The sequence below is a fragment of the Cyrtonyx montezumae genome, unplaced genomic scaffold (genome assembly GCF_038088225.1).
Source record: "Cyrtonyx montezumae isolate F1298 unplaced genomic scaffold, pur_monq_1.0 scaffold_2, whole genome shotgun sequence".
Classification (NCBI taxonomy): Eukaryota; Metazoa; Chordata; class Aves; order Galliformes; family Odontophoridae; genus Cyrtonyx; species Cyrtonyx montezumae.
This window is the reverse complement of record NW_027071936.1, coordinates 27,922,414-28,061,051: the sequence shown is the minus strand read 5'-3', so window position 1 is coordinate 28,061,051 and position 138,638 is coordinate 27,922,414. Positions and strand designations below refer to the sequence as shown.

General features: G+C 45.2%; 10 protein-coding genes across 14 annotated transcripts; 5 read left to right on the top strand and 5 right to left on the bottom strand.

Moving 5' to 3' along the window:
* The first annotated feature begins 7,623 nt into the window (after positions 1-7,623).
* On the top strand, positions 7,624-12,563 carry SPINK2 (serine peptidase inhibitor Kazal type 2). The gene is made up of 5 exons (XM_065736023.1): positions 7,624-7,631; positions 9,371-9,465; positions 10,045-10,082; positions 10,260-10,372; positions 12,396-12,563. The coding sequence occupies exons 1-5, from the start codon at positions 7,624-7,626 to the stop codon at positions 12,439-12,441; spliced, it is 300 nt and encodes a 99-aa protein (XP_065592095.1). The 3' UTR covers positions 12,442-12,563.
* A 14,854-nt stretch (positions 12,564-27,417) lies between these two features.
* HOPX (HOP homeobox) lies at positions 27,418-34,367 on the top strand. 3 transcript variants are annotated; one of them, XM_065736724.1, is made up of 3 exons: positions 27,418-27,551; positions 31,442-31,610; positions 33,688-34,367. In XM_065736724.1, exons 2-3 carry the CDS (start codon positions 31,467-31,469, stop codon positions 33,763-33,765), a joined length of 222 nt encoding a protein of 73 aa, XP_065592796.1. In that variant the 5' UTR covers positions 27,418-27,551; positions 31,442-31,466; the 3' UTR covers positions 33,766-34,367. The 3 variants fall into 3 exon arrangements, with proteins under 3 accessions (XP_065592796.1, XP_065592795.1, XP_065592797.1); XM_065736723.1 differs by lacking the exon at positions 27,418-27,551 and adding an exon at positions 31,110-31,216; XM_065736725.1 differs by lacking the exon at positions 27,418-27,551 and adding an exon at positions 31,250-31,274.
* A 4,820-nt stretch (positions 34,368-39,187) lies between these two features.
* ARL9 (ADP ribosylation factor like GTPase 9) lies at positions 39,188-43,909 on the bottom strand. Of its 2 annotated transcripts, XM_065736720.1 has the most exons (4): positions 43,753-43,909; positions 43,507-43,675; positions 40,632-40,807; positions 39,188-40,283 (listed from the first exon to the last, which is right to left on the bottom strand). In XM_065736720.1, exons 1-4 carry the CDS (start codon positions 43,885-43,887, stop codon positions 40,104-40,106), a joined length of 660 nt encoding a protein of 219 aa, XP_065592792.1. In that variant the 5' UTR covers positions 43,888-43,909; the 3' UTR covers positions 39,188-40,103. The 2 variants fall into 2 exon arrangements, with proteins under 2 accessions (XP_065592792.1, XP_065592793.1); XM_065736721.1 differs by lacking the exons at positions 43,507-43,675; positions 43,753-43,909 and adding an exon at positions 42,552-42,615.
* A 1,314-nt stretch (positions 43,910-45,223) lies between these two features.
* On the bottom strand, positions 45,224-56,051 carry SRP72 (signal recognition particle 72). The gene is made up of 19 exons (XM_065736710.1): positions 55,917-56,051; positions 54,978-55,098; positions 53,988-54,111; positions 53,244-53,387; positions 52,901-53,012; positions 51,721-51,752; positions 50,985-51,109; positions 50,836-50,893; positions 50,511-50,642; positions 49,973-50,101; positions 49,399-49,471; positions 48,239-48,303; positions 47,702-47,801; positions 47,328-47,427; positions 47,035-47,112; positions 46,262-46,399; positions 45,991-46,028; positions 45,583-45,742; positions 45,224-45,472 (listed from the first exon to the last, which is right to left on the bottom strand). Exons 1-19 carry the CDS (start codon positions 56,029-56,031, stop codon positions 45,298-45,300), a joined length of 2,019 nt encoding a protein of 672 aa, XP_065592782.1. The 5' UTR covers positions 56,032-56,051; the 3' UTR covers positions 45,224-45,297.
* Positions 56,052-57,502: 1,451 nt separating this feature from the next.
* On the bottom strand, positions 57,503-61,360 carry LEPROTL1 (leptin receptor overlapping transcript like 1). The gene is made up of 4 exons (XM_065736701.1): positions 61,282-61,360; positions 61,011-61,086; positions 59,919-60,105; positions 57,503-58,868 (listed from the first exon to the last, which is right to left on the bottom strand). Exons 1-4 carry the CDS (start codon positions 61,295-61,297, stop codon positions 58,752-58,754), a joined length of 396 nt encoding a protein of 131 aa, XP_065592773.1. The 5' UTR covers positions 61,298-61,360; the 3' UTR covers positions 57,503-58,751.
* A 91-nt stretch (positions 61,361-61,451) lies between these two features.
* SARAF (store-operated calcium entry associated regulatory factor) lies at positions 61,452-69,218 on the top strand. The gene is made up of 6 exons (XM_065736718.1): positions 61,452-61,589; positions 61,873-62,045; positions 63,431-63,821; positions 65,686-65,794; positions 67,158-67,255; positions 67,755-69,218. Exons 1-6 carry the CDS (start codon positions 61,508-61,510, stop codon positions 67,778-67,780), a joined length of 879 nt encoding a protein of 292 aa, XP_065592790.1. The 5' UTR covers positions 61,452-61,507; the 3' UTR covers positions 67,781-69,218.
* Positions 69,219-78,440: 9,222 nt separating this feature from the next.
* Positions 78,441-89,996, top strand: REST (RE1 silencing transcription factor). The gene is made up of 4 exons (XM_065736700.1): positions 78,441-78,491; positions 79,205-80,115; positions 83,739-83,822; positions 88,185-89,996. Exons 2-4 carry the CDS (start codon positions 79,215-79,217, stop codon positions 89,879-89,881), a joined length of 2,682 nt encoding a protein of 893 aa, XP_065592772.1. The 5' UTR covers positions 78,441-78,491; positions 79,205-79,214; the 3' UTR covers positions 89,882-89,996.
* A 7,224-nt stretch (positions 89,997-97,220) lies between these two features.
* NOA1 (nitric oxide associated 1) lies at positions 97,221-102,107 on the bottom strand. Its single transcript, XM_065736699.1, has 7 exons — positions 101,171-102,107; positions 99,836-100,000; positions 99,271-99,467; positions 98,438-98,569; positions 97,915-98,031; positions 97,557-97,674; positions 97,221-97,466 (listed from the first exon to the last, which is right to left on the bottom strand). The coding sequence occupies exons 1-7, from the start codon at positions 102,105-102,107 to the stop codon at positions 97,261-97,263; spliced, it is 1,872 nt and encodes a 623-aa protein (XP_065592771.1). The 3' UTR covers positions 97,221-97,260.
* Positions 102,108-102,207: 100 nt separating this feature from the next.
* POLR2B (RNA polymerase II subunit B) lies at positions 102,208-119,789 on the top strand. Of its 2 annotated transcripts, XM_065736707.1 has the most exons (25): positions 102,208-102,326; positions 102,424-102,496; positions 104,740-104,890; positions 107,314-107,426; positions 107,682-107,901; positions 109,048-109,206; positions 109,388-109,552; positions 110,033-110,229; positions 110,947-111,066; positions 111,386-111,572; positions 111,703-111,846; positions 112,190-112,329; positions 112,410-112,521; positions 112,871-113,025; positions 113,273-113,471; positions 113,596-113,764; positions 114,176-114,272; positions 115,541-115,635; positions 115,888-116,138; positions 116,225-116,314; positions 116,491-116,598; positions 117,200-117,313; positions 117,402-117,562; positions 118,292-118,487; positions 119,543-119,789. In XM_065736707.1, exons 1-25 carry the CDS (start codon positions 102,308-102,310, stop codon positions 119,630-119,632), a joined length of 3,525 nt encoding a protein of 1,174 aa, XP_065592779.1. In that variant the 5' UTR covers positions 102,208-102,307; the 3' UTR covers positions 119,633-119,789. The 2 variants fall into 2 exon arrangements, with proteins under 2 accessions (XP_065592779.1, XP_065592780.1); XM_065736708.1 differs by lacking the exon at positions 102,424-102,496.
* On the bottom strand, positions 119,735-132,341 carry IGFBP7 (insulin like growth factor binding protein 7). Its single transcript, XM_065736719.1, has 5 exons — positions 131,839-132,341; positions 122,871-122,980; positions 122,108-122,224; positions 121,032-121,158; positions 119,735-119,949 (listed from the first exon to the last, which is right to left on the bottom strand). Exons 1-5 carry the CDS (start codon positions 132,302-132,304, stop codon positions 119,930-119,932), a joined length of 840 nt encoding a protein of 279 aa, XP_065592791.1. The 5' UTR covers positions 132,305-132,341; the 3' UTR covers positions 119,735-119,929.
* Positions 132,342-138,638: the final 6,297 nt, after the last annotated feature.

Sequence of the window (138,638 nt, the reverse complement as noted above, 5' to 3'; positions counted from 1 at the left end):
TGAATTCATGTTGTAGTAATTACTACAGTTTCATTCATCCTTCTTTGGCAAGAGCTGCCTCAAGAAGCCTGTGAGCTCCAACAGAATGGGAGAGAACAGCTTGCTGAATCAATGGGAGGAGAGCGCGTGCCTTGAAGCGTGCTCCATTGCCTCTGAGCCAGCTCCCTGGGCACTCAGGCGTGGCGACCGCATACCATCCCATCCATTCTACAGTCCCACACCGCCAAAGGGCAACCCAGCTGGCCCCATGCCACCAACACAGGATGCATGCACAAGCAGGAGGCAGAGCTGGTTGTCTTCCTCCCTGCTGTGTACTCAGCCTCCAGAAGCTGGTACAGAAAATAAGCAACCAAGCAGGGGATACACTGGAGCATTTATCATTTCACACTAGCAGACAGCAGCATAGCAGCTGCACGGGCATTGTAAGGTGAAAGAGATTCTGATAAGCACAGTGAGGTCTCAGAGAAGCAGGTATGTGCAAGGCGCACCAAGGAGATGCAGGCTGTTCCTTACAGAGGGAAGATAAATAAAATATACCCTAGATGAGATAAATAAAGTAAAAATGCTACTAGAAGTAAGCATCAGATCGCTTGATTTACCTGTTCTGGCAAGACAAGAAGATGGCCCATGACACTGCTCCACTAATCTGCACTCTTACTTGCTCTTAGCTCCTCAAGGGAGGCAGATACACACTCATTACTAGGATGTCTTACAGTCATATTAGATAAACAAAAACATGGAAATGCACCAACCTGTTTATTGCAGAAAATATTCATTTTTAACACTACTTGTCTACAAGCCCACTTCTCCCACAAGGAAGAGAACGCAAATAGGCTGCCAAATGTTTTCACAGCAACTGAGAGAAATCGCAAGGATAGGCATCCCACTCACCTAAGTCTTAGCCCACAGAGTTGAGAGCACCCTCAAGCACAGACAGAAATAAGCACTTCTTGTTAGTGGCCTCAGATATCTATCCAAGGAAAATCTGTGTCTAGAAGCACTCAGGTCTCCTTGCTAAGGACAAAGCATGCATCAAATCAGTGAGTTTGGATGGAAACAGATGGGGACCTCTGTACCTGGACAGATTTATTCTGATACAACATTCTCATTTGTATTGTCCAGATGAGCACTGCTAGAATGATAAGATAAGCCAGATAGAATGAGTCAGATTCATTTTCCACAATACAAGCAGCTCCCATTCAGGTCACCACAGTTTATTCAGATCCATGCTGCTGCGCAAACCTGACTGTTTCACACCAGCTGCTGAGGGACACTAGTTCTGCTTTCTCACACTGTCAAACACTTTCCAAAGAATTGTTTTTTAATGCCACTTTTCAGCAGGGTCAGAGACTGTATTTTGGGTAAACTGGTGCTGACAGGACAAGAGAATATGAGACATTGCTAATCTTAGCAGCAAAGTGCTGCCTTCCTCTGATAGCTACTGAGATGTGATGTCCTGCTGTTTTGGGCTGCAAATGAAGCAGTGAAAAGAGCTAACCTCATCAAGGTAGCTGTGAAACCTGATAAGAAGCAAATAACAGTTCTTCACTGAGTAAGTGCTCTTAATTTCAGTGGTCAAGCCAACTGGGGACAGGTTTGGCAGTGAAGCTATGTCCCAACAAAACCACCACTTTTTCTGTAATCCTCAGCTCTCAAGGTCTGTTTTAGATGGGTATTCTTAAAAATAAGCAGAAACTTGAAGACAGTCTATATCCAATTTGTGAGCTACATGGGCAATTATACACTGGCTAATACTCACACAAAATGGCGGGAACTATAACACAAAATGGCGGTGGCTAACTGCTGGCTGCCTGGACAATAGACTCTCCTGCTCCTAGGCCAGGCCTTCATCTTACTGAGTTGTTATCTTTCAACTCCCTGCTTTTTTTCCTCTTTTTCACATCAATATTTTTCATGTGAGCTGTTGGGTTGCTATTACTTTCTTAAGAACATCACTCCTATCTGAATTCCTGTGCTCCTTCTCACAGTGTTAGGCAACATGCTCTCTCATAATTTAACCTTTTATTTTCTTTCTCTGTAAAGCAAAGTTCACAACACTGAACTGCACTAAAATGGGCCACCACTGGTTGAATGCTTGGTCTATCAGTTGTACAGTATTCCTGCCTCATCCTTCTAAGCTGACGGAATTGAGATCAAAATAGACATAGGGTGGTAGACAGTGAAATGGCTGTTCATTCTTGTGTCACAGCAACTATTTGTGGTGATCAGGCAGAATAATCACATTTGTTTGTCAAGAGAGAAATCAAAACTGCCCAGATGTTCTACATGGCTGAGTCTTAAGTGCATTCTGCATACCAACTGACTTTGCATTGTACACTTTCTGATTTCTCCTGACAACGCCCAGTTTTAGGGATCTCATTGCTCCCAGAACTCATCCAGAACCTCTGGTACATCAGCTTCCATACGTTTCCATCTCCATTGATTTCCAGAAACTATAACGGATATATGTAGTGGTAAAGATAGAGCTGTGTAAAGTAACATGTATTTGGGAATTCCTTAGCAATCTTGCTGAGATTATGCTTTTTGTTGCTTACTTCTTAACTTTACTAAGATAAAGCAACATACAAACTGTTGGTTTTTTTTAATTTATTGAAATAAGTTTTCTTACATTTTTCTGTGTTTAGTGTTTCCTCTGACAATTCAAAACCCAAATGTGCACTTTTTTCCCTTCATTGAAAGCAGGGAGCCTGGCATAATCATGGGACCAGGAGAACTGGGGTTTTAAGACCAACTGTACATTCTGGAGCCTGCCGAACAATTTTTCCCATGTTTCTCTTAAATGCAGTGGTTTGGTCTCATTTTATACCCAAAGTAGTGCTAGGCTCCCATAACAGGAAGTCTGTTCTGACAACCAGACCTAAAAAATAATAATAATAAAAAATAAAGCAAGCATTTTTGTCAGCCCATTGGTTGAAGAGACCACTGGAATAAAGCCACCTGCTCCCTTACACTATACTGTAGTGGAAATGCTGAGTCAGGGCCTGAACTAGTGATGGAGCACCTGGTGGGAAGGCAGGGCCAACCCAGGGGAGCTCAGGTGCATGCAGTGTACCTGAGTGACTGGAAGGGATAAAGCCAGGATCCAGCCCTTCATGGACCTCATTTAAGGGTTGGCTGTGGAAATGAGGTTATCTTGCTGGAGATCTATGCCTGCTTGACTCTTTCTGTAGGTAAGTAGCATTTTTCCTTTGTGTCTGTGGCTGCTGGACTGAGGTTTGTTATTATTTGTTGTAACTTAAGACTTTGCTACCTTCCTATTATTGCTATACTCTACCTCATATTATTGAGTTATGTTGCACCTATGTGTGATTGGTTATCACCTCACTTCTCCTCCTGTCTCCATAACCCTCTTGATAAAAGAGGTACCACAATCCTGCGCTTCATGGGAAGTGTGATTTATAGGGATGAGGGTTTATCAGCCTTTTGTTTAGGAGAGACCCTCAGACTGCACACAGAACCAGATAAAGAGAGTTTGGTGGGTTAGTTTGTGGCTACCTTTGTTCTCTGAAAACCTAGCATAAATTCGTTGTACCTCATTCACCACCTTTATTTTTGTCTTTTTTGTATGCTTGTCTGTGGAGGAATTATAATCAGTAACAAACAATTGTCTGGATATTTCTCAGAATCGTTAAGGTTGGACAAGACCAGTAAGATCATCTAGTCCAGCAATCAACCCATACCCACTACACCACGTTCCTTGTATTCCTCTTCTGGGCAACGTTATTTCAGAAATATTCCTCGCTTTAATAAGAAATATAAGTGCCAAATATTGCTACTTCTCCATGTGCGTGATTTCATTGGTAATTAGAGCAATCTTCTGTAACTCTACTGAAAATCAAAGGAGCTACTTTTGATTTGTGGGCTGGAGCTGAGATCCACTTAATGCAATGCCTGTTACAGCTTCCATCACTCCTTGACAGTTTTGCTGACACTTGCGATTTCACCCAAGAATGCCCTTTTTCTTAAAGCACCAGATCTTGTTACCTTCTTTTGTTGTTGTGGTTCATTTCAGTCTTACAGTGTTACAAATAAGTCTGAGATGTTCCAAGGGTAAGCAACAATTATCTGTAAGCATTTTAGGAAGTACTGTGTTTTCCCTGGTGAGTATATATCTCTGAAGGTGTGCTTGGGTATGAAATTCAGCAGTATCAGAGTAATTCTTTGTGCAAGATGATAAATCACCACTGCTGACTCCCTCAGAGCAGTGGTATTAAAAACAGTAGCATCAACACTGGGCAGCTCAGTAATTTAACAGGGCTGATGATCGTGCTGCAAGCTTCTTTTCCAAGGCAGTGGGTCCAAAGAACCCTGAGGCTGCTCTTTGTTTCTTCCCAGATCTTGCCTCGTAAACATGTTTATTTTAAATTCTCTCTGAGAGAGACCAGGGCTCCGTTAAAAGCCACACACTAGCACAGATGTGAAGTGTTATTTTTGGTAGAATTTCTATGTGGATAACAGGGGACGTGTGGGGTAAAAGCTCATTTATTTCTTGTGCATTGTCACTCTCAGATGACTCTCTTTTCTGCCATAGCAGCATAACCTTGAAAAGTCACTGATGAACCCACACTCTGTTGGGGTCCTGCTGCCCATCTGCACCTTCTGTGTGCCCAGGAAAATGCTCTGAATACCAGAAGGGAAGCAGTTTTGCATCCTCTCATCACTTTCATATTGGCAAGAGCTGCCCTGAACAATACGCTGCTATCTGCTCATTCTAGGGCCTCTATACAAGGGCTGCTCTGAAAGTAATGCCCCCTGTTGTGTTATATTGGCCCATGATGTCAGGTGTTGGTGGTATGGCTGTAGAGCAGGGGTGTCAAATCTTTTGTCTTGTCTGGGCTGTGGGGAGTAAAGAGGTGTTATCTTGGACTGCATGTAAAATATATAACATAGTTAATGTATATAATAAAACATATATAAGAATATCTTTTAATAAAACATTAAAGAAAGAGAAACAAAAGCATAAAACTAGTGGGATAAGTGACCTTATTTTGTGAAACTAAACCACAGGCTGGTTCAATGGTAGTGGCTGCTCTGAAGGTGTTTGGCAGATTTTTTTGATGAGATTTTAAATGGTGAAGTACAGGAGGAGTAAAATTACTTGCTTACAAACATACATACTGCCAGAAAGCAATGACATGAATAAGGCATAATTGTGATGCAAGGGATATTTCTCTCTGGTAAAAGGGGGCTTATGGAAGTCTAGCAGGGAGACACAAATTTTTTTTAATATCTGATAGCAACTTTATACATTCCATTTGAAAATTTGCAGGCAATGTATTTGTCCACTAAAAATGCAGTTACAAATATATAAATTTTTTTTTGCAATCTTGGAACTTATTTTCAAATTCTGTAATCAAAACAGAAAATGAGGCTGCATACTTTTCACTGTTCACAGGACTATGTTTAGCTGATGTATCAAAAGGCATACAATTATTTGCCATCATGTGAGTTAGCACTGCACTGTGCCCTAGTTTCAGTCTAGACCCATTTAAAGTTGCCAGTTCATAGAAGTACTCAATTGTCAATCATTTCAATATGGAATTTGCAGTTGGAGAATAATCTCAAGTGTTCTGGAACAATAATTTACAGTGGTGTCATTCTTGAAGATCTCTCAATGAAGAGAGTCTTAATACTTTGCCACTAGAGGAATTGGATGGTTCACCATGGTTTTAATACTATTTCCATAAATACACTTTATATGGGAAAGTGTGTAATGCAGCAAATAGTATGGGACAAAGAAGCAGTACTGTGGTCACTCCCTGCTTTTGTCTCTTCCTATAATACATATATATTTTTATTTCAGGAGGTAAGGTGACACACACACAAATACACACACACACACCACTCAACAGCAGAAAATAGCAGCTGTGAAAAGGTAAGGCCAGCTCCCTCAGCAGTTCTGCCTGAGAAATTCAGAAGTAGGTAAGTATGAGAAACTCCTATGCACCAAATGGCGCCTGAGCCACCTAAGCAAGCATTATCTAAGCCTGGGAAAAGGATTTCAGCAGAACAATCTAAACTGAATTTGCTTGGTCAAGCCAGACTTGTATATGCCTGGTAGCGTTAGGTCATCAGGGCCTGGAGGACTCTCTAAAAGGACTCTCTAAAGAGCCTATAAAGAAGAGGAAACAGCAGAGTTCAATACAAACCCCTACCCTATCAGTATGGAGTTCAGTGCTGTAGGTAATGTCTCTGCCTTGCATACAGTAGGGTACAATCAGCTGAATTCAAGAAACACAAAGAGTCTTTATTTCTACAGCATATAAGTGGAGAGGTTTTTCTAAGTAGTGCAATAAATTCTTCATTAGAGAGGAGCAGGCCTTGATGAGGGGAGGCTTTCTGAAGCGTGTCTTTGTGTGCAGCACAAAAGTCATCCCTCTATAAGTGGTTCTATGTGAAGTCCAACTTGTTTTGCAAGGAGAGAGACCTCACATGTTGTCATCAAGCAGGTAGTTTGTGGAATAATTGCTACTTCTGCTTTTTTCATTCATTCATTTCCTCTGGTTTTGGTGGCTTCTTGTTCCTTTGTCTACCTTCACATTGCCAATTTAAAATCTGGAAGGAACTGACGAGAAAGGTAACTTCTACATGTGCTGGAGAAAAGATTAAGATGTTGCAGTTTCATTACCTGTTCCTTTACGGCTAAATTTGGATATTGCCAGGTAAATGGGATACAGTGTAAAGGCAAAGTATAGGCTACGTCTGAGTTTGCCTATTTCTTCCTTCCCCAGGCAAGCAACTCAGGGAAAGATTCATGTCATTTGAAAAAACTGTCCTCAACAGGAGAGCGCTTCTCCATTTGACCACAACACGAGAAAAGGAACCCCGAGATAAAGTATGTTCATCTTTACCTTTGCTTTAATGAAGGGATTCATTATGTGCAACTCCCAGCTTGTCAGTACATAGAGGCTACTAATAAGGCTATAATTAATAATTAAAACTAATTAATAATAAATAGTTAAAACTATTTAGCTTGATTTGGTGATTGCCTTTGTTTGAAGTAAAAAAAGCTCCTTCTGATTGTACAAATCTAAAGGAGGGAAATAGGGGCCGACATAATAACATATAAGCACAGAAATATTCAAGGAGAGTATGGTATACAGGAGCAGCATTGGACGTGCTGCTTCCTTATGAGAAGCTTATTGGGCAGAGAGGAGTTTAACTAAGCAGCACCATCTAGTGTCAAGATAGGAACACAGCTGGTACCTGGATCCTTCTGTCCCTGACAGTCAGGTTCTCCCAGAAAAGCTGATGCACTAATCCGTTGGGAAATGAGTTGTACTTTCTAGTTTAAACAGATCCTAGCCTACTTTGTCTTCTTCTAAACACAATTTACACAAAAAGTAATTCTCTTTTATGCTAAACTCATAAATCATTTATTTTTTCCCTCTATGATGCTGATGAATGCAGTGATTTCTTAGTTCAGTCTTGTGACCTCATTTCCATCCTTGTCTTGTTCCTCTTTTAATTAGTTTCCTGAAACTGTAAGAAATATGCCTAGTAATGTTCTTGACAAGCACATACTTGCTCACTGTTTCCTCTTGGTAAAATCCATAAAGAGGACATGGGTTTGTTCTATTCCACCAACCCACGCTACGGGCCATGAACATGTGAGTCTCCCTAGTACCTAAACCTCAAATTCATAAAGGCATTTAAGAGTCCAAAACCCATATCAATATAACTTGTTGTCATATATTTAAATGTATGTGTATATATATATAAATATATATAAAGAACCATTGCTTTTTATAGTCTTCCCTGAAAGTCTAATGACTTCTGGTAAGCAGCATCTATGGCTACTTTGTCTTTTTTCCACTTCACTGCTCATCACTCAAAAGGTAGATTCCCCTACCTCTTTCTACTACCTGTTGCCATAATGCATTGCACAAATATTAAGTGCCTGCAGCCCAAAGTCTGGATTGGCTAAGGCTGCAGAACAGACCAGGAACATAAAAGAGAGTGAGTTTAGTAAACAACAAAGCCCTGAAAACATCCTCTACCTTCTACCACTTTCATCAAAAAGACACGTTTCCTGCTCTGATGGAATGCGAAGAGCTGTCTGTGCAGACATACTGCCTAACTTTGGGTGCACAATGTTAGAAGGAAATCTCTTCAGCCAAGAGTGGTGTTTGTAAGCACCCTTTGTTCTTGTACTGTTTTTGACTGTGTTAGCCTCTAACAAGGGCTGTTTTCTGAGTCTGGGGGGTGGGGGGAAAACTAAACCATAAATCTATTAATTAAAAACAAACAAATCAAAACCAACTCAGGTGAATTTGGTTGTCACAAGGTTTCTTTTAAGAAAGAGGAAGCTATCAGTTGCTCCCAGAAGAGCTGTGTTCTCTCAGTGATGGGTATCTAACTATAGTTTTAAGTTATATTTCAATAAGGGAGGTGTTCATTTGGCTTTTGTTCCAGTGTGTGGTTTCCCGGTCTGTGGAAAAAAAGCTTACATTTTCCATGTTTTGAAAATGAAATTTCTCATCTATGTTGCTTCTCTGTTGGAGGAAGAACTCCTGACGTCCCTGGGCAGTGACCACAGTCATTTTCTGGGAACTGTATGCAAAGGCTCAGCAGTCAGTCTTATCTTCAAAGCAGGCAACCAAGGATGATTTAGTCCATTATTGCCATAAGCAAATGGCCATTTCTAGGAACACCCAATACACTCCAGTCTGTTAACCTTCCCAACAAACAAGACAATCACCAGTCATAGCTGTGATCATTACATGGCTGTGCTCCCTTCTGCAATATTTATTCACTAATATTGCTCTGTTTCTACATTAATGATCTTGAAAGAAACAACTGTAATTCATATTCCAAAAGTCATCCTCCCATGTACCTTTTCACTCACCATTCCTAATGAAGTTCATGAAAGATTAATTCCTTAATTGTGCTGCTTATTAATTATCTGTTTTCTTCCATTTACAGGTTTTGCAGCATTACTTCTAATTCCTTAGTTAGCTCACAGCAGCTGTAAGAAGTGTGAGTAGCCTCCTTCATTCTCCTTGTCTCTTGGACAAGCTATTGTGTGATGGGTTTTCCAGTCCACCTATTGTCCTATAACTTGTGAGAAAGTCATTGAGGCCCTGGGGCGTGTGCAGAAAAGGGCAGTGAAGCTGTGAGAGCCTCATTTTACAAGTCTTATGGGGAGTGGTTGAGGGAGCTGGAGCTGTTCGGTCTAGAGAAGAAAGAAGCTCAGGGGAGAACTTTCCACAGCTGCCTGAGGGAGGCTGTGAGGAGGTGGGGGTCGGCCTCTTCTCCCGGGTAGCAACGATAGGATGAGAGGGAATGGCATCAAGCTGCAGCAGGGGAGGTTCAGATTGGATGTTAGGAAATGTTTATTCTCTGACAGTGGTGATGCACTGGCACAGGCTGCCCAGGGAGGTGGTGCAGCCATTATCCCTGGAGGTGTTCAAGACAAGGGTGGGTGTGGCACTAAGGGACGTGGTCAGTGGGGACGGGCTGGGGATTGGACATGACGATGTTAGTGGTCTCTTCCAATCTTCAAGATGCTGTGACTTTTAGGGCAGCACTCGGCACCTGAACCCCACACACGTCACGGAAAGTGAGGGAAGATCCCTATCCCTTCTCCACTCCTGAAGATGCCTGCACACCTCCAGACTCCACAGGTGCTCCCAACGCCGAGGGCCGTTAGGAGCCCTCCAACTCCTGCTGCGCGTGCCGCAGCCCCGTGCCCCCCCCCCCCCCCCCCCCCCCCGTGCCCGTGCCGTCTATGCCCCGCCCCTTTGCATTGTGCCCTGGACTGTTGCGCCTCGCGCCCCTCCTTGCCCCGCCGCATTCCGCCCGTTAGCGCTCGGCGATGGCGCAGCTGGAGATGCGTGCTCTGCTGCTCGTTGTTCTCATCGGTAGCGGGGCCGGGACAGGGGAAGCGGGGCCGATCCCGCACAAGGGCTGTGATCAGGGGAGGGAAGAGGGGAGGGCGAGTGCGCGGGGAGTGGGACGAGGAGCCGGGATGGGGGGAACCCAGGCGGGACCCGGCCGGTAACGCAGCCTCTCTCCCCGCAGGGCTGCTCTTGTGCCCCGGAGCTGCTGCCAGCATCCCGGTGAGTGCCGCCCGCCCGCTGCTGGGACCCTCAGCCCCCTGTGCCGGCAGTCTGCTTGCCCTGGGGCTGCAGCATCGCTGTCCCGGGGAGCTGGCCTCTAAGTAACCACCTGCCAGGTCTGTGGGTGTCCTTCCTATGTCGGAGGTGCCTGACCTCCTGTGTGTATGTCTTCCCCAGCCGGCGTGCGACAAGTACAGCCTTCTGCCTGGATGTCCGAGGGACTACAGCCCAGTGTGTGGCACTGATGGGAAGACTTACCCCAACGAGTGTGTGCTATGCCTTTCCAACAGGTAAGCACTTACTGCACATCCTCACTCTCCTTTCTCTCTGGAAACATTTGCCCTCAATTCCTAACTCAGTGAAAAGCTATTTCTCGCTCACTGTCTGTTAGCAGCGTTTCTAGCATTTTCTCAAATGACAATCACATGCAATGTTTTTTATCGTGATACCTTAAATGGCTCAGCTTGGATTAGCTGGTAGTATTAAAGAGTGTCACGGCATGGGCATTGCCAGTAGTGTTAACACAGTTCTGCGTTGCCATTAAATACAATCACAGAATCGGAGAAAGACTTGGGTTGGAAGGGACCTCAGTGATCATCCCAGCCCAGCCCCCTGCCCTGGGCTGGCTGCCCCCACCAGCTCAGGCTGCCCAGGGCCCCAGCCGACCTGTCCTGTGCCTCTGGGGATGGCACATCCACAGCCTCTCTGGGCAACTGGTGCAAGCAAGTAAAATTTCCATTTACCACATTAAAAATTTACAAGTATTATAGTACAGTATATGATTCTGGACTCTTGAACACCCTTCCATCAGAAACTTAGAAAACAGGAAAGACCCAGCCGAAATACAGCTCTTAGTAAAAAGTTTTTACAGTCAAGATCCAATCTCTTGTGCGTCCTTTCACAGAGAAAAGTAATGCCAAATGTTAGGAGAAAATACTGTTTTGCCATTCAGGTTGTCTAACAGTCAGATCTCCTACCCTCTTGAGAGATGTTATTTTATTTAATAATTTCATAACTTTCAAACAGATTGAAAACACAGAAAATCATCACCTAATAAACATTTTTACATCCACTATGACTAGCTAGAAAGCGCCATGGTGCATGTTCTCATTACAAATTTGAGAGGAGCTGCTTGTGAATCAAATAGTATGGTAAAGCACCATTTATATTAATATGATAACAGAATAGCAGGATTCTTGTTTCTAACAGAGGGAAGAAGTAAGGGTAGCAAAACAGCAGCAGTGGGCGTTTACAAACTTGGAAATAGATTTTAAGAAAGGGAGAACTAAAATACGTTCCTGACTTCAGGGTGAAGGGAAAAGTTAACTGAAAACATCACTTACAAAATTCAAATGAGCAAGGTAGAAAGAGCATAGATCAGAATAAGGAAGAAGTCAAAGATGTCAGAAGACAATTTAAGGAAAAAATATTTAAAATAATGAATATTTTAAGACATTTTTTAATTATTTTTAGTGTTGAAGTACGTTTACAGGTGTGCAGATCTGTAGAGTTTGGTAGCATTCTCACTGGAGTGCATCACAAACTATCGAAGAAAATGACAAAATTTGAAAGCAAATTGGCAAACCTGTGGTCTAAATAAAATTTAGAAATCCCAGCAAATTAAAGAGCATTTTAGTGCAATTGGTGTAAAGGGGAGAAAAAGGGTGCTGTCATGTTACCTTACTAAGAGCCTACCCGTTTTTGCTATCTAGAATGGTATTGGATTAAGTTTTTAGACATGCAGACAGCCTGAGGGAAAACAAAATGAGTAAGCAAAGCCGACACAGATTTGTCAGAAACAATCCAGAAAAATCCTTGAGATTTAGTTTTCTAGCAAATTAACTGAATTAACAGCAATCAACTTCCTTCAGAGTAGAAGGAAGCAGAAGTGTTAGTCCTTGACGTGTGGACCCTTCTCACTGAATTCCCAGATGAAACAGAGACATTTATTAGCACTAGAACTGGCTCCCATGACACAGATTGTGAAGTTTGACTTGCATTAGTGCTTCACAATGGCCACTTAAGTCCTCACTGTGAGATTTGTCTTGATTCTTATAGGTAACAAAGCCTGAAGTGAGGCTGTCTCTAAGTTATTAGCACTATGTGTGTGATTCATACATCCTTCCATCAGTTACTTTGCAATAAGACTTGCTACAAGTAATGTACATAAATATACTGCTACTTTTAACTGAACATATAAAAATATTGTTGCTTTTAACTGAACGTTAACATGGAAGAGTCTGCTTTATAAAATGTCTCTGTTAAATGCAAGTGTGGTGGTTCTCCTCTAAAATATTTTTGTTCTGCTTGCAGTGAGGAAAATAAGTATGTCCAAATATACAAGAATGGAATATGCTGATATGGCAGATGGCAACTCTTCAAGCAAATGAGAAGGACAAAGTTAGTCCAAATGGAAACAGTTCATTAAAAGTAGCTTCTCTGTAGTCTGACCTAATAAATAAACTTGCATTTTAAAACAAAGTTGTGCGAGTGCAGAGCTTAGAACCTGAATTGCAATTTGTTTCATGTTAGACAGATCAGAGGGCAAGGAAGAGACCCTGGCAGTTTACCAGGAACAGTCAGTTCCCTGAGAGGCACCAGAGCCATTTCCCACAGCACTAGCTAGCAGCAGCCAGGTATTGGCACCTCCATCTTGTGCAGTGCTAGCCACCACTCCTTTCTAGAAAGATCTGAACCCATGAGACCTCAGCACATGACTGTCCACACTCAGTGTAAAGAATAATTACAAAGTGATCCTGTGCAGCTTCACTGGAGAGCAGGAAGCTTAAAATAGTGGTATAATGGGACTATAGATGCTTGCCACAGATCGTACTGCTTTCTAGTCTTAGCCAAGAAGAGGCATCTTTCACTCAGCAGAGATCTACAGAGAAGGTGGGTACAATGTTTTCTGTGTTTGGTAATGAATAGAACACATTTTCTTGTCCTTTCTATTTCTGGGGTCATTGGCTTCTGGGAGGAGTTACTTGGAGACAAAGGTGTTGACTTGGAGCAAGGCACTGAGGCCATAATACTCTGCTCTCAGTCTTGAGACTCTCTTAGTCAGACATTACTTTTCCACTAAATCAAACAGGAAGTATTTCCTCTTAATTAAACATAAACTCATAAACTTTTTACGTTGCCCATCTTATTGTAATAATACAGCATAGTAACTGAAACAGGGGTTGCCCAAAATCTCCTTACTTTTGTAACCCTCTTTGGATTAGACTTCAGTTTTTATATATTGTACTGTTACTCATCTTCTTGTCAGTTAGACAATCCATCAATCAGGCAAACTGTTTTTCAGGTTTGTTGTAACTGCTGTAGCTGTATTGCTTAACTTCCCTTTTATTCTTTGCTGTGGGATTTTAAATTGTGCTTTATAATTCTTGCTATTCTTCAAATGGTTTAAACGTATGTTTCCTTCTGAAGCAGTCTTAAGAGAGAAGCTGAAGTTTAGCATTAAGTCATGCCATGCCTGACTCTGCCAGGAATTAATAACATCCCAGCTTTCTTCATATGAAAAATTGATTGACTGGACTTCTCACCAGAGTTCTTTGACCACTACGTTTGATCTATCAGATGCATTAAAATCCATACAATCCTTTGATCGCTTGAGTTGTTGACTTGACCTTGTCTACTCATGGTATTCATTTATGAACTAGCTAAAATCAATAACAGAAAAGGATGTTATCATCACATTTGGACATCAGTGGACCATATGCCAAGCACTCTTACTATTTGTGTGGGAGTGAGAAGGGATTATGTTAGTTGAATAGCATGACTGTGCAAAAAAAAAGACATGAAAGGACCTCTCTTCTGTCTAATCTTTGATTATTATAATTTATGTTTGTTTGTTTGCTTATGCTATTTTCTAACTTCCCAGGATCAGCACAGGCTTGATGTGAGTGGGAAGATAACATGCAGCCATCTGTCTCAGTCAAGTCAAAAGCTGTCACGCTAGCTATTACTAGTGACAAGGAAAGAAGGGCAAAACGTGCCACATTTGCTTTTCCCTTTTTCTAAGGTCAGTAGGTATATGCTACTCTCTAATTTATATTGGGAAATTGTTGCAAAATTACACTTTTTCTATTTTTCCTTAAATTCTGTAAACTGGTTCTGTAAACTGGAGTGCTTTTATATAACACCTATGTAATTTCTGCTGTTTGCTCAGGACAGAATAATAGAAATAATAACAAGAAGATGGTGAAGAGGGAATCGCCACCGTTCTTGATCAGTGAACGTTCTGAGAAGTGCGAAGTAGAGCAGAGCTGCTTGCTACTTCTGAGGATATGAGTACACTTACTACACTTTCCTACCTGAATCAATATAAATGTCTTCAAACTGATGTTGCTGTTTTCCTGCCAAACAAGAGGTACGTACCATCCTTAGATCAGAGATCTGATTCAAGGCTTGACAGAAGTAGGCCATAAAGAAAATGCCCCCAGTTCCAGAGAAATGTCAGTTTGGTATGAATGGTTTTGTTCCTCATTGCTCTAAAACAAGAGCTTTTGAGTGATTAAATTCCTGACTCTCCCTCCTGTAGAAACATCTAAAAGGATACATGCATATACAAAATGTTCTGTAGGCTTCACGTGCTGTTGCCCAGCACATACTGTGGGTGTGTTCTCAGGGACTGCCAGACTCCAGCTCCCAGCTTGGTTGTGGTCAGTTTGGCAATGCTCAGACCCTTTTCTTCAGGCGCTATTTTGGTGTTTTTGCATTGCCACACTTTGATTTGAACAAAGTAGAATGTATCCCTCCTTGGATTTCTGGCAGGTTCTTTCAGGGCTGGGATTCCTGGTGTTCTTTTGAGTGTGATAAAAGTATATCAAATCCCAGATAACAGTGACAGGACAAGAGGTAATGGCCTCAAGTTGCACCAGGGAAGGTTCAGGTTGGGTATTAGGAAACGTTTATTCTCAGAAAGAGTGGTGATGCAGTGGCACAGACTGCCCAGGGAGGTGGTACAGTCAATGCCCTGAGGGTGTTGAAATAGAGGGAAAATGTGGCTCTGAGAGACATGGTTTGAGTGGTCATAGGCACAGTGTTGATCTTAGTGGTGTTTCCAACCTTAATGATTATATGACTCTATTCTATGTAAGACTCAAAAAAATACTGCTAGCATTGAAAACTCTTGCTATTGGAAAACACCCAAACATGCTAGCCATGAGCATTCACCCAGTGTATTCCTCTTCATTGCCAGCATAGTGCTAGCCTATTCTGTTAAATAGTCATTGTGTTTGTCCTGGGTTGCAGTGGACCATGAACAAGAGCAGAAAGGAGAGGTCAAACTGTAGGAACCATGGCATAAATCCTACAGACTAGTCAGAGCAACAGACATCAATTTATGGGTTTTAATGTTACTCACTAGGTGGCAGCATTTATTTTCTTCCACATCTCATTTTGGTTTTATGTTCTCAGTAGAAATCCAGATCTATTAAAAATTGTTTGTGTATATATATACTCTGTAGGATTTGTTTCTTTCCACCCATATTATTAGTGTCATTACAGTCCTGATGCACAGTCAAGCTCATTAAACTTGGAAGAGTGAACTTACATTTTTTTTTTCAGCACTGAATCCAAGTATGCTTGCTGCAAAAAAGACTCTACAGAACAGTATTTTGCAGTAATTTTATTCTGTGGACAGATGCCTTGGAAATGAACCTATGGTGTTCATTCCTGTTCTGTCTTAGCTTTAATTGCTCTAGTCACATAGCAATTTTTTTTTAAGTTGTTTCATTTTCTAAAATGTAAATGTTTACAGAAGCAGCGTGGGTTTCCAGACAGATCGTTCTTAATGAGAAAACCTTAACAAACAAAGTCATTTTCCTCTGTAACTGAAAAAAACAAAACACCTTTTTGAAGGACTTTTATTATCTACCAGTGAGAAATCTTGTAAGATGGTACACTCGTAACATGTTCTACCTTTCAAGGAGGTGTGATATCTTTTTTCTTGACTTTATAAGCAAAAATATTTAGAGTTGAGTTAAAACTTCAGACTTACATTAGCTTTTTCCTGCTTTTCCAATGGAAGAGGCAAAGGTGCTGAAAAATCCCTTGTTGTCATTTCTGTGTTTGGAAGTTATGTAGGTTTGCAACTGTAATGAAAATATAAAACTATATGTATTGTTATCAGCTGAGAGCTAGCTAATTCTCATGTCAGAGTCAATAGGAGAAGACAGTAAGCAAGTCATCTGTCTGGATCAGCCAAAGTAAAGATTTCCTAAGTTGTGGCTATAGGAGTCTGCAAACTCTTAGTGATTTTATTATCTAGCTGAGCCCCAGGAGAGGAAAAAAAAAATGCACATTTGGGGGAATTCTTTGAGTTCTATGCAGAGGAAAAAGGATGCCCTTAAAAAAAACTATCAAAAGAATAGGTTCATTAGGAGGGAAAGAAGCACTTGCCTGCTCCTCATAGGTGATTATATTGTGTTGTATCATCTCCTACCAAATGCTGCTTTTAGACTGTGATGCACAAACCAGAAGGCATATATGGAATAATGTGCTAGAACAGGAATCTTGTATACAATTTGAGCCATCATGACAATAACTGATTTTTGCTTCTCTAGCAGCTGGGGTGAACTTGTACCAAGTATTCTAGGGAATGCTACCAGAGTAGGTTTTCATTTCCTGACAGTCTTTGGGCTGTGAGGAAAATAGAGATCTCTCTCCTCCTTTTCACCTTCTGCTAGTTCCCTAATCAGTCCCTTATCAGAGGACTGAAGACCTCTTGCTAGACATCAGGCAGTGTAAATGAGCAGTCAGAAGAAAACTGTCTGATAACTGAAAATGTAGCTCAAAAAGGAAAAGAGTGGGAAATCCATCCATATCTTCATAATATGTTTTCTTGTCCTGTTAAGTGTTCAAAAGATCCAAACAGAAATCCAAACTGACGCTAAGTGATGCAGAAGCAAAACCCAGAGAAGTATGAGGCGCTTGCACAGGTTGTCCAGGGAGGTGGTGGAAGCCCTGGAGACACTCAAGGTCGGCTCTGAAGAACATGATGCCCCTGTTCCTTGCAGGGGAGTTGGGCTAGGTGGCCTTCAGAGGTTCCTTCCAACTCTAATGATTCTATGATTATATGATCTCAGTCTTTCAGAGATGCTGATTTTTATTTATTTACTAATTTATGACTGTTTAACAGTCCAGAAAGCTTGCATTCCTCCTGTCTCTGAGCTCCTCTCCATTCTATTCTTCTGAGTATGCTTTCAGCATGAAAAGAAACACTGAAAAATAGTCTTAACCACATTCCTGGGATTTTTCTCATTGCCACTGCTCTGCTGATGCACTTTGCATCTGTTGGCAGAGAACCTGCCAATTTTGACACACAGATACTTAATTTGAATGACTGATTGTGTGTCCTGAGGAAGTAACAGTGGAGGCAGGTAGATGCCAAATCAAAGGCAATGACCAAAGGATAAGAACTTGTACTGCCTCTGCAGGCAGGAGCTCCTTTGTTCCTGCATGCCAAATAAAGAGCTCGCTCAGCAGTTAAGTGTCTAACTGTGGTTAAACACTTTATGCAGAAGAAATACACAGTATTGTTCATGCTTCAGCTCCAAATGCTACTAGAGGCAACAAGGTTGTGACAGAAGCTTTAAAAATACTCAGCTGGAGAACAGAAGTTGCAAGGTGATAAAATCACATTTAGTCCTAAGGCATTCAGCCCAACCAACCAGAAGGTTTCACTGCATTCAAAAGGAATGTGTCCTAGAACTAACCTTACAGTGCGGCCTAGGTCCTGAGCCAGCCCAAAGACATCTCCATGGACCTTCCCCAGCCATCTGTTCCCCACCTTACAATGTTTCCTTCCCTGTGTTTGTCACCTGTCTGGTGACCCAACTGGGTGAACACATCTGGGTCTTTTGTAAGAGTAATTAGTTTCCTGATTCAGTTGGCTGCTGGATTGCACAAGACCTTTTGTTGGCCAACTAGGGTGAGGAACAAGACAAGAAGCAGGGAGGAGGACTTGCTTTCCTGAGGAACACTGGTTTACCACACACACTGCACAGCAGTCAAAGGTTGTGTTATTTGCATGCTGTTACTAGTGTATTAACTGCTCTATAGTGAGGGCAATGAAACGCAGTGCTGCTGTGAGGAAAAGTCAAAAGGGGAAGGGTAATGCAATCCTGGATCCTCCGCTTTAACTGCTTGCTAGTTTGAAGAATAGCCACAGGCTCCTAGTGAGCTCCTTGCACAAGATTTCACATTAGATCTTGTTCTACTACTTCACATCACTACATTTTGAAAGTTGTTGATGGTCTTATTGGTGAAGCATAAATTTTACAGTCAATATCAACTAAAGATTTGTATTTAAATTCTGTTCATGGAGTGCAAAAGGCGATTTTACAGTAGGCAAGTTGAATTGAGTGATTGTGTGAGCAGTGGCACTAATACCTCCTCATTTCCAGGATTTCTGTTGAGATTCTCTCCAGTATTCTACACCAGACAACCCCTTTTTGTTATGTTTGGGATGGCAACAGGTTCAAAGTCTCTGATTTTCCATCTATGTACATTCTGATTGGAGAAAGAGGGCAGAACTTCTTGGAGGACACAGGGGGAGTGGCACACATACATGCACACATACAACACATCAGCAAAAGGCTTCCTTTTGGGGGAAAAATGTCCCAAAAAAAAAAAAGAAGAAAAAATACAGAAAAGAAAAGGCCAGGTGAAGTCAAACTCCACTCCTTCAGAGTGGGCTGTGAACAAGAAGGGAATCAGGGGCAGGTTTTGTGAGAAAGCCACTTTCAAGCAGTGCCTTTTGGATCAGGTTGTGTTACACCGTGACCAGCTGACTTATTAACATCTCCAAGAGCGAGTTAGCTATTCTGTCTAGAAGTTAGGAACTGATTGTTTTGTGTCTGCTCAGAGCTGTAAACACTGGCCTGAGCACTTTCAGGGGATGTACTAGGAGCAATAGACTGATTACCTGACAAAGCACCTGAACTCCTGTTTTGAGAAAATTTCAACTTTGGAGAAGAGTAATGTCTCTGGGAGACACAGAGGAGTAGTGCCAACTTTTACTAGAAACTTTGCAAATCTACCCTTGGTTTTTATTTCTTTCTCAGTTGCAGAACATCCCAAGTCACTTTTGTGACACTAGGAAACATTTTTTCCTATTTAACAGAAAATTTTCATGTTCCATATTATCTCTCATCCTTTCAGCATCAGTCTTCAAGAGGAATCGGCCTCCATTTCTCCCCAGTAGGTAGTCACACGTAGGAATGTTGTCCTTTTTTCCAGGATGTGCAAATCTAGATCTCCCTAGCCCTACCTAGCACATCCTGTGCTTTGGTCCCTCAAGCATCTCATTGGCTCTGCAGTGGACTCACACCAAATCTCACAGTCTTTGTTACTGGGTAGCCCAAACTGCACCCATATCCAGATGTGGTCACATCCAGTTCCAGTAAATGGGAAGAACCTTTTCTTTTATTCCTGTTGTATTCCTGCTCTATGGGAAAGACAGAAGAGATGCCTGTGCAGAAAAGTTTGAATTTTTTTTTCTTTTAGCATAGAGTTAAGACTCCAATTTATCACAGAAATGCTAGCTCCCTTAAGATGATGCTATATGCTCCTTTAGTCTTCTCAAATTGTCTGTAGGCTTAGCAATTAGAGGTACTGGAAAGAGTAAAGATCTCTTTAAGAACTGCAGGGCAGGAGGCTATATCCTACAGAAGAGTCCTTCTCCTCTGACTTTGGCATCCAGAAGTTTAAGTGGGCCTCTGTGGAGTTACTGAAGTCAGGGCAATTCATAGCTTAAGCTATGTTCAGGGAGAGAAATATCTTTTGAGGACAGTACCCTTCTGTCCAGGAAGTATGACATCTGCCTGGGCTGACTTGCTTGGCACCTTGTAGCCCAGTGTGTTGATAAGCAGTAGCAATAGGTCAAGAGGGAATGGCCTCAAGTTGCACCAGGAGAGGTTCACATTGGGTATTAGGAAACATTTCTTCACTGAAAGAGTGATGATGTACTGGCACAGCCTGCGTAGGGAGTTAGTGGTATCACCATCCCTGGAGGTGTTCAGGAAACATAGAGATGTGGCACTGAGGGACATGGTTAGTGGGCATGGTAGATGGGTTGGGGGTTGGACCTGGGGACCCAAGAGGTCTTTTCTTAGAGGTTTTTTCCTATAGGTTTTTTCCAGGCTTAATGATCTACAGTTTTATGATTCTAATGTTTTCTGTTCCTCTCAATTCTGATGCAGCTCTCTAAAATGGCTTTTTTTCTTCCTTTGATGAGAGCAAGAGACATGGCACAAAACATAAGGTAGAGCTGAATAAACCATTATATCCCACTGCAATGTAAGGAGAGGAATTTCACTGTTATACTGCTGTCTTCCAACAGCTCTCTCTCAGACCTTGTTGACTGCTAACACTAAATATTTTTGGTTTTCCTACAGATTTATCATGATGATGCAATGGCTTTTTTGCACATCCAGCTGAGCTGTGGGAATGCCACTGTCCCATGACGGTTCTCAGTGCACTCAGAGCTCTGATCCATCCTGACATCAGTAGCATGGGCTGAAAGCAGGAGCTGGATCAAACTGGTACGTGTACAATCAAAACAAGCTGCAAAGCATAGGTAAACTCGACAAGCTGACATCCCACTGCAGAGCTAATGATCTAACTGGGCAGTATACATCACAGCAGTGAAGCATTAGCTTTAGATTTACACTGAGCAAACACACAAGCTACTTGTACCCATCCTGTGGTCCGTGTTCAGAGACATCAATGGCAAGGGGAGGTGACATTGTTATCCTTAAGCTGTCTTTGATGCCTTGAAGAAATTGCGGGACACCAACAGTGCTGTACAGCAGATGGCAGTGAGAGGTCTGGGCAATGTGTCAATGGAGCACCTGAGAAGCTGAAACAGACCTTCCTCTGCTGCCCCCAGGTGAAAAGATGCTGGTGGAAGGCTGTGCATGACTGAAAAGAGACTAAATAGATTCAGAAAAATAAATGCTGGTTTTTGCTAAGACCATGTTCCTGTCTTTGAAATCAGTGAAGATACTGAGAGAAAATGCACAAAAAAAAAAAACCAAAAAAACACAAAAAAGGGAGATGCATGAACAGTGAGAAGCTCACTTCAACCCTGAGAAAGCATAAGGAAGCTGCTTCTGACACAGGACATGAAGGATGTTGTTTTTTCAGAGATTACCAGTGAGAACATGGCACCAGCTGAAGAGGGTTCAGGAGGTGGGACCCACCTTCAGAGATGCTGCCAAGTTCACCGAAGTCTTTGTTTTTTTGATGCTGTAAGTGAACAGTATTGTAAATCCTGTTCTAGCAGTCTTGCTCAGGCTCATCTCCGAAGTGTGATGAGCCTCTGAAGCCTGAGAAGGGGTCCTGTGGAAGGAAATAAAGCAACAAGCTTTAGTAGGACAGGCCAATGATAAAATGGAGACATAGGGCCAGGAGGATGCTCAGCAATGTCAGGAGCTGCTGACTGTCCAGACCCTGTCTTACTGCAGATTCTGCAAAGAGAGCCAGGTCAAAATTTGTGAGGAAATTTTTGTTATCTAAAGGCCCAGGCTAGCAGGTGGCTTTTGGCAGACTGCTGTGGTACTGTTCCCTCTCCTGATTTCTCTGCGGGGAGCACAGAGCTTCCTTTGCAGCGACAATCACCTTTAGCACTTCTCCTAATGGTCTTTCACTTGGAGAAGGTCACTACAGTCCCAGTTCTTGGGCATATCTGTCCTTTGGCTCCCCAGCTGCTGGAAGATTGAGTGTGCACCAGTCTGATTCCTGCATTTGCGACAGCCTGTGGTGCAGAATATACTTTTCAGCATGAAAAAATGAGCAGACAATGTCTTCGATTTCCAATATTTCTTTAACAGTTATTAATATTTAAACAATGAAATTTATATTTATAAAAGTGATGTATGGCCTTGTAAATGGAACATTTTGGTGTAATGGACTGAAGATAGGCTTTTAACATTTTCTGAAAGGAAGAAAAGGCAAGGTGAGGCAGCACATGTAAAGGAAGGAAGAGATGGAACTCAAGGGCACTGCTGCACAATTGTGTACTTCTGCCAGCTCCACTGGTACAGCCAAGAGCTCTTCTCAATGGGAAGATTTGTCATAAGTAGGAGAGGAGAGATGTGAGTTGTCCTTGCACAAACTGGGCTGCCTGCTTTCACCACAGATAAAATGAACAAGATTTTTCACTGCCCTCTGCCAATATGCATGTTCCCACTCAACTCTGCCCAGGCACATTTTCCAATGTGAGTGTGTTTGCTGGTGTTCTCTGTACTGGAACAGCTGAGTTCCCATCTGAGACTGAGCACTCCTGACTCTGCTGTGCTAATGCAGCCTCATCACCTGTGCTCACAGAAGACCCTCATGAGAAAGTGATCACAGAAATCCAGTAGGAAGATCACTGCTCCCTAGTAAAACTTTTCTACTCAGGCTCCTACCGCATGTAAATTGAAAACTGGAATAAACGCTGTTCAGTAATCCCAACTACCTCCACTGCAGGAGTAGCCAAGGATCATGGCAGCTCCCCACAGTGTTAAATAGACAACACAGTCATCAAGGCTATGCAGCGGAATTTGGTATGACCCAGACAGAGCTAATGCACAATGCTGCCTTCCACAGCATGCAGAGGGATTCTCTTCTCTATGGGAACAGACAGGGAAGCTCCCAATAACTGGAAACATCACAGTGGGATCAGCTTTCTCCCCATAGCATCAAGGTTGTTGGAGCACTAACATGTCTGGACATGAGAATATCTGTTTTGGTCAGCTGTGTGGAGAAGACTTTTGGCAGCTAGCACCCAGCTAACTCTGACGCTTTCAGCACCAGCAGCAAAAGTCAGGTTACTGCAGGCTAGAACATGTTATAAGTTAATGTCACAAAGATCCCTGACAGCTGGAAGCCAGAGGATAGAGTGCCTGTCTCCATCTCTTGTCTTCCTTATCCTATGTTCCTGTGCCTGCCTCTGTCCCCACTACCCAGCAAGTGCTGGCAAGGCATTGCTCTCCTGTCATCCTCCCTTGCAGCTGGTAACCAGACAGTTCTGGGTGATGCAAGCTGTGCTTCTGCATTTCCAGCTGCTGATCTCTGTTCCCAAGCCTGAATATCAGTCTGTTTGGACACTGGTTTTGAAACTGAGGTCTGGAATCATTTTCTCTGGGTCTGCCCTGCTTTCGAGACATAGATGGATAAACAGCATTCACACAAACGTTTCACTACAGTTTTGTCCACAGGCCTATGAGCAAGGTTTATTGGGTGCTTCCCCATGCCAGAAAGCACCTGCCTTTTGCATTCATCCTCATCCACTGGCAGATGTTCCCAACAGGAACAAGCAGCCGGAGCTGCAGGGTTATGGCTGTCTGGGGGCAGTAGCAGGAACCCTTCCGGCTGGGAAATCTCTGGTCATCTGGAGGTGCCCCAAGGGTGCCCCACCAGCTGTGGGTGTGTTGCATAGAGGTACCCCCAGAGAAAGCCTTCAGGATTGTGGTGACACCTCAGCAGCTGGTGGTCACCTCTCTTCAGGTGCCACCTGCCTGAACTGGTCTGACAGAAACCAAGCCGCTGCTGTTTGTAAGTGGTATCACAAGGGCCAGGCCCTGCCAAGGCCTAGCAGCCAAATCCTGCAGCCAGGGGCATCTGCTCAGCCCCTCACAGCCAGCAGGCCCACCAGCCTGATGGGAGGATTGCACAAAAAGCCATCTCTTAACTGATGGATGCTTCCCACGGGGCTCAGGGTGCTGATACATCACCCAAAAAAAAAAAATAAAAAATACTGAAAAGCCAGGAATGGTGCTTGGGCCTGGTAAGCATGGTGCTGATGGGCTGCCTGGCCTGGGGACTGAACAGGGGAAATGTGGTCCTTGTCCCTTGCTGTGAAGGCTGAAAGGAAGTACATGAGCTCAATGGCACAGCTGCAGGCTGGTACTCGTGTGTCTATGCTCACCCCTCTACATCCCTTAACTAGCCTGCTCTTTCAGGTCAGCATGCCTGCAGCCAAAGGCCATGTTGGTGACACACTTGGCAGAGTGAGTCTCTGCTCTAGTTGGGGCTAAAGTCCCTTCACTGTCCTGCATACCAGTGTCTGAGTCAGGACATTGGAAACCAAACATCTTTGTCCTAAAGCTTCTGACAGGGATGGCTTTCTATAAGCATCTCCTAGCCTCCCAGCTCTCTGACTTTCACCCTGAAAAATGCATAACCCTTTGACTCGCTGGAAGGGCACTTGCTTCTCTTCACGTTCCTCTCACTCCCTGAGCATAGAGCAAATCTGCTCATCTCCTCCTGCCTCTCCCCTGCTTTCCTGATCCCTGGTGCTGGATTCAAAGTGCTCCTGGGCTGGGTACACCAGGCAGCTTGCACGTGTGATGCCCAGCTGGCTCTGTGCATGCTAGGGCCTGCTCTGCCTGCAAGCCATGGCAGTACTGTTGAAAAGACTCCTGGCAAGAAGCTGTAAGCATCAGAGCCCATTTTAGTAACTTCAAAACAATCTGGTTAGTAAGAGGGAGAAAAGGATGGAGAAAGACTGTACCCGAGGCAGAGATTGCACATGGAAATACCAAAGAGATTACACTGTTCTCTCAGAAGTATTGGCACAACTGGAGGAGCAATAAAACACTGCAGTTTCCATCTGTGTGGCGGTATCCAGTGGACAAAGGAATGGCAGGGATCATATTGGAAGTCAAACCTGATTTGTGTCTGCTTGGCCTGAATCAGTTCTGATGCTGAGGAGAGAGCCTCTGCCCTGCCTACCGAAACAAAAAGAAAATCACCAAAAGAAGAGTGCAGCCTGGAGAGGCAGTGAGCAGCTCTGCTCCAGGAATGGGGATAGCAAAATCTCCAGGGAAGCACCACTTTGGTCAGAGGGAATTCGCCCGTGTCCTCCAGAGCAACAGCATGGCTGTGAGGACACAGCATTGCCCTACAAGCATCCTTTTTCTGGGGAAAGGCTGCTTCAGTACATAGCTCTGTGCATCTCTTGCTGCTGTTTTGCCTGCTTTTTGATGAAAAGATCAATGATTCAATAAAGTTCTTGTGTTTCAGTGTCTCCAGCAAAGGCATTTGTTAGCTGCTCACGCTTCCATGGAGCAACTCAGTGCTTTTCTGGGGCAAGTGGTTTTTGCACATAGAACATCATCAGGTGCCAGAGTTATCCTTTGAGACAGTACTGGCCAGTTAGGAAACTGACTGAATGGAAGCAAAAAAATTCTGTAAAACTGTGAAGCCAGAAAACCCCAGCACATCGTTAAAAAAAAAAAAAAGGAAAACAGGAAAGCAAAGCAGAAGATGGCTTTTGCAGTCTCCTTTTGCATTTGTGTGTTAGAGGGAGAAGAGAAGATTTTGTTCTCCTCCTGATGCTGGTTTTCAGGGGGTGGAAGAAGTTTCAAGAAAGTGCACAGGTCACTTCTCGTCTCTCCAACATTTTTCCATCCTGTCTCCACTGTGCTGTAGGGGGATTTTCAAGCCAGGATGGCGGTGAGCTATGTTCATTTCTCCAAACAAAGCGTCTCCAGCCAACGCGCTGCTGTAGTGCAAGTACTTGGATAATACCCAAGCCTCTGCAAGATGAGTCCTGACGAGTGGGATGCCAAACATATGCTGCAACTGCCGGCTGCTCACTGCAACGCCATGGCATCATGCAAAATTGTTGAGTGCACATCGCACCAGCTGCACTTTTTCCCCTGAAGGAAGGGAGATTCCTTGATGGGCCCAGAGGCAGCCTGCATACTGTTTCTTTAATCTAACTCTCCTGTCAAAGGGACTGCATCTGGGGCTAGGATATTTTCCAGGTGAGGCACAAACTCCAGCAGTACTCAGCCTTTCTCTGATGAAGAGAAATCCTAAAGGATTTCAGGATCAGAAAAGCATTTGCGTTTGCCATCCAGACACAGGCAGTTTCATGACATGACTTTTGGACTGTCGCTGCAGGACTCCCAGAACTTCTGATACCATTTCAGCAGCACGTCTCAGCCTGAAACACTTCACTGCCACCGCTCCCTGTGCAAGTCTGGGCTGGATTCAGAGGTAAGGAAAATAGTTCTTTTTTTCCACATTAAAGACTTTTTCCCTGTTGATAGCAATAAACGGTGGAAGAGAGAAGTCCTTCCTATTACTCACACTTTTCAGTGTCTGAGGCACTTGCATGAATGTAAATCTCAGCTCACAAATGCTAACAGAGCAGCTAGGGCTGTGCTTCTGTCCTCCCAGCCACATCTCCTTGACCTGCTTGCCCCCACATATGGCAACCCCGGCTCCTGTTGCTCAGCACCAGCTGTAAACAAGATGTATCCTCTTGGCTGCATGCCTGCCCAAGGCACGCAGGATCAGGTCTTCTCCCAGGAAGTTCCTCTACCAGCATCACTTAGTTTGTCAGACAGTATCAGTGCCATAAAAGCACTCCTGCTTGATCAGTGTTATCATGCTAGGAATATTGGCACTGGCTTGTCCACACTTTGGCACAGATCTCTTTGCAATACCCACACTTTTGCAATACCCATGCCTTAGCCCATTTCTCCCCTCACACTACAAAACCACTGAAAGTTCAGGACAGTTTTGTCTTGTTGCTAAACACATGATAGGCTTTGTGCTTGTGTTTGTCCAGCTGCTTCTACCCAGGGGCAAGGCTCCAGTTAGCTCCACAGCATAATCTTGCATGTACTGCCAGTTTTCCCTTGTTCTGGCAGATCAGCTCAGCCATTGCAATTGTCATTCCTTTCTCCATTGCCTCTGATTTTCCAGCATTCCTTTCCAGCTGTCTGGAAGCTAAGAGAAAATTGTCTCCCCCTCTTCTCGCCCCCTACGATGTCTCCTTGCAAGCTGCTGCCAGATGCTCCCCATCCTCCCCAGTGGGGTTGCAGGCTTCCAGGCACTCCCACCAAGGAGAGGACAGGTCTATGGCAAAAAAGGTGTCCTATCCTGCTCCCTGTCCTCTGCCTGCAGCAGCGGCACAGATTTGAGGATCTGATCCTATCCCCTCCCAGCCTGCCAGCATTTCAGGGCTGACTGAAGCCAAGAGCCTTAAGCCTGGACAAACCATTTACAGGGAACTAGAGATACAAAGGAAGCCCTTCCAGGAGTTGGAATAGATGAGCATATGGGTCCCTTCCAGCTGGATTTGATGAACGTTATTGGTCCCTTCCAGCTCAGGATATTCTATAATTCTATGATTCCCCTAAACCCACAGGAGGCAGCCCCTTGGCATGATACCCCATCAGGAAGCTGTCCCCAGCTCTGAGGTGACGAGCCCCAGCAGCTCCCCATGCCACCCCTCCCAAGGGCCCCGGCACACGTCTAACCATGCGTTGAGCTTTGCCAAGGAGAGCGGTGCCAAACCTGAATTACCAGCCCAAGAGGAGCTGTGGATCTCAAAAGCTCCTGCGATTTGCGGCAGGTTTTTCAGGCCCCCGCCTGTCACACACACGCCAGTACTTAAGCAGTCACCCGAGTACCTGAGGGGTGTTTCTTTTACACGCTTTTGGTCCCTGCCAGCCCCAGGTAAGTGCAAGCTTTGTGCTGGGGATGCTTGGGCATATCTGCAGCTGGGGGTGGGTTGGGAGGTAATACAGGGGCTGACCTGCACTTATTGGTGATGGAGGGGCCAGAACAGCACTGCAGGGCTGTGATGAGAGAGCTCTGTGCTGGAACAGGGCAGACAGAGACCCCAGGCAGGGAGCGCCGTGGGGACTTGTCTGAGCTACAGCAGCTGCTGCACTGTTTGTACTGTTCCCATCCGATGTTATCTTCTGAAAAGCTGAACAGACAGTTTACAGGATGCGTGACAGGTGGCTTTTCCTTATTTATGGTGGGGTCCGATTTATTTTTAAAGCCTCAGCCCCACCTTATCCTGTGCACTGTGCTGCCTGATGTTATCCATAGCCATGCCCCAGTTCAACAGAAGGCAGAGCAAAGCACAGGATGGGACAGAGCTCTGCAGCTGAGCAGCAGAGCAGGAGGGCCTGTTTGCATGGAGAACAGCTTGCTGTTTTGATCCCTGCTGTGGTAGTAAATAGCTGCAAGCCAAAAACAGGTGCCTGCATTCCTATTTCAGGCCTGAACATGGGGAGAGTGCTGGGCAAGGGGCCCAATAAGCCCAGCAGAGGCCATGGGGTCCCACCAGTGGGCAGGAGTTACTGCCCTGAGAGTTTTCCAGGGGCTTCGGGAGCAGTAAACAGTCAGAAAGCTGCACATCTAGCCAGCTATTGTGTCTGTCTTTCAAAAAAAAAAAAAAAAACCAAAGCTGAGCAAATAGAGATCATCTCTTTTCTAGAAAAAAGAGGCTGCTTTTTGCCAGGGTAGTAGATGCTGACAGCATGAGCTGAGCCTGACTGTCACTCTGGAGGTTAAGGGGATGCCCTCTCCTGCTTGGGCCAGAGCTGGGAGCCCAGCCCCAAGCATCTCTGGGGAAGGAAGGTCTCCATTCATCTTCCTGCTCCAAAATCATACCTAGGTCAGATCACACAGGGTCTTAACAGGCTGATTCTCAGGCATCCCCGAGGATGGAAGTGCCCTCACCTCTCCGGCCCTGTCCCATTTAGGATTTCCCCATCACTCTGAAGATTTTGTTTTCACTATCTAATAAGCTTTTCTTCTGCTGCAACCTGTGTCCACTGGCCATTGCTTGTTTTCTGCTCACTCCAAGGTGGGCCCATAGGTACAGTTAAATGCCCCATCAGCTGTGCCAACAGCAACAACTGCTGCCTGCACAGCAATGCTGGTTGGAGCATCTGCAGCCCACAGACTCCCTGCAAGCTGCAGCTGGCGGCTATTCTCACATTGCTCCACCTAAAACCAAGACTAAAATGTGACTTCCTCTCTTCAGTGATCGGCACATATAGCAGACCAAGTGTTTTTGGTGCTGTGGTTTCACTTCAACATCTGGCACGCCTTTTCTGTTGGGGTGTGTCACCCTCTGTCACAGATCTGAAGAAGTGCCATGGTCCCACAGTATTTCTGAAAGATGCGGAGATCGTTTGCATCCTTTACTGTAGAAAATACATTTTTTCCAGTACAGAAAAAAAGCTAGCAGTGGCAGCTTTCAGCAGTTGAGCAGAACAGTTGTGATTCTCCATCTTTCTTTCAGGTTTAAAGAAATGTAAGCATGAAAACAATCCTTCCTAGACAAGTGAGTGGTCCCGTGCAGTCTGAAGGTCAGGCTCCAAGCCTGAGCTGCCAGCAGGTAGAAGACACTGTGCCCCATGGGAATACGCCTTAGTAACATGAGGATTATCACAACTATAAAGATGAAACAGGAAAGTTAAGAGGCACGTGTTTCTTATGCAAAGCAGTGCTAGGACCTGTTGCTGCTGATGGCTCAGGCTAGACACATGACACAGATGTAGTGGGCTGTGAGGAGCCCTTTGGTAGGTAGGGTGTAGCTGATGAGAGCAAGGAGGAGCAGGAGGACTTGTGGCCTCTGCTGTACTTAGGTCTTACGGTGAGCGTGCTGGCAACAGTGCTGGAGAGCAGTGCCTCAGGTCCCAAGGAACTGCTTTTCTTCATGCATTGCTTGCAGAGAGCCTCCAAAGGACCTCTAGCCACGTGAGCAGCACCCACCAGACTCCCACCAGCTCACAGGGACAGAGCTTTGCCTGCTTTCTCCTGTACCTCTGAACCAAGCTTGTCCCACAAAGGTCTGCTCACTGCCACTACCAGGCCTGCAGCCAGCACGGATAGCTCACCTGAGGCTTGCACCACCTGAGGATTGCAGCACCTGAGGCTCAGGGCCACCTCTCCCTGGTCCATCCATGGCAGCGAATGATGCTATCCCCCAGCACACTCCTTCACACTCAGGGCTACAAAGACAGCAAAGGGTCTGGAGGGGAAGGTGTAAGAGGAGAGGCTGAGGTCCCTGGGTTTGTTCAGCCCACAGCAGAGGAGGCTGAGGGAAGACTTCATGGTGGATGCAGCTCATCACAGGGAGCAGAAGAAACAGCATGGAGCTGCATCAGGCAAGGGCCAGGATGGGTGTAAGGAACAGACTCCCAAGGGTAGTGGTCACAGCACTGAGTTGCTGGAGTCCAAAAAACATCTGGACAACACTCTCAAACATAGGGTTTGGTTTTTGGGTGGTCCTGTATGAAGTCAGGAGCTGGACTCGATGATCCCTGTGTGTCATCTAACTCGGGATGTTCTGTGACTCTTCAAAAGTTGCTCCAGCCTTAAGCAACCGCTGTGCTACAATCAGTATTTACCAAGTGACTCAAGCAGAGCAGGCTTTCTCACAACCAGCTCTATTTATAAGACCCTATGCAAATGCCAAAGAATCTTTTTATTTGACAAAGCAATCTTCAGCAAAGGAGGCTCAATGGGGCATTTGCATTTTGGGATAAAGCCTGGGGAGAAGGATCTCCCCAGCCTCTTGTGAACAGGACAGCTGGCTCCCTGCAAGGCAATTCTGGAGCTGAGCCCTGTCCCAGCAGCACTGCTATTCAGGTGAGAGCTTTCAGGCACTCGATACGCCCCAGGGTACAGTGTGGGTTATAGTTATCCTTCAACTGGGAAAACATTTGGCTTTAAAGCTACACAACTGGTGATGTAAGCATGGAGGTTACACCTCTAGGAGAAGAAGGAGAAGCTGTGGTGGCAGGGCAGGTGGGCAGTGGGTGGCCTGGCAGAGATGTGGGCTGGGCAACAGAAAGCAAGAGAGCAGAGCGAGAAAGGCCACATTTCTGAACCCAGCTCCTCCCCTGCCACCGCCCCGCAGCTCTGTTTCAGAAACACGGAAGCAATTCACTGTCAAAAGACTTGTGTGTCCTCGGGTTTCAGTTGGCTTGCCTTTCTGCCAGGAGCAAGCCCTGCATAAGAGAGGTGTGTGGCTTATCCTAAGTGTTTTGCTCCCAACAGCTCCTGTACCCTTTGATTTGCGATTCCCCTGCACAAACTTGCATGGAGGCTGGGGAGAAAAAAGTGAAAACACATGGCTGAATGCCAGACTCTGTCCCCTGTCTCGAGGATATATACATATTTTTTTAAATTAATGACTTTAAATTAACCCTCCCCCACTGCACTCGTTGCTGTGACATCACTCCCAAGTGACGCCCAAGCCTAAATAGGGCTGTAAACAGGAATCGGCCCCACGGGAGTCACGCTGGCTATAAACCCAGCAGCAGAAAGGCTTGCTGAGCAGAGAAGAGACTGCAGCTTCCTGCCGGCTGGGAATGGTGAGGAAGCTCTGCTGGGTGCTGCTGGGCACTCAGCTGCCGCGGCAGGGAAACTGAGGCAGGTGCTATCAGGAGGGGCAGGGCTGGGAAACGAGCTGTGCCCTGCCTCAGCCAGAGGCCGCTGGGGAAAAGGGAGCTGCTGGTGACAGCGATGCCTAAGCTGGGGCTCAGCAAACAAGCCACTCCAGTCCCAGCCTTGGCAATAACTCCAGCCCCTTTCTGTAGTGCCTGACCCCATCATCCAGGAGACATGGCCACAGAGAAGTCCGTGACTCCTACTGAGGAGCAGCTGGAGATCTTGGAGTACAATTTTTGCAAGGTGAACAAGCATCCTGATCCCACCACGCTGTGCCTCATTGCCGCTGAGACTGGGCTTTCCGAAGAGCAAACCCTGGTGAGTGTGCACACCTCAGACTCCCTTGGCACCGGCTCTGCTCTCCCTACACAAGCTTCTGCACCCCACACATCTCCTGCCTACCCTGTCCTCTGCTCTTCGTCATAAACCCTGTGGTCTTCTGCCCCCACATGCTCCCTGCTGCATCTCTCATGCTACCCCTACAACACCTGCACCCCTTTGTGACTCATATACTCCCTACTTGCACTCTTATACTGCACACTACTGCACCCCATGTACTGCCACCCACAAGCCTTCTTGCACTCCCAACCCCACGCTGCACCCATGGAACCCTGCTGAATCCCACGTCCTCTCTGTACCCCACCAGTTCCTGCCCCTGCATCTCCAAAGCCCCTTCCCCTGTAACTGCAGCCACCTGGGCTTCCCAAACCACAGATAGATGCCCCAATGTTGATTTTGGTGTGGCCCCAGTGCCCCAACCCCAGGGCTGGGCTTTGGGGGCTAACACTTCCAGCACTTGCTGTGTGGCACTAGCTGGCAGCAGGGTCATGCGCGCTATCCCTTTCTTCCAACCATGTCATGATAGTTCTGACAGCCCCAGGTACCCAAATGACCTTTGGTTTTGTGATAAGAAGAAATTGCAGTCATTTTAAAACAGATGCAGGATTAATGCAACTCCTGCAGGATATGCTGTAGGACATACCCAGGCTGTGCCATCTCTCCATTGTTGCAGTTACATAGTTCGGCATCCCTGGATCCGTATGTTAGGAAAATCTGTCAGCCTCTCCAAGAGAGGCTGAGGCCTCTAACTGTGACTCCAGGGAGAGGCTGTCTCTGCTTGAGACTCGCTGAGTGCCCCGTGCTCCATCTGGCCGCCTGTTGGGTCTCAAAGGCTACCAGCTCCATCCCAACAGGCTGCAGGGCAGCTCTTCTTTTGATGCAGATGTGTTGTGAACTCCTAGACCCATAGCAGGTTTCCTGGGTGTGGAAATCAAACACACACACACAAAGTTAGCAGCATTTTGCAGAGTTGCCAGGCCTGATTCTCCCTGGGCAAAGCCAGTGGATAGGAGAAGCAAGCAAGCAATGCTAATATTTGTCCTGTCCCAGGGAAGGATGCTGGGTGTAACACCTAAGACACTCCCAGAGATCTGAAGATGAAGGTCACTTTAGGAATAGGATCAAGATTGAGCTGCGATGTGCCTGCATTGCGTATGGCGCAGACTCGCCACTCCTGATGCTCAGAGTGCTTTATTGGCCAGATATAGCAAGCGTTTTAATGCCAGTAAAATCTAGATGCAGATGTACTGAGTCAACAGGACATGATGGTTAGGGACAGGAAGTGAAATTTTTTAGGAGGCAGGCAGGCAATCAGCTGGCTGGATGTGGTCTAAGGCAGAGCTAGCGCAAGAGCCACTTGCACTAAACACCATGGTTGTATCATTAGTGACTGGAACGGCTTCAAAAATAGCTGTGAACAAATATAGCAACAGAATGAGCAGCGACAAAGCACGCCACAGACACATGCCCAAGGACAAGGCTGAGCCATGGTTCCAGCACATGAGTTATACTTCTCTTCTTACGGAGGTGGTGTGGCTTTACCCAGCCACTTTTGTCCAGCATTTCAAATTGCAGCTGAGCTGAATTGGCATCAGCATGTCTGGTAACTGGGTTAAAGATGCTAAGTCATAAAGAATAATGTAGCCATTAATGTTACTTGAAGACTAAGATAAACTTTAACCCACCTTAAAAATCTGTTTGTTCTTAAAGCTGCAGAGTGCCACTGTTTTTCCCTCTTGGCCTTCATCAAGCAAGTTAACTGTTTCACTGCTACAGACACTATCCAGGAGGTTTAGCCCACTCCATTTGCAAGATAAATCTTAACTCACAGCTATAAAACACGGACTCACACAGGTTGTCAAGGTCTGGAAAGGCCTGAAAGAGGTGCACTCACAGGTGACAGAACCTTTTGCTTATGAGCACCTTGCTAAAAGCAACACCCTGAGTTTCCTTCGCCTCGTTCCACTTGCTGGCTCCATCCGAACCTTTTGCAAGGCTTTCTGTAGGCTTGCTCAGCCCACTACACTCAGTCTCTGTTGTTTTTCTTTCCCTCCAGAAATGGTTCAAGCAGCGCCTGGCAGAATGGAGGAAGTCTGAAGGGCTGCCCTCAGAATGTGGGTCTGTCAGGGATTAGAGGATGCTGCTCCTGGCTTCATCCATGCTGTAAAAAATGTTGAAGATCTTCAGAGTGGGTTTACTTGGGGTTCTCCTGCCACAAAAGGTTTCAAGATACAAAGTAATACCCTGATATTTAACATAATTTTTATTTATAGAAGATTATATATATATAATATGTATGTATATGTGTATACAGCTTCTGATGGCTGCATAACTTGTCTAGCAATTCCCATTAATAGCAGCTGCACAGGCCAGGAAATCTCATGCCCTTGTCCTGGGCTCATGGAAAAGCTGCCATGAAAAGTTCAAGCACAGGAGGGAAGAATAGAGATTTCTTTTCCTTATGATCCCAAGAGGCAAAGGATGCATGCTAGCTTTAGTATATAGAGTATCCAGAAAGTGGGGCAGTTTGAAAACCTGATGTCTTGTTCACGTGGTCTTGGTTAGTTTAAGGTGCCCAAGCCAGCTCTGGATATTGACAAGCCAAGTGCCTACATCATTAACAGACTGAGCCAAGGTTCCTTGAATGTATGTCTCACATTTCTGCTAAAGGTCACCAAAGGGAGAGAACTGGTCTTCATCTGAAGTGTGAATAAAAACCCAAGATTTTTGGTGAGAGATGTGTTGTGTCCCTCCCCATATTCCCTGCCCAGGTAAAGAACGCACGCTCCTCTGGGTGGACAATGCTTCTCCAAGACAATGTCGGCAGGCTCTGGGTTTTTTCCTCTTGCCAAAGAGTTGGGCAGCCTCTGTTTCTAGGGCAGCCTCTGGTTCTAGGGCACCCTCCATTCATCCACAGCAGCCCATGGAGCCTTGCACATACTTTGGAGGGCACTCAGCAGGGTCAGAGGCCAGCTGCTAGCCCCTTCACAAGCCAGAGTGACAGTGCTGGAGCTCTCATGGAGGCCAGTTTCTGGTCCACCCTGGTACAGGACAGCATATCGACTGAAAAGTAACAAGCACCATTACCTAGTGACCTTACCTTGTTCCACAGGGATCAAAAGTCTTCTCTTCAGCAGACCAGTGATTCGATTAGTGGATCTTCTGTCAAATCCTCTTCTGGTTTGTGGTCACCTGCCTCTACTGCTCCTGAAGGAATCAGCTTAACACAGGGCAGATTAAGATACACTGACTGGCACTTAAACTGCCATGTGCTTAGGAGAATCCTTATTTTTGCTCGTTCTTTTCTCCTCCTGCAACAGTATGTTCATTTTGTTCCTTACTGGAGAGTGTCACTTTCACATCAGTATCTCCAGCCTACTGCCAACGCTTGGATTGCCAATGCCAAGCACACTGAAACTCACTGCAAATTGATAATATCACTTTCTCCTGTTCCATGTTCTGCTCAAGCCGTGCAGTTCCCATACAATCCAGCAGCCAAACTGACTCACCCTTGGACCCAACTGAAGCTCCAGGTTTGCTCTGTAGAATATGGCACTGATACCCATACCTAATAACACCACTATTCTTGGAGATGGCAGAGATGTTATAGCATCCCATGAGAGGGTCCAGGTTGTCTCTTGGTTTCCCCATACAAGCTTAGTAAAAAGAGTAAGGGTGTGAAATGTGCCTTTAAAAACATACAAACGCATAATGTCTCTGTTGGGATCCTTCTTCCCTGTCTTTGAAGTGACACACTAGACCATGGCTCCTCACAGCTGTAAAGTGCTGCTGCTTTTATGCTGAGCACTGACCTTATTAGGCACTGGATTTCCTAAAGCTGTGCAGGTGATTGCTGTCAGCTTGAAAAGGACCTTGAAGTAATGAGTCTGGTTTTACAGTTCCCAAGGGATGTGCAGAAAGGGTCATTTCATTACACCTCCGAAACCCCTGCAGGGGTTTCATGATTGCATTTTTCTTGCCACACCATTACCACCTAACTATACCACAGGTATGACAGTAGAAATAATAATAATGTTTCGGTCAGGGTGTGCCATGGAAAGTGGGTGAGGTTTTGCAGCACGTTAGTGGTAACTCTCACGTGCCCAGGGCAAATTAGAAGTTGCTCATCCCTCATGGAGAGAGAGGGACAGTGTGAAGTCTCCCTTGGTGGAGAAGGTTCCAGGATGGATAATCATAACGATGCAGCAGGATGGTGGGTTTGTGGAGACTTTTCAGAACACAGTGACATCCATTCACTCTGGTCCATTTAAGGGTTTGCTCTCTCTTTCCAAGTAACTTTTCATCACTTTAATCCAGTGAACTCAACAGCCCATAGATTTTCGTGCTCTCTCTGATTGCAGAGATGTGAATTTGCAAGCCTGCCCCCATTGCAAGGTTCTTTTGGGACATGGCAGGGAGAGGGGGAAAGCATGTTTCTGTTTCATAACTTGCCAGGCAACCCCAGCAGGTAGGAGATGGATGATTAGCCAGCCTGGGCTGCCCAGACAAACAGAAACACCTGTTATCAACACTTTCATAGTTTACTGAAAGGTATCACAGGGACAACACTGTTCTCAAAGGGCTTTGGAAGCAGAGGTGAAGACATATTCCTTTAAAGGGCTTAAAAACTTTGCAATTTTATTTCAGTCCATTGAGCGCAGATGTCTTAGATACCATAAGAAACACAAGGATATAGACAGCTCATACCCCAGGAGCATGTATTATGCAGCACTGAAAGTGTTTCTACTGATATTCACCAAAACAAAATCATTCATCCAGCACAGTTATCACAGTCTGTTCCTGTGATAAGTGTCCCAGGTCTGGAGAGCAATCCCACAGTATTGGCAGCTGTGGCAGTCCCCACCATGCAAAAAACACAGCAGGTGGGGGCATTGCTTCACTGCTTAATGTCATCTAGCTGAACCCTCTTGTGGGACACAGCCCCAGCGAACGCTTGTCAGACAGCTCACCTCCACAAAGACCTTTGTGTTGACAAGCTGCTGTTAGGGCATCATCACTGCAGCCCCCCTGCAAGATGCCTGCTGACTTACCACCCTGTCACTCCTACCTGCTGCTGGCAACACCACAAGCACAGCTCTCTGGCACATTGGTGGGAACTGCTTGCAGGACGCTGGCCCCCTTCCTCCAGGTCAAGACAAGACATGCTCAGGAAAGCAGTACTCTTTTCAGGAGCCAAACAACAGTTTCAGTAGTTTCTGCCAGTTGGCTCTCCAAGAGCTTTTCCTTGCAAAGGTGCAAGGGGGTGTGAAGGATAACCTCACAAACTCCATCTCAGCCATGCTACGTTACAGAACTGGCATTCTCTCTGCAGCAGGCTCATCAGTTAGCATCCACAGTCAACACAGCCACATCCAAACTTAACATCAAGTGCCACCCCACAGCCCTGCCGGGACACAGCTTTGCAAAGCCTGCCTCAAGATCCAGCTAAGGGAGGAGTCACATGTATTTCAGTCAGGTCCCTCAACAAATCTGATGATCATAAAGCTTTCTCCAGTTCTAGGAAGATGACTTTCTACTTTTTTATGGTGGCAAGAGCTAAGGGTAGATAGATATCCCCCACACATGATGTATCTTCAGCAGTTTGGCAACTTGAAGGAATTAAGCAATACCACTGAAAAGAGGAGAGCCCCACAAAAGCCCTTGCCACTTGATACTCCTTATTACTCCTTATTTTCCATACAGAAATACGAGGCCTTGCTGCAGCCAGCCACAGAAATACCTCCCTTCTGCTACCTGAACAGCCTTTGAGTTCAATCTCTTGTAAAGCTGCAAAGAACAATGAGGTCACCCCTCAGCCTCCTCTTCCCCAGCCTCTCCTTACAGAGCATGCCCTTCAGCCTCACTACCAGCTTTGTTGTCCCCCTCCATATGTTTTCACATACTGTAATGGTCTCTTTGGACCACGAAGCCTAGATCTGCACACAATACTCACAGTGAGACTGTAGCCTCTTATAACTGGCTGGATATGCTATGTTCAACACACCTGTAGCAGAAGTGCTAAGTCACAGCTTGAAGCAGTGATGGAGCACCTGGTGGGAAGGCAGGGCCAACCCAGGGGAGCTCAGGTGCATGCAGTGTGCTTGAGTGACCGGAATGGGTGGAGCCAGGATCCAACTCTTCCCAGACCTCATTTAATGGCTGGCAGCAGAGGTGAAGGCATCTTGCTGGAGATCTCTGTGTACCTGAGGCATTCTGAAGGTGAGTAGATTCTTTCCTTTGCATCTATATTTGTTGTATTTGAAGAAATGCTTACTTGTTGCAGCCTGGGGCTTTACTATTTTGCTGTTGTTGCTGTGCTTTCTATTGCATTATAGCAACCTGTAATGTAGTTCACCTTTTTGGCTATTAGGGAAGACTGTTGGCTTGTGGTGAGCCTGTAGTCACTAACATCCCCTGGTTGGTCCTTTTAGGCTAAGCTACTACTCAGCCACATGTTTTCCTCTCTCTGCTTGCATCTGGTGTTGCTTAGGCCCGGACGTCACACACTCAGAATTTTCCATTATTGAACTTCATGTTTTCTGATTGTCTAGAGCTCCAATGTATCTGATCCCTCTGCAAAGGCCTTTTTCCTTCAGGAAGTTAACAGCACTTCCCAGTTTAGTGTTGTCCTCAAACTTGCTGAGGATGTACTCCACTTCTGCAACCAGACCACTGGTAAAGGTGGTGAACACAAGTGGCTCTGGAATGAAGCCCTAGGAGAGCACTGCTAGTGATCAGCTACCAAACAGTTGTAGACCAATCCTTTGAGCTCCCCTCTTCATCCAGCTCATCACCCAATATATTGTGGATTTATCTGATAGGGGAACAACTTGTTCAGGAGGATGCTGTGAGTGATGGTATTAAAGGTCTTATTAAAGTTTACATGCATTGTCTTCATCCACAGAATGGGTGACCATATCATAGATCAGATTGCTAAGGCAGGACTTTTCTTTGATCAACTTCTGTTGACTAAGCCTGATAATAGCTTTGTTCTTTAACTGCCTCTTAATAGCCTCTAGGACAATCATTTCTATAACTTTTCCAGGTGCTTAGGTTAGACCAATAGGTCTGCAGTTCTCTGGGTTTTTTGAGCCCTTCTTGTAGATCAGTATAATGCAGCTTCATAAATTGCTGAGAGAGGTCCAGTTGTAACACCTGCTAAATCCCTATCTAATGGGCTTCTGAACATTCTGCTGATACAGCTGCTCTCTTACAATTTCAGTACACAGCTTCTGTTTTGAAAGGGAAAGACAGGCACTGTTTGTAATGAGGAGCGGGGGAAAGGCAAAACCAGGCATCGTTTCCTCTGTGTGTTTTGCTGGTTCAGTGTGAATCCCCAACAGAGCTATAACTGCTCCTCACTGCAGGGTGCCAGCAGCTGAGGCTGCTGGATGGAGCACAGGAACTGCTCTGGGTGACCAACACCACCACAAACCCCCAGCTCCTGCTGGCCATGTGTGAGTACCCATTCCCTTTAATCACCATTTTGCTGTCCCAGAAGGGCAAGCTGTGTCATTCCTTGTTGAGGTAAATGAAGCCAAGACCAGTGATTAGAGTAAAATGTTCTGCTTTATGCATTAGTTCCAAAAGACAAAACTACAAAACCCTTGTGTAATAAATTTAATTACAAAAAGTGTCTTTTGCAGCACTCTCTGGACTCAATCAGATGACCAGAGTAGTTACAGGGACACCAACACTGGAAAATTAATGCTCTTCTGCAACTTGTCTTCCTCATCAGTTATGCTGACAGAAATCACTTTTTAAAAAAAAACACAGATTTTTTTTTCACCCATAAGACTGTTTGCTCTAGCACAATCTGAGCTAAACCAAAATAAGACACTTAGACTGATGGAGTCCCCCACCCTGGTACCATCTTACTACTTTCAGTCACTACTTTAAATTATACTGCCCTAGATTTTCCCTGTAAGCAAAGGGTCACTTAATGTTAATGTATTACTGCCTTTTTCTCATTCTTAACCACTGAAGAAGTTGCAGCCAGCCCATTTTCTAAGAATTACTACTCTCTTAAAGGGAAACTCCTGATACTCTTGAAGTGGGGTCTCATTTTTAGCTGAACAATACTGCTAACAGGGTTCTGTAAAACCTGTTACCTATAAAAATATAAACCTGAGATATCAGGACAGTTTAAACTTACTGAATACAACTTTGTTTCATTAAAATCTACAGCTGATTCCAACCTAGCTTAGGCTGAGATGGCTTCTTGCTATAAATACCCTTAACTCTGCTGCCTGAGAGTTTCATTTTTCCCTATAAATATGCTATAAATATTATTTTCCAGAGGTATTTTTGAAATGCTGAAAAACAGGTTTTCAACTAGACATCACTTTCATAGGAACTAAACAAACAAAAGGAAAAGAAATCTTTACATTTGTTACCATGTGGCAAATTGACTGTGCAGACAAGCATCCCATCTCCCACAGCTCCAAATATTGTGTTGTAGGAAGAGAGTTGTCACTGCATTTCCAAAACCAGCTGTGCTATCAGCTCCTTGGCATCCTTCATGCTGGAGGAGATCTCTGAGCCATCTTCTGCCACATGGGTACCGAGCAGGAACATCTTCCTTTTGTCCCCAATATCAGACAGCGCCAGAGCATCGTAGATATCAGTGATGCAATATGCACCTTCGAGATCCTAGTACCAGAACAAGTTAATCAAAGCAAGCTTGTTAGTTGCAACAGGTAGGGGAAGGGTCTCAAAACCTGAGGAATTCATTCTTCTGTACCTTTATAAGATCAAGTTCCCTTGTCCTAAAATGCTTATCCTTAACTTCTTCCCGAAGAAGTAAGGATGCAGCTCTGCTTCTAGTTCAGTAAGACCTGCATCTTACAGATCTAAAACTCAACCTCATATTACTTTCCTCTGAGGGAGTTTCTGTCCCCAGAAGCGCCCCCCCCCCATCCAAGTGGCCTTCAAAAAGCTTTGTTCTTGTTTTTAGAGCTGCAGCCAGCTGAAGTTAAACTAAGCACAGGGAACTCGTACCTGCTTGTTGGCCAGAACCACCACTGGAAGGGTGGAGTTGTTCTGGATCAGTTGATGAAGTAGGTCTTTTGCCACAGGCAGTCGGGCATGATCAGCTGAATCCACGACAAAGATGAGCAACAGCATTTTGGGCAGGTACATCTTCCAGTACGAACGCAGAGATTCACTGCCCCCAACTGGAAGAGTAGACAGCAGCACAAGATTCACCAAGTAACCCAAACAGCACCTCACCTGTAAGTCCAGGCAGTAGGCCCTCGGGTGAAAACCCAAGGTATTGGGGCTACTGTATATGAGACTGGAAATAGCCTTATTCTCCCTAGCTAAATCCTGTGCAGCCTTATGTGTATGCTCAGAAAGAATCTTTTCATTGTAAGTTTTGTGGGGTTTTTTTTAAGGCTGCTTTCTGCCTTCTAGGTTGTTGCTCTCATGCTAGAAGGGAGAGCAGAAACAGGTTCAGTGTCCATAAGGGCAGTGTGAGAATGTCTGCACAATCTGCCTCCGCATGCCCATCATGAAGCAAATGAGGCCTACAATTTCCAAAAGAAATTTAATCCCAGGGTGGAGAGAGGGCTTTCATTAGCTGTACATTATGCTAGGGGCTAATTCAAAACTCTCGTGGCTTTCATTGTCAAAGCTGCAGAGGTACTTGGGAAGAAATAAAAACCAAGTTCCAGCAGACTCTGAGCTGTTTTTAGGTGGCAGGAGTAATCTTTGTACAGGATACGTTTCTACAAGGTCTCAACTCTGCTGGTTAAGCCTTTCACATTCTAAACAAGGGCTTATAACCATATGAAGCCATGTCTCAGACTGCTGCTCCCATCTGAAGACCATTTGGTGGCTTGATTAATTTTAACAGGCAGGAATAACATACAGAATTAAGCACTTCAGGCATATCTCCAGCTCTGCAGATCTGCTCCATTCCTTCCGGAAAAAGGCTGGGGGGAAGAGAGGTCTTCTGCAGAACAACATGCTCAAGAGTCATGGGTGACCTGACTCCAAATGTAACAAACTTCTGAAGTATTATATTTGGGGTTTCCTATGACAGCTTCCTGCCTTAACAGTTTTGAAGAATTCTGAAATATGCTAGGTAGCTTATCTTTTTAATACCCTCAATGAATTAGTTCTGTTTCAAAACCATTTTGCTTTCATTTAAGTCAAAATGACTTAGTAGTTTCAAGAATGGGTAGAGCAAAGCAATGTTTCCCTACCAATGTGTCTGCTCTAATCATAGAATCATATCCACAGAGTTGGGAGGGACCTTTTAAGCCCATCTAGTCTAACCTCCTTGCAGTGAACAGGGACACCTACAGCTACATCAGGCTGCTCAGAGGCCTGTCCAGCCTGACCTTTAATGACTCCAGGGATGAGCCTTCCAGTACATCTCCGGGTGACCTTTGTCAGGGCTTCACCGCTCTCACTGTAAAAGACTTTTTCTGTATATGCAACTTAAATTTTCCCTCTTACTTTTCTTCATCAGCCCCAGCACACCTGCAGGCAGCACTGAGATCTGTCACTGCTGGAATGAGCCACGACTGGCACGTTATTTTGGGGGCTGATTCCTCTGACAGTACTGTGACATTTTATAGGCTTCCTGCTATTCCCCTTGTTCTGTGCATTTATGCATAGTATAAACCAGGGGCTAGCAACTTACAATTAACATTTTTTCTTTCATAAACCAGTAGCAATACAGCAGAAGCCAATAGCTCCTCCCCCCTCACAGAGGTGAGATTCAACCCACTTATCTATATAATGGTACAAAGAAAAAGAACAATATTCTGTCTGTCCAGGCCAGCAAGATAAAAATCCTGCTGTCTGCTGATTGTAGTATGCTGCATAATCACAGTGTAGGCTGCTAACTCCTGCTATGGGCAATGGTACAGACTGAGTAAGTAACCAGATTAGAGCACCATGCAGATTTACCTGGCTGAAACTGGCCTGAGACATTTCATCTCCCGTGGGTCAGATTGCAGCCATCACATCTCAGTCACTACCAACCTGGACCAGAGAGGGAAGGATGACTCAGAAACAACATGTTCTGCTGCAGTGTGCATTGTACTGGGCCCGAGCAATCCCCAGGCAGGAGCAAATACTGTGAAATACTGGGAAATACTGTGGGCTTCTTCAGGTTAAGTTACTACAGAGCACCTAATTCCCAGCAAAGATATTGGAAATACTAGTGCCTGTCTGATAGGCACAAGGAGAGGGGTACAGAATTGAAGGGTATCTGAAGAGCCTGTTTCCCTGAACAGCTTCACCGTTTCCTACAGTAGTAGGACTGGGGATCACATTCTGCCCTAGAGGCTTCTCCTTCCCATCCTAAAAACTTACCCACGTGCCTGGGTGCACCACAGTTCCTGCTGATGGCAGTACTGAGGTGTAAGTGGGCCGGCTGCCAAGTGAGCCAGCCAAGTGCTGGTATGAAAAGCAGCAGGAAGGGAAGCAGGCTAGCAAGGATGTCAGCCCTCAGTAGCAGGGAATGATGGACTCCAGGTCACCTACCTCCCCTACCAGCGCCCACTGAGGCTTTGGAACAAAAGGCATACAAAGCTTTCCTTCCTGCCCTCTTTATTATTTCTTTTCTATATTATTTCTTTTCTATGCTTTCTCGCATCAGACTTGAGCACCGAGGGGAGGCTGCACAAGAACCAGCTGTCACACAGGAGCGTCTGTGCTTTGGACAGGCTTTGGGCCATCACATTCGGCAGCAGCACCTGCAAGCAGAGCTCAGATAGCACAGACCTCCCCTGACACTGGCATGTAATCGTCTTAAATCTCCAAGAAGAAAACAGCCCCAGCTCCGCATTATCAAAGAAGGTTCATGAAGGTTCTACCCCGGGGGACCGTGGGATGCTGGGCACGAACGCATCTCACTCACTCTCCAGGAACTCCATGTGGCTGTCCCCGCTGCTGATGCAGACGGCGTTGAAGCCCTCGGTGGGCGCCACGCTGCGCTTCACCTGGCTGGTGGCCAGCGAGTGCAGCACGCTGCTCTTCCCCGCCCCGTCCAGGCCCAGCACCAGGATCTGCCTGCCGGCTCCCTTCACCTGCGAAAGGGAGGGAAGCGCTCCTGAGCAGTCGGCCGGGGCCTACCCGGAGCTCACCGCGGCCGGCCGCTCCGTACCTGCTCGCCGGCGGCGGGAGGAGGGCGGCGGGCCCGGCCCCGCACGTAGGACCATGCCCAGGCGGCCACCGCGGCACCGCCCGCCGCGGCCAGCACCGCTCCGCACAGCGCCGCGGGCCGCACTCGGCTGCCCATGGCCGCCCCGCGCCCGGCCCGGCCCTGCTCGAGGAGAGGAGGCGTCCCGCAGCCGGCAGAGCGGCTCCCCCTGCAGACAGGCAGACGGACGTGCCTGCAGCGACGACGCCCCGGCAGTTTCCCGACCCCATCTGGCGCTGCTACGGACCTGGAGGTACGTACCGGTGGAAAGAGTCTGGCCTCATCCATCCTCTTCTCAGTTTCTACAGAACCACTGTAGGTTTACCGAGCCAGAAGAACTTGCATTTTCAAGCTTTAGTTATGCCTAGTGGCTGTTCTTTGTGAGTATGCCTTATTTTTGCCCTAAACTCATTGGTAATTTGGTCTTCTGAAAACACCCTGTGGCAGTGAGTTTCACCCTTGGGTCATGTGTTGTGGGGGAGGAAAAAAATACCTTCTCTTGTTTTCTTAAATCCACCCATAAGTTGAAAAAGTCCACTATGGAAAAACCGTGCAGGTGCTTTTAAGTTGCTAGTGAGATTCTGAATGCCCCCTCCCTGGAAGTATTCAAGGCCAGGCTGGATGGGGCTTTGAGCAACCTGGTCTCAAGAGGTGTCCCTGCCTATAGCAGTGGGTACTGGAAGATGATCTTAAAAGACCCTTCCAACCCAATCCATTCTGTAAGTTTGAAAGAGCAGTGAGAAGTAGTGTTGTGCTTTCTAGCTTTTTTTGGAGTTTGTTTGAAGTCATGGTAACATTTACTCTTCAGGCTTTGGCATCAAATCCTTTCAGATACATAAGACTTTACCTTTCAGGTTAACATCTAGCACAATAGCATCTCCTTAAGGTATTATTTCTATCTGCTGAAAGTCTGTGTATGGGGGGAAAAAAATTGTTTTTGCAATGATCAGAAGTTTCAAAAGATGTCTGGAGGACTCCCAGAAGGATGCTAGGAAGGCAGATGCACATCTTCCATCTCATTGTATGCCTTCACTCGAGAAATGCTATGGACCTCTTGGCACTACACATATGGAACAGATCTCATTTCAGAAACAAGCTACAAGCTCTTGTATTTACGAACAGTCAAGAACAAAGTTCCACAGAGGCACAAGGGAGAATCAGGTTGCACCATTTTCCCTTTTACTCAGTCTGGCTCCCTTGTGACAGCACCTCAGCTGCTCCTGTGTAACATCCTGCTGGAGAGCAGGAGATGCAGAAGCCCCCCATGCCCGCTCAGTGGGGTTCCTTAGTCTGATGTGCACTGCACACTAACACATTTTGGAGGAGGACAAGCCCCTGTAGGAGGTACAAGTGTGAGGAAAACAAACTGATGAGTAATGTGTTCCTGTACCAACCCCCCAGAGCACCAACAAAGATTTGGATGCCAAGTCTTTCACCACCACTTGCTTTTGACCTTTATTATGCAACCAACATTACCTACTGATGTGTGGACGTTCTACATTCTGCTTTTTACCACCCTCCCTTCCCCCCTTTCTTCTTCTTCTGTTGCTGTTTCTTCTTGGTGGCTGGGGCGCCAGCAGGTTTTTGGTGCCTGGGAGGGATGACATTACTTGCAGCCGATACAGCTGCAGCACTGCCAGGCCGTGGGGAGGTAGGTGGGCTGCTGGCAGTCCTACTGGCATCCCTACAGAGAAGACAAGAAAAAAGGACACCGTGTGAGTTCACAACCACTTGCAAGATGTTGCACTGTAAGCAACAGCAAAAATAGTAGTTGCCCTAATAATGGGTACTTACAGTTCAGAGGAACCAGCTGTAGTTGCACCCTGAGTTCCCTTGCCAACCTGGTCCTTCTTCTTGCCCTTCTTCCGTCCACGATAGTATGAACGTTCTCGCATTGGAAGCCACCGCTCAGGATCAGGAGTCACCTTGGGGTCATAGTTCTTGGGCAGCTTTCCTACAGAGCAGTTAGTGCCGTGCAATGAGACTGGAGTCAACATGCTAGAGGAGCGTCAACAGAAAGTACAGAGAGCCCAGCGACATATAACACATTTCATCGTGGGTCTACTATCACACAAAAGGAGCAATCATGAAGACCTGAGTTAAGTGAGACCCAGACTCAGCAAAGAGCTCCAGCTCCCAGGCTGGATATCAGAAGAAACAACTTGGATCTGTGCCTTGTCAAAGGCTGGGAACACAACTTACCTTTCTTCTTTTTCTTCTTCTTCTTCACCTCTCCTTGTCTGAAAAGCAAAACAAGAAACACAGTGTGACACAGTAGACAAGTTGAACAATTGCTGTCTTGAGAAGAAGGTGAACAATTCCCATCTTTCTAAAAGCTCGGTCTGGTGCTACCTGAAGCTCCCTGCAGTCACATGCCAGTCTGTCTGCTACAGTAATGCTCTCATTGCACCAGGGGTAGTTCTTCTGCCTTCCTAAAAAATGACTATGCCAGAGCTAAAGCAGCAGACTGTACCCTTGCTCCTTCTGTTGGTTGTCTCCAGTGAGTTTCCCAGCTTTCTTCCGAACGTAAGTTGCTCCATGGGAGTTCTCTAGTGCATCAACGTCCACTTTCAGCGACATGGTGTCTGAGGAAGGCAAATGTTTGCTAAGACTGCGAAGGAAGAGTTCAGGAATGCAAACCAGGAAGGCTAACACACAACTGACAAGGAGCAACCAAGATAAACACCCAGCTTTGTTCAGATAACAACCGGCAACTTCAGCTCGAACAAATTCAGCCTGATGGCAGTATAGATACCACACAGACCTAAGGAGCTAGTTGCAGCTCCCTCAACAACTTCCTGCACAAGTTGGGATGAGCTGCTGCCTCGCTGCCCTCTGACTTTTTTCTTTTTTTTTCTTGAGGTGGTAGACAAGGCTAGCAACTTACTTTGAAAGCTGATCCAGGTGGCAAAAGCTGTACAGGAAACCTGATACTTTGGGTCAGTGAGAATTTATGTACTTTGTTGGACGCAGTCCTGCATTACTAACTCACATCTTAAACTGCAACAGAAAAGCTGGACATAATCCTTGGTTTCCCTTAGAAATTACCAGATCTCGGAGGAGGCTGAAGATAAAAGGGTTCTGGAATCTCATAGTAAACAAACCAACTAGGAAATAAAGCAGCTCCAGAAAACTGGACCTGAATGTACAATTGGAGATGTTCCTTGTCCTTCTTCACAAGAGAATGGGTCTGAATTTCCCACATAGGTAAAATCCAAGGAAACAATACCACTATCAAAAGGATACACTTTTGCTTTTTCAGGGTCCACAAGGGAGTAGGCAGAGATGAGTTGTGCCAAAGTATGCACATCCTTTGGGTTTTGCCTTTGGAGAACAAAAAACAGAAGGAACAAGTCACACGCTCATTCCAAAGCTTGGCATCATCATGCACTGTGTGTCATTCCTTCACAAGTATGGCTTTGAATGGCAGCCCCTGCACAAATGAACTCTGTCAGAGGGCTGATGGCAAATGAACATTGTCAGGCAGCTTGCAGAGGCCTACAGGCAGAAAATCCCTTTTCAGCAACCACCCAACTCACTTCCAGAGTTCCTCCAAGTCGCTGATTGCTTCTTTCTTCCTGCCATGCTTTAATTTGAAGTTGGCAGCTTCCCTTATCAGTGACAAATGGACAGGAGACTCTGGCTGCAAAGGGAGAGCATCTGTAATTAGTTCTTTGATTTCACAGCATATGGCCCAGCTTTAATTTGCTTTAATACCACAGACACCTGGCTAAAGAGGACAGTGAGGAGGCGGGGGGTACATGCAGCTTGAAGGGGACAGAACCAGGACAGCTGACCCAAACTGGCCAAAGGGACATTCTATTCCATAGGGTGTCCATGTGGAACCATAAAGCTGGTGGGAGCTGGACACAACACTAGCTAGAAATGGTTGCATTACCACCTCTGTACTGACTTGCCTGGAATTGCTGATACCACTGGATAGCCTGTGTGAAGACCTCAATTGCACTGTCAATGTCTTCTTCGTGACTGTACATTGTCACCAATGCAGACACCTGCAAATGTTGAAGAGCAGCTTATAGCAGATCCCCACACAAGTGGTCTGCAACCAGAGAGCCAGCAGTTAATTCATGGAATTTCCTAAAATGGTCCATGTGAGCTTTCTGCTCTCTTCCTAGAAAGGAGTTGTGGTTGTAGGCAAGATACTCAGGCATGACTTTCCTACGTAGGTTCTTCCAAAGAAACGTTGCCACCACCCTTACTCCTGCAGTACAAGCTTAGAACTGCATTCAGAGAGAACCTTATTTTGTCTTAGCACCCTCTTTGCTTGCTATCATACATTTTCACTAGAAACCCTTTTTCTCCTCCCCATCTCTACCCAAAAAGTCATGAAAAAAGAAATCAGATCCAATGCAATGAGGTACAGACACTGCCCATTCGTCTATGTCCTAGACACAACTAGAGGTGACTCAGGGCAAGGAGTTTTGCTTACCATACCAGGCTTGTGCTGCAGTTCTTCTATGCTCCTCAGAATCATACAGGCCTTTGTAACACTGCCTTTGAAGAAAGAGAAGAACGTGCTCTTAGTGCCATGGTCACAGTTCAAGGCAAGGTCCAGTCTGTGAACTTCCACTAGTTCCAAAGGTAAACAATGGGGATATAATAAGCCCCTTCTCAAAAACATTTCCCTCATTTTCAGGAATGAAGGACAAAAACCTCCACGTAAGGGATCCCATCCTTGCTCTTGCCACAGTCTGAAAGGGTTCACGAACAGCTTTTGCAAGCAGGTTCTTTTCCTGCTCACAGGATGCCTCCTGACCCAAAACACATTAAATCCTGTCAGTCCTGCCTTGACATGAGCCAGCAACGTGTGCTTGCAGCCCAGAAGGCCAGCAGTATCCTGGGCTGCATCAAAAGAGTGGTGGTCAGAGAGCAAGGGAGGTGATGAGGCCCCATCCACAGTGCAGCAGCCAGGTCTGGGGCCCCCAGCACAGGAAAGACATAGAGCTGCTGGAGTGGATTCAGAGGGCTGGAGCACCTCTCCTAAGAAAACACAGAGGAAGCTGGGCTTGTTTGACCTGGAGAAGGCTTGGGGGAGACCATCTCTGCAGCTTTCCAGTACTTAAAGGGAACTTCTAAACAGGAGAATGACTTTTTAATGTTGTCTGATAGTGACAGGACAAAGAGGAAAGATTTTAAACTTAAATGAGGGTAGAGCTAGATTAGAAATTTTTCAGAGCGGTGAGGTGCTGAAACAGGTTGTCTAGACAAGTTGTAGATGCCCCATCCCTGGAGGTGTTCAAGGTCAGGCTGGAAGGGGCCCTGGGCAGCCTGATTAGTGGATGGCAACCCCACACATGGCAGGGGGCTGGAAGCAGATGATCTTAAAGGTCCCTTTCAACTCAAGCCATTCTATGACTCACAAGTTGTGGGCAGCTCTGCGAGAGATCTGTAGAGCCTCAACATTCAGGCACTAAGCTATGAGCTCTATCCTGCCATAGCTGTATATTTAGAATACCTGACTGAAAGCATCTCTGTTCTGTACTCTGTCACAACAGCGACTGCAGCAGAAATTGCCCCAAAGACTGCTTTCCCCGAACTCTCATGCCATTATAATGTGCTGACACTTTCCCAAAGGAGGAGACAGAATACCTTGAGCAATTTTTAGCTGGGCCATCGTCAGCTTGATCTCAGCTGCATTGGCAGGGTGCTGCTCTGCAAAGTCCTGGAATCCAAGGATAGAAAAACTCAGTATGTGCAAGGGCATCAAGATGCTGATCTGGTGAACCAGATCTTATGCTCAGTCACAGGAAGCTGGCAAGGGCCAAGGGAATCTTTCCAGTACAGGCAGGTTTCAGCATGCAGCAGAGGAGAGCCTCAAACTGTGCCAGTGTCCCACTGTCCTCTTGGATTACAATCCCAGACCACTCATTACTTCCCCAAGAGGGCTTGTTGTAAACTGCTTGCAAGCAGAGCCACAGAACCCACTGCTTACTCTAGAAGAAATCTACAAATGCCAGAGGTGCAAGGCAATATTTTCCCTTTTAAAGCAGCATGGTTTATTTAGGCGTAAATTCCTTCTGGCAGCATTAAACTAAACTACTATAAGCACAGTCAGATAACCCTGGAAATTTAAACAAGACAAAACAAAGGGAAACGGCATAGGAAACACAGAGAGCTAAGTTTGAAGGGAGCAAGACAAAAGGAGTACTTTGTCTTAACCTACTTGCAGAAGCCCTATGGCCTTTGTATGCTGCTTTTCACGACACAGTTGGGCTGCCTGGATTAGCACAGGAAGCAGATGCTCAGGGCTCTGTGACTGCAGGCTTGAAGACAGTTTGCGGCACTGCTCCGCCTGAGGAGGAGTAGAGAATACATTTGTTCAATCTCTGCAAGCACCTAATGCTGGCCTAACATCCAGCTGTATCTAATAAGATGAAATGCTAGCAATGAATTCCCTGAAATGGGTACAAACAGCCAAGAACAAAACCTCTTAGTAGCAGTTCAGATGGATCTAAGAACCCCACACATTCATTCTCTCTCCCCCATAGTCATCTCTGCATTGCTCTTGATGCAGCAACACTCACATCACCACACAACAAGCCATGCTGTTCTATAAGGGATATTTTCTTCCCCACTTATGTGCCTAAGCCAAGTAGTTGTACCTTCTGCCAGACAGACAGTATATCCATTTTTGCCTAGTCAAATTACTATGGAGGGTGCTAAGTCTGTAGCCAACTACTGCAGATCAGTTTTTCTCCTACCTGGTTAGTGTACATTGCCAGCAAAGCTTTGTTGAATTCAATTGCCTGAAGCTGTTTCTTGGAGAGTTTATGCTCAACACCTTCTGCATTGGTCAGCTTCACCTTTTTCTTCGAGTCAAAAACATTTTGGTCCTGAGGAAAAATCACACATGATTAGATGATGTCCCTACATTCCTTGAACAAGAAAAAGTCTTTGAGTCTGTGATTTAACTACTGTTTAGGAAAAAAGCCATTCATGATTATCCTCCTTTTCCATAGCAGCAAACAAGCAGGCTGAGTAACCACAAGAAAAGGCCACACTGAAAGCAACAAGATAATTCTATACCTTGTTAATTGTGATGATATTATTTGCAATGACAGCAAGCAGTCCTACATCTGTTGGCCTGCAAATAAGAAAAGGAGAAAGCACATTATTATGAACAGTGGTCTTTCTATAGGTGGAGGAACAAGCACTTATTTTAGAAAAGCCCATACTTCAACTTGATTATTTGATTGTAGAGTTGTAAAGCATCCTCTGTACGACCCTGCAGTTGCATGATATAAGCCATCTGACCATGAATAATGGCCAGCTCAGCCTCAATGTCTTCTTCGGTCACATCCTGAAAGAAAATCAAACCGAAAGGAGAGTTTAAAAAAAGAACTCAACAACCTGCAGTCTCAACTCTTCTCCCATGGCTTCAGCATTCTGCAGTCAAATGTTTATAAGCCCTCTTAAGCCATGTCAGCAGCAAAGAACCACAGCCACTATAAGTAAAGCCGCAGTACAAATGCAAGTGTATTTGGATTAAACTAGAAAAAAAGGAAAGCTTCACCTGCTATTCTAAGAGTTTGAAGGTAACCCTTTGTGTACTGAATATGCCCTTCTGATTGAACCAACAGCAGTGACTACAAGTCACCTAAGTTTCCCATCACCCACTGCACGTTCATACATTGCATTAAAGGGACACAGGGAGATCTCAAACTGTACCCATCCTGCTTGTACCAGTACAGGCAATAACACAAGGAGCACAGCAGCAAACAGCTTGCTGTGTTGCACTTCTGCAACAGCTACAGTTGCTGCTCCAGCCTCATAAGTTGGTACCAGCAGCAGTGGCAAGTCTTGCTGGGTAATAACTGTATATTTTGGCTGTCATCTGGCTGTCACAGCATGACCTCAGCCTCATTCATGTTGGTGCAAAGCAAACTTTTTATAACAATATCAACAACTTACAGAGTCTTCTGAGAGTGACTGGCGACACAGCTCTAGAAGAAAAACAAAGGGAAGAATTAAATTCAGAAGGCTTAAGGGAAAAAAAAAAGCCTAGAAGCACATACTGTTTTCATGTATCCCTTGCAAATGCTCAATCCAAAACTTCTGTAGCATTATGAATGGCAATTGAGTCTCAGGTTTGGTGATGACACTGCCCATGAAGGAGAAGATTATGCCAAAGAAACATGAAAAATAGGAGATACCATCTTTCCCAAAGCTGCCTATTGAGAGCAGAGTCACACACTTATTCTCTTTCCTGAACAAATTTCTTTGAACCTACCTGCTGATCTATCCCATCAGGCTCACACAGCTCTTAGTATTAACTACCACCAAAGTCAATTAAAGTGCTTTACAGGAATGCAATTCCACCAGTTTTCAGTACAGACCGCTTCTTAACTTCTTGTGTATGTTGTCAGAACATTTCTTGTTTTGCTTTCCAAAGGAATATTATAAGAGCATATAGATTCACTAGTGCCAAGAATTGTACACTCTCAATAGAACAGTTGTAAGGGAGAGCTTCTATTCTATCATCAAAATCAGGTCAGAACTGACCTATTTATCTGTAAGAGCAAATAGATCAGAAAAACTCATTTTCTGTCTCAGCATTCCTTTTTAAAAAAGGAAAAAAAAACCCAAAAATTCCCACGTCCCAAGGTCTCCCTTTCACCCTACTGAAAAAAAAGATCATCTTCACAGAAAAAGGAAACCTCATTTGTTTTAAACTAATATTATGGCTAATTCAGACCACACACGTATTTCTATACTTATATATATATACACACACAGATATGTATATATGCACTCACTAAACCAAGAGTTAAGAATGAGGTGTTTCATCTATTATATGAGAAGAGATGACACTTTAAGTCTACTTCCCACTTCAGAAAAACTGCTCAAAGGAATTCAACCTCTATCAGGGGGCTGAAAGAGAGCCGGGAGATGCCACATGCATGTGTAGCTCTGGAAAAGAGCAGCAGAGGAATGTTTCTACATTAACACCAGTTCTGACCACCATGTGGACACCTATAAAAAATTCTGATGTCAATCGAGAGTTAAAACTTCTCTGTCTTCAAGTGTGCCTAGGAAAAGCACATAACTACTTCTATCACACAAAGCTTTTCTCACCTCACCATGATTTTACCTTCTGCTTTCTGTAGTTTCTTCATTGCTTCATTCAGCTTTCCTTGTCCAATCAATGCACATGCATTGTTGTAACACAGCTCATAGGTAGCTTCTCGAAGGCCCAAATTTTCCTAGCATGAAAAACAAACGTAAACATCAACCGATCTATATTGGCTACAGACACAAGCTGTAGTTTTCAGATACACTCAAACTATTCCTTGCAAAATTAACCTGCTACAGAAAACTATTTTAAAGACAATTTTACAAGGGCATGTAACTGGCAAATTCTAAGTCACAGTACAAAGGACTTTCCTTCACACTGCACAACAAAGTAAGAGCCAAGCAAGAAGTGAGCAACTCACCGGCACCACTCTCTCCCACGTGCTTTGTGCTGCCACAACAGCAGAGAGGTTGGTTTTTCGTTCTTCCTCATACTCATCCTGGGAGTTGCGGATGAGATCCCGGTATGCAGCCAGACAATCATCATAACGCTCCAACCTGTACAGCTGAGAACAGGAAGGATTAGCCTTCAGAACAGCGTTTCCCTGCCCTCTTTCTCCCTCCTCACAGACTGGCAGCAGCAAAGCATCGTATGTTTCAGGCTGAATGTGACTAATGTTTGCATCCGACTGTAAGGGCGTATTCTATACGCTAGGACTCAAGCAATGAAAGCAGCCAAAAATTGTCTTTGCAAAACTGTTCTGATTAATCGTGGAGAAAACAATAGAAACGTTTTTTCTGTTTCACTTCTAATGCCTGAGACACCGGGTCCCATAAACCATTCCTGGACAGGTATGCAAACAGAGGGTTTAACCACATAAAGGATCAATCCTATTCTGCCCTTTATCCCCTTGGCTTCTAAATCAGGCCAGACTCAGGAAGAAAGGGAGTTATTAATGTAGTTCTTTCTTTGGCTCAACAGCAGTCAAGAAATTCCCTACCCAACAAGCAACTGAAGCTCCAAACAAGCTGGAGCACTTGGGAACCGTACCCCTTCATACCCTTAAGACAGAGAAGGAAATTCTGTCCTCTTACTTTCCCACAATAGTGCAGGGGCACAAGGCATCCAGCATACAAAACCACCACCAGGAAGAAAAGTTAATTACCACTTGTCCATAAAGCTCCTTCAGTTTGTCTGTCTGCTGACTGGCACTCTGAATGGTCTTGAGAGCATTTTCAATGCGATTCAACCTGTATTCACAGTAGGCCTTCTCAAAGGCAATAACGTCACTGCAAGGACAAGACAAAGGTTAACAGCAGGTTGCAGTATTCATGCAACAACTTTTGCTCACCTAAACACGTTTGTTTAAGCAGCCCTTATCAGTCACAGACTACTAGATTCCCAAAAAGCCAAACACCAGAGGCAAGCATGTGATCACAGATTACTGAATTATTTAGCTGTTGAGTAATGTATAAGTCTTAAACAACTTCTAATACCCTAATACCACAGCACACTTTCCTGGGAAGCTCCTTAACAAAATCAGTATCTGAAATAGAAAACTGCTGCTGCCAGGCAGTTCTTGGGTAGCAATTCTTATCTCAGTCACTGCACAACAGGCATCTTTATTAGGAAGAGAATTAAATCTGCTTAATGATGTAAAAGGGGTTACAGAAACTCAACTTGTACACAAGCTGTCTTCAAGGTCTTGATTTTGAAAACACGTACAAAGGGCTTGCACTGTCCTGACAGTGAAAGGTCTCCAAAGAGCATGAGACCCCATGAGAATGCCATGCGAAGCTAACAGCTTGCTGCCACTAGCAAGGGCTCGTCCCTCTTCCACAAAAATCATCTCCTTCCCTTCCACCAACTATGGTGCTCACCCACATCAACAAGCAAAATCAGCTCATGGAGGTAGCTGAAAATTAGGTAGGGACAATCTCTGCAACTGAAAAAACAAGCCACTAAAACACCTCAGATTGATACAGACCGTCTCTCAGAGTAAATCAGCATCTTACTGAGACCCTCAATTGCAATGGCTCTGGCACCTCCTGCTCTTGATTTTGCTGCTGCTTAGTTCCCTCTATCTGAAGCTGCAGGACATATCAGGGACTCACAATTTCATATTTTGTAGAAATTACATTAAGGCACAACTCACCTGGGCAAAATTTTAGTGTGGGTGTTGATTACGCTGAGGGCTTCCTTGAAGCTCCCGTTCTGGATGAGACATACCACTTTACACTGAAGTGCAGTCACATCATCTTTGTTGATCTGCAGAACTGGAGAGGAAAACAGTTCTAATGGAAAGATCTAACTTGTTAGCAGACAGACTAAAGCTTTTTAAGTGTCATATACTGTTAAAGTTGGAAAAAAACATCTAACAGTTGCATCATTTTGAAAGGGTTTTGGGATGGCGTGCCTTGGTTCAGCTCATGAGAAAACCCTGCCAGTGTAAAAGAACTCAGTACAAGCTCTGAACTTAACAGAAGTGACTGCAGTGTTAACCTTCCTGGAACAGAGCTGCACCAAAGGGGCTGTGCACACCTGGACAAACCTTTCATTGGCACTTCCAGGCAGAGAACGGTGCCAAAACCTCAGTGCCACGTAAGGTGTGGTCAGGAAGCCGGGGTTGTACAGTCTGGAGAAGAAGAGGCTCAGGGGAAACCTCGTGGCTCTCTGCAACTGCCTGAAGGGAGGTGGTACTGAGGTGGGGGTCGGCCTCTGCTCCCAGGGAACAGGACGAGAGGGAACGACCTCAAGTTGTGTCCGGGGAGGTTCGGGCTCGGTGATAGGACACGTTAATTCACCGAAAGGGTACGATGCATCGGCACAGGCTGCCCACAGAGCTGTGGGGGTACGTGCAAACGCGGTGCCGAAGGATGCGGTGCAGCGGTGGGCTCGGCAGCGTGGGTTAACAGCCACTCCTGATGACAGCAGGAGTGTGACAGCCTCTGACAGCCTCTTCCACGTGGGAAGCATGCGGGAGCACCGCGCCCGGCTCCCGCCAGCCTCCCCGCGCAGCCCCGCTCCCCGAGCCCCCCGCCCCAACGCCCTACGAGCACACGGCGGCGGGGCCGCCGCTCTCTCGCTCACTCACTCTTGTTGACGGACTTGAGCGCGCGGGCGAAGTCACCGTTCTGGCCGCAGCGGTTCACCTCGCTCCATAGCGCCGTTGCCGCCCCAGCACCGCCCGCCGCCGCCGCCGCCGCCATTTCAGAACCGGGAGCGGAGCTGCGGAAGCAGCCCCGGAAGCGGAAAGGCCGCGCCGCCACGTCCCGAGCGTGGGCTAGGGCTGCCCGCGCTCCTCCCTCCTTCCTCCCCTGCCTCTCTACGCGGTGCTCCTTCCCCTAGCGGTGGCTGGGGCAGTGGACTGCCGTACGTTAACAAAAAATGAATAAATGTGTCTGTATCGCAGCAGAGGGGGACCTCTCCGCTGAAGACGGGCTGAGGGAGCTGTGAGACGACCTCGTTGCTGCTTTCCAGCGCTTCAAGAGCTTATAAACAGGGGTTTGGGTGTCTGCACGTGTAAAATGGCCCTGGGTCTTGAAGGAAAGGCAGCACCGGTAGCTGAAGGCAAATGGAACAAACTCACTTGAGGACTGAGTCACCTGCTGCTGTTTGTTCAGCAGGAGTGACAACCGTGTTAACGCAAGAAAGTACACCATTAGTACTTGAAACAAAGCGCTCTTTATTATGAGAGTATTTTTGGATTAAACGTATAGAACTCAGACTGCTATTTAAAATTGTTGTTCAAAGCTGTATAGGATGGCAATGCTGTCTCAGTGCTTACTATAAGGAAAGATCTACCCTCTCAACTGTTGGCTGGTAAATCAGGGCTGGGCTGCATGAACTCAGTGTGCAAGTGAAAGAATCTCACACCACAACATATAAAAAAATGCGTAGCCAACAAAGTCACAGGTGGTTCTACAGCCTGGAAATTCAGAGTAGCATCACATTTAAGAAGCAGGTTAGCAGCACAGGAACCGTGGGATTGATCACACAGTTCCTGACCACTAATCAGGAGACAGTAAACTCAAAATTTGTACCAATCTGAAGCCTTCCTCCTTTGAAAGAGCAAAGATTGCCAATTCAGCCACAAGTTTGGAGCATTTTTCTGAACTCTCTTGTTTGAGTCAAGAGATGCTGAAAGTGTCACCAAAAAAAAGGTGAGGAAATGAATAATTTTACAGCTGTACATCATTTTTGAATGTTGCCATCACAGCCAATTTGGTGAAGCACTTACTACAGATTGAAATACTTCCTTCTGCCCATTGACTTCTGCACTTGACACCTATTTATTCCTCTACTGGTATGGATAAAATTAAACTCTTATCTTATACACAGGATGACATTAACAAAGCAGCAATGCTGCCCTTTCTTGCTGGTAGAAGTTTCACAATCCTATCACTTAAATTGCTATGGTTACTATTTGTATTCAGATATTCAAACTTTGTATTTTATTTACATGTGTACGAACATTACAGCTCAGGCCTGCTATGCCGTGCCTTTTCATTCTGCTCGACTGTTATGTAACAGCTAAGAAATCAGCAGCTTTTAAATATGCACAGTAAATTTCTTAGAACTTTTAAATACAGCTTAGAAGTACATTTGATCAAGTTTATCATTTTTTGTGGTACAACTGAACTTGGTTAACTGGCACTCATCCACTGTCTCAAGATGGAATGTGTAATGGCAAACTTCTTTAATGAAAAAATCCAGATAATTGAGAGGTATGCTAAAAATGTCTTAAGTACTTGAAGCTACGTGTGTAATCTTACAGAACACAAGTCTACAATTACAGACATAACATTAAATCTTATTAACTCATAGTGTAAGAACTTTAGAGCAGTCAGTAAAATCAGTTCAGCCAGTGACTTTCAAAAGTCATGCATCAACTGCATTGTGTGAAGAAAAAAAAAGTGTGTGGAGGGGGAGAAGAAAAAAAAATCACTCTTAAAAAAAGTTTAACATAAGGTTTTAATTTACATTTGAAAAGTTTTATTCCATTCATGGTATGTATAAAATAAATTAAAAAGACGAAGGAGAAAAGTTTTGTATATGCTTCAAATTAACTCATACCAGTAGTTCCATAAATGAACATTTTACCCTCTTCATGGTAAAAAGTTGACATAAAAGCTCAGAACCATACAATAGTTATAAATAGAATTCAAAAGATATTTGTTTTTAAAAAAATGGAATTTATATCTTGTTTTTCCCCTCCCCCTACAACGCAGTTTGGTTTTGCATGTCATAATATTACCACATTTACAGAGTATTTGAATGTCACATCCACACAAAAATTGATAACGAAGCAGGTAAAGTGCAAGCGGTGCTTAAATTTAGGATTCTTCCCAAATAACTCCACCTGCTTCTCAGCCTTTTCCTTACATGAAGGCTATCAACATTCATCACCCAGTCTGAGGTACAGGCAGAAGAAAAAGTCTGTAACTGGTACACCCTCACCCTTGCCTCTTCTAAAATTATAACAAGCTGTGTATCTGTAACTGACAGTGGTAGTGTACAATTGCTTACCTCAGTTCAGCTTATAATTTAATCACATTAAAAAATTGAAGCACTGTATTAATGCTAAAAAAACCCAACCAACTTTAAACTTGCTTTGAAACCATGTTTTAACATTCTTGTTTCAGCTTTAAAGCTTCACATAAACACTGAACAGAACACGAACGACTATTTTAACCAAGAGAGCACCTAAAAACATACCGAAGGTAAAAATGAAATCAGCTCTCTCACTTGATAAAAACCTAGAAACCCATCATTAAAACAGTAGTACACTCAGAACAAACAAGGTGAAAAAGGGGTGTCTAGAATACTGGAGAGGCTTGCTACACTACTTCTCTTTATTGCCCATTCTCTCATTTGTATGGATGGCCACTGAATGACAAGATGTCTATGATAGTTCTCTATCTTCCTTTCACCACTGCTGCCAGCTGAAGTCATCGTTGCTGCCAAAGACCAAGAAAAATCCTAGGATCGTAGCGAAGATGACTGTATTTCCCGTAAGAACAAGCGCACATGAGCCCCAGTAAATCTGTGAACAAGTGGAATTTAGTTAGATATACCCTGAGCCAAACACTGACAAGACAAAATGTAACATCTTGATGTCATGTTAATGACAAAAATTCAGCAATAGATCCACAATGAAAGACAATGGTCATTATGCCAAGAAGGCTGGGTTTGGCTTACCTTAACGGGCCTGACCAAATGATATAGTCAGCCAAGCAGCACTACGCTTTCTTCTAGCCCGGTTCAAAGTGCTGGCTAACAGGCAAGGACATTTTGTTTTATATCCAGAAACAGTAAAATGAGTCTAGGCAACAGCAGCAAATTTTTGCAAGCCCCAGCTATACTTGCTAGCCATGGGAAGTTTTTTTTTGTTGGTTAGGTTTGGTTGGTTTTTTTTGTTTGTTTGCTTTGAAGACAGGCAAGGATAGAGGCCTGTAAAATATCAGCAGATGTACAAGTAACAATAATGAAAAACAAAGCTGAATGTTTTCCAAGGAGAGTAGTCAAAGGGTGTGAGGCATTCAAACTGACTGGCTGGTCTGTTCCTGACTGAGACACACATTTTATAGTTTTTGCTTTAGTGTTCTCAGAAATTCAAGTGAACAAGGTCGTCTTTTAAAGGACATCAGTGGAAAGTCATGCATTGGGAAAGACATTATAATGATAAATCAGAAGATTAAGAAAAAAATCACATGTCCTTCACAGTGAGTAGTAAAATGCACTGTTATATTCAGACTTCTTTAACTCAATTATTCTACCAACTGCCTTCAAGGTATTCTGTGAACTTCTGTATTTGTCTACTTGCCTACTAAGTTATCATGCTCATTTTTTACTGCACATAGCATGTTAGAGTTTATTCTATGACCACATAAAGCAATCAGCAAATATATCTTTTTTTGCCATACTTTCATTTCTAAGATTTTCTTTTTTTCCCTGAAGGAACTCCCATTTCCACCTCAAGCATCTTCAGTACATATTTATAGAAGTTGCCCAGTGCATCACAGTTCTACCTTCAGTTAATTAAAAAAAATGCTTCCTATCAAAGAATATTTTCAGAGACTGAAGTAGCACTAACCAGTTCTGCTCTGGCAAACACTATAGGCAGTCCAAATGCTGAGACAACAATGCCTGTAGTAAGAAATACAGCTAGCTCCTTGCAGGCGTTACTCGTCGCATCTGTGTCATCTACTAATCTTCTTGCTATGCAGTATGGGATAGGAGAAAGGATGTAAAAAAACAGAACAAACAGTGGCCAGTATTGGCTGAAAAAGAAAAAAGGAAATTCAACGTTAACTTCATTTACTTCCCACTCTTCCCAAAAATCAATTTAAGGTATTTTCCCCATCCAGTTCCCACACTTGGCAAAGATAGACACAAGCCCAGACAAAGCAATCCCTTCACTTTGGAATAAAATGACGTAAATCCAACATACCACACTTATGCTTCAGCTGACCTCAACTGTAGCAACAGAGACCTAATTCAGAGGATGTTTGTGAGGCAAATGATGATCTTAAGATCTAAGTTTGACCTGTCAGCTTTGCTTCTGAACTGCAGAGACCTTTGTAAAGTCTTCAATTCATTTTTGCATGTAAAGTTTGAGTACATGTATGGGATCAGAGTAGTGTTCTCTGCCAACAGTCAGAAGCCAAACCATGTGACAGATAGTTTTGGCTTCATCTGTTCAACGTCGTATCTTTTATTGCTCACAGCTCACCAGATATGTCAGTGCAGTGAAAATTAAATCATGTTATTTGAAGTACGACAGTGTAATAATCTCACTGCTAAGGCTTTGTGCCACCAGCTTAGATTTTACCGTAGAAAAGAGCTAACGTAGGAAAACTAGTCACATATATGGAAAACTGTAAATGACAACTAGTGAATTTGATATTTATCTCATATTGAATAAGTCAATAGGAAAGACTGTGATTTAAGCCACAAATAACCAAACCCATGGGGTTGACTTCTCACACTCGGCGCATTGCTTCCTGCCTCTAGGAAACAAAGTGATCGGAATCAATAAGACAGCTGCAGTTGTGAGATGCTGCTTTACCCGCCGTAGAGATGAGCCTCTCACACACACAAGATGAATCACTCATTAATTATGAACCAAACCACTCTGCAACCAGACATGGCAAAGGACGCGGAGCACGCGGAGCAGACGCATTACTTGTACTGAGGAAGGGCGCATCCCAGCATCAGGAACATCAGTCCCACCGCTCCCCCGAAGGACAGGCTGATGAGAGCTGTGAAAACACAAACGCAGAACAGGTGAGCACTGCGATCAGCCGCACGACACGTCCGCCACAGCCTGCAAACAAGCGGGGAGGAGTCCCGGAGCCGGGCTGGCTCTGTGTCTCTGTCGCCAGAGCCGTGCACGGGCCGGGTCTCCCCGCGCACCCCCGATCGCCTGCGGGCTACAGCCGTCCCGCCCCGCACACCTTTGATGCCGGCCATCGCTCTGCGCGTCCCGCTGCCAGGAAACGGAACTGTGTCACAGCTTTCCCCCTCCCGGAAGGGGAAGGTGTCGCGCACGCTGCTTGCGCTGCCGCCCCGTGCCGCGGGCTGTGCCCCGCCCGCTTCCCCGCCCGTTCCGGCGCGGCCGGGTGATGCGCAGCGCCCTGCGCCGGAAAGCGCCGAGTCGTGTCGGCCGGCTGTGGAGCTGCCATGGCGGTCGGACGGGCGGTCCCTGCGTTTTTGCTGCTTCTCTGTGCTGCTGCCGGCACCGCGCGGGGCTGGGAACAGCAGGGTGAGAGCTGCGGGGGCTTGGGGGCTGCCGGCGGGACGAGCCGCGGGCCTGCAGCCTCGTTCTGCTGCGCTGTTGCTGTGACAGTGGGGCGAGGGTCTGGGGGTGCAGGCTGTGGGAAGGCAGCCCGCCGAGGGGCTCTGAGGTCGGGTCGGCCGTTAGCTCGGCTGCGGCATCGGCTGGGACAGCGTGCGGGGGGTGTTGGGAGCTCCGAGCCGTTCCTGTCTCTTTGCGAGAGTAGGGTGGTGGGATGTGGTTATGCTGACCACGCTGCTGCCCGTTACAGGGGTCCTGCTGCGGGACGTGCAGGTGCTCACTCTGCAGCGGGGCCGCTACACCACGGCACGGCGCACGGCTGCAGTCCCTCAGCTTCAGTGCACTGGAGGCAGCGCTGGGTGCTCCTACATCCCTGAGGTCGTTCAGTGCTACAACAGAGGCTGGGACGGCTACGATGTACAGGTAACAGCAGTTAAAGTTTGTTAAACTGGAGTGGAGCCCTCCTCGTGCAGAACTGGTAACTTGTGAAAGAGGAAGTAATCGACCAGAGTATCACTTCCCTTTCTATTAGAGAACAGCTAAAGGTTACCCTGAGTACTGAAAACATGGTGCGTGTGTGTATGTGTCTTTATGGATTATCCATGAAGGCTTTAATGTAAAAACACTTCGCTGATGTTAGCTGAAATGTTGTTTGAATTTATACAACCAAACTGAGGCAAATCCTTGAGGATGCTCTTGCTTCAGTATTGCTGAACGTATTCACAGTTTCTAGAGCAGAAAGGATTACACGTATTTAATTATGTCACTTCTCCTCGTTTAAAAAGTAAGTCAAAACTTTTATGACTTTGAAATTAATTAGATTTCAGGATGATGAGGCACTGCAACAATTTGCACAGAGAGGTGGTGGATGCTCCATCCCTGGAGACATTCAAGCTCAGGCTGGATGAGGCTCTGAGCAACCCAATGTAGGTGTCCTTGTTCCTTGCAGGAGTGTTGGACCAAATTCCCTTTAAGATTCCTTTCCAACTCAAATGATTCTATGATAGAGAAGCATATATTCGGTGCTAAACTATAAATTATGTTTAATAAAGAGCTGTTTTATTTGTTGCTGCCTACACTTTTGTCAATGGACTGAACAGGGATCAAAGCTGAAGTTTATTGACATAATTGATCTAGTATTGTAAAAGCACAGCCCACTTGGAATTTGCAGTGTGTACTGCTATACTGAGTTATAGACTTTGAAAAACATAGTTTCCAAATTAATATTAGTTGCAGGTAGAGTTGATACCAAAGTTCAGATGACTCAAGGAAATGTGAGACTGAGAAGTTAACGTATATTCACTTGCAAAATCCTAATCTATTGTCAATTGTCACCTTAGAATCCCTAGTTATGTCTCGCATGATTTGTTTTTACATTGGTCTGTACATAAATATAATCACATGTGCTGCTTTTCAGGCTTCCAAGGTCTATTTTTATAGCTGTCATCAAGTCTACATGGGTGAGACATTTCTTAAGTAACTGTCAGAGATGGGATGGGTTATTTTTAGAAGTGTTGCTTTACCTGAAGAAGGGATACTTGAAAAACTTGTCCAGTGAAGAAATTGACTTGTAACTTCTCTGTTCTAAACAATTAAATCACTTCAACTTGGAGGAATTTTAAAAAAGGTTCCTAGCTATTCTCAGATTCCAAGCCCTTTTCAGAACAGGAGAGCTCAGAAATTCCTTATTCTGTTGCCTTTTATCTGATTTCTTGTGAATTACAGCATTGTCTATCATGTTTGGGAATGCAGGCTGATATTTTCATTCCTGAAGGAATAGCTACTACTTGGTTTTGTTTGTTTTTTAGTGGGAGTGCAAGGCAGACTTGGAAAGCACTCTTCGTTTTGGACAAATTGAAGTGAGCTGTGAAGGCTATAATTATCCAGATGATCCTTACATCTTAAGAGGTTCTTGCAGTTTGCTGTTCAGATTAGAGCTGACGAAAGAAGGTGAATGGAAAGCAAAGAATTCTGGAAGCTTTGGTTCTGGCTATTACCAATCAACGAAGGATTCTTCTGATTCTGGTGCTGGAGCAATTTTTGTTATTGTTCTACTGATTCTTGCCTTTGGCGTATACAAGTTCTTCCTTAGTAACCCACAGCCCCAGCAGAGTTTTGGTGATAGCGATGGATTCACTCATCCTTCCTGGCAGAGTCATCAGGCATCTCCTCCTCCTGGTTTTAAGTCCAGCTTCACAGGTAGGAATACAAGCCATGTCTTAGTGCTCAGAAACAAGCACTATCTTACCTGCAGGATGTTCTTTCAGCTGTTGTGTTGCTTTGCTAGAAATGACTGTTGTGTACCAATCCTTGGTTTAACAACAGGTGAATTGCTATAGTTGTAGTGGTCAGATGATTAAATTCCCAATGGAGAGAGAGAGCAGTCTACGCAAGACCTGCTTCTCATGTGCTTCTTTCATCTGGAATTGAAAATTATATAAATAGTGACGAGATTGCTAGGAAAACGTGCACCTCTTTTATTTTCCCAGAAAACTGGTGACTGCAATCAGGTAGTCAGAAGCAAGTAAAACTCTTTCTCATCTGGTGCCTGACCAATTCATTTAACCTTGCAAATGTGTAATGCTTGTGACCTTGACACTCAAATTACCTTGAAACAAGATGCATGATCTCATTCATTCGTTCATTTATTTATTAATTATTGTGAGATAGAGGAGTGGTCCTTGGAAGTAGTAAATAGCAAGAATTAAATTTTACATATTCAGACGTAAACTTTTGATTAATGTTAACAAACAAATGTTAATGCCTTCGTGCAGGTTAGCTGAAACCACGTGCCAACAGGGGGTGCCAGTACAACTCTTCTCAATAAACTTGTGCGGGGCATTTGCAGCACTTCAGCATATGTACCTGGAGCAGAAAATTAGGGGAGCGGGGTTAAGGTTCTGTATTAACTTGTGAGTTTGTAAATGGACTTCAAAGTAGTTATTTCAGACAACCTGTCTATTTAGTATGTGCACTGGTGAGTAACCTTCTGTATGTGTGCCACTTACCTGAGGCGTTATGGTGGTCATACAGGGTTCTGTCATACTAGACGTAGGCAAATCAAAGCAAACATTCAGTGTACACATGGTTTTAATTTTAAAGTGAAGGATTGCTTTCTTTTTTTCTATCCTGTTCCTTGTAACTTAATTCCACAAACATACTTCTAGTGGACAGAGTCTGAAATCTAGCATGGGTAGAGCTTGAAAATGTCTTTTCTTGATTGATTCTGAAAATGGAGAAACTTTAAAATGCATAGTGTGAGCCACGTGAGGATTAATTATCTGCCTTCTGTTTTCATAATGGAGCAAAAGCATTCCTCAGTGTATAGGGCACACATCTGTCTTTGAAAATTTGGGTGATAACGAAAACCAAAGGTAGTTCACTTATTCCTCTTAACATTCAACTTGCCTCATTTCAAATTCCCTCATCATAGAGAATGTTCCCTGTGAAACTCATTTAGCTAGAGTATATTAATTACTTTCTTCTTTTAGTAGTTTGACATGATCTACATGTTTACTCTAGATTTTTTTTGACAAAAAAAGGCAGACTCCTGAATCAGCATTCAGCCATGGTGCTTTTGGGTAAATTAGTTGGTTTGTCTCCCTGATTAACATACCATAGTTTAATGGGTATTTTGTCCCAAGGTGAGCTTATATTTCTCCCAGTGACATCAAGTCACATGTAGAAGTCTGATTTCAACTGATAATGTAAGTCAGAATTAATCTTCCATAATGTTTTATGGTACTTGGTTTTCTGTTCCTTATTAATCTACCCTGTCTGTTTATAAAATCTGCAGGCTCTGATGTGTTTTCCAAACATGGAGACTGTGAAAAAGAGTGAAATTTTATTTCTGACGTGAAAATCTTTACCTCTGTTAGTTTGTTTCTGCTTTTGAAACGTTGAGACTACCTTTCAGGACGAGCTTGATCAGGAATCAGTTGAAGTCAAGAAGAGCTTAGTTTCTAATTTGCCGCTATGTTTAAGATATGAGAGCCTTATTGCAACAGCCAACCTGAGGAGTAAGTGCTATTAACTGATATTTCTTTTTTCCATTTGGTTTAAGGTGACAACGGCTTTGGGACTCGTTCCAGTCATGAAACCAATTCGGGACCAGGATTTTGGACTGGATTAGGAGCAGGAGGCTTGTTAGGCTACTTGGCTGGCAGTCAGAGGTAAAATAAAATGCTGTCAGAATTTAAATATACAAGATTTCGGCTGGCATATCATGTACATTTATATTGTTTGTAAGTTTTCAGGTGTGTATCATTCAAGCTCTAAAATCCTACCTCTAGAACAGCTTTGAGGTGCAGTCTGTAGCAAAGATATTCTGAGCACCTTTCTTGAGGAGAAAATACTCAAGTTCCTAAGGTTCTTCATTCTGCTTTAAGTGCACTCTCTGACCTGACCTCATGGCTTTCAAAATTATAATAAACATTTGAACAATCAGTATGCAGGCTGCTTTAAAATACATATAAAAACATGAAGCATAAAACCACATGTAAATAGTTCTCTTATGTCGGTGTCATCTCTCCTGAAGTTAGTATGGGTGGCACTTGCTCTTCTGCAATACTTAGTGCAGTCAGACTAAACTGTCTTAACTCTCCAGTCTCTAATGACTTATGTATGGAAATCCAAAATATGTGGTTTTCCAGAGGGCTTGTAAGTCATGAGTAAGTTGCATTTTTGGAAAAAACAACATGGACAACATTCAAATGCCATTTCAGTGCTGAACTAAGTAGCTGTGGGTCATTGCCATACACCACTAAAGATGCATCACTCTTAAGGAAACAGTTTAAGTGTTGCAATTGCTGCTGTTTTAGCCTTTGCTAGAGAAAATACATTAGCTTCTGCAGCAACTTCTCAGAATGCAAGCAGTTTCCTGTATTTGTCCAAGAATTACATGTGTATCAAGCCTAATTTCCTAGGAACCTAATAATATAACAAATTCAATAGTCACATTTAGTTCTTACAATTGGGAATAAGGGCATGTGGGCAGGAGTAGTGAAGTATCTTTCCTTCTCTGTAAAGTATCTTCGTGGTAACAACAGATGACTTACCAGATTGCCCCTTTATTAAGAAGTGAAAGTTTGAGGTATAAAGTGTTCGCTGTGCAGACTTTGTCTCAGAAATCAAATAACGTTCACCTAGGCAGTAATTCATCAACAGTAGAAATAGTCTATAATTTCACTTTGAATGAAACTTTGAAGTGTAAGGGATGAAAGGTCAGATCTTGTTCTGTTGGGCTAACCTCACTAAGATTTTTTAAAAGTTAGGATACATTTGAAGGTTGCTTGACTTGATAGTTAAGTATTTTAATACGTGGTACTTATATTTATGCACTGTGTATGTATTTTTTATTTTACAGGTCCCTTGATGTTCACCCCCTAGTTTCAGTGGCCTCTTATTTAAGATTAATGTCCTCAAAACATGTTTGAGTTCAAACACATGAACAAGTTTTCTAACCTTTTCTTTGAAGACAGTCTTTGGTCCACGGTTTTTTAGGCTTTCTTTTTCCTTTTCTGTTTCTCTTACCAGAGCACAGCCACGCTCCTCATATTTCAGTACATGGGCAGATCCAATGCACAGGCAGTCCAGCAATTCCACACAAGGCAGCAGTACAAGAACTGCATCTGGTAAGGCACAAGACCTTTTAAACTCCTGAAGCTTGAGAAACTTCGATCTGTGCAAAATGCACAGATGTTAAGTGAGGTTCAGCAAGCATTCCTGGTTTTATTCTGGTCAAGACTTGAGTATAGATGAGCACGTAACTATTTCTAGAAGCAGAGCAGTGTTGTGTGCATACCTACAGTGAGGATAGTACCACCCATATTAGAGTGGTCTCTATCTGCAAGATTAAGACTTTCTCCTTTGAGACATGTATTAGTAGCACGCCCTTCTCTAGTAAACATACATACATAAAACAAAACAACAAAAGAAGGATTGTCTGCAAAGAATATTTTTCAAGCCAGTCAGTCCACAGCTAATGCTTCTTTTTGTCATTTATGCAGAAGTTTTGACTTGTCGTCTTTAGGAGCTTTAGCCTATAGATTTGCTTAGGAGCTTAGCCTTATAGAATTGCAGAGAACGAATCAGAATGGCTGTGATGGATCTGAGATGTTTCTTTCCTTGCAGGGTTTGGTGGCACAAAGCGGAGATAAAATCCTTGGTGTTATTACATCTGAGTCATTGGACTAAATCATCTTCCTCTGTACTAACCCCTTTTTCATCAGTAGTAGTGGCTGTGAAAAGAGTTGTGAAGAACTAGGCAAATAACTGCTCTCTTTCCCATGTGGAAACGTGAACCTTCTCTATTGTGTACTTGTACTGGAGCGTCTGCTATTTCGCCACAACAGCTGCTTCTTGGAAAATACAAAATAAACTCATCCTCATTGAATCAAATTATGTTACGGTTGCTTATATATGAGGGTTTATGGTAAACTCTTTATTGGTCTGGGCTTAATTTCACTTAATGCAGGATTTCTGTGAGTTTGGTTGTTTTGTTTGGGTTTGTTGTTTTTTTTTTTTGTAATCTGGAGTCTGAAAGAGCATGATTAGACATTAGACAGCACCTACAGACCACTGTTCTTTGAAACTGCTTTTGCATGTCTTTTAAAATTCATGTGAATATTATTCTCAGTGCAATCAACTAGTCAGAGGAGGGTTTTCCTTAGTGGAAAAGAGTAAAACTATGCATCTAGAGAGAGCAATGTTTATGTTTCTCTGTGCTGTGTGATTATTGGGACATTCAGACTTGAGCTACACCATGTTTCAGAGTTAATTTAAGCGGCCATGTGAATCTGGGGCTCTTCTAGCCTGAAGTGAATCAGTATGGTTCCTGGCCCAGGGGTCTGCTGGATGCTGTGACCTTGGAGACGTTAAAGGCCAGGATAGGTGGGGCTCTGAGCAACCTGGTATAGCTGTAGGTGTCCGTGTTGCACAGGAGTTGGACCAGGTGACTGTTAAGGGTCCCTTTCAACTCAAATGATTCTATGATTCTTTGTCTAATTTGGGATTTTTCTTATGGAAGACAGGTAATTTAAATTAAGGTGACTGCAGGTGCTTTGCTCCTACTGCCATTTTCTTTGTACTGTGGCTGTCAGTAATACTGTGAAACTGTCAGATGTGAACTGGCTTGTATCTCAGCTCCTGTCTTTCCTGCTAGATGTCCTGTCCAGGGCATGATAAGCTGAAGATGCTCATTGCAAAGGCAAAGAGGGCACACTGTAAGGTTTTGTCTTGTGAGAAGGATCATATGGTAAATCTTTGCAGCCAAGTATAGCAATGTATTTTAATTGTGGAGTTCTTGCTTGTTTGTAATCTGAGCTGAAGCTTTCAACAGTCAGTACTCTGCTCACCAACTAATTACTAAATCAATATAACTGGATTATTTTCTAATTGAGTAGTTTGAAGTGATCTCAATAATGTGTTATAAAAAGTTTTGGATGTTTTTTTTGTGTGTATTTATATCCTGTATGAATCTGTTTTGATGCATAAACCTGGTGAGTCTGCTGAACTTGTTTTAGGATATTTTTTCCATTCTATTTGGTGAAGTAATAAAAATAAGTGAATAAAGAGTATTTCTTATTTAAAGCAGTAGCTTGAGGCCTGTGGGAATGGCATTAGCTTTTCTTTGGAGTTGATGGTGTCTCAGCAATGTCTTGATTGTTGTGTAATAACATCCTTTCTCCTTAGCTGTGTATTTAATCTCAAAGCAGTACTGTAAGTAGTTATTCTATTGATTGAGTTTTCAACAACAAAATATTCAACCACATAAAGGAGTTAGTGTTCTTGTAAAACACAGTTTCACTTCCAAGTCTGCAGAAAAGCTCTGTCGTGTTATAAGTTCCCAGCTTTACAAGGTGATTAGTTGAAGTTATGATCACTGCTTCTGTTCTTGGTTGCCAATATAGCAAGAATCTAGGCTGGGGCAGGAGCTGACAGATCTACTTCTCATATTGCAAATGTGTCATCTCTGACTAGAGACATAGCCTACCGATCTGTACTAATCTAAGGTTAAAGTGAGGTCTGTGGATGTTAGTAAGTCTCTTTACTAAGACTTGTGGAATGCAGCTATGAGTACATATTCATGTGAGAACGTGATCTCACTTCTTTGAACATCTGCCTTCTGCTCCTGGATAGTTTTGGTAACACTGTTAACTTCATAGTTAGAAGGCATGTATGGATGTTTAAAATGTTAAACACTTGTGTAATAATTGTGATTCTGCTGGAAATGGTACTGCTCATACTCTTACACCCTCACACAAAGCCAAAGCTTATTACAGGAATGAAGCTTCTGGTTTTACAGATGACTTCCTCTGAAGCATGTGATGAAAGAAGAAAGGCACACAGAGATAAGCATTGCCTGTCACTGTCTTGTGACTCAGCTCTGGGTCACATCTGGCTACTTCAGCAGTTCAGCTATACGGCTTGTTGCTCTTTTGGGCACAAGATATGTGTTAGATTTCTCAACAAGGTGAGATGCTATCTCTTGTGCTTTTTTTTGTTGTTGTTTTTTCTTCTAATGTTCTGTGCCCGTAACTTCATATCGCTAAGTTCCAAAAGAGAAGTAAAGTTACGTGGCAGAATTTCCAGCAGTAGGTGCTGTTTCACTGAGGGATTGCTAGAGTAAAGTAGCAAACAATGCTACTTGCCTGCCCAGGCATGTAAAAACTGATAATGCAACGTTTGTGCAGTCTGTACTTAGGACAAATTATAAGTGTTCTATTTTTCCCACCTTTATTAAAGAGAATTGGCCGTATTTGTCAGTGTTTTCAGAGTACTTATCAACCAGTGATTCTTGTGCAGAAGTATTCTAGCTGTCCACAGGCAGTGAAACCACACACACACACACACACCTCTAATATGGACAAATTCTATACCAGCAGATTATGTTGTCTGATGTTACGCTTAGTGAAACATTCAACCACTAGTTCTCTTTCCTTACCTGTGAGGGCAGTTTGGGGTAAAGTGCTGCTTGGGAGAGGCTACGTATCTTGGCATATCTATCTGAAACCATTTTCTGCAGCTTATTCTCTGTTTTCCAGTATTCTGTGGCTACAGTAGTTTTAGCTTTCTGGTAGCTACTTTTCTATTGCAGCTGTGCTCTAGCAATGCTAGTGACAATAATCATCAGTCTGTATTTCTTATCTCCCTGTCTTTTGTCTCGCAGTTTCCTCTTTTTCTGCGGGAGTGTCAATGTTTCTTTAGTAATTAAGTGACAAGTACTTGCAAAAAGTACACTGAGATGTGAGTGGCTGCAGAAGGTTGAGAGAAAAATCAATAGAGCAAACAAACTTATAGGCTGTGAATTGAACTTTGTGGGCATTGTAGCTGTGAAAAGAACTTGTTCTGTCTAGGATACTGGCAGGTAGTTACTACAGCAGATTAAGGGCCGTTGAACTAGCATCTATTAGAAGACCTGAGAACAGCCTATCCATCTTACCTTAGGAATGACTAAGAATTCTATGACCAGGCAGCTGGCCTAGTGTTTGCTAGCTTAGCGACCTTGTAGGCATAATGCCATACACTACAGGCAGGTGTATGTTTGAAGAGTTCACATGCTTCTGTAAATGCTGTAATCCCTAATCACTGTAGTTGAAATATATTGAAGTGGAATGGCTCTGTAAATCTGATCTTCACAATGAGAACACTTCATCAGCATTTTATTTTGTACCTCAAGAGTGAGAGTACTTTATTCTGTGGGTTTATGCAGTGCTACCAGTGCTTTCTGTGCTACTTCAATGAGAACGAGATACTTAGAACTGCAACAGGCTTTGTGTTTAATAAGGTCAGATCTGGTTAGAGCTCCTTGTAATTTGATAAACAGCTTGCAAAGAAATTGTATCACTAACGGGTAAAGTTGGGTCAGTAGGGAGATTCATGTGGTTGGAAACATAGCTGACAAGCTGACCTCTTGGAATTTGAGGTCAGAATCTGCTCAAAGTAGGCCAAAGCAGCTTAGAAAGTTGCTTCTGCCTTTGCTTTCAAGGCAGAGATGCCTGGTTCAACACCAGTGGAAGGGTGCCTGCTGCTGACATCTACTGTCAGCAGTGAAATGTTGCTTTCCTTATGTAGACAAATCTCATGGCCTTGTAATGATGTTACAGAGCCAGTCAGGCTGCGTGTTTGATGCTCTCTTGACACAGTTGTTTGGTTAAATCTACATATTGTCTTTCTTAATAGGCGGAATATTTATTTATTTATTTATTTATGAGAAGCTGTGGTTTAGGCTATAACTGAGTGAGCAGAGCTGAAACATTGCAAATAGATTGGGAGAGGAAGACTGTTTGAATCTCGAAAGCAATTTTGCTCAAGATAGTAACTCATACCCTTTAGTTAAGCTGTTGCAGCTGCTAAAGAAAAATTAAGATTTGGACAGATGCTGACTCTTATATTGCTAGGAACAGACAGCATTCTTTGGAAAACAGCCAGAGATCTTTAGAAAATGTTGGATGCACTGGTAAAGCCAATCAACATGATGGAGAGTATTCTCGTACTGTCTGCAGCACACTCCAAATCTGTACATGACTTAGAAGAGCAGCATATAAATTCAGCTGCTGGGTCTGGCTGTCACTGACATTTTCTTCCTTTCCATCCTTGCCATGGGACACGGCTTTAGTCCTAACCATGCATTTTCACAGTCTTGCTGGCACAGTGATGGTTGCACCTCAGAATCCTGTGTTTGGTTTATGAAACTGCTTACTATAGCACCCTGTAAAGGTCACAAGCGAAAAGATGAGAATAAAGGTAAGTACCTCAGGGAGGGAGGCATGCTGTAATTGGCTCAGAAATCCCCAGATAACTTCATCTCATTAACTGGCATCGTTTCTCCCTAGAAGGCTTTCTCCTTGCTACACCAGCTTTCCATAACACCTTGCTGCTGGGACAAAAACGTGGGGGCAGGGGTGTGATGTGGTTTTTCCTGTTTCTTTTCTCACCTTATGGGCAGATTTTTGTTAGGCTGACATCAGCTGAACAGGAATTCAAGAGTAAAGAACCAAGAGGAATGCACTCTTAACTGGGTTTTGAAACTGACGTAGATGAGCAGTTAAATCAGCGCTTTTAACTGGTGTTGTGCTTATTTGGCTGTGATTGTCTTGAAACTGTGCTGCAACCCCACTGCTCACACTGTGAGGAGAGAAGTGAAAACCCTAACCAGGGGCTTTTTCCAGGCGGTAAATGTGTATTCTGCCCTGTGGAGCTTTACGAGCGCTGGAAGCCACAGCGTCATAAAGAGTTCATCTTTCAGAAAAGCCTGGGAACTCTTGGGAAGTGCACAAGAGAGTAATTGATTCTGAGAAATTGTTTCATGCTGTTAAGACGTGGTTTCTGTCGATGAAACAGTTTGCTGGAGGTGAAGTGGGAAGGACGCACAGTTTTTATGTGTACCTAGACTACGTTTTCCTTTTTTTCCCTGCCAATACAGTCACACCAGTGCAGAGGGTGGAAAGCTGGTGGAAACTGGGGAACAGTTACTTTGAATTGACAAAGTGGTACTGCTTTCTCATCGAAATACTGTCGTGTTTTGTCTTGTTTTTTTTTTTTTTTTTTCCAGTTCTGCTACACGATTCAGGGTACCCTCCTCTTCCTTTCTGTCCATCCTCTGATTCTTCCTGTTCCTGGAATCGGGGTCAGCATCAGGGTTCAGTATTTTCTGGAGCTTGTGCTGCAGCAGGTGGAGAGGATGGGCTCATGCTGGAGAAGGTATGACTGAGGGAGGGAGGAGGAGGAAGAGAGGATGTAATGAAGGATGGGGTGAGCGTGCCGAATGTGTATGCTTCGAGCCAGCAGGCATAGGAAGCCCAGTGAAAAGTGGATGGTGGGTTAAAAACAGATGTGGTTTGGAAAGTTAGGTGGAACTGCTGAACCTGACGTGAATAAGCCAGACTCTTCTCAGCGGGAGTTATTGAGAACAGACGTCCAGCGTGAGCTGGGAATGAAAGAAAACAAAACAAAACAAAAAACCACGGCACAGGATCGCAGTGAGAAAGGCTAAGCCTCACTACATAAACACGTATTCTTTCTGAATAGAGCCTTCCTCCGTTATTGTTCCTCTTACCCAATAATTGGCTTTGATGTCCCCATTACATGCACTCTCCTCCCTACATAATCCCTGTCGCTGTCGATTAGCCAGTGGCAGGGGAAACAACAAAGAGGGCTATTGCTTAAGAAACAACTGCTCATCTAGAGAACTGTTGTCAAATACCAGAAGCGCTGTTCCTTACTTTGCGCTCCCCCGAGACAAAAGATGCCCTCCTTCAGATTCAGCTGCTGTAGAGAGGATCCAGTTACAGCAGCACAGCTTCTGCTTCCATAGCAGAAAGACGATTAAAACTGGGTTTAAGCAGGGCAGCTGCACCTCTGCTCAGGTTGTGGCACTTACACAAGTACAAAATTAACTGCCCCTCGACATAGTGCCTGGCAAATTAATCTCCCTGCATGAGGCAGGAAAGGGCTGTGCAGGGCTTGATGCTAGGATTCCTGGGTGTGATGCTAGGATTCCTGGGTGTGATGCCCCCTCTGACACCTGATGATAGCACAGTTTTCAGCTATAGATTTGAGTGTAGATGATCTGCAGTACTTGGCTTGTTGAGGCTCTCGTTGCTGTGCCCTGTAGTCTTCTGGAAACTGACACATAAATTGGAGCTGCTGGATTCAGGGACTCTTCTGAAAGCATTTCATTTCAGCTTCTGCTTAAGCTTCTTCATCTCTCAAGCTTCTGCTCTTCCAGTTGAGAGCTTAGCCAAAACCTACACTCTGCCAAAGTTCACCGAGTCTGAATTAGCTCTGTGCTGTTTACTCAGGCAGGTGACTGCCCAGTTCAGAATCACAGCTGCTGGTCAGCCAGTGGTTCACCTGTTGCTGTGCTATCTGCCCTGCGTGCAGGCTGCAACCCGTGATCGCTCACGCTTGGCTGCATACCGCAGGCAATACGTGCTTTATCTGGATCAGACGTGACTGCTGCATGATCATGTTTCTACCGCATTAGCCAAACTGTGTGTTTATAGGGTTTGTGCTGGTTTGGTGTGGCTTGGTGCAGCCTACAGAAGGACAAAGGGCCTGATCCAGCAGAAAGGAGCAGTGACATGGACAGGAGATGCCACCCCTAGTGTGATCTGAAGGCACAAAATTATCTGTTCGTAACACCTCAAAACAGACGGGTCTTGACAGAATGTGTTTTTGCTTTGAGATGAGTGGCGGTGGTTCTGACAGGCACCCAAACACTGGGTATACTGCTTCAAAGAATATCCAACCTGCGTTGAAAGGGACCTACAGGGACCATCGAGTCCACCTCCTGGCTCCTCAACAGCACCACCCAAAAATCAGACCCTGTGTCTGAGAGCACTGTCCAAATGCTTCTTGAACTCTGGCAGCCTGGAGCCGTGCCTGCTGTCCTGGGCAGCCTGTTCCATGCCCACCAACCTCTGGTGCAGAACCTTTTCCTGATACTCAACCTTTCTTGGCCAAATCACGGCCACAACAACTTGTAACAGGTTTACTTACTATAGGACTCAAAGATTGTTTTAAAAATACAGTGTAAAACATAGTAATACCTTATATCTGCTGCTTGTACAGAAATGGGTTGCCCTGCAAGTAGAAAAGGAAGTTTCAGTAAAAGCTTACCAGAAGTATTTGCCTTATCTGAGTGTGGAATTTCACACTCCATGAAATTATGTCTTCTCTGAAGCAAACAGAAATTTGCCTCTTTCACAGTATCCACTGCCATTCAAGAAGGCAGCAAAACCACAACAAATGCAATCTGTTCTGTGTGCTTTTCTGAAAGAGCTAATAAAGAGCAGCTAAGTCTGGCTAACTGCTGTTTCTGGAGCAAACTGACCCTGAATTACGCCCTTTTTTAGACAGCAGGGGTAGCTCAAAAGCTAAAGTGGTGTTTCCACCAGCCCTTCAAGGTGACAGAAGCTGAATCTGCTGATGAAAGAGGAGCTTTTGGGGAAGGTATTTTTGATGTCTTCTTTATCGTATTTGCCGCATGGATGCTGAAACTTTCCTGTTGGAATAAGATTCTGCAATGATGGCCATGAGTTGGATGGCATGGCTTTGCTGCTGGCTGCATGGTTGATTCAGGCTAGTTTGGAAAGTGTCTGGGGCTACCGTGTAACTGCCTCTCTTGTACTTATTTTTTTTTAACAAGCATTTTATTTCGGACACATGAAAGTCAAAAGACATTTTGCAAAGGACAGTCACCGAATTTTATTCTACTGCTTGAAAGCAATAGCTTATTCAATTAGTGAAGATCATCGTGACAGAACATATTCTAAAAGTTGCAGAAAGAGCTTTTCCAAAGTTATTAAAGCCAGAGTTTCTGAAAGTTAGGTGGTGCTGCACAGGGCTGGAACTTTGGCCCACAATGACCTTCACACACCAGCTGTGATATAAGTAGCCATGGAGAACAAACAAAAAAGAAATGGCCTCATCTGAGTGCATTATTGTAGAGCGTGTGTATGCTGTGATGCCCCGAAAAGAGTGTTTTTTAAGAAAGTGTTGGGAATGTGTATTTTCTTGGTGGCAAAGCAATTAACATTTAAGTTATTTTAGAACACGGTAAACATAAACACATTTCTAGAACGTTAACATGAGCAGATAGGGCAAATCGGTGTACTTGCAGAGTACAGAAGCTGAGAAATCTGGTCAGAATGTCTTTCAAAAAGATGAATAGGTCTCTGTGTAAGCAGACGTTTAAGTACTATTAAGATAACATTAACAGCGATGTTTCCAGATAAGCATGAGAGATCTGGTCATTAAAAACAAAACAGAGGGAAACCAGACCGTACAAAAAAGCCTTAACATGGAATGAACCTAAAGGGCACCTATGTCAAAACCGGTTGTGAAATTATCCACAAAGGAAAAAAAACAAAGTTCTCTTGGGAATCTCAAATAATTTTAAATTCTTTAAGTGTTATAAATGCACTGCCTTTATTTTTGTAACAGAGGGATGTGAATATTGAAGTATGTTTTCTATTACAAACCCAGTTCCAACTCCCTGCTCCCCAGCTCATCCAGAATGGAAACAATCCATCTTATAGTTAAAAGTTTCTTGTTTTGGCAGAAGTTTTTATTTACTATTGCATTTATTTTTTTTATTATTCTGCAGACAGTACAACCTTTGATGTGGCTCATTTCTTTCAGAGTACACATTCACTGCAGAATTATCTACATTCAAGCCGCCTGAAAGCATTCCAACCACAAAATACTTGCTGCAGCCACTTCCGTGCGCTGCTACGATTTCTTGGGGTGCACATGTGGGATTTTTGGAAAGCGCTGGAGAACTGACAGCACTTGACTGCTGGAGCCGCTAATGGGTTGTGTAACTTGAGTTTTAGCCTATAAATGTGATGGAGCAGCCCTTGAGTTAAGGGGGCTTGTGAATGGCTCAGGCTTGACTTAGGGGCGATACTCAGAGCTCAAAGGAGCTTTTCACCGGGGAACAAATCTTTTGTGTTGGTAAGGAGAGCATTGACCAAAGAACTATAGGTGAAAAGGCAACTAGGAAGAGGGATAGATAGCTGTAATGCACCAGAAAGTGGGACTAAATCGCTGCCAAAAGAGGAGATGACAAGCTCAGCCTGTATTAACAAGAGGGTAGCTTTCATCCAGACATCCCAACTGAAAGCAAGAGAAACCGTTCTGAGAGCCAGGAAGCAGGAGAAAGACACTCAGAAGGACCCAAGATTAAGATTTTAGAGTAATTCGAAGAAATCCACAGCATTTACTACATCACACTCTACTTCTGGGTGAAGAAAACGACAGTCAGGCACTGATAGTTATGTTGGATGAGCATGCCTTTAGGAACCAGAGACATATAAGTATAGGTAGGGTCATTCGAGAAGATTTGCAAGAATGGCTGGCATTAATGTAAGTGCCAATGAGCAGTGTTCATTTTTTTCTTTCCTGAAGAAATGGAAAGCACTACAGGTCTCCACAAGACACTGGAAAATGATTCACTGAGGTGGCTCATGGATGAAGCAGACGTGTTTTAAACTGAAGCATAACAGTGCACACGTTGTATGTATATTGGTTAGGGGATTAGAAATGTGTGCTGTGTGCAGAGAAGTAATGTCTCATCAGCTTGCACTTCTGCATTCTGCAGAGAGAAGATGAAGCAATGGTGCTTGAATAATAGAATCGTGAAGGTTAGAAAAGACCTCCAAGATCATCCAGTCCGAGCCCAACCTGTCCCCACCGTGCCCACTGACCACATAGCTCGGTGCCACATTTCCACGGTTCCTGAACACCTCCAGGGATGGTGACGGTACCATCTCCCTACGCAGCCTGTGCCACTGCATCACTGCTCTGTCTGGGAAGAAATGTCTCCTAACACCCAACCTCAACCTCCTCCCGGTACAACTTGAGGTCATCCCCTCCCATCCTATCCCTGTTATCCGTGAGAAGAGGCTGACCCCTACCACACCGCAACCTCTTTCCAGGCAGTTGTATAGCGCCGTAAGGTCTAGAGCCGGGGAGAAGTGGCACCAGGGAGGGACGTGGTCAGTGGGCACGGTGGGGATGGGCCGGGGTTGGCCGCGCTGATGTGAGAGGTCTGCTCCGACCTTCCCGACGCCGCGTTTCCACGAGACTCGCTCGGACCGAGCTGCCCGGCCGCGCCAGGCACGGGGCGGCCCCGCCGCGTTTGCTCCCTCCCCCGCCCCCGCGCCCCCCCGCGGCCGTGCGCGGTGCCGGTGCCGGTGGCCGTGCGGGGCGGGGCCGGCGGCGCCGGTGGGGGCGGGCGGGGCGGGGCGGTGCCGCCGCTGCGCGCTGTGTGCTGGAATGCGCGGCGCCTCCCGCCCGCAGCGCCGCCTCCCCGCTCCGCGTCCCGCAGCAGCCCCGCGGCCGGCCGGCCTCGAGCCGCCGGTGAGTGCGACGGGGCCCGGGCTCGGGGGAGGAGGCGGGGGCGGGCGGGAGGGAGCCGGGCAGGGCGAGAGGCGCTGTCCAGGGCTGATCGGCGGCCGCGCGGCGGGGGGGGGCGAGCCGGGCCCGGCCGGGCCGCGGAGGGGGGGCGGGGGGGGGGAATCAGCACCACGGCTAAGGGGCCGCGTCGGCCGACCGCGCCGCGCCCGCCGCCCGGGCTCCGCCGCCCGGAAGACGCCTCGGCCGGGGCGCCGCGGGCCCGAGCGGAGGCCCCGGGCGGCGCTCGCCCTCCGTCCGCCGGGCGACGGGCGGGAGCGGCCGGCGTGACCTTGCCGGAGACGGGGAGCGGGAAGCGGGGCCCTCTCCTCCGTCCAAGTCCCCTCGGGGCGGCCGTGCCCGGACGGGCCCCGCGGCGGCGGCGGGGAGGGCCGCTTTGTGTGGGCAGGCAGAAAATGGCCGCGTGCCTGGCTGCGAGGGAGGGAGAGAAGGAGGGAGGGCTGCGGGGGCACGGCCCGGCTCCCCCGGCCGCCTCCCGGGGCGGATGCGGGCCGGCGGCATTTTGTCGGAGGCCGCCATGGCGGGGCTCGGCCCGGGGCCGCGCTTCCTTCGCGGGCGGCGTTGCCGAGAAGGAGGCCTTCCCGCAGCCCGGCTGCTCGCAGGTGTCCTTTCTTTTTTTTAACTTTATTTTTTAATTTTTTTTTCCCCCCTCTCGACAGAATCGCTGCTATGGCAACTCAAGTGCTGGGACAGTCCGGTGGGAACGGCCTCTTTCCAGGCGGCGCGAACATCGGCATGGCGTTGTCCAACGACATGTATGACTTACACGACCTTTCCAAAGCCGAGCTGGCGGCCCCGCAGCTGATCATGTTGGCCAACGTGGCCCTGACGGGAGAGGTAAACGGCAACTGCTGCGATTACCTGGTGGGAGAGGAGAGGCAGATGGCCGAGCTGACCACGGTGGGCGACAGCAACTTCTCAGACAGCGACGCAGAGGGCATGGAGGATAGCCACGCTGCGGAGAGCGACCGCGACGCCTCGGAAAACGTGGAACTGAGCTCTCTGGAAGCACCCAGTGTGGAAACCCAAGGCCCGGACGCTTGCCCCCCACCTGAGACTCCCAGCGTGGACAAAGATGTCCCGTTGGAAGCCCCGGGCACTCCAGAAAGCTCCGAGGACAAGTGTAAGAGCCTCAAGAACAAGCCATTCCGCTGCAAACCCTGCCATTACGAAGCCGAGTCTGAAGAGGAATTTGTGCACCATATCAGGGTTCACAGCGCTAAGAAGTTTTTCGTGGAAGAAAACGCGGAGAAACAAGTGCAGGTCAAGGAGTCCGATTCCTACAGCGCGGAAGAGGTGGACTTCTCCAAGGGCCCGATCCGCTGCGATCGCTGCGGCTATAACACTAACAGATACGATCACTACCTGGCTCACCTGAAGCACCACAACAAAGCGGGAGAAAACGAGCGAGTGTACAAGTGTACCATATGCACTTACACCACCGTCAGTGAGTACCACTGGAAGAAACACCTGAGAAACCATTTTCCCAGGAAAGTATACACCTGCTCGCAGTGCTCCTATTTTTCAGACAGGAAAAACAACTATATTCAGCATATTAGAACTCATACGGGTAAGTCTTTAGTTTCTTTTAAGTATGGTAAGGGTGGAGGGAAACTGAATGAATGAAGCATAACGTGATTCTTCCATTTGCAGAGTTTGTTCCACGCTGATAAGGCCCATTGCTGTGTATGTGGTGCTGTCAGGTTGTATCGTGAGTTTGCTTTGAGTTCATCTGCAAGCTTTGGGGGACTAAGAAAATCTCTCATCTCAGGGGCCTGAGAGGAGATGAAAAACATCTTGTTTAGGGATTTTTTTTTGTTTTTTTTTTCTTTAAGAGAGCATGACAAAAGTGTTCATGTGATGGTTGTCAGGGTATGCAATGTGGAATCCTGGTGTAGCTGCATCTGAATTTGTTGGCCTGTAGGAAGCCCTCGGGGGAGATTTCATCTCTTTTTCCTGCCCTCTTCTCCCATCCACCGCTTTGCAGTCTTGAGAAGTGTGGGTCTCCTTTCTGCTTTGATTTATACCAGATAGACCCATGTGCCAAAAGGCCCTTGGATTGCGTGGCATCTCTGTGAGCTGCAGCTAGTTGGGAAATAACTGTGCTGAGGTTCCTTCTTGGAAGGAAGGAGTTTCCTTTAGAGGTTGCTTCCCACTGCTGACATTCACTCTGCTGACATAAGTTGAAAGTGCCATGTTCTGGTGTCTGCTGTGATGGAATTTGTAGGGTCTGCTCTGATTTTCATTGTGTTAATACTCTTTAACAATAGCCACGTGGTGTTGTTTAGAGAATAATGTTGTTTAAAATCGTTCTTGTCTTAACATCTATGCTGATTCTTGGGAAAATGATGGTTCTCCAGGTTTCCTTGTGTGTATTGTGGGAGGTAGAGGAAAGAAAACAGGCATAAATGACCAGAGAGCGGGAGAAAACTAAACAAACCCTCCCAGGAATTCACACCCAAGATTCCATGCTGTGGTGCCTTACATCTGTCTTGGCTTCCCATTCTTCTGTTAGCCTGACGCCGAGTGCCCACTCTGACCTCGGAAAGCTTGGTGAGATCTGCAGGAACTCACCCTGAGTGCGCGTTTGAAGTCTCCTCAAGCTCCGAGAGTGGCAATCTGAGACGATGAGAGAGGGAAACTGGATTCATTGCAGGGCTCACTTTCCAGCGTCACAGCCCTGGTGGAAATCGGAGCTCTTTGCATTGGCAGTTGCTACGCTCTGAGCTGATGAGTGCCGTTTTCTCAGGACTGGTGTATTACTTAAAGGTATTGAGAAAAAAAAAGCAAGTTAAACTATGTAGAATATTATCCAGTTCTTCTTTTCTTGTTTAAAAATTAGGTTTTTGGTTCTTTGGTTTGTCGTGTCTTCTCATTGTTTCAGCTAAGCTGAGGATGAATGATGATTTCAGCACTTTTTTAGTTCACTCTGCTTGTTGCTTTCTCTCTGATGGGTTGTCTTAGCAGCTGGCAAGTGGGGATCTTCCAGCTGATTCTTGCTTGATTACAAAGCTCTCAAATACATGAATTCATTTGGGAACATGCCTCGTTTCCAATACCGCAGGTTTTTGTCCCAGAGTGTTTAAAGCTAGAGTATTAGGAGAAAGAACGAGCTACTGGCAAGTATGCTGATCCACCAGGCTCAGCACTTCTGCTGGCACTACTGTGTAATTGATTGCCTTGCAGACTGTTAACATAACAGCGCTGACTGTAATGAAAACTGTCTGAATAACACTAGTATCTTTGGGTTATAGTTTTGAAGGGGGAAAACATAATAAAAATATCCGTTGGAAAAAAGCCATACGATGAATTCAGGTTGCTGATAAGAAAACTGGAGTTGTTTTAACTTGATGTTCCTGATTGTTGCGCTTGACTTGGCTGTGCATGAGGAGAAGCTTCTTTGCAGATAACTGTCTTCTGCAGCATTTGAGTCGGTTGTCTGTAACACCAGCTCTGCTCTGCTGTTGCAGGAAAGCAGTTTTTTCCCTGCTATGTTGGGCTTGTCGATGCAGCTCACTAAAATGGCAGTAAGAGTACCGCTTTCTTGTTTCCCAGGTTTGTTTTCTGGCGGTTGGTGAGCTGAATTGGCTTACTGAGGGCTCACAAATCGCAGAGCTTATTCTGTTTTCTGGAGAGGCTTTTTGGTGGCTTGCTTGCGTGTAATGAGCTTGCAAAATGACACTAAGTCCTTTGGCAAATAGCACTACAAAGCAGCCCTTACACAATGTAGCCACGTGTTTAATTTTCAAGCGGCTATAGCATACATTTTACGAGTTACGTTCATCTAGTCTGTTTTGCTGGTGTACTCTACAGAAAATTCCCATAAGAGCGTCTTTGCCACGTTATTGAAGTTACAGCTAAGATGAGAGATGTGAAATGTGAGGTACTGAGCACCTGACTGTATTCCAGGACCTTTGGCCACGTATTGTAGTCACTGTAAAACACAGCCCTCCCTTTATGACAAAGCCCTACCCCTCCCTTGGACATGACTTAATTGTAACTGGAAAGGAGGGGGCAGGCTTTGGTCGTTAGGGTGATTTTACATTTAAGCGGTGATCTAATCAAGAGTGCTAATCTGAACGATGTGATGGCAGGAAGAAATGGGCGATTTGCCCGCATTACAAAGCTCTCTCCTCCAGACAGCTGGAGGTCCCTGCTGCTGCGGATAGAACTGTCCACAGGCTGTATATCTGGGTTGCTTGCTGACGCCCGAGTCTTGGTGATTTGGACAGTGCACTGCTTGCATGCTTTGTCTAATGCAGGAAAACGCAGTAATATAGTTCTAATCTTGTCTGGAATGAGTACAGTAAGTGAGGATTTGCTTTTCTCTACCAAACTTCACTCCTGTCCCTGCTCCAAACTAAACCGTGTTGCTACAGCTTGCAGTAGGGACAAGACTCTCACAAGACTCTCAGATGCACTAGGAGCTTGAGGCAAAATCCAAATAAACAAACCAAAAACTGGTGCTTTTATCTGCATCTTCTAAAACCGGATTCTAAAATGGACTGCCTTCACTTTGTGTTTGCCTTCACTTAAAAGAAATTACTGATACACAGGGCGTCTCTTGTGGAGACAGTATTTGTGTCAGATTAGTTTCCATTAGTTCTTCAGAAACCGTAACTGCAGGTGAGGGAACTGGGGTCTTCAAAACGCTGCTATACTTGAGCTATTGCCGGCAGCAGAGTTTCACTGAGCCAGGCATTGTTCTGCATCCCAGGCTCATTTATCTTTGCCAACAAGTCTGTGTTGACCCAGTCCCTGTCTACATTTTTGTTCTGGAAAATGCACTTCTGAGATACAGGGGTAGTTTTCTTCCTTAATCCAGATTAAAAATGGAGGTGAGGGGAAGCAAAAAACTGGCTTCTTTTATGGGTCATCAGTGTGCTTTCAGAAAGCACTGTAGAAAAATCAGCTCTAGTGGATTAGGGTTTCCCTAGAACTTCCAGTCACCTTTTGCCTGTGAGCTGTCTGACCCCAGATGGATGTGAGGATGTGCCTTTTGTATTCCGTCCCTTCACTGCCTTCAGCATGACAGATACTAAAGCATGTGCTTCTCACCATCACCCTGTTCTGAGAAAGTATTTTCAAATACAACTTGGGGTTCTGTGATGGTCTGGCAGGTATGGCTCAGGAGCCAAGGATGGGAGTCATTTGTGTTTCAGTAATTAATTTGGTGGTGTTTTGTTTTGACAGGAGAGCGACCCTATCAGTGTGCTATGTGTCCCTATTCCAGCTCTCAGAAGACCCATTTAACCCGGCACATGCGTACCCACTCAGGTTGGTAAGCAGCAGCAGCATGACTCAGAAAAAGGGGTGGTTCTATGTGAGATGAAGTTGTCATCTCATCCGGTGTGACCTGAGCTTTAGCTACCTTTCTCTTTTTTAACAGCTAAAGTTGGTCCTACCTGCTAAAGAAATCTGTCACCGTTTTTATTAATGACACGGGAATATGATTTCTTTTCCTTTGCTATCCTGAGGTATTCTGAGATTCATAGGACTGTTCTAGCAGTTTTGTGGTAAATACGACATTGATAATGTATGAGCAGACACTTGTTGTCTGTCTGTTGCCAAAGATGGTTCAAATCAAGTAAGCTGAGAAAAGTATAGACCTTGAGGAACCTCCCCTGTGATTTCATTTCATCCAGCTTGATGAATGACCATCAGGAAAGCCTTATCTTTTGCTTAGTGTTACAGAAAGATTTTAAATAGTGCCTGATTCTTGCAAGGAGACGCAAGGGAGGAATAAGCAAACTTAGAAGTGATTTGATCTTGTGATACTAAAAGCCAAATTAGCAATTTTCACTAGCCTTTACATCCCATAATTGGTTATAAAGCTGCAGTGTTAAGAACTCCTTTCCTTCCTTTGCTCTGTTTCTCCCTTGAGTCTTTTTTTAAATGAAATAATGGTATTTTTATGAGTTTTTACTCCTGAAATCCTGCTAGACACAAGCACAGTTGTGCTTTGTGACCTGCTTAGGGGAGCTTAGGTAGATCTCAGCCCATGTTCTTGGTTTGCTAATATGTGAATGGACCGGACCTAGGTGAAGTTCATATCCTCTCAGACAGTAATGAAAGCATCCTGACCAGTAATTTCATTTTCAGTAGCTGAGACAAGAAGACATTTTTAATTGTTTTGTGAAGGGGGTTTGGACCATTAAAAATAGGCAGCTTTAAAATGATCTGCCAGTATTTTAGTTTTAAGACTTTTTCAATTGAAGCATTTTGCTTTCAGAAACAAAAAATATTTTTGACTGGATGTCTGTGCTAAATGTGAATTTGTAAATGGTTTGGTCAGCACTGTGCCTGGAAATTGCGAAGGGTTGAATCTGCACAATTCTGAGGGAGATGAACACTGGGGTTTGCCCTTCATCATTGATTTCAAAGTCTGGGAAAGGACAGCATGAACTGTGCTGATGGAAGTGGGATTGCACATAAAATTCTTGTTGTCATAAACTCATAGAATGGCTTAGGTTTAAGGGATGTTAAGGATCATCTAGTTCCCAACTCTGCCATGTGCCCCCCACCAGACCAGGCTGCACAGGGCCCCATCTAACCTGGTCTGGAATTCCTCCAGGGATGGAGCACCCAGAGCCTTGCTGAGAAGTGTTTGGTAACATCAAACCTCCATTTCCCCTCTTTTAGTTGAAAACCATCTCCCTCCTCCCCCCCTCACCTTGTCCTGTCACCATCAGACTGTGCAAAAACTTAGTTCTCTTCTTACTTATAAGCTCCCTTCGAGTACTGGAAGACCACAATGAAGTCTCCCTTCAGCCTCCTCTTCTCCAGACAGAACAAGCCCAGGTCTTTCAGCCTTTCTTAGGAGAGGTGCTCCAGCCCTCTGAGCATCTTTGTGGTCCTTCTCTGAACGTGCTCTAATAGCTTGGCAGATTTCTTGTGCTGGGGTCCCCAGACCTGGATGCAGCACTTCAGGTTGGGCCTCATGAGAGCAGAAGGGGACAATCCCCTCCCTCATCCCGCTGCCCACCTCTCTTTTGATGCAGCTCAGGATACAGCTGGACTTCTGGGCTGTAAGCACACACTGCTAGCTCATAATCATTCACCAGTACCTCCAAGTCTTTCTGTCCATGGCTGCTCTCAGATGAATTCTTCTCCCAGTCTGTACACATATCTGGGATTTCTGTGACCACGTGCTACACGTTCACTTGGCCTTGTTGAATCTCATTAGATTCTTGTGGGCCCACTTTTCAAGTCTGTACTGGTCTCACTGGATGGACTTACCCCTAGAGGACACCACTCATGTCCAGCCTCCAGCTGGACGTAGAGCCATTTACCACAACCCTCTGACTACGACCATCCAACCAGTTAGTAACCACCTAGTAGTCCAGTCTGTAAAGCCATATCTCTGAAATATAGTGATGTGGTGCAGGACCATGTCAAAGGACTCGCACAAGTCCAGGTACATTGTATCAGTTGGCCTTCCTTTGTCCATGGATGCTGTCAGTCCATCAGAGAAGGCCACCAGATAGGTCATGCCCATGGTGAAGCCATGCTGGCTGTTTTGGTTCACCTGCTTGTGTCTCATGTGCCTTATCATCTCTTTCAGGAGGATCTGCTCCATGATTTTCCTGAGCACAGAGTTGGGGCTTACTGGCCTGTTACCTTGATCTTCCATTCTCCCTTTCTTAAAAATGAGTGTTGTTTTCATTTTTCCAATCACTGGGGACTTTGCCTGACAGCTGTGACTTTTTTTATATGATGGAGAGTGGCTTGGTAACTATCAGCCAGTTCCTTAGGAACCCTGAGATATATGTTTGGCCCCACAGACTTGTACAGATTCAGTCTCATGAGTCGGGCTTGGGCTTGGTCTGCTCTTACACTGGGAGAAATTTTGATTCCCCTTAGCCCTGTCTAGAAGTTCAGGGACATGTGAGGTGTAGGAAGCCTGACTGCCAGTGAAGACTGAGGCAAAAAACTCATTGAGTACCCCAGCTTTCAGCATGTGTGTTGAAGCCAGTTTTCCCTTTCCATTTATCAGAGGGAGGACGTTCTCCTTTGCCTGTCTCTTCTTCCCAGTGTATCTAAAGAAACTATTCTTGTTATTTTTCACATCTCTTGACAAGTTCTGTTCCACCTGCACCTTGGCTTTCCTGCTTTTCTGATCCCATTTCTGTATGCCTGGGTAGAATTCTTGTATTCTTCCTAGGGCATCCATCCCTGCTTCCACTGTCTGTACTTTCCTTCTCATCTCTTATCCTGACCAGTAGGTCCTTGCTTAGACATGCTGGTTTCCTGCCTCCTCTGCTTGATCTCTTCTTCTGGTGCTGGAGAGCTCTTGTCCTCTCAGAAAGGCATTCTTTAAGTGCTGACAGCTCTGTTCGCTTTCTCTGTCCCTAAGGACAGTTTTGTAGTGGATCAGGGAATCTCATCCAACAGTTCTTCAGCCTGAAGTTTGCTGTCCTAAAATTGAGGGTCCCTTGCCAAGCCCGTGTTCCTCAAGATCATGAGCTTGACCAGGGTGTGGTCACTACAGCCCAGACTGCCTCTGATCTTAACGTCTTTAATGATCTGCTGTGCACTGGTGTTTTATTAACAGCTGAAGCTAAGATAATCCTTTATTAAATAATAAAGCGATGCTGCAGGCAGAAATAAAATGTTCTAGACTCCTAAGCAAGCATCACACACCTTCTTGGCAGAGAGGAAGTACAACCATGGGCATAAGGGTCCAGAATGACTTTTCAATATACCCAGGAAGTGGCACGTGTTAGCTTTGGAGGTCAATTTTTAGATGCTGGTTTAGGTCTCAATAGCACCCCTCAGCTGAATTCGTATGGGCAGAAAAGTTCTCAGTATTTTTGGACTCGGGTTATTGTGCTGAAAACGTTATGCTCCAAAGCAAAGAGGAAAAAATGGAAAGCTGGTTCTGCTGCAGTGGTGTGCACTAAGCCTTGCATTTCAGAAACACTTGTGCATGCAGGAGTCATACAAAAATGCAGCTTTCAGCAGTGGTGATGTGACAGCTTTAGACTGCCTACGAATTTCCTTCCAGTAGTAACCTGCAGCCAGCCCATGAATGTGACGTAAATGAGATGTAGATGGACTCCACTGAGCTCAATTTAAGAGGCAGAAATCATTGAAGTGGTGTGTCTTTCACATGCTTTGTCTTTTGCTAGCTTATTTTCCCTTCCTTTTCAATGCAAACATGACGTATGCTAAATCTGTGTAAAGTTGGACTTTTTTGAAACGTTTGTGTGAAACTTCTATTCATCAAATGTTACATTTCCATTTTTCTACAATGCATTCAATGGACCAGTTGGGTATGGATTCCATTTGCTAATAGTACTGTAGAGAGATCTCTGACGGTATGTATGCATAGCCAGAACTTGTGACTTTGTTACTGCTTGTTTGGTTGTGGATCCCCTTCCTCCCAATCCTTGCCCCTTCTCTCTCTCTTTTTTTTTTTAAATTGTATATTGTTTTTGGTGTCTTGTGAACGTGTTTGTGATTTGTGGATTTTCTTATGTTGATTTTATTTAATTTTAAAGGCGCATGGATATATATTTATATATAATTTCCTTTTTGAGTTTCATATTTCTGTGCCTGTCTTAGTGCAAAGCGATTTCCTTCCCGCCCCCTGTGCTTCATAATCACCGTAATTCCCTTCCACCCTTCCTTCTTTAGGTGAGAAGCCGTTCAAATGTGATCAGTGCAGTTACGTGGCCTCAAACCAGCATGAAGTCACTCGTCATGCAAGGCAAGTTCACAATGGGCCGAAGCCTCTGACTTGCCCGCACTGTGACTACAAAACAGCCGATCGCAGCAATTTCAAAAAGCACGTCGAGCTCCACGTCAATCCGCGCCAGTTTCTTTGTCCTGTTTGTGACTACGCGGCGTCTAAGAAGTGCAACCTGCAGTACCACATCAAATCCAGGCATCCCGATTGTTCGGACATCACCATGGATGTTTCAAAGGTGAAGCTACGGACTAAAAAGAGCGAAGCTGACTTTTCTGAGGGCGTCAGTGACAAAGTGGAGAAGGAGCAAACAAAAGGGGATTCGCCCACAAAGAAAACTGAGAAAACAGTGAAAATGGAGAAAAAAGAGAGCTTAGCAAAGGAAAAGAAGCCAGCGAGCAGTGTTCCTGCACGCCAGGTGACAACCAGAAGTCGGAAATCAACTTCAGAAAACAAGGAGGTAGATATTAAAACTGAGAAAAATCCTGAGAAGCCATGTAAAACAAAGAAGGTCAAAAGAAAGGCAGAGGCAGAAATGAATTCCTCAAAGCAAGAGCCTGCGAATGACACCATCGTGATGACAAAAAAGAAGAAGAAAGTGGAAGCTAAACCCAGAGACTGCCAGGAGGCTCAGAAAAGCGACGAAGTAGCAGAGGTGGAACCTAAAAAGCAAAATTCCTGCCTTAAGAAAAACAGAAAAAAGAAGGCTTTGAAAAGTAAGCACAATAAGAAGAGCAGTAGACTTGATGAGGAGAAGATGGAAGAAGAGGAGGTGGCAGACAGGTCTCATCTTGTGGAAGAAGACAGATGTGTGAAACGCGACAGTCCGAGCAGTGACCGGGAAAAGGAGGAAGAGCCTGCTGGTCCAGCATCAATAGACAGTAATGTTGATCAGAGTTGCAAGGAGGAGAGCATCAGTGCCAAAGGAAGCTGCGTACAAGAGCCAAGCCAGCTTTGTCTGTCAGCTCAGGTTGCGGACTCAGGAGCTGAGGCAAAGGATCAAGAAATGCCTGCTGCAGCAGTGGAGAGCAAAGACACTATCAGTGAAAAGGAGGAGAGAGAGGGGGACACGGGGAAAGACTCAGAAGAATCTCCTCATGCGTTGTCTTCTGAACAAAGTCTGGATGGGCCTGTGGATGTACGACCAGATCTGGAGCCTGGGAAGGAGCCAGAGGAAACCTGCTCGGCAGAAACTGTGAGTAACCCAGACCCGATAGACCTGACTAAGGCACGCGTCCTAGAGACAGAGCCACCAGCAGATGCTGTGGGTGCACCTGTGCCCCCAGAAGGGTGTACGCAGAGCCCTGAAGTAGCTCTGGCCTTATCACCCCTGGATAACGCAGCAGTGACCGAATCTCAGGAAATGGATGAGGATGAGGGCATCCACAGCCACGAAGGCAGCGACATAAGTGACAACATATCAGAAGGCAGCGATGATTCGGGGCTAAACGGTGCTCGCTCTGTGCAAGAGGAAACCAGTCCGAAGGCATCACAAGGAGCTGCCAATAGCACGGCAGTCAGGGAGAACTATGTGTGCATTTTTTGTGACCGCTCATTTAAAAAGGAAGGCGAATACAGCAAGCACCTCAGTCGCCACTTGGTCAATGTGTATTACCTTGAGAAGGCGACAAAAGGGCAGGAGTAGAAATAGCTGTGGTTTGGGGGCATGTGTATCTTTTGTAAGATCTTATACAGCTTATGTACAGATATTGTAGATTTTTTTTTAAGCATGGTATTCTCTAGTGTCTGCATTGGGATTTTTTTTTAAGCTGAAAATATTTTGGACAAATTTCTGTGTAATGACCTCTTTAAATATTGGATCTCTTCATTAAAGAAGTAGGTAGGGTGTATGAGGCTGTGTGCTGTAAGGTCTGTCTGCTTATAGTTTGTTAGCAGATGCATTTGTTTTATAAGTTGAGCTCTATGAACAAGGATGTAGCTACCCGTACACAAGTTGGATGTTTATAGAGCAGTTACTTTTTGTTTTTTTGGCCAACTCCCCTTTCCCCTCTCCTCTGCTTTTGTTTTAGTTCTTATCAAGTGGTAAAAAACTACTCGATGCTTTTTCTACCAGGAAGATAGCTTCTAGTACATAAAAGAGCACTTTGTAAGACAAATCAAAGTTGGTTAGTGATGAACGTGACTGTTTAAGATAGTTGTAATTGTGAACATACATTTCAGATCCCTTTAGTATGAATGGTGAGCCAAAATTTGGGGTTAGTCCTTCCAACTTTTGATTGGAGAACCTCTGTCTTGATCTTATTAACTGTTATGTGTCGTTGACTCTGTTGGGGGGGAGCAAGTTTCTTATTTTTAAGTTTTTGCTGTTGTTGTTGTTGTGCTTTAAAGGCTTAAAATGTTGCACATTGTTTTTGTTTATACCTATGCAGATAAATCCTTTAGAAATAGCGCTTGTGCAGTACACGTACACTTTATATATGCATGTTGGGTTCCGTTTGTGTGAGCTTTTCTTACTTGGAACCATTCAGACTCATTGCTTACCATGGGCCAGTTTTCTGTGATGCTCTTTACTGCAGAGTTTTCTTCTTTTCATGGGGTATTGCTAGTTGTGCATAGAATTATGAGCTGTTTGGCTGTGTGTTTTTGAGTAGCTTTAAAATTTTATATAGTTCTTGAGCAAAAGGATGTCAACGCGGTTTCAAAACACTATTCTTTAGAGTTTTTTCATAGAAATGCCACTTCTGATATTTTTAATGCATATACAGAGTAATAAATTGTAATTTATAGTTTGGGATCACCAGACAGGAAAATAATCGCTGTCAGTGAAAACGGTCTGCAAATTCTACAAGCCCAGATGTTGCTTGATTATTTTTTTTTCTCTACTTTAATTTCCATGGTGGACAGCAGTCAAGTTTCATGAGCTTAAAAAAAAATAATAATTAGCATGGTTGTAATTATGGTTCATCAAAATCTTAACATCTCACACACTGAAAAACAAGAACAAACCAACTGGTAAGCAACAAACCTGGCATTAAAGGCTGTAGGAATTCCTGTTACTTATTCATTCAGGTTTCATTTAATAGAATCATCCTGTTTCTTCACAGAGACATAATCGATCATGTAAGTGATCAGGTTACGATCTCAGTTATACATGCAAGAAATATCATACTGGGAGGTTTTAATTCTAAACAGATTTTCTTCTGGCACACTCAAACAGAGAGAGATTGCGTGCCTGCCAGTGGCAAAATGTGAACACAATCCAAACAAGTAGGGGAAAAGCAAAAGCCTCTGGTCCCATCTGTGCTGCACAAGGCTGTCTTTACGTCCCTTGTCAGGTGCAGCAGCAGGGGCTGGCTTCTCATCAGCTCCAGAGAAGCAATTTTGGAGGCAGGTGTCATTTGCGGAGTGGAGCTGAGGAGCTAGTTCAGTGTTCGTCAGTGTGTTTTAGGTACTCATGATGTGCATTCCGTGAATCTGTTCTGTGAATGTAAGTTTCTGGTGCAAAATCTCATTTTCCTCTGTCCCCATGTCATCTTGCTCCCTCCCCCCGACCCCCAAGCGAACCTTGAATGAATAGAGAACAACAAAACTACGTTGCTTCTCCTTTTGGGAGAGATTGGTAATAGGAGGCCAAAGATTTGAGAGGGAGGGCATCCCTCGTGGCAGAAATAAATTGTATAGTGAGTTTTTTGTTTGCTTAGATAGCATTCAGTCCTTACCTTGGCTGTGACAATCATTGGCGACTGAAGATCAAGTTGCAACTATATTTATGCTAAATGTTAAGAAAAGAAACTTAGTTGTTTTCCTAAACAACTGCTTGTAATAGTCTTAGATGTATTTCTTTATTTTTTTTTTTAAACTGTGTTTCTTTTATATGTAAATGTTGCCAACATTTGTGAGTAACATGAGCAGATGCTGGAAATTCCAGTACCGTGCAGAGATATTATAGCTCCCCTTATGTTCTTGCAAAGAGCCTTTGCCATCTTGTGAGGGACTTCAAGGACTTCAGCTATGCTTAGATAAGCTTGTGGACTGGCCTGATAATTATTGTTTTTTTTAATGGAAAATGTGGTGTAGACTGACTTAAAATGTCTCTTGATGAGATAAAAACAAGGGTGTGGTTTTCTGAGGTACTCCACTGCAGATTTCTGGGAAGCAGTCAAAGTTTTAATGTTTGATCTAACAAGGACTCTTCGCAGACAGCGTCATTCCTGTTAAGTGGTGTTTCCTATCATGGGATTAGGAGCTGAAAATAGACCATAGAAATAGTAAGAAGAAAAGCCTGTTTTGGGACCCTTAGCAGCAGAGTCCTGAAATGCTGTTGGTGCGTTACAGTGTTGGAATTCTCTGCTACCTTATGTCCAGGATTTGGGAGTACGCTATGTTAAAGCGGCAAAGATGTACTGCATCGTATGTACCGAAACTGTTAGAAATGGCTAATATTGAATATTTGTATTGGAGAATTCCAGTGAGATAAGCCACCAGAAGTGATGGCTTTACTTGGATATATCTCCCTCTAAGCAATGACTTCTTTGTCTTTCTCAATATTCTTAAATTATTTTGTGTCGTTTTTGCCAGTAGTAGCGTGACAACTGTAAGAATGTTCAACCTCAAATATGTGGGTTGAAGAGTAGCACAATGACAGCTCTACACTGCCAGTCCTTGGTTGAGCAACATGGCATTTTGGGTTTTCATCATTATGGATCTATACAGTCAAAGTAACTGCCTTGAGAAATGATCCAGAAGTGGGTAGCTCGGCGTTTGTAATTCATTGTATGGTAATCACGGTTGGACTAGGTGGTTTTAGTTGTCTTCTCCAGTTGTAATGATTCTGTAATGGCTATTTCTGGATTATGGTGATCTAGGCTGGACCTTCGTTCATTGAAAAAAGGTTTCACATCTCACAGGCCAATTAAGATACGGTAGCATCGTTGATTTCAACCAATTTAATATAGCTGAAAAATATTAACCAAATTCAAGAGTTTTCTTGAATGGCAGTTGTGTAGATACGTGGCATGCATATTAACGGAATCCAGATAGCTAATGGAATTGTTTCACGTGTACATATGTTTCCTCCCTCTAAAATTATCCTAGGTAGCAAACTTTTGTAAGCTGGCATGGAGTTGTGCTTATGACGTTTGGTTGCACCATGTTTGATGCTTTTACAGTGCAATACTTGTATTCTCTGAATAAAACCAAAGGTAATTTGTTTTTTTCATGTTCTCTACTGTAGTGCATGACGGCCTTTTCTACGTTTTTAATAAATGTAAAACAAGCCAGATCATACATCCTGTTTTCACTTAAAGTATGTTTCAAATCTTTTGTTCAAAATGTAGTGTAAAGTTAAACTAAATTGCATTATATTAACCCATTCAAGTGTATTTTTCCTAAGCATAGTTCTGATTAAATAAACTTTATTATGGAACTTGTAGCTTCTATCTGCTACTTATTAATAGCTACAAAAAATGTTTTTAATTAAAGGCACATGCTCTGGCTTAAAGTCTTATAGATAAACGTGTGTGAAGTTTATGGTAAAGCAGGAGCTGGAGTTGTAACCAATCCTAACTCTAGGCTGCTGTGAGATGCCCTGAGAGTGTGTCATAGAGTTGGTAGGTCTGGGTACTACTTCTGTGCCTGTTTGTCTTTGCTGAGTGAGTTAATTATTTCAGACTCGTTCAACAGAGGAGGCCCTGCCCTTTGTACCACCAGCTCGTGGTTCCCTCTCTCCAGAAAGGGACGGTATTGGGTGAAATACAATTGAAATGTTGTAAGTGGATTGCTAATAAGATAAATCATTTTCCCTTAAACCTGCACGCAGATCCTCCTCATCTTCAACTAGCTTCTTGTGCTGTGGCAGAAAACAGGATAAAAACCTACCAGGTTGAAAATGTGCTGCTTTATGCTGAGTGCTGCTCTATGTTAAGTTGCTTTTGTTTTGTTTGTTTTTTTTACAGAACTGAGTAGACAAGCACAAGTGCATGGCTATGTGGTACCTTGCAGGCCATCAGCAAGTCAATACTGTGATACTTTTGGACTCAAGGCAGGCAGCTGAACCAGTCCCTTGCCCACAGGTTGGTGGAAGGGGCCTCATGAACCCTTAGTGTCCTTCAGCACAGTCCAGGGCAGAATACTCCAATGGCTGTCATCTGCAGCAGGGGCTGTGCTGGAGGTGAAGGGACATTGGGTTTCCATCACGGAGAGCTGGGGCAAAAAGAGGGAAGATGGTGAGCAGTCTCTGGGTGAGGAGGGGTAGGGATGTTGGGCAGTGCCCTGGATGGGTTATATTGGGCAGCCAAGACCATGCTGCACCATGAGTGCAGGAACAGATACCTCCAGCCTTAACTGGGAAATCAGAAGCTGAAAGTGCTGAGAGGCACTTTTTAAGTGGAGATTTCAGGAGCACGTGCTTCCAGCTTAAAGTATGCTTGTATGGATAGGAAGCAGGTACTTGACACTTCTGGTACATTAGGCTTGCAGCCCAGTGCACCTCTCCTGCATTACAGGGCATTTTGAGAGCATTAACAGTGGGCAAAAGATTTATTTTTTTAAGTGATCTCTGCATGGGATTTGTTCTGATTTTGCCACAAAACAACAGTAGCCCTTTTCCTAGGGTAGGAGTCCTTGACATAAGCAGTGCTGAAAGGTGAATAGCCACTGGGTAGAGAAGCCTCTTTTTTGTGTGGGACATGTGCCAAAGCAAACAAACTCAGGCTGCCAGCTGCAGTAGCATGTCCGTGCTTGCAGGGCAGTGGGGATATGCAATACTCCTTTGCTTGGCCTGGTTTGGTGCCCCCTAGTCCCCCTGTTCCAGCTGTGGGAGACAGAGAGCAGCCTGCAGTACTCGGCAAAAAAGCTGTTCTGCTGAAAGTGCACTTTTCAACTTTCCTCACTTTTTTGAAATAGTTCTATGTAATTGCACCCAGCCAGTGCACACTGAGCCATGAAGGTCAGACCTTCCCGGGAGGCTCAACCCTCCCAGTCCTGTCTTTACACCTCATTTTTACGCACAGACTCAAACCACATTTGTTTCTGGCTCCTGTGTTAAGATTAAATTAGCTCTTGTCCCCAGATGTTAAAAAATTCCTTGCCTTTCAGGCTGTCTGGCACAAGCATAAAATAGACACCAACTTTGAGAAGCACTTCAGAGCAGGTCCTCAGCTCCTGTGTAATTCAGCCCTCAGAACTCATAAAAGGTATTTCTGTCTTTTCATCGAGGCACTAATTGCTTCCATATTAAAGCCTCCTTCATGCTGAGGTTTGACATCTGTCCAGAGCACGTAGTTTTGTTCCTAGCTGTGGCTGTTGCTAGCTGTCTGCTCTTACAGCCTGAGGAGTTGGTAGATAGGGAATATGCTTTACAAAAGCACTTAAAACACCCACACAACTCCAGCCCTTGTGCTGGCCCAGCTGCCCCACTTGCACGTCTTGGTGAACACATAAGTACACAGCAATTTTTCATGGCTGACTCCTGGGCCTGGGCCAAATGCTGTTGCAGAGGCAGGCCTTCCAGTTACTCTTTGGTATCATTTGCCTTTCATATTGTGTCTTTTCCAGGCTTACAGCATTAGAGGAATGCTGCAGGAGTTGCCTGTTTTTAATTGTCAGGCTAGTTTGAACAGGCCACACCTAGACCCTTTTCCTGACTCCCAGTTTTGCTGCTAGAGCTGTGACTATTTCTACATCTGCTTTTCCAGGACTGCTGAGTATAAGCCTCACAAAAGATGAGATGCTAGCAGCAGCAGTGTTTTCTGCTGTCTTCTCCTGTAATGCCGAACAGTAATAGTGGGGCCAGCAGGACTGGGGCGGTGACTTTCCTTCTGTACTTAACTCTGGTGAAACTGCACTTTGTGTACTGTGCTGAACCGTAGGACCCACACTGTAAGAAGGATTTTGAGCTGCTTGAGTGGGGGTAGAGGAAAAAAATCAACAAAACTAGTGAAGGGACCAGAAAACAAAAGATACAAGGCATAACTGTGGGAACTTTAGCTTTCTGGTCTAGAGAAAAGCATGAGGAGAGACCTCATGACTCTATAGCTACCTTAAAGAAGGGGCAGCGAGGTGGAGGTTTTCTCTCCCATTGACCTCCATTCCATTCAACCAGGGAGGAGGGAAGTGGGATGAGATGCTGGTGCTACGCTCACCTGACTATTGTGTCTGTTTGCAGCCTGTGTGGCCAGATGTGTACATCTGCTGTGTACACATGCCAGCTGGAAACTTGAGCTGCTTCAATGGTTGGACCTGGCAGCTTGGAGCTGCAGCAGTCTTACCTCTCGTTGGCTGCCAGATTTGGCGTGATAGATTTTCCTCTAACATGGGCCATTGTCATGGTTTTATGATTTTTGTTATATTATTGATATTCCACATCATGACATCACGCAGTGTATTAGGAATTAAAGAGTTAATGCTCTTGGTCTTAGTGGTTAGTTGCTAGTGCTGTTGTGTAGTTTGGAGGATGCGTGCCCACAAGTGTTTTGCCAGTGATTTCAAAGGAAGACAAAGAAGTCCTGAAAAAGTTTTTATTTTATCGTACATCCTCAGTTTCAGAAACTTCTACACAAGCTACAGAAACCAAATCAAAGCAGCAAGTTGCCAGTTTCTTTGTTGTGCACTTGAGCACACGTGCTTTTCTTGAATTTCTTTTTCCTGTGTGCAGAAGTAGGGCGGTGCCCCAGATACTGAGGGGACCCAATTTTTGTTCAATAATGTTTAATTACTGCAAGCTCCTGGGAGTGTCCTACCTGCACTGGAGAACTCCCTGCTCCTCTCCCCACCTTCCACCTCCCTCTGCTTTGGAAGCAACATAAAGGCACCAAGAACCAGGTGATGGTTTCTGACCTGTGGGAGCACGTCTGCAAGAAACAACCTCTGAGCAGCAAAATCAGCCCAGAACTTCCATGCTATATTTCAAGAGGAAACTGGGAAAAGGGGGTTGCTCCCTGATACTGCCTGATCCCAGGAAAAAAATAGTTCCCTTGAAACTATGACTGTCTGCCTTTTAGATGAGTCTAAGCTCACATAAGCATCAAGGTTCTGAATCCTATCTTGCTCAGACAATGCTGAGTGCTATCTGTTCCCTGCAATTTTCAAGTTCTCCACGAGGGAAGGAGGCTTTTTGGTTCTGTAGGCAGCAGTACCTGGGATGCGGGGCCCTCTGATGTTACTGATATATGGTAAAAGGGGAGGCTCCCGTACCACCACTGTGGTGCCCCTGGGAGTATAGGCTCGGAGCAACAGTTCCTCTTCTTTGTGAGCTGTCACTGCCACCCAGCCTAGCAAAGGAAAAAGAAAGAAAACAGAGTCAGTGGGAAGAGTCGCTCATATCAGAACTAGGGTTCTCACAGAAAGAAATGTTAAATTACCTGCAGAGGAAAGTTTGATATCTGCGACTGCCTCAGTGGTGCCAGTTCCTTTCAGTGTAATGTCCTGAGGGACAAGTGGGGGGAACTCTTTCATTCGTTCTTTCCCACCCATGGGAACCTAATGTCAAAACAATAAAAGATTTAGCAGCTAAGAGATGTACAAAGTATGTACAAAGTGTGTGCAGAAAGGTTGCTGCCAGAACAAGGACAGCTCTCCATGTCCCCAGTCTACATGTGCTACACAGTCTGTGGTGACAGCAAGAAGGTCAGAACAATACAATATGTAGGGATGCATTACCAGGTGGGACAGTCTGCCTGTCTGCAACAAAAAGCCCATGACAGCACCTGCGTCTCTTACCTTTAGGAACTCTTGGCCAGCATGCTTCTCATACATGGCATCTGCACTACTCAAGGTAGCAATGTGGACTGGCATCAGGTTAGAAGCCACAACAGAAAACCAGGCAGGTTTTTCTCCCTGAAATAAAACAAAATGCATGTCATTTGTGCTAACAGAAAAGCAACCTCTAACTGCTCTTTCTTGCTCCGTTTCTTCGCTGTATGTTGAAAACCTGTCTTTTACTGACATCCTTTCCTCTGTCATTGCAGAGCAGCCTCTGTATGTCATGGGAAGCCTTTCAAGCTGAAGGTTTTTGTCAGCATTCAAAAGCACTTATGGCTTTACAGTATAAAATGCCACACAATGGTAACAAGTCTCACGGCTCCCCATCCCAAGGCATTTTTACTTTATGCAGTGCTTTATTAACAGATTGTTCATCTTGAAAGCAGCAAAGAAAGGAAGTGGAGAAGCTACACAGACCACCTCTTATTGTTTGGTACTATATCAGAAGCTGCTGCTATCAAAAATCCCTTTTTCTGCCTACCTGTAAGTAGTCTATGCGCCCTAAAGCTGCTAGAAACAAGACCATTCCTGGCTTGAGAATGAAAGTCCGTGGAACGATGGCTTGTGTTGGCAAAGCCATCTTTACTTCTTTCTCTGTTAGGAGATTCAAAACCTGAAAAATAAATTGCACAATCAGGATACACTATTTTCCATAATTCAACTTCAGAAGAAAACCACACTCAGTCTCCAGTTAGAACTCTAAGCCCCTGACTCTCTTTACACCAGACACTAACTAGCTCTCGGAGAGCAAAGTGACACAAAGTGGGTTGGAGATGATCTCACAGACATCTAGTAGGAAAGTCCTGATACCACTGCTGATTTTCTATCTCCTAGTGCTGTTTAACGTTTCCCAAAAGATGACCTGTGGCTCCACAAAGATATCCATGTGATGAAAAAAACCACAATGCTACATTTTTAGACATACGTGTTGTATAAGGACTAGCTTCAGCATCATTGCTCTACCGAAACACTGAAGCAGGCCTCACATATTGAAGCTATTAACAGAAACACTGCAGATCCTGCTGGCTTCATGAGAATGCTTCAGGTCTTCCCCAAAGCTTTGGTTTGGTCACACAATACCAGTTACCCTCCTATGCTCCACCTTTTTCAGTAGGGTGGCAGAGCTAAAGAAGCACAAACCGAGTGCTACTGGTATAAACTTGTTTTAACAGTACTCTATTTCTCTACATTGCAAAGTGTGCTGACACAGTCATACAGTTCCTTCACAAAGACCACAGTATGCATCATTCAGAAATGGAACAGCAGAAACACAACGGACCCTGACCTCCTGAAACAGTGCCACAGAGTACCTACACAGTTTTCCTTTATAATCCCTGGAGTATCGAAACACCAGCGAGCATCCTTCACTTCATTGTACGTGAACTCTTCTCTTTTCTCATGCTTCCTAGAGATATGGCTCGGATCTTCATCTACACTGTATGACAGCATGTCAGGGTCAAAATCAATCACCGGGTTCCCCTTCTGACGTTTAAATGTTCTTCCAAATCTTCCTGGATTAAAATGAAAGGTTTCCTGTTAATTCATTTATTATCTCGCATTTCCTTCAGTTGGATACCTGTTCCTTCCCTCGATTATTAGGGACGTGCAGCTGTGGTAGAAAGGTGATTAAAAAAACATTGTGTGCATGTTCAAAAAGCCAAGATGCTAATAAATCCCTTCTGTAATTCCTAGCACTCCTCAAGCCTCAAAACCTTATCAAGGACCATATGCAGACAGCATGTTCTTCTCACAATTAAACGAAAATGAATTCTTACAGAATGGCAAGCAATTCTTCAGAAAACAAGGGCTTAACAGTCCTTGGTGTAATACAGCATTTCCACCAGGATGCTCCATCACCTTTTACTCAGACAATACTCACCCACTAAGTAACCTTGCTTTTTAAGGTGATTAAGGTGCTTTCTTTCTTCATCACTTAGCTGATCTTCTGTTTTTAGTGCCTCTTCTTTCAGCCTCTCCTGCCTTCGGAATATCCTGTCACACGTAGGGTTAATAATTGGAAATTTTAACAAGTTCAGTGTTGTTCCTAGAAAAAAAAAAGATAAAGACGACACATCCAGACTTCTGGGTACCTGTCATATATAATTTCTGAGGAACACAAACAAAAAATTACTCAGAACCGTCTAAAAAAAGTTGGAAGTGGAACTAAGCATCAACATCTGCTCTGCTTAAAGTCTCCCTTCCCAGCCAGAGAAGCTGAAGTGTGCTATCCACTTGGTATCTGCTCTCTTCTTGAAAGGCTTTTCATAGGAACCCATAGTTAGCCTCATGCACACTCTCACTAATTACAATCACGCAGCATCTGAGCTAATTCTGCTCAGCAACTGCCTGGTATATTCTGGGAAGATCAATCAGATGCCTGAGCAGCAGAGCCTTGCGACCGTAGGGCCACTTTCTATGAACATAAGGGACTGGAATTAAACCAGCAGCATTTGGGTGAAAAAGATGATGAAAAATCTTATTTTATTGTCATGACCTGTGGCACGAAGGCCAACATAAGGCATCTCAGCAAAGTCTGCTTTTGCCTGTGATCGCTTTAAGGGGGCTCACAAGCCCACCTCCCATTATAGAAACACAGAATCATGGTTGAAAAAGACCTCTACCATTCGGTCCAACCCCAGCCCATCCTCATCATCCCCACTAATCGCTCCCTTCACTGCAGCATCTCCCCTTCAGCATCTCCAGGGACTCCACCAGCTCCATGGGCAGCCTGTTCTAATGCACTACTACTTTTTCAGAGAAAAAACATTTCCTAATATCCACTCTGGACTCCCCTGGTGCATCTTCAGGTCGTTCCCTCTGGTCCTGTTGCTGCTCCCTGGGAGCAGTCTGACCCCCACCTCGCCACAGCCTCCCTTCAGGCGGTTGTACAGAGCAATAAGGTCTCCCCTGAGCCTCCTCTTCTCTGGACTAAACAACCGCAGCTCTCTCAGCCGCTCCCCGCCAGCCTCGTGCAGCAGAGCCATCACGGCTCCGTTGCCCTTCTATGGACCCTGGTTTGCTGTCTATCTCCCTCATAGCTCTGAGGTCTCAGTGTGCCACAGGGCCTCCAGGGACAGCACAGGGAAGGCAAGGATTCTAAGCACTGTGCAGAGCACTGCAGTAGTGATGCCTCAGATCCCTGTTTGGTGCCAGGCCTGTTTCACAGGTCAGCCAACAGCCTGAGTGACACAGAGATGGTGGCGGTGCCCCTCACCTGGCCAGGGCGAGACGGTGGCCCTGCCAACCACGTCGGGGGCACGCGACTTGCAGTAGTCGGAGTGCAGCAGGGCGTTGAAGAGCGTCGACTTGCCCGAGTTGGTGGCTCCCAGCAGGTAGACGTCGCCGGCGCACTTCCAGGAGCGCTGCAGCCGGCTGACCAGCCCCTCCATCCCGAAGCCCGTCTTGGCGCTCACCAGCCGCACATCCACCAGCTGCTCTCGGGAGACGCCGGCCCGCAGGCAGGCAGCCGCCACGCTCCGCCGCAGCCGCCCCAGGTGCCCGGGGGAGTCGGCCGGCAGCAGGTCCACCTTGTTGCCCACCACCAGCAGCCCCGCGGCGGGCACGTCGGGGCTCAGCAGCGCGGGCAGCTGCGGTAACACGGGGTCGGGCAGCTCCAGCACGTCCAGCAGGTAGAGGAGCAGCGGGCCGCGGCCGTGCCTGGGGGGGCTTCGGAGCGCGGCGCTCAGCACGGCGCGGTGCTGCTCGGGCGGCAGCTCCAGGCGCAGCGCCCTGCCGCCGTGCACGAGCACCCAGCAGCGCTGGCACACGGCGTCCCGCAGCCCGGCCGCTCCGCCCGGCCCCGCGCACAGGCTGCGGTACTTGTCGGCAGGCACGAAGCCCGGCGCCGCGGCGTCGCGGCACTGCAGCTCGGCCCCGCAGCCCGAGCAGCCCACGCCGCTGGGCGGCACGGACGGGTCGGCCGTAACCGGGACCCGCTTTCCGCCAGGGGCGCCGACCCCGCCGCCCGCCGCCCGGCTCCGCGCCGCCGCTCTGCCCCGCTCCGGGGCGGTCGGCAGCGGCTCCGACTCCGGCTCCGGCTCGTACTCGACAAACACGAAGCGCTCCTCCTCGCCGCTCGCCGCCCCGCGCCGCGCTGTCCAGGGCCGGGCTGGGCGCAGGCGGCCCAGCAGCACCCGGCCCAGGCGGAGCATGGCCAGCAGCGCCGCGCAGGAACGGGAAGGGGAGGGCCGAGCATCAGCCGCGCGCACGCGCACGCGCACGCGCACGCGCACTCCCCCTTGCCGTTGCCGCCCGCCCTCCGCCTGCTGCCGTTCCGCGGGCTCTCGGTGCTGTTTTCTCCGCTTTATTCCCTCTCGTCCCGGCCGCTCGCGGCTCCCTCCTCGCTTCCACCATGTACGACGCGGACGAAGGTGAGTGCGAGGCGGTCTGCTCCCCCGCACCTCGAACCCCGCGCCCCGAGCCCCGGCGTGGCGGCCGCGGTGCGACCCGCTCCCGCTTCCCCCGCAGATATGCAATACGATGAGGACGACGACGAGATCACCCCCGACCTGTGGCAGGAGGCGTGCTGGATCGTCATCAGGTGCTGCCCCGCTGGGCCGGGGGGGTGACGGCGCGAGCACGGAGGCCGCGGGCTGTGCTAGGCCGGGCCGCGCGTTGCGGGCTTTGGGGGCGGGAAGTGCGGTCCCCTGGGTTGTGGGGTCTGTGTTTGGGGTAACAGCGGCCTGGTCGGCGGGGCTTTCGGTCACGGGGCAGCGGCGCTGCCGCCGAGTGTGATGGGGAGCTGCGGTTGTTCAGGCTGGAGGGGACCAGGCTCAGGGGAGACCTTTAGAGAGCAGTAACGCTACAACTGTCTGAAGGGAGGCTGTGGCGAGGTGGGGGTTGGCCGCTGCTCCAGCGATCGTTCAAGAAGAAATAGCCTTATATTTTGCCAGGGGATGTTCAGCTTGAACATTAGGAAACAATTCTATATAGAAAGAGTAGTAATGAGGCCCAGGTGAGCCTCACTCATGAGGTTCAACAAAGTCGACTGTAAGGACTTGCACCTGGGTTGTAGCAACGCCCACTAGCAGCACTAAGTGGGAACAGGTGGATGGCAAGCTGGACTGGAGTCAGCAGTGTGCCCTCAGTGCAGAAAGCCAGCTGTGTCCTGGGCTGCATCAAAAGAAGTGCAGCCAGCAGGCTGAGGGAGGTGGTCCTGCCCTCTAATCTGTGCTGATGTGACCTCACTTGGGTATGGGGTCCTTAGTGCAAGAGGGAGGTGGGTATGTTGGAGCATGTTCAGAGGAGCAGAAAAATGATCCAAAGTAGGAACCTCTACCCTGCAAGGACAGGCTGAGAGAACTGGGGTTGCTCAGCATGGAGAAAGCTCCAGGGAGACCTGAGAGCGGTCTTTCAGGGGGGTTGTAAGACAGAAGGACACAGACACTTTAGTGGATTCTGTTCTGATAAGACAAGTGAATATGGTTTCAAACTAAAAGAGGAAAAATTTAGGTTGCATATAAGGAACGAGTTTTTTACAGTAAGAGTTGCGAGGCACCAGAATAAGGCGCCCAGAGAGGTGGTAGGAGTCCTGTCCCCGGAGACATTCAGGGTGCTTGGAGAATCCTGATATAGTTGTAGGTGTCCTTGTTTCTTACAGGAGAGTTGAACCATATTATCTTCAGGAGTCCCTTCAAACTCAGACATATTTGTGATTCTTATGCAGTGGCACAGGCTGCCCAGGGAGGTGGTGCAGCCACCATCCCTGGAGGTGTTCAAAACCCATGGAGATAGGGCGCTGAGGGGCGTGGGTAGGAGGTTGGGCTAGCTAATCTTAGTGTTTTTTTCCAACTTCAGTGATTCTCTGGTTCTAAGTAAGAAGTGATTCTCATTCCACACCAAACACATGATGCTGCCCACTGCTGTCATGAGTGAGGTAGCACGAGGAAGCCAGGATGCAGCTGTGCCACCAGGCCAACACTTCAGTAGCAGAACACCAAGAGCCAGGTCCTGCAGCTCCTTGTGCTGTTAAGAAGTGCTCACCATAAGCAGAGTGTTTCTCTTCTAAGCATAAGTCTTTCCCTATGTGCAGTGGGGATAGAGAGCAGCAAAGCCAAGGTAGCGTGAGCTCTCCAGATGGTTTCAGGGCTGTGTGGCATAGTCTGTGTGTTCATGTCATCCTGTTAAAAGTGAGGGTGTACGGCTTGGAGTGTAGGCTTTGGTTTCATAACTGAGATGTGTTGGGTTGTGCCTAGGTCACACAAAAGCTAGGAGAAGTCTAGAGGAGTGAAGCTGGAATAGAGGGGATCCAGCCTAAAGAACTTGGCTAAGGTTGGAAGGGACCTTTAAAGCCCACCCAGCCCTAACCCCCTGCCATGTGCTGGTTGCCCTCTGCTGGATCAGGCCCATCCAGTCTGTCCCTGGGCACCTGCAGGGATAGGGAGAGTTCTGAGAATTGTTACTTAGGAGACTGCAATTGCACACACTTAGCTTACTGCAGCTTAGGAAATGGATTGAAGCAAAGTGATTTACATGTGCTGTTGAGAACCTTTCATGAAGTTTATGGTGTTTCCTTTTGAATTTAAGTTAGGGTGCGTACACAGCTCAGCCAGGAGGTGGCAGCAAGTCAGTCACATTGCAGCGTGTCTTCAAACACCAATGAGAGTTGAGTTTATTTCTGGGCATCAAAGTATGAAACCTATGCTTCGGGTGATAAGTGTTTTCTTACTGTGTTTCAGAGCTTTTGAAGATTTTGTAATAAATATATCTTAAGCTTGCTGGCAAAATGCATCAATTAAATTATCTTGTTTTGTTAACGTGATGGATTGTTGTTTTGTTTTTTAGCTCCTATTTCGATGAAAAAGGTTTAGTCAGGCAACAGTTGGATTCTTTTGATGAGTTCATTCAGATGTCTGTGCAAAGAATTGTTGAAGATGCTCCACCAATTGATTTACAGGCAGAAGCCCAGCATGCCACGGGAGAAGTGGAAGAACCGGTAAGTGGACACAGTGGGTTTTCTTAAGCTGAATGATTTGCCCTTGGGTAGGTGGGTTTCATTCAAGAGGCTGAAGTACGGCTGAGTTAGGACACAGCCAGGAGGACAGAAGTGTAAACTGTATTTTTGTAAGGTAACTGTGTAACACCGCTCAGGATGGGAGCTGGCATCTCCAACAGGGAGTTAGTGGAGCCAGCCAGCTAGCCAACATAAATCCATCTTCTGGTGCAATTTTGGTTTTTGGTGGCTTTACCATGGCAGAAAAGGCTTATGACTAAAAAGGTTTTTGTTGGGTCTGGGTTTTCTAATGGTGCCCTTAATTACCATCTTCCGTTGGTACCATGTTCCAAGTTATCTACGGTCTGTTCTTTGTGAGGACTCTTCGTGAAGCATGTGAGGGTTCAGTGCATGTTTTGCAATTGTGGTGCTTCTGCTGTTGACTGTGGTGTCCCCCATATGGTGCTTTCCCTGTTCTGCACTTGCAAAAAGTGATTATCTGGTTACTCAACCTTTCTACTTCCCTGCTGAGATTTAAGGGAACTTTAGGAGTTCTGAGAGTCAAATTTATTACGTTTCGACTGTTTCTTTGCATTTTTTTTTGTGGGCAGGCATTGTTTAGTGAGAGTAATTGAGATTGTTTTTAGTTCCTCCGCTTGACGTGTTTGTTCTTGGGTAGATAAACATCCATATGTGTAATTTGTCTTAATATTTCATCTGTTACTCCATGTATATTCTGTCCACGTTTCCTAGCTGTGCAGTTCTGCAGGTGCTGTTTCCAGTTAAGCATGGATCTCCAGCATATGATGTGCCTAACTTACTTTGCCTAAGATATAGTATTTGACTTGAGGGTGGGTTTCTTGTTTTCATTTATCCAATTAAAGTTTTAAGAGTATGGCCTAGATATGACAAAAAACCAACTTGCTTTTTCCCTCTGTGTTGCTTGTTGGAAATCTCTTGCCTAATTTGAGAACACTGAGCTAATTTAAGGAGACTGAATATAATTGGACTAATTGAAGGTGACTTTTTGTTTCTCCCTCCCTCCATGTTCAGCCTCGCATTTTGAGCTAAGGCAGAATGTTTTTAGTGCACTGAGGAGTTCCACAACCATGCTGAGAAATGGGAATTGCAGTAAATATGTGTTCTGTGTGCTTACGCGAGAACTTCTGGAAGTTATTTCACACAGCTACTGCTGCAAATCCAGGAGAAAAGTGTTTCCTTGTGTGAGAATTGAGAGCTTGTTCTGCTACAGCAAGTGTAGCTTTTGGTGGTGTGCTGCAGCAGAGTCCTTGTGGCTCAGATACAGATGCCTATGTGGAAGTCAAGTTTAGTTTTAGAAATAGATACTCTCAGCTGGCTTCTGGACCGAGGGATGGCAGCACTGTTCTTTACTGGGTTAGTTTCTGTTCTACAAGTGCTCACAGAGTGAAATGGGAACTCAAGGAAAGGCTTTCAAGGCAGTGGGTCTTTCGACTTGTTTATGTGCAGGTTGGGCCATTACCTTGTGTTTCCATACCCTTGGATTTTAGTTGGTGAAGAAATGCTTTGAGAATTGAGCACCTGTAAAATCTCATTGCTGTGGGAATCTGAGGGATGATTGGCTCTCAGAGCAGAACAAACATCTGGAGAATTGTTATGTTGCTGAAAGGTGCCTGTCCTTTCTTGCCTTTTTTTTTTTTTGTGTGTGGGGGGGAGGGTGTTAAATGTTTTATGTACCATGTGATAGGATTTCTGTGGAACTTAAAACGATTACATGTAATACACTGTGTACAGGGGCAAAGCTGTACAGAGGCTCACACCTTTTTGACGTGTCAGCTATCTCATCGTATGTGTTGCAGTAAATTTGCCTTTTTATCATATACTTAGCAGTTTTATCTATAGTTGTGTCAACAATAAAAATATACTGGGGATATGCTGTTTATTAATGTACTCCCTCTGACTTGGTAGATATTGTGTTATGTAGCTATTTTGCAGGAGGATGATGTTATTTGGGTACCTTATACCATATTATGGGTATCTTAACAACTACCAATGGTTTTTACCCTTCAGTTTGTTTTTTATTAATGAGGTACCTAGAAATTATTGATATTTCTTGAATGATTGTCCCTGGAACAGGTTGCCCAGAGATGTGACTGATGCCCCATCCCTGGAGATTTTCAAGACAAGGCTGGATCAGGCCCTGGGAAACCTGATCTAGCTGCAATGTCCCTGTTCATTGCAGGAGAGTCGGACTAAGTGACCTTTAAAGGTCCCTTCCAACTCTTGAGGACTGATTCTATGATTTGTTCAGCTAGCCATCTGAAGAGGGACTGTTTCACACCCAGCTGAGGACGTGCAGCGGTGTTGGGTATTAAGCTCTAGGGCTGCTCTTGAATAACTAAATGGATGGTTTGGCCATTGCAGATGAATGTCATTTTGTTTTCCAGCCCCGGTATCTCCTGAAGTTTGAACAAATCTATCTTTCCAAACCTACGCATTGGGAAAGAGATGGAGCACCATCACCTATGATGCCCAATGAAGCCAGGCTGAGAAACCTTACGTAAGAAGCATCTCTGTGCTGGTTAAAACACAAGGAAGGACTGGCTCTACATTTTTAACTGATAGTCTTTTTTTATTTTAGCCATTTTGACAATGTAATCGTTATTGCTCTAATTACAGTTTCTAATTGTTAAATCTAGGTCGTTTGGTCATAATGCTCAATATTAGCAGTGAGTAGAACAGTTGCATTTGTTGGCTTTCTGCGCAGGCTGGAGTAGTAACAGATAAACAACACGATGGTATTTTTCTTGTGTAGGTATTCAGCCCCCTTGTACGTGGATATAACTAAAACAGTTATTAAAGAAGGGGAGGATCAGTTACAGACACAACATCAGAAAACTTTTATAGGAAAAATTCCTATTATGTTGCGATCAACGTACTGCTTGTTAAATGGCTTGACTGACCGTGATCTTTGTGAACTGAACGAGTGCCCTCTGGATCCAGGAGGCTATTTTATCATTAATGGATCAGAAAAGGTAAGGGATGATACTCTGCACGATTGTCTTTATAGGCACTGGAAATGCTGTTAGTGGTTTCCACTCCTTTATCCAGGAACATAAACCTTTTAGTTACTGCAAGCAGTCCTAATCTTGGAGAAAGATCAACCTGGTCCTTTGCTAGGACTTTGTGAATCACCTTTTCTTCTCCTAGATGTGTTTTTTTTTTTCCCCTCTACATTGCAGAATATCACGCGTTCAGAAACGTGATCATCTGTGGGAGGAAATATTTCTTCCCTCGCAGTCTCCTCTGGGTTGTTCACAGCTGTATAGATGCATTTTATAACAAGGATGGGGTTATCTTGTTTCTTCCCTCTGCTGCTGCTGATTCAGCTTTAGCAGACCATATCCTCTCCACGTGCTGGTGCCTTACTGATGAAACTGACAGCTTTTTGTTACACCTGGACAAATACAGCAAAAGAAAATAAAAAATAATGTTTATTCTTGGAGCTAAAAAAAAAAACCAACTAGCTTTTACTGTCAGAGCTGGCATTAGAATTTATTTGCATGGTTAGTTCACTGACCTTGGAAACAGATTAAGACGTGCTTCCTTTATCAGTGTTGTGGCTAAAACTAATGCAGATTTCCCAGCACATCTAGCAGATGTGGTGAGTGTTCTATGAGTCTTTTATTTTGGTTATTCTGTCTTAACAAGGCATGTGTTTTGCTTAATGCTGTGCTCTGAAAAAGCAGTCTAGTCCAACTGAGTTTGGCAAATTGACTTCACGCTGTGAAGAGCTTAGAAGGAGGAGAGAGACAGACAATGTACATGGTCTCCTAGCAATAGGACAAGGAGGAATGGCTTTAAGCTAAATGAGAGGTCATTTAGGTTAGATTTTAGGAGGAAGTTCTTTACTCAGAGGGAGGTAAGGTGCTGGTACAGGCAGCCCAGAGAGGCTGTGGGTGCCCCATCCCTGGAGGTGCTCAGGGTCAGGCTGGGTGGGGCCCTGGGCAGCCCAAGCCTGGTGCCTGATGTAGTGGATGGCAACCCTGCACGTGGAACTAGATGAAATTTAAGGCCTTTCCAACCCAAGCCATTACGTGATTATGTGATTGTATAAAGAAAGGTAGAAACCTTGTGCTTGTTATTATCACATGTCCTTTTGTGTTCTTGTCTCTACATAGGTTCTGATCGCTCAGGAGAAAATGGCTACAAACACAGTATATGTGTTTGCAAAAAAAGACTCAAAATATGCCTACACAGGAGAGTGCAGATCTTGTCTGGAGAATTCCTCGCGCCCAACAAGTACTATATGGGTTAGCATGCTAGCCAGAGGCGGGCAGGTATGGCTGAGCAGTAATAATCTCCTTCCCAGGGCTTGCAGTGAAGGTTGTTTTTGCAGGTTTTGATACTGTCCTGTGTCTTCGTGTCATTTACTTTGCAATTTTGGAAAGGATTTTCTTCTGATAATCGATTGTGAGAAGGTGAAATTAGACTAATGTGTACTATCCCCTGTCTTTTTAGGGTGCAAAGAAGAGTGCTATTGGTCAGCGCATTGTAGCAACGTTGCCATATATCAAACAAGAAGTGCCAATCATCATCGTCTTTCGTGCCCTAGGGTTTGTGTCTGACAGGGACATTTTAGAGCACATCATTTATGATTTTGAAGATCCAGAAATGATGGAAATGGTAATATGTTAAATAACTTATTTTCTAGCTTAACACGATGTGATATATAGGCATGGCTACTCTTATGTTAGTAAGTTTTGTTCACTTTTCAATTTATTGCCTATTAGAAGGCTGACAGACTTCCTGCTTTACCCATTCCAAGGAGTGTTTTAAGTGAACAAATCACAATGGAAATTGTAAAGAGCTAGTGAATACTTGGAGAGGTGGGTTCTTGTCCTGCCGCCCTTAACTGTAAAATCTCCATTTATGTCTGAATCAGCAACAGACCTTGAAAGTACTTGAATGAGAGCTGTTGTCTAAAGCCTGAACTGTTTTTTGTCTGCTTCCCCTGTGCTCCATCATGTTTTGAAAGAGCTGCTCTAGTGAAGACAGAAAGCAGTAATTAGTAGTTCCTGAAAAGAATCATTAGCAAGCTACTGCATAGTTTCCTACCCCGATGGGCACCATAAGCTTCAGGTTTTGCTGTGATTTGTTTGTTAGGTTAAGCCTTCTCTGGATGAAGCCTTTGTCATTCAGGAGCAAAATGTTGCTCTGAATTTCATTGGATCAAGAGGGGCGAAGCCAGGCGTCACCAAGGAAAAGAGAATCAAGTATGCTAAGGAAGTCCTGCAGAAAGAAATGCTTCCACACGTTGGCGTCAGTGACTTCTGTGAAACCAAGAAGGCCTATTTCCTGGGGTACGTTGGTGTGTGCTCAAGTGTGCTGTCACATCTGCAGTTGGTTGCTGAATACAGATTTGATGCACGTGTGTGGAAAAGCAGGAGTTTGGTTTTAACCTGTCTTCTGGATACTCAGTGATAAGTTCTGGGGTGTTGTTCTGTTTTCCTAGCTGAGAAAATGCAAATGATGATAAAGCAGCAAAAACTAGAGAACAAGAGCCTCCAACACCCCCTGGATTCAAAGATGATGTATGGATAATGGCCAAGTGCTCTTTTTCACATCTCAGTGGGTGAAAAACATACAGAGGTTAATAGTTAAACTGTAGGGAGTGATAACTATTGACAAGCTGTATGTAACGTAAACCCACTCTTTAAAACGTTTGGTGCATTTTCTTGATCACTGCTATCTGTTGTGCAGATAAATGGCAGCACTGGGTGACGTGTTGCTTGTCTTCAAATACCATGTCCTGTCCACAGTCTCACCAGCTTAAACACTGTGTTACTGTACAGGGCAGACACGCAGCAGAAGATGCGTTCCCATCATGATGTAAATAACTATTTTATTTCAGTTATCCAAAATTTTAGTGTGTTACTCAGCTCTAACGACATGAGTACTGAAGTGACCATAGAACAGCAGTTCCTTTAGGAAACAGTTCTCTAATGTATTTAATAAGGGCATGTATTGTTTGTTGCCAATGTTTGCCGATGGATTAAAATATAAACTTATTTCTTTAGGTATATGGTTCACAGATTGTTGTTGGCTGCACTGGGAAGAAGGGAGCTTGATGACAGAGATCATTATGGCAACAAAAGGCTGGATCTTGCTGGGCCACTGTTGGCTTTTCTGTTCAGGGGGTAAATATAAAATATATTCTTTGGAGATAATTAATTCTGGGCTTCTAAATAAATCAGACTCTGTTGTATTGAGGCTGACAGCCAGTCTTGGGCACCTCAGCTTGCATCTGATCAGGACTTTGTTTCAGCTTGTTTTGAAGCACGTATTGTGCATGTTCCCAGATTAGTTTGGTGCTTGGTTTTTTGTTTCTCTCCTTTTCCCTCTGTTACAAATCACTTGCTTCTGCTAAGAAGACTGTTGGCTTATTTTTCCATACAACGTTGAGTAGGCTGAATCGATCCAGAACCATTTAATCTTGTTTCTTGACATTTTCTCCAGGATGTTTAAGAATTTGCTGAAGGAAGTGAGAATATATGCACAAAAGTTTATTGACAGAGGTAAAGATTTCAACTTGGAGCTGGCAATTAAAACAAGAATTATTTCTGATGGTCTGAAGTATTCATTGGCCACTGGAAACTGGGGTGATCAGAAGAAAGCTCATCAGGCCAGAGCAGGTGTATCTCAGGTACAGTTTTAGTTCTTTTCAAATACACTGTTTCTAGAGGCTGCTGATGCTTTGTTCAGCTGTATCTTGATGCCTGCTGAATGCCACACATGGGAAGCTTTGCCTAACTTGAGTTCCTTGTTACATTCAGGTATTAAACCGCCTGACCTTTGCATCAACACTTTCCCATCTGAGACGCCTGAATTCTCCAATTGGTAGAGATGGAAAGCTAGCAAAGCCCAGGCAGCTGCACAACACACTGTGGGGAATGGTTTGCCCAGCTGAGACTCCAGAGGTAACGAACGCCGTATTTTCATCACTACTTATATATGCTAGCTTGCTCTTATCTGGTGGACATTTTATGGATGGACTAGATGATTTTAGTCATTGCTCTAACCTTAATAGTTTTGTGATTATGACCAGGGCAATTTAAGTGATCACCTGCACCTCATTTGAAGCACTGATACGGATACTCAGCTCTATGGCTAACTCTGTAGTTGAGTGGTAGAAAGGAAATACACTAAATAGCATATTTTGTGTTCCTTGAGGGCTTGAAACTTAGAGTTCTCTGATCTTGGTATGGAAGACTGGGGAGTCTTTTGGTTAGGAAAGGCAAAGTAATCTTTTGTTTCTCTTAGGGTCACGCGGTAGGACTTGTGAAGAACTTAGCCCTGATGGCTTACATTTCTGTGGGGTCTCAGCCATCCCCAATTTTGGAATTCTTGGAAGAGTGGAGTATGGAAAACCTGGAAGAAATATCTCCTGCAGCAATAGCAGAGTACGTGCAAATGAAATTACTTAAATAGACATTATTACCTGTACAGCGCTTCAGGGTTTTGTTTTTTTCCCTCTTTCTAGTGCTACCAAGATTTTTGTTAATGGCTGCTGGGTGGGAATACACAAAGATCCAGAGCAGCTTATGAATACCCTGAGGAAGCTCCGTCGTCAGATGGATATCATTGTGTCAGAGGTACAACTTCAAGACTTTGGGGGATCTTTGTAGATGAGGGAGGGCCGTATATTGGGACTACTATGCGGACTCTGAGTGCCATCGGTTGCTATCTGCAGTCTGTTTCTGCACACGTTTCTTCTTGTCTGTCTGTTTGTTAAGAGGAACCAGCTGAAAAAATGCTCTTATTGAAAAGATTTAAAAATAACTTCTTGGAATGCTTTTGTTTGTAATGTTAATGTTTGTTCTGTGCTGCTGGCAAGACTCGTAGGGCCTTCGCTTTTGAGAACTTTGTAATCCCATTTTGTACTCTGAAGTTCTGATTCCAAGCTGAGATTTTGTACTCTTGGGGTGCTGCTTTCTTGTGCAGGTCTCAATGATTAGAGATATTCGGGAGCGAGAAATCCGCATCTACACTGACGCAGGCAGGATTTGCCGACCTCTTCTAATTGTGGAAAAACAAAAGTTGCTGTTGAAGAAAAGGCATATTGACCAACTGAAGGAACGAGAGTATAACAATTACAGGTGAGAAGCATTTCTGAAATGCAACTGAGTATCTGATTCTCCAGTTGGGAAGCTGCAAGTTCCTTAAATTGAAGGAGGAAATGTTTAAAGTTCTGAGCAGCGCAAAGATGCTTCCTCTGCCTGGCAGCTGAATTCCCTTTTGATCAAACTAATGCAGCTGCATTAATAATAAGGCAGAGAAGTACTGGTTACTGCTGAAGGGACCCATTTTATGTGCGTGTTGAGTACTTCAAACATTGATTATTAGTTGGCAGGACCTCGTGGCCAGTGGTGTAGTAGAGTACATCGATACGCTGGAAGAAGAGACTGTGATGCTGGCCATGACTCCGGACGACTTGCAGGAGAAGGGTGTTGCATATTGTTCAACATACACCCACTGCGAGATTCACCCGTCCATGATCCTGGGAGTGTGTGCATCTATTATTCCTTTCCCTGATCACAACCAGGTCAGTGTGTCACTTCTGCCATCCTGCTTAGAAGATTGATAGCAAACCCACAGGTGTATGTTAAGAGCCTTATATGCACATGTATGAGAAATGTCTATGTTCTGGTCTTTCCTTGTCTGTCTAGTCTCCTAGGAACACATACCAGTCTGCTATGGGTAAACAGGCAATGGGAGTCTACATTACAAACTTCCACGTTCGTATGGACACGCTGGCCCACGTTCTGTACTATCCTCAGAAGCCCCTTGTAACAACACGCTCCATGGAGTACTTGCGATTTAGAGAGCTACCAGCAGGTGTGTCACTGATTCTTGTTTATTAAACACAAAGAATACTTACGAGTGTGTGATACCTCATTGATGTAATCTAAAAGGGATTTCTAGGTTACATGCTAACTCACAGCTTGACACTTTGTCTGCAGCTAAAACTCCTTTTCCATATAGTTGGCTAAAATGGAAACTGGAGAGGATGTGTTTCCTGTATAGGTTCTCCATGAGGTCACTCCTGGGTTGATAAATTTCATCTCTTTCTGTACCCAGAGTTGCATTTACTGATAGCAGTGTGGCTTTTCCACACGGGATGCGGAGATTATATCTTAGAAAAGGGTTGAATCGCCTTGCTGTAAAGAATTGGGCTGATTTTGGTTGTAAGCAATGCCTGTCTGATACGTATTCATGTTTTCAAAGCATTCTCTCAATGTTTTACAGGTATCAATTCAATTGTAGCCATTGCATCGTATACAGGCTATAACCAGGAAGATTCTGTCATCATGAACCGTTCTGCTGTTGACAGAGGCTTTTTCAGGTGTGACTTTCTCAAATTTTTGAACTGTTTGAGAATAAGTACTACAGTGAGTTGTCCAGAGGCTTGAGGAAAGTTTGTCTTAAATGGGAAGGTAGCCTTAAAAATGGAGGTGGAGGAAGCTTCAGAACAAGAATGGTGAATGTGCGTCTTAGCAAAACTCACTGATTAACTTTTCATCTTTTGTGTAGCTTGACTTCCCACTCTGCATTCCTGGCTCTTCCCTTTTGATCTTGTTTCCTGTGTTATCTGTTCTATTTATGCTGGTTAAATTGAAAACATGTTCTGAGTTTTTGTTGTGTGAGTTGTGAACTCCTTCATGTCGATATTGTAGCTTTATAATAAAATAGTGTACTTGATATCATGGCAGTTGCTACCAGTGAGGATTGGCATGTTCCTCTCCTTGTGAGGAACTGCTGTTGAGACGAGGGATGGCTGATGTGACTGTGCATTTTGCTAGATTTTAGATGACTGCTTAGCTCTACAGTCTTAACTGGTCAACAGATTTATGCTTTTATTCATTTTTTTGAACCTAAAAATTCTGTGCTGTGTCCTGTTCCTGCTACCTTCTAATGTTAATTATGGGACTGTTGGATTTCTGTGGTTCATGTGAACCTTGTATGGAATCTCTTATGTTCAAGGGAGTAATTAAATGTGAATGATGCCTTTTGCTAACAGCACAGCAAAAATATCCGAGGCCCAGAAAGAAGTTGATATAATGGAAAGATTTCCACTGAAACTCAGACATGGAATGTGGCATTGCAAGATAGCAGGAGATGTAGAAGTGCTCACAAATGGTGGAGTTAAGAATGAGACTGATTTGATGAAGGGCTCTGAGCACCCTGATGTAGTTGTAGGATTCCCTGTTCACTGCAGGGGAGTTGGACCAGGTGACCTTTGAAGGTCCCTTCCAACTCGAACGGTTCTCTAAGATGGGAATTGTCCTTAGGAGTAATAACTGCTTTGCACATGGGAACATCTCTCTACTTCATCAAAATAAAGCATGTTACCTATAGGCATTTTGGCAATGTCTAAGAAGTGACCATTAAAATGCCATCTGAGACATTTGTGTTAATGTGTTGTGGATTTTTTTTTCAGTCAGATTAACAGGACTTCAAAGGAAAGGTGGTGTGGCACGTGAATGTGAATTGTTTTGGTTGTCAGCAGTGCCAGTAGCTATGCACTTGGCAAAATGGTGCTTTAAATGAAATTGGGATGTGGAGATGAGGGAAAGTGATGCTGGTTTCACAGAGAGTCTGTCTTTGTTTCAGATCTGTGTTCTATCGCTCCTACAAAGAACAAGAGTCCAAGAAAGGGTATGACCAAGAGGAAGTCTTTGAGAAGCCTACTCGGGAAACTTGCCAAGGTAAGATACAGCAGAGTATAGAGGCTGAGCTTGTTAATTGCATTCTGGTATGGAAAGGTTACAGTTGAACTGATATTTTGTAGTAGGAATGTGTGTATTAATAGGAAAATGTATCAGGTAAGATACTCACTTATAATTACCATTAGCCACCTCTCATCATCAGCAGGCTGAAACTGTCATTTCTACAAAACTTCCAAGTCCTTATCTTGGCAAAACTTGAGAATCTCTGCGTACCTTTTTTTCTCCCCCAAGGTATGAGGCACGCCATCTACGACAAACTTGACGACGATGGTTTGATTGCTCCTGGGGTGCGCGTGTCTGGGGATGATGTCATCATTGGCAAAACAGTCACTCTGCCCGAAAACGAAGATGAACTGGAAAGCACTAACAGGCGTTTCACCAAGAGGGACTGCAGCACCTTTCTGCGAACCAGTGAGACTGGGATTGTAGATCAGGTCATGGTAACCCTTAACCAGGAGGGATACAAGTTCTGTAAGATCAGGGTGAGCACGGACCTGTATGTGTTTTTTCCTTAAGCATTTTTTTCAGTACCTGATTTACCCATTTAATGCTTTCCTGTGGTTTATAGGTACGTTCTGTAAGAATCCCACAAATAGGAGATAAATTTGCCAGCAGGCATGGTCAGAAAGGAACCTGTGGAATCCAGTACAGGCAAGAGGTAGTGATTCCTTTCTTTGTGCATTTAAATTTAGGTAGACTGTGTTCAGAAAGGGACACTGCTGTTCCGCACTGTGCTATCTCAGGGCCCTTGAAATACGTTTAAGACACAGTCAGAATCTGTGGACTGCTTTTCTTAAAGCTGGGACGTACTGACCGCCTGTTTCTGTGCCCCAGGATATGCCCTTCACTTGTGAAGGCATCACACCAGACATCATTATCAACCCCCACGCCATCCCTTCCCGCATGACCATTGGTCACTTGATTGAATGTCTTCAGGGGAAGGTAAGAATGCTTTACACTACGTGTTTTAGGGCTGGGAGTTCATATATACATTATATATATACATACATATATGTGTGTATATATATATATATATATATATATGTATATATATATATATATATATATATATATATATGTATATATGTATATATGTATATATTATATAACATATATATAATATATAATATATATATAATTTTTTTTCTTGTAAATATACACAAGTAAGTGTTGAATACATGTACGTGGTTAAGTGTTAATGCAGTTAAAAAAAAACACAACAAAAAAAAGAGCTTGTTCTCTGTTTACTTAGTGGCAAATACAAAAGTTTCTTGCAGGACCCACAATCCTATAATTTTTTCCCATTAAATGGTGCTGCTATTATTGCAAACATATCCTGCAACCTGGAAAAAGGAGTAGAAAAATCGTAGCTACTGCCTGTTTTTGAAAACCTCAGCTTGATTTTGCAGCTGATAAACCAAAGAAGATACAGCGCTGTCATGGGCAGGGAGTGTCAAGTTCTGTCATTAAAAGCTAAAATGATTTGAAATGTTTGCTTGACACTGAGAAATCTGACAAGGTTTTGCAAATCATTTCTCTGTAGGTGTCGGCAAACAAGGGAGAAATTGGTGATGCTACACCATTTAATGATGCAGTCAACGTGCAGAAGATTTCCAATCTTCTATCGGATTATGGTTATCATCTAAGAGGAAATGAGGTATCACCAAAATACCAATTCCTTGTGCTTTTAGTACGTGTGGTGGACAGTAAGGCTTACTGTTCTGTGATTGCATTGACTACATTAGGTCCTCTACAACGGCTTCACTGGACGAAAAATCACATCACAGATCTTCATTGGTCCTACATACTATCAGAGGCTGAAGCACATGGTAGATGACAAAATCCATTCTCGTGCAAGAGGGCCCATCCAGATACTCAACAGACAGCCCATGGAAGGTAGATCTCGGTAAGGATGTTTGCTGTTTTCTACATAGCCTTCCCCCTGGAGTCTTTAGCTGCCAAGTTAGCTGCTTTGTCTGTGGAGAGCAGCCCACACTGCAGTGTATAGTCAGTCTGTCAGGAACTGTGGCTGCTGGAGCCGTTTGTTTCAGAAGGACTGCACCCCATGGAGAGCACCTGTGCTACAGCAGTTTGTGGAGAACAGGGGTCTGGTGGAAAGATGCATGTTAAAACAGTTTGTAGAATAAGCAGCAGAAACTGTGTTATATTTGTGGAGGGGTAGAAGGTCTAAAGAATAATCCAGAAGCAAAGGAGTTGAAGTTATGCCAGAGAAGAAGGGAGAGGAGGGAAGAAGGTGTTTTTAGTTTTGTCATTGTTTCTTGTTATCATGCTCTGTTTTTAATTTTTTTTTTGCAAGTTGGGTCTGTTTTGCCTAAACTAGTGATGGGTAAGTAAGTGATTGTGCTTGTCTCGACCCAGCACAGAGGAGTGGAGGATGACTTAATCAGTTGCATCACCCTACAGAGTTGTGCTGTGTCTGATAGCTGCTCTGCATGTGGCTGCAGCAGTTAAAAGTGACTGTGTTAGCATTTACTTACGACATCTTTATTTTCAGAGGAAAACTGATGCCCAGATTTAGTCCTGCTTTGGAATACTGCTGGTTACCTGCTGTAGCAACGAGCACTGATGTTTTGTGCCAGAGGACTCAAAGTTTTGTTTTGTTTTCTGTCTCCAGCGATGGTGGCCTCCGTTTTGGAGAAATGGAGAGAGATTGCCAGATTGCCCACGGAGCAGCCCAGTTCTTGAGGGAGAGGTTGTTTGAGGCATCAGACCCATACCAAGTCCACGTGTGCAACCTCTGTGGAATCATGGCAATTGCCAACACAAGGACTCACACGTACGAGTGCCGGGGGTGCCGGAATAAAACACAGGTAAGTGTGGGGCTCACCAAAGGGTGACTAAAGGGGAATTGTGACTCCAGTGAACAGGAGGAGGGAGAAGTTATGTATAAATGTAAATGTTTAGAGAAACACGAGGACAATTGCTTTTTTTTTTTTATTTTTTAGCTTCGTAACTACTTACTTTAAAGTGTTTATGGCGTCCTACTTGATTTGGATGTTTCCTGTTACAGTGTTGGCAGGAAGTGCTGCTCAGCTATTTAGCAGTGGCAAGGTTTTAGAAGTGACCAGTTGGAGAGCTTATGTTAAGACTATTAAACAGTAGAACTCTGAATTGCAGGAATTTAGAACTGTGCTTACCCCCATGAAAACGCTTCATGCCTGCAAGCAGGGTTCCCATGGGAGGTCTTTTGTGTAGTACTTTATTTTTTTTTCTCCACAATCATTTATAGCATGTGCTTTTTTAAATGCAATAATTATTATTTATGGTGTTTGTTCTATAGTGTGTGCATAGCTACAGAGCTGTGTCAAGGCAGATTGGCAGCAGAGATGAAAACAGTCACTCGGTCACTTCAAATAGGTTTGGGGTGCTGGGAATGGTCTGCTGCAGCTCATGTTGGGGCTGCTTGAAGGGATGTGCTGGAGATCTTAACTGTAGTTAATGCATAGGAGGCATGCTTTGCTGTGCAAATGTGCCCCTGTTTAAATAACTTTTTTTTAAGATCAGAGCCTTGGCTGCCTTTTTTTTTTTTCTGTTTAAAAAGTTAATTCTGGATAGTTGTTTTATAGCCTCACAGACTGCCTCTGCTTCCTTCCTGCTTTGTAGCTGTCTTTATGCAATCCTTGTTAAATGCTTTCATGTGTGATTCAGAATTACAGAATCCTTAAGAGCTGAAAGGGACCCTTACTGGGACCAGGTGGCCTTTAATAAGGAACAGGGACATCTACAGCTCCATCAGGTGCTCAGAGCCCTGTCCTGCCTCACCTTGAGTGTCTCCAATGCAAAAAAAAACTTGATGAGTGAGTTGTGTAGCTATTTGATGCTTTAGGAGCACTTACCCATCACAACTCTTGAAATCTCTTCCCAGATATCTTTGGTTCGAATGCCCTATGCCTGCAAACTCCTCTTCCAAGAGCTGATGTCTATGAGCATTGCACCTCGGATGATGAGTGTTTAAAAATGTTTCTTCTTAAAAGAGTTTTTTTAAAAACGTGAAGCGTTTTGGTTTTGTTTCATTTTGTGTAGGCTGTGTTGAAAGTAGTTTTACTCATCAGCTGTGTGCTGTTTAAAAGTACGTTTATTTCCTGTAAATAGAAGTAAAATTTGTAATCAAACTTGTGCAACTCTTTATTTGTGTATCTGCAAAAGTGTGCAAGCAAAAGGAGGTAAGAGAATGATTAGCGAGCTAGAAAAAGCCCAAGGCTGTGGCTTCCAAAATACTGACTTAAACTGTGCGTAAGTGAAAGTCCTCACATCACAGCTCTGCACCATCATCTGTGGAAAAACAGAAACAGGTTATGCTGCACAGTTTCTCGTACAGCAGCCCAGGAAATGCATTTTCTGCTGTCTTAGCTGAGGGTGCTTGCTTTCCCTCCCCACAGGAGCACTTCAGCTGCACAAGGAAGGTGGTGGGTGGCATTCTTCTGTGCTGAGATCACTGAGAAATCAGGCAGTGCCTCCCTAAGGGTGTAGCATATAGCTATGGAGCAGCCTGTTCCATCTGACAGTATTCCATTAATATTATTGACTGCTCAAGAAATGGCCTGCCAGCTTATTGCTTAGCTACGGCCTGCTTACTTGGGATCTTTCCTATAGCTGACAAGAAACAGCAGTAGCTGTGTGCACAGAAGACATAAACCACAAAGTAACATGTGCAGCACTCCACCCTTACTCCCCCCTCTCCCAGTAACTCAAATTCTAGTTGATGAGTTCCTGCTATTTGTGGCACAGCTCAGCAACATCCACCAGAACGATGTCTGGAAAGAGACACTAAGCATAGCAGCCTTCACCATACGTTTTTAGCTCAAGTGATACTGGGATTCACTTTTTATGCTGTTACTTCAACACCAAATGCTGTTAATATTCTCCTAAAGCCTTTTTTCAGCTATGCAGGGGTGCAGGGATCCAGCTTTATCCTTGAGATAAACCCACTGCTGATTAAGCTAAAGAAAGATTAAAGAGAACCAGAAGTGCTTGAAGTCTCTGCTCTTTCTGGGGCCAGTTATGTCAATCCTGCTCCCAGGAGAACTGGGCAGGCTTGGAAGGAGGGTACAAATTAAGGGCTAGAAAAGCAATGAAAGTTGCTTTATAAAAATCAACAAAAATCAACAATCTATCCCAAAGCTGTTATTCACTTTGCATCTTAATCTCCAGTACTTCTTCACGGCATTTGGGGTTACTTGACAACCCTTTGAGAACTCTAGCAGCTGAGATGGGCTGGCAGTGTCTTCCCAAAACCACTGGAAGCTGTGTCTCGCCCTGACTGATAGTATTAAATAGGAGTGGTCCTTCTGGATCAAGTAAGTAAGCTGAGTGACAGGGGAGAGAGCTGCTGAACATTCAGTCATGCTACTTACCCTTGGTCAGGGCTATTTCATGCAGAGTTTCCACAACATGGATTTTTGCAGACGCTGTTGCCTCTCCTTTGGCATTTGATGCGTGACACTCATATTCTCCAGCATCTTCTTTGCTCAGAGGAGATATCTAGGGAAAGAAACACCCCCTCCCCACTAAGTATCCTGTGGAGAAGCAGAGATACTTCTGTCCTGAAAGGATAAAACATCTGTTAACCCTGGAGACCACAGTGAGTGTAGGATTGCTTCTGTCTGCTCTAACAAGTTGTTTGGTTCCAATTGTGGCACTACCTTCCAGGCAGGCTGGGGACAGGCTGCTCCTGGGATTCAGCCTAACGTAGCTGTGCTTTGTTAGGCCACACTGAGCATGCTGTAACACTGCTTTTCTTTTAGCACTTACTTAAGTTTGGAGCTATGTTGGAGCCCTGCATGCTTGGCAAGGGGCTGGAGGCAGGAATAAAAATAAATAAATAAATCCTTCCAGGAACATGCTGCAACTAGGCTGTGCTGCAAAATCCCTGACTCAAAAAAATCTTCCCTCTGTTTCCACCTCTGCTTTGGCACGTGCTGCAGGAACCACTTTGCCTGACCCGTGCTTCCAGTTGCCAGATTTTTTCAGCAGCTGGGAGCCATAGTACTTACAGACTGATGCAATTGCCTTATGGGGATGCAAAGCAGCTCCCTCCCCACTGCTGCTCTCCACAGTGTGGCAATTGGGTGCGATCCTGCAGGTACTCTGCTAGCTTAGGAAGCCTGCTGTGTGACAGCTGATGGCATCTGTGCTGTGCTGAGGCAGGTGGTGTGTGTCACTGGAGCAAAAAACAGCTGCTAAAGCTAGAAGGTCTTGGAGTCTTAAGCCCACTTTACAGATTTCTTTCTATAGAAAGAATACAGAGGTCTCCTTCCCTCTACTGGCAGAAGGTAGTGAAGTCATACAAAACTGTATGAATACTCCCGGGTAAGCTGGGAGCCAGCAGCCACCTTTACCTTTCATGTCTAATTCACACCAAGTCTTTTCCTCTAACTGTCCCAACCCCTGCCATACAGCTGCACAGGGGCTGTTTGCATGCAGTACTTACCAGCACCCAGCCTGTCACTTCATGTTTCTCAGGGCCCCCTCGGGTCTGAATAGCCAGATTTTCTCTGTCGCCCGGCAGAAGCTCCATTCTCTGGATACCATACTGTCCTTGGATGATCTAAACAGAAAGGAAGAAAGGTGTGAGGGTTTGTGGTCTTTCATTTATGCTACAGCTTGTAACTAGATCAACATCAGTTTTGCACGCCTACGTTTTGCGTGGAAGCAATGTTTTCCTAGTGCTGACATTTAACCTCATGCTGTGTGTGCTGCAGCTCCAATGTCTGCACTAAGGCTGTGCTCCCCTTGCTGCAGTGAGAACAGAATGCAGAGCAGCACAGTTTTCTGGTGTGCCTGGTGCTGGGGACTGCACACATGCCCTGCACTGATTTTGTCTCAGAATATTTGAGCATGTTCCAGTGCCTGATGCTGGGTCAGCTGTGGCCAGCTGCCTCAGTCACTGCCGTCAGCAGAGTGACAGAAGGTCAAGGGACATTGCCTACATACCCTGAATACCAGGAAATACACAAGTCCTCTTCTGTGCTGAGACCGACACAAGTTTGGAAAAAAATAATCAATGATTAAAAAGATAATATTAAGCAAAGCCAGATGTTAAGGGGGTGGGAAGAACTGCACAGATGGGAGATCTCATCAAAGATGTGTATTTCTATGAGCAGTTTTCTTTGGTTTTACATCCTGCTGCTTACTAAGCAGTCTCAGCTACCTCAGCTTTGCGAATCACAAAGAGCTCCTAGGAAAGCCCTTACCTTGTTCCAGATGAGGACAGGGGTTGGGATGCCAATGACTTCACAGCTCAGGTAGATCTGTGCTCCCGTCACATTCCAGATGTCCTTAGGAGGGGTCACAATGGAGGGTCCTGCAATGAGGAAGAAACATTCCTAAGCACTGGGTGACTGCAAGGCCTTTTCTGTGGGGCCTGTCACTTCTGATGGGTTTTGAAGACAAGGTGAGGAAAGGACCTCCATCCCAAACCCTCTGGGAGACAAAGGGGTCCCAATCATTCTCCCGTACCAGAGAGACCTTGGTCAGCTTTACAGCAACCTTCTCCCAGCATGATTTTAGGATGCAACAGAGCCTGTGGCAGTTGGCTAGCAGAATCCAATGCTACCTGTGCACAACACTCAGCCAAAGTGAGCTGGCTGTGGAGGACGGCAGAGCTTTCCCCACAGAAGACCTGGGAAGGAACCAGGTGAATTCAGAGCTCCGCTTTCCCCAGGGAGTGCCAATCTCTGGTTAAAAAGAAATGAGAAGTTGTTTTCAAAACCTGACTTGAGCAATGCTGTTTTGCAGCTCTGCCTAGATGTTTACCCCTCAGGCTGGAAAACGTCTGAGACGTAACCCACAGCCCACAGAGGGAAGAATGGCCTTTCTGTTTTATCCCTCTGTAGTGGGGGAACCACTGCTGCTTTGCAAAATGTGGCTATTAATGTTCCACAAGAGGAAGTGCAGATCAGTGGAGCACATAGTGTTTATTTCCACTTATTGACAGCTCGAAGAACACAGCTGATTTTCCCCTTCTGCACTGAAGAGGTAGGTTTCTCTTCACCAGAAAGAATTTCCTGTGGAAACAATGGCCCTGGCCCCAGCCTGCACGTGCACCCTACCCTGCAGCCCTCAGGCAGGCAGTGGGGAGCAGCACTCAGGTCCACCTCGCTGCAGCCTACATCTACCCTCACAGAGACATCCCAGTCATCTGCACTTAACAAGAGGCAGCAGCACAGAAGGTATCTGTGCACCCCTAGCAGACAGTTAAAACCACCACATGTTGTGATCAATAAGAGTCAGACACTAGGTTTCCTCACAAATAGTACAACCCACTTGTACAGAACAGATTCTGTGAGCTGAAAAAATGATTTATGCAGTGCTTCATTAAGTAGCTTAATATACTGCTGGCTGTGCTGTGGGCCAGGAGAGAGCTGTTTTACAGTCACAGCTGTCCCCACAGCAGGGCCACCACAGGTCACGTGCTCTGCTCCCCTTCCCCAGGATGGCCACTTCCCCAGCACATCAGTTATTGTTTTCCTGGTGTCCCTTCAACAATGAGGTGCTCAGCAGTTCCAGTGGGAACTGCAGGTCTCCAGGCTGCTTAGCTCACCCCGCGCCCTGCAAGAACCTCCCAAAATACACGCGATGCTCCAGCCATGCAAAATCCCTCAACTGCAAGGTGCCCTTCCCAGAGATGACTTCAGGCCCTGGTACAACCCTTTTATCACCAGATGCTGGTGTTCTCCATTAGGCAACAAAAACACAGCTGCTCCAAAACTGCCACAATCTGCCACTGCAGAAATGAAGGGATCTGAAATCTTACATTAAAGCCTGACCGACTTCAAGACAACGTTATCTGGCTCACTTCATGGCTAAGCTGGTTTAGCACAGCAGCCAAAGCACAGTGAGAGCTTGGCCATTATGAGGCAGCCCCAAGCTTGGGGTGTGCATTTTGTTCTAACTGTGAGGAGTGTGAGACTCTGCCTTTGGCTGCAAAATGAACAGGAAGCATTCATGGGCCTCTGACTCCGTCTGAGACAGCCCAGAGACCAAAATGGGATACAACTCCTTAAAGATGCACCAGTGTCGTGGGAAGAGTCAGTCTGGTCTCCTGGGATATTTTACTTTAATCCAGATTTCCAAAGCTCTGGAGTTGGGCTTCATCCTCCACTAAAAATAAACAAGAAAGGCCAGGAAGTCAACAGATTTAGAGTCACGGCAGACTGCAGTAATACAACAGTAGCTATAGCCCCAGTGAGCTGACACCACAACACGTTCCCTCCCACAGCCCCTCTAAGGAGCCCCTACCCCAGGGATAAGCAGGAGACATGGGGCCTTGCAACAAGACGACAGGCAGGGAGTGCCTGAGCCTTCCATGGTCTTCAGACAATGCAAACACATTCCCTCTTGCAAGTGATGCCCCTTGCTTAGAGGACCTAGTGTAGGGAGCAAGGCCACCATGTGGTCAGCAGAACAGGAAACAATCCACCTCATACAGAGCAAGAGTTGATTTGTGCCAGCAAGAATGCTCTCTGGTCCTTCTCTTACATCCTGCCTCTTCAAGCTCCTGATGTTCTAGATGCAGAATTGCCCAGGAAGAGGAACCCTTCTCTGTCTGCTTCCCTTGGACTAGGAACTTGCAGGTTGCATTTGCTGATGAAAATGGCCACGGAGAGCAGAACCCAGCCCCAGATGATGGAGACATCAGCCTGGCTGAGTGGTCTCAGCTTTCCAACAGAGGCTGACTCAAGGGCTCTGTGCTGCATGTGCTGCAGCCTGCTGCTACTTGTCCTGAATGCACAGATGCTTCTTGGCTGACAGGACACCAGACTGCTGATAGAGATCAGCTGCTCTCCACAGGCACTCCAGGCATTTTCCCTGTTGCTCTCATCATTGTTTGTAAGATAAATAGCTCTCCCTGGCCAGGGAAGGGGCTTATATATAGAGCCTGCACACTGTGCTCATTCACTCTGGGCGAGGAGCCTGTGCATGTGGGGCTTGTTTGTTCTGCCAGTCACAGGGAGCTGATGATCTGCGTTGTGTCAGCAGTCAGGGAGGAGTCCCCATGGTTATTATTTAGCTGTTTTTCTGCTAAAGCAGCATATGGCAGAGCCTGTGACTCCCTCAATGAAGCTGACTATCAACTCCCATCCCAACCCACCCATTTGTCCCTTGCACACACCACAAGGATGGAGCATCTTTACATCCTTGCTCAGGGTCACCTAAGCTCCCTCTCTGTGGTGTTGAGCTCTACCACCTCTAGAATCATAGGATTAAGGCTGGAAGAGACCTCTATGGTCATCCAGTCCAGCTCCCAGCCCATCCACACTGACCGCATCGCGCAGTGCTACATCTCCATGGCTCCTGAACGCTTCCAGGGATGGTGACTGCACCACCTCCCTGGGCAGCCTGTGCCACTGCATCACTGCTCTGAGAAGAAATGTTTCCTAATATTCAAGCTGAACATATCCTTGCAAAATGTAAGGCCATTCTCTCTCATCCTATTGCTCTTAGCAGAGAGAAGAATCTGACCCCCCACCTTGCCTCTGCCTCCTTTCTGAGAGCTGTATAGAGCCATAAGGTGTCCCCTGAACATCCTTCAGCCTGAACTCAGCTGCTCCCCATCTCACTTGTGCTCCACACACAGCTCCACTGCCCTTCTCTGGCCATGTTCCAGAGCCCCAATGTCCTCCACGCAGTGAGGGGGCCCACAGCTGAACGTGACACTCAAGATGCAGCTTCACCAGTACCACGTCTTGCTCTGCCTCCTTGTTGCTAACACAAGGACAAACCCACAGCCACTGAGGGGCAAGTGTGGGGTCAGAGTGGAGGCAAAGCTTCACAGCTGCCCAGGCTCACAAGGAAGTCTTAAAGATACCTCTCTCTCCCTAATGACCAGAAGTCACAACATCATAGGAACACCTTGGAAATCACACTCTTTTCAACACACAGCAATTCAGCCTTTTAAATTCTTGGGCTTCAACTGTCAGCACCACAACCATGCACTGAATTGTCAGAGAGCAAAGATAAGGCATGCTAGTGGGCTTGGCTGTTCTTCCCAAGCCTCAGCAGGGAATCCAGCTAGACACTCCCTCTTCCTGCATGCTTTTGTCTCTCTGAGCATAACATTCAAATTCTCTACAATAAAAGGACCCAGACTCCACTAATGCACTAACCATGCACCAGCAACCAAAACAACAACTCCACAGCTAAAATCAAAGGGGCTGCGGGTACAGCACCGAAGACAAAAACAGGCCTGGGGCTAAGCACCGAGCACCCTGGCATTTGGATGTGCGTGGGAAGTCCTCAACACCAAAAGATGAAGCAGTGTACCACACATTGAAGTGTGGGCGTCAGCCTGGTTCCCAGCCAGCCCTCCTGAGTGCTGCATTGCTTCACCAGAGCCCTGGTTAAGATACAGACTGGGAACACTGACTTGGAGACAACAAATCAAAAGCTAAACAGCTTGCAATCTCGTAAGCCTGAAAACAGACTTACCACAGCCTCTTAAGTTGCTGGGAAAGTATTTTCCCTTCAAAATTCCTTTATATGGAGAAGGGGAAACCTTCTGTAAGCAGCATCTGCTAATTCTAGCTCACATGCCCTTAGCTGCTCCTTCCCAGGGCAAAACACTGAGAGGCAACAGCAGATGGGAAGCATACACATTTTCTGTCCTTCCCCATTCCCTGAGTCCCTGCATGACTTTAAGTATCCTTCTTTACCTCCTTCAGATAGCACTTCTCCCCCTCCCCTGTACCAGGCCTTGAAGAGTCAAAGGAATTACAGGAAGAAGCTCTGAGAACAGAATGCCTGGCCCAAAAGAGATGCTCACTTTTGCATAAGGGGAAATCACATTCACCTCCTTCCAAAAGCCTTTTTGTCAGGCACTGTGTGGGCAGGGAGAGACGTGGAAACTAGGCATGGCAGCATTTATTCATGGTAAAGCTCTCAGGGCTTTCAGAAGTCCAACCTGATTAGACTCGTTACTTGATAATCTCCTGTTTAGTACGAACCTCAAAGAACTTCAATCCAACAACGGATTAAACACATTTTTTAAACACAGCATGCCTTTCCAGCAGCAGAAAAACAAACGTGGGAAGGAATTTGCTGATCTGAAATCATTCCTTCCTGGTGGCTTTTAGTTTTCTATGACAATGGAGAATGAAGAAACAGGTAAAAACATGGGATCCTCTTGGGCAGTGGAAGCGCTACACAGTCCCAGCTATGGTGGTGTGTACAGCTTATGTGCCCTGAGCTGACAAGTAATACATTAAACAGACTCCCTAATAAGATTTTAGCACCATAACCATAAAAACTTAATGTGTTTTAAACTCCAGTGAACCCAAAACTTTCCGAAGAACTAAATGCCTTTTAAGGAGGAATTAAGGGCACTGCTCTATGACAGTGCAGGAAGAAAACACAAAGTTGCTAATTAGCTTTAAAAATACAAGCACAACATTTCAGCCCTGGTAACTCTGTCTCAAGATCCCAATGAACCCAGTGCTGGAAAAGCAAAGCGTCACACCCAACCCCATCACAGTGTCACACTGTGCTACAGTATGTAGCACTAAACCCCCCTGTGCAACTGTATCATGCAACTGTGTGGATCTGCTGTGCCACACAATCAGCAGACTAAGATCCACCCACCAATGCAAAGCACTTCTTTAGGTGGGAGAAAGTGGGCAGCAGGCCGCTGCCACAAGGCCCCCAAGAAGAAATCCAAACCAGCTTCACAGGAGAATGAGGGGATTTAGTTCATTTTCCAACCTCTTAGCAAAACCTCACCCTAATCCTCTTACACCAGCAAGAAGAAAGAGCTCATAAAATGCAGCTGTTAGTTTAATTCTTTTATATCCCAGGGAAGAAAGAACGGTAGGAAAGGACTAAAACAATCTAAGCCACTCGTTAATTAAAAAGCACAAATCCTGAGGGGTTTCTTGTAGAATGTGATCTAATATGAACTATGGCCTCTGGTATCTAAGAGATTTGAAGCCTTGAATTTAATGCAGCTGTATAAAGAGAATGGGAGGCGATGTCGGTGACAAAAGCATGTCATCTCCCGCCATCCTTTCCCAAACACACCTGTTTCTCCTCTACTCTGGCAGCAGATTAAAAACAACAACAACAAACAAAGCCCTCAAAACTAAAACACTGATGGCAAAACCTTAACAGCTGAAGTTTCATGCCACAAGTCTGCAGAAGGGATTTATGTTTTTTGACTTAAAAGCATCTTGTGGGAACTCAGATACAATCCAACCACAGAGCACACAGCTTTATGAGCCACCAAGACAAGACATAACTACTGATGAGGTGAAGTGCCATGTGGGGGTAATATCTGCCCCTGTGTTTCCACCTCCATGAAGCATTTGCAATGAGGTCCAAACCAGCACCAATTCCCTGATAAACGCCTCCTCTGAAGCCCAGCTGTGTGTTGTCTGTACAAGGTGACTGGCTGTGACAGACATGATGAAACAAACTGGAGATCCCACCTTTGCTGGAACAAGTATAGGGGACTTCACTCTTGGGCTGAAATGAAACAACTCCAGCAGTAATTCCAGCAGTCACAGCATGCCCCTTGAAGCAGACGATAAGAGTGACCCAGACAGATTTGTTCTTTCTTGCACTGTTTGGGCAACAAGTGCATGCCTGGTATTTTTCAGCTCAGAGAGAGAGATCACCATGCCAAAAAGCCTTCTCACATTTGGACGGGGGTTTGGTGCTTTGAGAATTTGTTCTGCCTGGCTTGAGCTGAGCCACGCAATCTTCATTCCTTGTGGCAAGAGACTCTGCATGACAGTGGGTACCACAGCTATCCTGTCCCAGGTCCTACGACCTGTAAATTGGTTCTGTGCATGCACTGCAAAATTAACTGCAGTCAAAATTTAAAGAGTCTGCCCTGAGCATCCATGCACACCTATGTGACGTCAGTTTGCCTCAGAGCCTACTCAAGAGAGCATACACGGGCAGAGCATGAGCCCAGCTATAAGGAGCACTGCAGCACCAGTGGCTGCTCACTCAGAGCAGCTCTGCAGGCTCCCACACATCCATTTCTTCAGCCCTTTTCAATGGTCCTGCCCCTGTGCAACCCACTCCAGGGAGGACTGTCTGGATCCCTGCACCTGCTAAGTGCTAATATACAGAGGGTTGCCTCCATCCTCTAAAACTTTTCTCAGCTGCCTTCCTTTGCCCACCAGCTGAAACTTCTGACTGCTACGGAAATCCTTTATTCTGCATGGGTTCGTTATTTTTGTACAAAGGACACAGGCGTCAGATTAGGGATGTCTGGAAAACAAGCAGCAGAAAAAGAATCACGAGGACAAGGTCAAGGCATGCTATGTAGAGCCAAGAACTGGCTCATTCCCCAAGTCGTTCCCAGCTGTTGGATAGCAAACAAAAACTGCAGAGTATCACACAGAAAACCCTGTGGTGGGCAAGCTGGATTTGTATTTTGTCAGCTTTGTCAAATAGTATTTTAATGAACTTCTAGCTCCTTGGAAATAAATCTATTGTTGAGAAATCCATGCATCTTAAGCAGAGTTTTGCACGTTAAGCTGTACATAATTCCCTCTGAGTTCTCTGCTTACACTCTGCAAATAATCTCTGTGAAATCCAGTGCATGTATTCAAGTGGTACTTCCTGTGCATTTTAATGTCTGAGAAATGTTGTTGGACACTACTATTCAAATTGAACTTTACCACACAAAGAAGTGGCTGTGCAGCAGAGACAAAAGCTTGCTCTTTAATACTTTCCCCTGGTAGGAAGGTGCTTAATATGTCCTTAAAATGAGACTATTCAAGAGGAACTCCAACAAGAAGTCCAAACAGAATTTTTAAAAAAGTTAAATAAATGAGCTTACTTTGTCCACATGGTGCTGCCTACAGTAAATCAATAGGACTGAACCTCCAAGGAGGTATACTTCCTTCAGACCTTCTGAATACCTGGTACATGTAGGACACAGAGGGGAGACAATGTAAGAGAATGGGTATGAAATGCAATCCCAGTTAAATGAGGAGTAGGATCCTGAGTCTCCTCTCTGCCTGCGGCTGATCCCTGTGATCATCACAAAGCACGTGTTTCAAGGCTGTGTTAAGATTCACTCTCACCTTACATGTGAGGTGAGGTTTGGGCAAACAGTTGCAGGAACGAAGAAAAGGACAGAGCAGCAGTGTTTTCCCCACTTGCATCTCTGTGTCCTGTCTCCTGACTTTCTACCTTGCTCCAAGCATGGGGTGCTATGGTGGGTGATGGGGAGCACCAAACAACAAGCCATCCCCAGATGTATTCCTCTCTTCCGCTGGATGCCTCATCACCAGCTGCCTCCCTTCCTGCTGACAACAATGGAGGCCAAGAGCTTTCCATTTCCTCCTCCCCAGGATGAGCTTTCAAATAGGACGAACAAACAAGCAAAGCTAAACAAAAGCAAGCGCTGCTTTGATACACCTAAAAATCAAACCACACCCTTCCAACCATCTACATCTCCACACACGAACACACACACAAAAATAATCAACCAAAAATAACTACTAGAAATAACAGTCTGCTGCAAACATGTTTTTTCTGGATCTCTACTCAAGACTTGAAGGGATGTTGTCCCCATATGACGCGAGTCTGATAGCCTAATGATTGCATGCTAGAGCTCCATCTTCCAAATATTTAGGGTTTTTTTTTAGAGATTCAGAGAAGTGCTATCTTCTACCTGTAGGGCTGCACTGTCGGGGCCTGATGGGGTGGGCGTCCTCTCCTGCCATCGTTTCAAAATCAGTGTGGAGATTACACCTCCCCTCCCCAGTCTTAATTGCTGTGAGTCCCCGTGGGCTACCAAAGCACTTCCAGCTGTCTGAGCATCAGGTGAGTGGGCTGAGTCCTGGCAGCCACAGAACAACGCATATCGCCAGGACAGCAGCACGAGGAAGGATCGTGCAGCCAGAAGAAGGCTGAACGGGCTCTGCCGAGCAGCCCACGCTTTTCTTTTGAGTCCTCTCAAAAGGAGAGGACTGCCCAGGGTGACATTCCACCGACAGCCCCGCCGAGCACTAACAGCGGAGCTACGCGGGTTCCACCGCTGCCGGACAACGAGAGGACGGCCGCATTTCTTTCTATTTCTGGAGCGAGCCTCGAGCCGCGCAGCACCGCGGCCGGCCGCGGCTTCGGGCAGGGGACAGCGTGTCCCCGCGCAGCTCCGCACTGAGCAGCTCCCGCCGCCCGCGCTCCCACCCGCCGGCCCCGCACCTTGCTCGCAGGCTCCCTTGCTGCGCTGGCTGATGGCGGGCTCGCCGCGGCTCTGCGCGCGCAGGCTGGCGGCGCGGAGCTGGCAGCCGCTGCCGTAGGTGAGCCCGTCGCTGCCGCACACCGGGTAGCGGCTCTTGCACACGCACACGCCGACCGGGGCTGCGGGGCCGGCGGCGGCGGCGGGGCCCGGGCCGCTCTTCGCCTTGCGGCGCTTACGGCTCTTCACGCACTCCAGCCCGGCGGCGCAGCGCCCCCCGCCAACGCCGGCGCCGCCGCACGCCTCGCCCTCGCCGCGCCCGCACTGCCAGCAGCACCCGCACGCGTCCCGCACGCGGCCCAGCGGGCAGCCCCGCGCCGGCAGCGCCGGGCACCGCGCCGCGTCGCACGGCCCGCAGCCCCCCGGCTCCGCCACCGCCGCTACGGCGGGAGTCAGCAGCGCCAGCGCCCACAGCGCCGGGGACGGCATGGCGAAACGGCGGCCCGTCGCCCCGCGCCGGCTTAAGGGGCGATGCGGGAAAGCCCGCCCCCGGCGGCGGCCGTCCCTCCGCGCGGCACCGCCCTGCTGCTGGCCTGCCCTGGGGACGCCCCGGCCGCGAGGACGGCTCTCGCTACGACGCCGCGCTCTGCAGGAACGCCCGCAGAAGGCTTGAGCAGAAAGCAAGCGCGCTGAGCCCGCACTCAGCTGATAAAGACACCCGGAGGTCCCTTCTGCTGGAATCACTAAGGTCTGAAAGACCGCTAAGATCACCCCCGCTGCCAGACTGCAACTCTATGCGTTCCACTTCCAAATCACGCAAGACACGCACGTGCACCAGCTGAAAATGGAGGTTCAAAAAATATATTAAAAAATAGGCACCAGAAATACTAAATCTGTGAGCTGTTCTTAAAGTCTGTGTTCTGGCACAAACTTCCCTCTTGATTGCATAAAGGACTCAATTTCACTTTGCAGATCAGAAAAGCTCTTCAGCATTTCCCCCCGGTATACTAGCACAAGAGGAACACTTGGCAACACACTGCACCCTCCCACATGCTGGGGCTGGGCTGGGTCACCCAGCAGAGCACAGCTGCTGCCATGCTGATGTGGCAGCATGGGGTGGCCACACTGTGAGATGTGCCGAGCTGCATGCAGCCTGTGAGCTATGGGTTGAATGTGCCTGCCCTAAAACTTGTGTTCCAGACCCTTCACCAGCTTCCTTGCCCTTCTCTGGGTGTGCTTCAGGGCCTCAATGAGTTGCCACTTCATAGGCATTTCCTGTGTGGGACCCCAGATGCCTTTGGGACAGAATGTCCTAAGACCTGATACCCACTGGGCAGCAAAGTACGGGGATCTTTCTGACCTGCAGTCACTGTTTGTGGGCCCCTGAAACGAAAGGAGAGGAAGAACGACATTGCAGTCCCTTTCCTTCATTCCCCTTGAGTTTCTTCACCTTGGTCTGGGCTTGAAGAACCATTCTTCCTTCGGGAGGACTCATTAGCTCATACTTTGATGCAGGGTGGCCTCTAGTGTCTCTCTGTAACTCGTGTTTTGGCATTTCTTGCTCAAAAGATCTTCCTATAGGACACTACAGATGACATAGTTCGCATATGCAACTGGCTGAGAAAGACACATGAGTTGGAGGAGAAGGCAAACCCACTTGTGGGACTAATTTTGCTCGAGGATGTAGTTCTAGAGGGTCACCCCTGCATTGTGTGGGGTCTCAAAGCAGTTTTGGGCGACCTGTAGAAGGGGAGGTCCTGGTGCAGAGCAGAAGCTTTTCAGTACACTGTAGACAGCTCTTGTTGTGTTGTGGGAGGTTCTAGTGTAGTCCTTGGGGTCCCAGAAGAAATTTTTGAGTCCTGGTACAGTGGAGGTGCAAGCTAAGCAATCTCAGTATGCAGCTGGGGGACCCAGTGCAGGGACATACATCACAGAACAGAGAGGAGCCACTGGGAGGAACTCTGGGGGAGCCACGAAGTTATGGATAAAGCTTATGGACCCAGAGGCCTCTGTACAAGCAGCAACAAAATGCATTCAACACTTGGATCTGCATCTATATCCTGTTGAGACTCACAAACCACACTGCAGCTGCATCTTGGCATGATCAATCTCAACCAGATCCTCCAGCAGATCTTCCTCTGGGGTCTCCTCCTTGATCCCATCCAACTCCCATGCTAAATCAGGTTCCACAGAAAAGCAGGTGGCTTTTGAGTATCTTCAGAGGAGAATTCACAGCCTGTCTGGGCAGCTTGTTTGAGTGCTCTGTCAGCTTCAGAGTAGATGTTTTTCCCTAATGTTCAACTGAAACATCCTGTACTCCAGTTTGTGCCTGCTGCCCATTGTTCTGCTGATGGACACCACCAAGAACAGCCTGGCTCCATTCACACAACTCCCACCCAATTAGATACTTATAAACATTGATAATATCCCCCTCAGCCTCCTCTTCTGCAAGCTGAACAGTCCCAGGTTTCTCAGCCTTTCCTCATAAAGGAGATGATCCAGGCCTTGTTCATATTTGTGGCCCTTTGCTGGACTCTAGGAGATCCTAGGAGATCCTTGTTTTCTCTTGAACTGAGGAGCCAAGAACTGGACGCAGTACTCCAGATGCAGCCTCCTCAGGGCAGAGGAGAGGGGGAAGATCACCTCCCTCAACCTGCTGCCTACTGTTTCTCTAATGTAGCTCAGAATCCCATTGGTCATCTTGGCCAAGGAGCACATGGCTGGCTCATGGCCAACCTGTTGTCCACCAGGACACCAGGTCCTTTCCCTGCAGGGCTCCTCTCCAGTAGGTCAGACCCAGGCCTCTATGGGTGCTTGTGGTTATTCCCTAGGCGCAGGACCCTGCAACTGCCCTTGTTGAACCTCATGTGGTTCCTCTCTGACCAACTCTCCAGCTCGACCAGGTCTAGTCTACAATGCAATCCAGACAAAACAAACCTGAGTCCGGTGAAATGAAATCTAATCCTACCGTTTGCTTCAAGTGCAGAACAATTCTGCAATATCCAAACAATATCTTATTAAATTGAAGATGTGAATATAACATCTTAAATCTGTAGATATTTGCATAATTAACACACTTGATAATTACTAAGTTAGTATGCAGTTAATTGCTCAATTAATTGTTACAAAATCTATTTGGAAATTGAAGAAACCTTATGAGTTGCAATGATATGACTGAAGAGCAGATAAAAGGAAAAGAAAGTAAATGAAATTACATTTTAATTGAATTAATCTCCATCCTTTATAAGACAGAAGTGGGTGATTTCTATCATACTATTATGAGTACTTCTCTGCCATTCAGATTTCTAACCCATTAGCCCTGATGCTCTGAGTCCTTGCACAGTAGCTTCATTGGATCCAGAGACTGTTAGCCTCACTTCAGGACCATTCTATAAATTTACATACATAAACAGGGACACTTCAAAGCTTATCACTTCAATAACAGGTTACCGGGAAGTAGCTTTCTATGAACAGTCCTGTGAACATCAGAAAGACCAGCACTGCAGTCAAGCTTATCAAGGCAGCAAGCCTGCCGGCAGCACGGGAAAAGCAACACCTTAGAAGAAACCAGAAAGTTCTGATGTTCACTTTCTTTGACCACCTTAAAGCATAGCCTTTACTTTTCACATTACTTTTCAGTTCTCCCTCTTCTCAGCTATACTTTCCAGCACACCAGCAGGTCTTTTCCAACTGCACTTGAAGTGAGGGAGAATAACTGCAATTTAACAATGAGCACTTTCAGATGCGTATTTATTTTCAGTGAACAGTCTGTTCCTCCCTCAGTAACTCTGAACACACCTACTAGATTACTTTCCACTCTTTGCCACTGCCTTGTGATGAGTAGTTCCTTGTCACTTGCACTTTCTTGGTAGTCATGAACATTCAGCAGTATGCAATGTTGATTACTGGTATTGTAAACAGTAAAATAACTCCTTTCATTCTTTCTCCCCCATTTTCCTCAGGTTCTTTTTACAATTATACATTATAATTATACAGCATGACAATATAGCCAGTTACAGCCCTAGCAAAGACTAATTTTTATGCTTTCCATATATTAAACTTACAATTGGGATATGGTTTTGATTTTTCTTTTTGCAGTCAGATTTGCTATCACATAGCTAGCTTTTATGACACAGTCTGAGGTTTTTTTTTTTTTAATATATATTTTGTTGAGATTTTTTTTTTCCCCACAGTGTTGCCATTCTGTCTTTACAAGGTATTCCTTGATGGGCATCAAACTTGGCAGTGAATTTCTGCATACAATGCCACATCAAATTGTAACCCTTGAAAACTGGTGTGATTTCCTTGCAAATTAAGCATGGTGCCCTTTTATTGGTCAGCACTGCACTCTACCCATGACCAGGGGCCAGGCCCCACAGTGGGGTGGGGGGTTGGGAAATGCAGCTGTTGTCATGATAGCACAGGGTTGCTGGGGTGCAGGTTGGACACACCAGGACTAAAACATCCTAGGGGACCATATGAATAAAGTATGGGAACTCAAACAGTAGAGATTACTGTGTTGCCTTCGTGCAGACCTAGCATGCCTGGCATGTGGGAGAGGCAGAGAGAAGGAAAAACAACAAGAAATGGAATCAGAAGAGGTTGAGCTCTCACTCGCCACCTCCCAGAGGCTATTTCAGAGCAATGGCTCCATTGGCAGGTGAAACCCACAGGGTTTTCTGCACCCAGGGAACTCACAGTGTGTGTTGGATGAGCCTGAGCCTTAAAAATGACATTCTGCATGTTACAGGTCTTTATCATGAGTTTGGTTCACTGAAGGGCCTCCAGTTGCCCTTCTGCGCCTAGCAGCTGTCTCTCAAATGCCTTGCGGTTCAGTGCAAGTTCCTCCAAACTCAGTGTGGCCAGCACACCTCTGATTGCTTTTATTTCCCACTCAGGGATCTCCAAGTGCCTTTCTCTTCAGCCTCAGGGTTCCCAAAGCATTTCCCTGTGCTAAACAATGATGCGTCATTCATTTGTTTTGTTCTGAGCAGGGACTTCCACCTGCCATTCACTGCACCCCAAGCATTTCTGAAGTCCTTGTCTGCTCAACTAGGACTCCTAGGTTCACTTTGGTGCACCAGTGGCCTCCAAAGTCCTTTTTATTTATCCAACCTAGGGGCTTTACAGCATCTTTCTGGTGGTGATCCAGGTGTCATTGTGTTTGATCATCTGGATGAGGGAGTTGAATGTGCCCTCACAACCCTAGGAGATAATTCCTCATATACTGTGTTGAGTTTTGAGCTCCTTACTACAAGAAACTCATTGAGGCCCTGAAACACACCCAGAGAAGGGCAAGGAAGCTGGTGAAGGGTCTGGAACACAAGTTTTAGGGCAGGCACATTCAACCCATAGCTCACAGGCTGCATGCAGCTCGGCACATCTCACAGTGTGGCCACCCATGCTGCCACATCAGCATGGCAGCAGCTGTGCTCTGCTGGGTGACCCAGCCCAGCCCCAGCATGTGGGAGGGTGCAGTGCATTGCTGAGTCTTCCTCTTGTGCTAGTAGCACGCACTCAGCTGCATTGAAGCCTGCATGTATTACAAGTGGCATGTGCTTGCGTTGCTTGTTGACCAAAACACAGTGATTTCTGACACTAATACTTCAGCCTGCCTAATGCTTTTACAAAAGAAAATGGATCCCAAAAAGCAGAAGTCATGGATGAAGAAAGATTGTTCACAATAATTGATTGATGAGCACTTTTGTGTCAAGACAAATAATAAATATGGCACTATGCTGAATTTGCAAGGAAATGATGTCTGTTTTCAAAAATTATAGATAGAAATGTCATTGTATGCAGAAAATTACAGCTAAATTCAATGAATATCAAGGAATGCCTCGTAAAGACTTAAAGGCAAAACAAAAAAAGTCTGTTATCCCAACAAAAGCTTTTTATTAACATTAAACATGAAAAACTATTATATTGGCTAACTATGCTGACTGCAAAAATTTCATAACCATTTCCCAATGGTGAATTTGTTCAGCAATGCATGGAAAGCAGGGCAGATATCATGTGTCCTGATTTAAAAAAAAAACAAACATTTTTCTAAAATCAGTTTGTCTCACCACACTACAGCCAGGTGAACTGAAGAAACAGGGACATCTTTTTCTTTAAAAAAAAAGAGTAAAGCTGCCAACTTCAATTTCTGTGCTTTGACAATAGATGAAAATACTGATGTTACAGATAGAGCTCATCTTGCCATTTTCATCAGAGGTATAGATAAATGCAGTTATCACTAAAGAAATGGCTTCTTCTTAGGCACCACTGATGGACAGCAAAAATATCTAGATTTGTATAAACAGCAAAAAACACATTAATGAGTTTTCTTTAACCTTTGTCAGCATATCTGGTATAGCTACTGATGGTGCCCCCATGATGGTTGGTAAAAAAAAAAAAAGGGCCTACAACAACATTATTAGAAGATAATGCAGTTATTACTGGTAACTCACAAATATGCAGCTGTGCTTTTTGTTTTGAGACAGCAATTTCATAATAGGTTTAAAGATTTCAAGAAAAATCAATTTTTTTTTTGTTTTTATGTTGACTGAAAACAGTTGCAAATATACACACCTTGCAAATTTTCAAATGGAACATATAGAGTTGCGATCAGACATTCAACTCAAAACTTTGTCATCCATCTTTACCAGACTGTTATAAAAGTAATCTTACCAGGGATAAATGTCCCTCACTTCACAGTCACACCTTATTCATGTCATTGCTTTTTGGCAGTATGTACATTTGTGAACAATCACTGTCAGGAATGATGCACATGAAGAATAATATCTAATCAAAAATCTGACAAATACCTGCCCAGAACTCA

Coding starts and splice junctions, on each gene's coding strand:
- SRP72 (XM_065736710.1), bottom strand. CDS start 56,031: ATGGCGGCGGCGGCGGCGGCGGGCGGTGCTGGGGCGGCAACGGCGCTA. Junction 54,112..54,977: donor CACACTAAAATTTTGCCCAG/GTGAGTTGTGCC, acceptor TTGTCCTTGCAG/TGACGTTATTGCCTTTGAGA. Junction 47,428..47,701: donor GTATCAGCAATTCCAGGCAA/GTCAGTACAGAG, acceptor CTTTGCAGCCAG/AGTCTCCTGTCCATTTGTCA.
- ARL9 (XM_065736720.1), bottom strand. CDS start 43,887: ATGGGCAGCCGAGTGCGGCCCGCGGCGCTGTGCGGAGCGGTGCTGGCC. Junction 43,676..43,752: donor CTCCCGCCGCCGGCGAGCAG/GTACGGAGCGGC, acceptor TCCCTTTCGCAG/GTGAAGGGAGCCGGCAGGCA. Junction 40,808..43,506: donor CCACATGGAGTTCCTGGAGA/GTGAGTGAGATG, acceptor CTACTCTTCCAG/TTGGGGGCAGTGAATCTCTG.
- REST (XM_065736700.1), top strand. CDS start 79,215: ATGGCAACTCAAGTGCTGGGACAGTCCGGTGGGAACGGCCTCTTTCCA. Junction 80,116..83,738: donor GCATATTAGAACTCATACGG/GTAAGTCTTTAG, acceptor TTGTTTTGACAG/GAGAGCGACCCTATCAGTGT. Junction 83,823..88,184: donor GCACATGCGTACCCACTCAG/GTTGGTAAGCAG, acceptor TTCCTTCTTTAG/GTGAGAAGCCGTTCAAATGT.
- IGFBP7 (XM_065736719.1), bottom strand. CDS start 132,304: ATGCCGTCCCCGGCGCTGTGGGCGCTGGCGCTGCTGACTCCCGCCGTA. Junction 122,981..131,838: donor CAAGGGAGCCTGCGAGCAAG/GTGCGGGGCCGG, acceptor TCCTCATTGCAG/GACCCTCCATTGTGACCCCT. Junction 119,950..121,031: donor TGAAATAGCCCTGACCAAGG/GTAAGTAGCATG, acceptor GTTTTTCCACAG/ATGATGGTGCAGAGCTGTGA.
- SPINK2 (XM_065736023.1), top strand. Junction 9,466..10,044: donor GTGTGGCACTAAGGGACGTG/GTCAGTGGGGAC, acceptor CTCTCCCCGCAG/GGCTGCTCTTGTGCCCCGGA. Junction 10,373..12,395: donor GTGCTATGCCTTTCCAACAG/GTAAGCACTTAC, acceptor TTCTGCTTGCAG/TGAGGAAAATAAGTATGTCC.
- NOA1 (XM_065736699.1), bottom strand. CDS start 102,107: ATGCTCCGCCTGGGCCGGGTGCTGCTGGGCCGCCTGCGCCCAGCCCGG. Junction 100,001..101,170: donor CACCGTCTCGCCCTGGCCAG/GTGAGGGGCACC, acceptor TTTTTTTTCTAG/GAACAACACTGAACTTGTTA. Junction 98,032..98,437: donor GGCGCATAGACTACTTACAG/GTAGGCAGAAAA, acceptor GTTTTATTTCAG/GGAGAAAAACCTGCCTGGTT.
- HOPX (XM_065736724.1), top strand. CDS start 31,467: ATGGCCACAGAGAAGTCCGTGACTCCTACTGAGGAGCAGCTGGAGATC. Junction 31,611..33,687: donor TTTCCGAAGAGCAAACCCTG/GTGAGTGTGCAC, acceptor CTTTCCCTCCAG/AAATGGTTCAAGCAGCGCCT.
- LEPROTL1 (XM_065736701.1), bottom strand. Junction 60,106..61,010: donor TGCGCCCTTCCTCAGTACAA/GTAATGCGTCTG, acceptor TTTCTTTTTCAG/CCAATACTGGCCACTGTTTG. Junction 58,869..59,918: donor TGTTTGCCAGAGCAGAACTG/GTTAGTGCTACT, acceptor ACTTGTTCACAG/ATTTACTGGGGCTCATGTGC.
- POLR2B (XM_065736707.1), top strand. Junction 104,891..107,313: donor CGGGAGAAGTGGAAGAACCG/GTAAGTGGACAC, acceptor TTTGTTTTCCAG/CCCCGGTATCTCCTGAAGTT. Junction 109,207..109,387: donor TGCTAGCCAGAGGCGGGCAG/GTATGGCTGAGC, acceptor CTGTCTTTTTAG/GGTGCAAAGAAGAGTGCTAT.
- SARAF (XM_065736718.1), top strand. CDS start 61,508: ATGGCGGTCGGACGGGCGGTCCCTGCGTTTTTGCTGCTTCTCTGTGCT. Junction 62,046..63,430: donor GGGACGGCTACGATGTACAG/GTAACAGCAGTT, acceptor TTTGTTTTTTAG/TGGGAGTGCAAGGCAGACTT. Junction 65,795..67,157: donor TACTTGGCTGGCAGTCAGAG/GTAAAATAAAAT, acceptor TTCTCTTACCAG/AGCACAGCCACGCTCCTCAT.